General features: G+C 41.6%; 1 protein-coding gene across 1 annotated transcript; it reads left to right on the plus strand.

Moving 5' to 3' along the window:
- The first annotated feature begins 35006 nt into the window (after positions 1-35006).
- LOC148010550 (transcription factor GTE6-like) lies at positions 35007-116212 on the plus strand. The gene is made up of 8 exons (XM_087672093.1): positions 35007-35386; positions 92367-92567; positions 106232-106309; positions 107009-107236; positions 107317-107427; positions 107514-107572; positions 114447-114597; positions 115084-116212. The coding sequence occupies exons 1-8, from the start codon at positions 35261-35263 to the stop codon at positions 115243-115245; spliced, it is 1116 nt and encodes a 371-aa protein (XP_087528219.1). The 5' UTR covers positions 35007-35260; the 3' UTR covers positions 115246-116212.
- The last annotated feature ends 27967 nt before the right edge of the window (positions 116213-144179 follow it).

Consider the following 144179-nt stretch of genomic DNA (forward strand, 5'->3'; position numbering starts at 1 on the left):
AAACATTGCTATCTGCAATAAGATGCACTTTTAGTCATAGTTGCTAAATCAAAATGTCTCTAAAACAAAGCAATCATGGCATCACAATCAAATATGAAAATTACTCACCATTAGATGAGGTGAAATGTGTTATTGGATTATGCATTAGAAAGATGGAATAGAAAAAAGTGATAGCATAGAAGACACAATTTACTCAAAATAATCATTGTGTTATTAAAGATAGCAAATAGTGAACCCAATTTTTTGTTATTAACATGCAAACCTGTAAGATTCTGATCAACATACATATCCATTCAAGGTCTAAGATTTGAAAAAACATAGACAATGAACTATTTGTCAAGACACAAGCTTCAACACATATCCATTCAAGATCCAAGATTTGAAACAACATATAGTGGACTATTTTCAAGACACTAGCTTCAAAACTATCTAATGGTGGCAAATACATGGCATAGTTGATTTTACTAAATTTCAACTAATGAACCCACTCCAAAATTAGTAATGGTGGCTAATACATGGAACAATTGGTAAGAGTTGCTAAATTGCAACTAATGAACCCATTCCAAAATTAGTAATGGTGGCTAATACATGGCACAATTTTGGTGAGAGTTAGTAAATTGCAACTAATGAAACCACTCCAAAATTATTCAATAAATGAAAATAGTTAGGCTCCTAACTAAGAGCCCACCCTAAGTTTAGGCCCAAGATGATCTAGAGAGCTTTAATGCAATACTAAGGTATAGAACACCTCTAAATGTTACTACCTAATAGTGTTGCTTTGATTCCCCTCCAAGTTTGTCATCCATGGCAACAAGCACAACCTCTATCTCTGCCTCCTACTCTTGATCTTATTCCTATTCTAGATTTTGTTTATGCACTTGCGCTTATTTTAGTTCTAGTTCTATCTAAGGCTCATGTTGAAGCTGAAAGTGATGTGGAGAATTGAAAGGTTCCTCGCTTCTTGTAGGATGTTCTTACCCTAGATGGGCAATGTTGGATCCTCTACACTGTCAAATGCACAAGGAGCTCAAAAGCTAGCTGCAAATGGCTCAATTCTTTTCAAATTTCTACACTTAGTTCTAGTTCTCTTAGTTCTCAATTTCATGGCAAAAATTTTTCTAGCCTTTGATAGACTGAAGGAGTGGAGAGAGTGGGGTATAATTGAAATGTTCAGCTTGCATGAACCAATCCATGCAATCTACACTTGAAGTTGGGGAATCTAGTTGTAACATACCAACTCTAATGTTAAAACTTCATTGACAATGTGGAAAAAAACAAATTCAATTTGCCTTATTTACTCCGACAACAAGTATAGAAGATTAGAGTGATCCACATGGAAGATAACATTTTTTCTTGAAAAATAGTTGTCAATTTTGTTTGCTAAAAAACCATTCCTAGATCCTCAACTCTATCATAAAATAGTTACACTTAATAGTTGATTATCTATAACTAGTGCAATAAACAACCCATAATCCATGTCATTAGAACTCTCTTTCATTAAAGCATTTTCGATTACCACATCAAAGGCATCAAAAGTACATAAAATGATTGAGACTAGTTAGGAGGCTGCATAGGTGGGGTAGTTTCACCAATAACTACAAAGCCTGGAATGCCACATCACACTATGGATTTTAGAAAAGTTCGCTCCATTCATAAGTAGCAAACATTTGTCCCAAGGTTTGGAGGAACCGACTATGTCACTTTACTTGGCCCAAAACTTTGGTCACTTTCTTTTTGGTTTGTCAAAACAAGAGCCTTTTGAGTGACCTCAACCTTAGAAGTATCAACAAATACAATTCTAATTTTTGTAATCGTATGACCAAGTAGCATGCAGATCTAAACTACAAATGCACATTTCATTAGGTTGCGGCTCAATTGAGCTTCCTGGCACTTTGGAGGTACAAGGCCAAAAGACATAAATGTTGTTTCTTTCACCCAAAGGCACTAAAGTCACCTAGGGAAGAACTCATGAAATCTACTAAATCAGACAAAAGTATCCTAGACTAGAAATTGAAAGGTAGCTAGGATATTCTTCAAACTAGACATTGAAAGGTAGTTGGGGTATTCTTTAGACCATACCATATTAGTATGCAAATGTAAAAATTCCCATTCAATTATAAAATTTGTCTTATTATCTAGGTGCATTTGGATTTGATTGTAGCGACTAAAACCATCTAGAAAGAAATACATCTCATGGATGAAAATGTCATGAACCATGAATGGTGTCGAAAAAGGATCCATTATTATAGTAGCATTCTACTTCCTAAAGGAAATACAAACCCACAAAGCCTACCACAATTGTGAGAAACCATTTTACACATTCAACAAGATGGAAAAATATGAACTTCATGAGTTTATCCAATTCATCCTTTATTAGCTTGGGATAGTTGGATTCATCCAATATCTCTATTATCATATGGGGAACATGTCCTCCTTAAGGTTGACTCTATGTTAGTAAAACTTTGGATCAACTCCCTCCATATCATTATAGGTCCATGCAAACGTATATTTTTATTATTCTAATAGACCTATTAATCTATCTAAAAATTCATCTTTAAGTTTTGCACTCACCTTTATGGGGTTTGGTTCATCTAGGGTTCCCAAGTTTTTCTCTAGTTCATCTTATTTCACTCTCTAAGATACCATTCAAAGGAAGTATTTGCATGAATTAGCACTTCATAGAAAGAATTGGTGCCATCATCCACATCCACCAAGTTAACATTGCCATATATCTAGAATATTTCAACTCCATCTTTTTTGGAGAAATTTTATCCGAAGCAATAGGAAAAATTGGATCTCCCAAGGTTGAAACATCCATGAGTTGTCATTAGTTCCACATTGAAATGATTAGAGGGCACATACCAAGAGGATCACTTACCTATATCCACTTCAAAATAAGTAACAAGCTCCTTCATTAAATTCTCATCCACATTTTCATCAAGGCAATCAAGCATATTGATACTCTCCACATGCATAGGATGCTCGGCTAGAGCCCTACAACTAGTGTCGGGCCCATTTTTGGTCTCGACAAGTGGTGCATTTTTCAGAGCTAATAATAAGTGGCAGTCTTTGAATCTTGGTTAACTAGGGACTAGTCAATCAATTTATGCCAAAGAGCACTAAGATTGACCCATTTTTTCCTAATAAACATCGTCAAGCTGAGATTCAAAAACTAGAAAAAGTTGAAAGGGCTAGACAGTGAGTTGAAATCATTAGGAGGTATTCCCCTCAACATAGCAACCCGATACCCCTATGAGGGCAAGATCTTAGTGACCCTAGTGCCACAAACAGTCTATTAGGAGGAGGAAGCTTGAGTGCTCCCCTTCTCCCAGTAAGTTAGCCCACTTCAAGTGGAGTCATAGTCACATTGTTACAAACTTCTACGGCAAATCCAATTGTCCCTATGGCACGACCTATTGCAAACCCTATAGGAATGTTGAATTTGCCACCTTTAGGTTTCCCTTTACCCATCTTTAATGGGTTAGTAGAGGAGGATATGGAGGTTCACATAAGTGAGTTCTAGAAACTCATATTTAATTGTCAAAGTCAGGATGAATTCAGGATGAGGAACATCTAATGATGTTCTTTAACATGACCTTAAAAGGGAGAGTTGCAATGTGGTATCATGGCTTTGAAGCATGTACTATAACCACGATAGATCTATTTTTGTACCCTTTTGAAGAGAATTTTCCCCTAAGAGAGGTGGACAATATTGGCTATGTGTTCTAAATGTGACATGTCAAGAGCCCCATGAAAATGCCCGAGCATATGTCAAAAAGATGAAAGAGGTCTTTTGCAAGTTGCAAGTCTCTATCCCTATCCCATGTGCTACCCAACTACAATATTTCTTGCATGGATTGGACTTTAATATCGAAGTGCAATTGAGTAGTGTTCCTCTAGCAGATATGATACTACTATAACATGAGGAAAGGAAGTAGAGTCCCACTTACAAACGGCCTATGCATCAAGGGAAAATTTAAATTCAAGCCTAAGTCTTGAATATTATTTTGGGATTGGTTAGTGGAGATCAAGTGTGATTAGTACCCTTGTGACCAACTTGAATGTTAGAGGAAGCATGATGCAAAATGTGCCTTTGTTGCCAGCTCCTCTAAATGTCGTGTAGCCATCAATGGGCCAAAGATCTCCTTTTGCAAACCAAGGGTCCGCCATGCAGGTAGTAGCCCCTTTGCAAGTTGTGCAACCTAGTGGGAGGTTAGCTCCTGAACCCACTGATGATGAGTCCTCTACATCAAAGATTGTAGAGAAAGTAAAAGATATGATGAAACATTATATGGATATAATCACTTAGCAATATCACCAGATTTCCATAGATATTAATTTCTTAAAGCATCAACAAAATTTGATGGGTACTAGAAAGCCTGATGATGGGGGCCCACAACAATTCAGCTGTGTAAATGGTGTGGTGGGCAGCATTTCCCTCATAATTGTCCTAATGTCAAATGTAATATATGTGGGAAGTCTAGTCACTTAGCCACTACCTATTGGAGTAGGGTTAGTTCTCTCTAGCAAGGTAGTCAACAACCTGGGCCTGTGAACCATTGTGCAAATAATGAGAATACTAAAGGGGAGGTCCCTAAGCAAATTTTGCAAAGGGGTAAGGCCACACTTGAGGAAATGCCAATGGGGTAAGTCTCATTGAAACTTTTCCAATCAATGATATTTTATCTCTTAATAATGTTAGGGAGTAACTAGGGGTCGAAGACTGAAAGATGCTCAAAAAGATGACCCTGGTACCAGTAAAGTTAACCCTAAACCTAGTAGGGATGATAAGAAGGTGTTGGATACCCAAGTGGGTCCTCTTAAAAATGATGTTGTTTTAGAGGATCCTAGGATTAAAAGAAAATGGAAATCAAAATAAAAGGAGGGTACTAAGATTACCAAGAAGTCAAAATAGCAACTGGTTTGGAAAGAGAAGAGAGTAATGGCAAACTTCCATGAATTTTACCTAGCAAACATGTTATGTGAAGTCAAACCGGATGTGAATCTACTACAATTAGTCCAATTGTCACTGAATGTTTGTAAGGAGTTTAAGAAAATCCTATGAATGGATCATATCCTAGAGCCTTTTAGTGTCCATTGAGTGGGTAGTGAATGGTGGGATCATGTAGAGAATCATTGCCCTAGGATGCAAGCATATGTCGATAAAATCTTGATAGACAATGAAGTGGTGGACCTTGGCGAGTATGGACATATAAGAGAGGCTAGGTCTACCAATCCAAAAGGATGTTACAATGGTTTTAAAAATGGTTGACGATAGCCTAAGATAATCGAAAGGAATGGTAATGCAAGTACAAATGAGGGTTGCTGATATTGAGTGTGTTCATGACTTTTATGTTTATCCAATTTTCCGAGATGCCAAGCTATTAGTTGTTGCTTGGATGTCTGTGGATATAACATTCTGATTTCTTGGTGGATATTCCAACAACTTGTTAGGTAATTTTTGGTTGTGAATTAAAGAGAATAATTTTGGATCCATACCTTGAGTGCCCGTTGGATGAAAGGACATTATCTCCCACTACAAAATGGAAGGCACTCGAGGGAACTTCGGCTGTTGCAACCTCAAGTTCTAGTGATTCTAAAGAGGTTTCTACCACTATAAGGAGAATTAAACTCAACACTACATTATTTGTTGATGAGCGTGTGGATTATATGGCACACCTACATGAGTTTAGGGATATATTTGCATGGAGTTATGATGAATTGAAGGGGCATCCCCCCTCTATTGTGCATATAATCCCATTGAAAGAAGGTAGTAAGCATGTGAGGTAGAAGGTTAGACATATGCCTTTTGAGTTGATAGATCCTCTTTTTGAGGAATTGATGTGTTTCAGAAAGTACGGTCTAATCTTTTCAATTGTACATACAAAATGGTGCTAATCGGTTGTAAAAATAAAGAAAAAGAACAACCAAATCTGCTTATGTATCGATTTTAAGGAATTGAACGAGCAGATGGTGAAGGACTATTATCCTCTGCCATTTATCAATCATATTTTAGACTAGGTGGCAAGGGGAGAGAATAATCTTTCATGGACTATTTTGCGAGCTATAATCAAATGGCTATAGCTAAAGAGGATAAGTTAAAGACAACATTTATTATAGTTTTTTGTACTTTTGAATACCATATGACCACTTCTGGCCTATGCAATACTCTGGCAAAGAACGGGTGACAAGATGTTTGTCAATATATCCCCTGAAGAGTTGACGATTTTTATTGATGACTTGGGGGCAGCCACCATAACCTGTCATAGACAATTGATTGTTCTACGTGCATGCCTTGAGCGATTTTGTGAGTATTGCATAGTGTTGAATCCTCAAAAGTGTGTATTCGAGGTGCCTTATGGTTTGCTATTGGGTCTTGTTGTGAGTGTGGGTGGTATTGCCACTAACCCTGAAGAGTTGGTTATTAATGTGGCCTTAAGCCCACCCACTTGCCCTAGGGAAGTTCACAATTTTGTTTCATCTGTGGGATATGATCGTTGATTCATTAATTCAATGGTTGAACATTCATTACCCTTGATGAATTTCTTATCTCACAGCCATGTTTTTGAATGGACAAAAGCATACAAAGTGGTGTTTGAAGATATTAAAATGGAATTATCCAAAGTGCTAGTTTTAAAATCTCCAAAGAGAGGTGAGGTTTTCTATATATTCATAGATGTAACAAGGCATAGTATTAGTTGTTGTCTATCCCAAATTCGGGAGGCGCAGCTTTATCAACCTATTGCATTCGCAAGCTGGAACTTGCAAATTTCATAGCTTCGTTATAGCTATTTGGAGAAGGTTTGCTTGGCTATGGTATTCACCACTAAGTCCTTCAGACATTATACTCTTTATGAGAAGGTGACATTTTTCACCAAGGCAAAGGGATTGCACTTATTACTGAACAAGTCTCAACCCCTTGATCACCTAGCCAAGTGGTTGATTTCTTTGGAGGAGTTTGACTATGAGATTAAGAGTAAGCCACCAAAGTTGCAAGGTAGTGTAGAGTGCCTAGTAGATTTTGGTGAGCCTAAGGAAGAGTGGGCTGATATCAGTGACTGCAAGGATTTATGCAAGATTGATGTAGCCTCTGTTTCATCATGATAAATGTCTATCACGCATTCTATCAATAGGCAATCTAGTAGAAACTCTTTCTAAATCTGAGAAGAGGAAGATTAAACAACAAGCACTTTTCTTTTCAATAATAGTGGGTGTTTTATATAGAAAAGGTGTGGATGAGGTTTATCATCATTGTGTGGTCCTTGATGAAGTACCCTTTATTCTAGAGGAATATCATGATTCAGCATGTGGAGGGCATTTTTCCAGATGACTTACCGTCCAAAAAGTGTTACGTGCTGGCTAGTAGTGGCCGATGGTTTTCCAAGATGCTTTTGCATATATTAAGCATTGTGATATCTACCAACAAAGACACGATGCTAGGGAAATTTGTAAGCGGCCACTTAGTCCTATTCTTGTGACTTTGCCCTTTGAGAAGTGGAGCATCAATTTTCTTGGACCTATACATCCTTTGTCTACTACGTGAAAGCATTATATCATTGTGGCAACAAACTACTTTACAAAATGGTCTGAAGCTCAAGCTACGATGAAGGATAATGCCAAGGAAACAACTAGTTTCATTATGGAACAAATTGTCTATTGTTTCACTCCACCTAAGGAGCTGGTGTCCGACCATGGGACACACTTTCTGAATAAGGTTATAGAAGCCTTGACTGAAGCTTTGAAAATTAAACATAATAAAACCACCCCATACAATCCACAAGAAAATGGACAAGTAGAAAGTATCAACAAGCAACTTGTAGGGATTTTATCCAAGACTATATCTGAGGGTAAGCATGACTGGGACAAAAAAACTTTATGTGGCTATTTGGGCTAATAATATGGCATTCAAAAGAGCAACAAGCCACACCCCATTTAAGTTTGTATATGGGGAAGACTGTGTCTTGCCCTTGGAAATTGAGTTACCTCTACTGTGTGGTTTGTGTTGAACCATTCTTTGGGTAAAGAGGAATCATTTCAAGAAAGGTTGACCTCCCTAGCACATCTTAATGGGATTCAATTATAGGCTTTGTTGCATCAAGAGGTGGAAAGAAGAGGATGAAAGCACTTCATGACCTTCGTGCCAAAATATATATATTTGTGAAGGGTCACTTGGTTTTATATTATGATGCATGTTGCGAGTTATTTCCTGGCAAGTCAAAACCCAAGTGGAATGTCTCTTATAAGATTGTATGTATGGGAAACAATGGCTTTACAACCCTTTTAGCAAATTTGCAGGGGTAGAGTTTAAAAATAAAGTAAACTTTAATAAGTTGAATCCCTATTACATGTAGGGGCTGACATCGGGCTTGGTACCTTTGCATGTCTTCCCAGGATCTAGCTTAAACTTACAGTAGGTGCCAAGGCAATTGGATGGGTAAAATCATTCCTTATCTAGAGCATATGTATTTAGAGAAGCGTTACTACTAAGGTCGTGTGATTTGTTGGGATAATACTTATCATATTACTGAGTGGCAAGATGGATCTATTACTTGAGATATTAAGGTCTCCTGCCACCATTGTCATAGGGTTCTTATTAGCATCCCTATTGAGCTTAGTGAGGAAGGAGGGATTGCACCTATTATACGTCCTCTTTCTTGACTCGACTTTGACTACCATAAGTACGAGTAGCCTAATCAATATGGCATGGCCTATGAATGAAGCATGGATTTATACTTTGTATTTTGACATAGCTTTACCAGGGTCTGCTAAGCATGTGAGTGTTGGTATGGTTATTAAAGACCCTCGACGTAGAGTTGTTATAAAAATGGGAGTTTATTTGGACATTGCTTTTACTAATAATATATGTAGAATACAATGCCTTAATCATGGAGCTGAATATAGCCCCCGACATAGTGGTATCTACTAGTTATTGGTGAAAGGAAACTCACATCTAGTGATCAATCAATTGAATGGGACTTATAATGTGAGGGATCCCATTCTATGAACATATCATCATGCAGCTTTGGATTTACTACAGATGTTTGAGACATTAACTTGTCATTAGTTCCTCATTGGTGGGACCACTTTGCGAATTCATTGGAAAATTATGCCTTTGTTGAGGATGTATTTCTCAATTGTGGTAGGTTCTTGGGTACTAAGATAGGATCTAAGACCAATGCCTTGTTCTCCTTGGGCCACCTACGCTTAGCTCCCTCCTTTTTGCATGCCCAAGTATCAAGTCCTGAAGTATACATAAAAGCTAAATCCTTAGTATCTGAAAATAAAAGACCAGGCTATAGGAGTCCTTGCATAGTAGGAGTTCCTTGTCGAGTTGTCCCAAGCTAGGTAGGTAGGCCATACAACCACTTAGAATGACTCATTTGATAGTTCTATTTAGTAGCCAGTCTTTGTTGGAGTAGTTGGTTAGTAACTAAATCTAGATCTCTGTCAGATTATACTTGGCCTATCCCTTGTGGATCTTCATGCCTTGATGTTTTCAGGGGGTAGGGTGAAAATTGTGTCTATGTTTTGCTGTGTATTATCTTTGTAGTAAGTTGATGCTCTTTATGGTTTATATATGTGCAGATTAGTTCATGGATTCGACAGGCCTTATCTGATGGTCGCCTACAATGAGAGAAGATTTTTAAATTTTTGAAGCCGATTTAGAGCATAAAAGTGGCATGGGAGGCATAAAAGAGCAAATTTTCATAAAAATGCATGAGAAAAAGCACAAAGAAAAGGACAAGGGTAAATCACATGACAAAAATGATGATCGCAGCATTGTCTCTAGTAAGTCTAGTGTTAAGATTGAAGAGATTAATGTTTTTTTGATTCTAATGATGATCTTATACTTGCAACTTATTCTCTTGATACTTCACAACTGATTGATGCTTTGTCAGGGTATGCTCAGTATTGGTTGATAGATTCAAGGGCTTCTTTTCACATGACCCCTCATAAAGAGTGGTTTCACTCCTATCATAGTTTGATTGGATTTGTCTATTTGGATAATGACCTAACATTGGAGATAGTTGATATTGGTGATGTCCAGCTACAATTTCGTTCAGGTTGCATATTTACTTTTCATGATGTATGTCTCGTACTTGCTCTCATGGAGAGCCTTATATCTACTAGTACTTTGGATGATGTAGGTTATCTAGTTTCTTTTGGTAATTCCTCATGGAAGATTACACGCAAGAATCTTGTCATTCCATGTGGTGATAAGTCCAATACTCTCTATCATTTGCTTGTATCTAGGTCACTTGACCATGTTTTAGCAATGGATGCACTTCCATATGTATCTCTAAGGTATTGTTGCCTTGGGCATATGTCCTTGAAAGGAATGAAAATGCTTACTCATTTGCAGTATCTTTTGCCCCTTGATTATAAGTGCTTTGAGTCTTATGATTATTGTTTATATGGGTAGGCAAACATATAATACACATAAAAATTTTGGTATGGCATGCATGGGTGAACCATTGGCTCTTGTTCATTCAGATGTATATGGTTCCATGCCCTACAAGTCATTAAGTGGCATGAAGTATTTCGTTACTCTCATTGATAACTATACATATAAGGTACGGGGATATTCTATCAAGTAGAAATCGGAAGTCTTGGCCATATTTTAGCGTTGTCTTGCTTTGATTGAGAATCGATCATCTGGGTATAGGTTGAAATGCCTAAGGTCAAATAATGGGGGTGAGTATGTCTCTAAAGCCTTTGAGTAGTTTTGTGATGAGAGGGGGTATTAAGCAGCATTAGTTGACCGCCTCATACACCTCATCCTAGAATGGTATGGCTGAGTGTATGAATAGGACAATTCATGCACAAGTTCACATTATGTTTAGCTAGGCAAGCTTACCACAAAAGTTTTGGATTGAGGTAGTTACTATTGCCTACATTTATAAATCAGTCCCCATGCACTGCTCTTGACTATCAAGTTGCAGAGGAGGTATGGTCTAAAAAACCTCCCTCATATACTCATATGCATATCTTTGGTGTGAGGCTTTCTGCCATGTACCCAAGGACAAACATAATAAGTTGGATCTTAAGTCTAACAAATGCATCTTTCTTAGTTATGGGAATGTATGTGAGATAGGCTATCACCTATGGGATCCACAAGCTCGGAAGATTATCCACAACCATGATGTTGTTTTCCATGAGAAGAAAATGCATAAACACCATGAGTATGTCATTGGGGTATGTAGGGTGATCTTTCATGAGGAATCTCCTATCACTATGTAGCTAGCTAGATAACTTGTAGCAACAGAAGCCGATGCTCCAGTGGCCCAAGTCCTCAATGCTCCACAGGATGTATAGGTCCCATAGCCATCTTTGAGGCAATCTATTAGAGATAGATGGCAGCTTGCATGGCTTGAGCCCTCTGTGCATTATGGTTACAAATACTCATGAGCCTCTTGCTTATGATCAGGCCATGTGCAAAGGTGATAGTCACTCTTAGGAGAGAGCTATGCAGTCAGAGTATGACTCACTACAGAAAAGTCATACATGGGATTTGGTTCCTTGCCTAGTGGCAAGTGTGTTTTGTCATGCAAGTGGGTGTATAAGTTGAAAATAACCCCTAAATGCACCAAGCTGGGATATAAGGCTAGATTGCTTAGTAAGGGCTTTAAGCACGAACATGGTGTGGACTTTGATGAAGTATTTTCTCTTGTTGTGAAGATGACTACCCCATGCTTGGTACTAGCTTTGGTTGCTTATCTTGACTTTGATCTTTATCATATGGATATCCATACAAATTTTCTTCATGGGGACTTGCATGATGAGATTTATATAGAGCAACCTAAGGGCTTTGCAAAACATGGTAGGAAACACCTAGTGTTAAGACTAAGGAAGAGCCTTTATGGCCTTAATAAGACACCTAGAAAATGGTATCACAAGTTTGTTGCATTTATGCACTTACATAGATATTTTCCATAGTGATATGGATCCGTGTTTATACAAAAAAATGCTCGTGGTGGTACTCTTATGATTTTGATGCTCTTTGTGGATGATATATTGATTGTTGGGAGTGCTCATGATGAGTTGGATGCCTTGAAAGGTTAGCTCAAGAAGAGCTTTGAGATAAAGGACATTGGACAAGCCTCACATATTCTTGGGATACACATTATATGCCATCTATCTAAGAGGCTCCTCTACTTATCGCAGAAGTACATCCAAAAGGTCCTTGAGCGGTTTCATCTGTAGGATATTAAGCCTATTGGTTGTCCTTTACCTTCTCATGTGAAGGTTAGTTAGGCTGACTGTCCATATTTTGATGAGAAAAAGGCCAAGATGGCCAAGGTCCCTTATGCATTCATAGTGGGCAATTTGATGTATGCCATGATAGCCACTCATCCTGACATAGCATTTGCAATGTGAGTAGTGGCACGCTATATGGCTACACCTGGCACACAACATTGGGATGTCATCAAGGGTAACATGAGGTACCTAAAGGATGACACAGTAGCTATGTGCATCTATTATGGTAGCCAAGATATAAGAGTCATGGGATACACTAACTATGATTATGCAAGACATGCAGACAATAAGAAGTCCACCTCTGGCTATGCCTTCACCTTTGCTGGAGGTGTTGTTTCTTGGATGTCCAGGGTGCAAAAATGCATGGCCCTATCTACTACAGAGGCAGAGTATGTTGCAACAAATTGAGGCTTGCAAGGAGGCCCTCTAGTTAGACTATCTGGTGGCAGATCTTGGCATTACTTATTACTGATGTAGTCCCTATACTACATTCAGATTCTAATTTAGTTGGCCAAGAATCTAGTGGTCTTTCATGCAAAGACAAAGCACATTGAAGTGGATTGCCACTTTATTTGAGAGGTCATTGAGGACAAGTCCATTGAGCTTATCAAGATCTCAATTGGCCAAAATCATGCAGATTTGCACACTAAAAGTTTCTTGAACGGAGCGTTTTGCCTTCTTTAAGAAGTTGATGAGTGTTGGATGAGATGACGCCTTTCCTCATCATCTTGTACTTATATAAATTTATACTTTGTCACTTTTTTCTTTTTCTCTCCTCACTAGGGCCACATTCACCTTTAATTGGGAGGTTGTTGAGGGTAAATGCTCTTGTGCTTGGCCGCTCATGTATTAGTTACACTGATAGTACCTGCATACTCTCACACTTGTACATTGCAAGTGGCGGACGCCCATCATTGTCACTTGATTCTTTATTCTTTCAGTGATATTTGAATAAAGGGAAGGTCGATCACATATTGTGGCTATTGGAGTTCCCACATCTTGTATCTTTCTCTATCTTGCTCTTGCTCATTCCACCATAGCTCTTACTTTCACTCGTGCTTCCACTTCAAGTGGCTCACTCCCTTTAGAATCAAGAGTTCATGAAGTTTTAAGACATTCTTGAACTGTCCAAGCATTAAAGAAGAGAAAAATGCCAAGAATCTTAATAAATTTCTTCAATGTTGATCAATTTTAATCGTATGACCTTGCTATTACATCTCTAAAGTAAAATACTTTATAATCCCCATGATTTGAACTTAAATTGATTAAATATTTGAAGAAAATCATGGTTACCCTATTTTTTTCAAATTACAAAGACAAAAGTACACTAAATCTTGCCAAAATGCTTCAATGTTGCATCCTTGATTCATGTTATAGGTTAAGAATAGTATTCAAGAAGAAATTGAATGGAAACACCATGGAAATTTAAGGATTCAACAAGATATTGCTTTGTTGTCTATAAACTCCATCGCTAGGGTTTGAATGAAGCTTCAAGAGAGAGAAATGATTCAATGTCTAAAGATTGAAGTAAAAGAAGACTTCTTGAAGCTTAGGCATGAAAATGCAGATGCAAAGTAAATGTCATAGAGTGCACAAACAAGTAAACTTATAGATTTATCGATGTGCATGTGCACAAACAATTCTTTAATGATTTCAATCCAATGCATTACATCGTCATAAGACAACACCAAAGTAATTCGTACTATTGTATTTCTTAAACTTAAAACAAATGAATCTTATATGATAAGATATACATAAAATCAGCATTCTAATGATATTTAACTCCCGCAACTGCTTTCCCCCTACTCTTTAAGATGGGAAGTGTAAATAGTAAGTATTTTTATACAATTTTTCTTATGTAAAAAATAATAAATATGCACTATAATATAAATAATAGGGATAAGCTTAGGCTAAACCTCATGCCCTAGCACCATCATACATTCACTAACATTTTCATACTTTTTGTAATTTTTCCATGCATAAAATCTATTTTTCTTTATTTTTTTAATCTTATCATTTATTATTATTATTTTCTAATTTTCAAACATGTAAAGCTTGCATGAACCCAGAACCAGCTTTATAGTCCAAATGACTCCACATGAACACCATAGGAACCATGAAAACTCATAAAACCCTCAATTCTCCTAAAATCCCACAATTCTCGAATTGCAAGTTCTCTTAGTTTCTATTCTACTTATACGAATAGCAAGAACCAACTGAGAATTCTAGATTTTTTAGGCAATGGAAATCATATTCAATTATTTTAGACCATTTTCCAAAATATTCACGAAAGAATCATCATGAAACGTTAAATTCGAGCACTTATACAATTAATTTCACACAAATCCATACATTTCAAAGTTGGGAAGCCATTGATGCTCTTCTATGGCCACTAACGCATCCTCAACCTTCAATCTACACACTCCATAACACTTCAACATCATCACACATCCAAAATCTTTCATCTCAGCCCACACCCTCTCTCACATAGAATAGCCATGGCAATAAGGTGCAAAGAGGAGAGAGAAATATTGAAAACTAAGAATTCCATTCCTTGCATCATTTCTCGTGTGCATATAGACAAAACAAAGAGCCTCGCGTGTAGATTGAAGCCTTTCCCTCCATCTCTGATGATCTTGCCTAACAGTGCAGAGAGGGCCACAATGACAGAATCGAACGGGTGCCAAAAAAAAAAAGCACCCCTGCCCTCTTCATGCTGATTTTAGGTTTTAATTAAGCCCCTAAGGCTTAAACATTAAACGTTAAATTAACACGTTTGAGTTTCGTGCATTCACACTTCTCGGCAAATGGTTTCGGCCTCATTGGAGGGGTAAATGGCCTCTGAATTTTGATCCACTTGGGCGACTCACTTCATGGCATTGAAATCTATCAATCAAGCCTCCATCATGCACTTTCTAGCTCCTAAATCCGATAGCTACTTCATAGTGCCATATCTTGTGACCATTAAATGGGGGGTCAAACAACCTCTGATTGAAAAACAGAGACTTGTGTTGGATTTCTGGCATCGAAATGCATCTAGGAAAACTCTACTCCTTGATCCGCATTCAATTCTTGCATTAGACTTGTAGTTATTCCCCTATTTTCAAGAGTATGTAGTATGAAAAATATGCACTTGGCTATAAATATTTGAAACCATATTTTCTTTCCTAGTTCCATCTCTTACTTGGTTGAAATATTGCTCTAATTAAATTGATTGGTTTGATTGTGAATCTCCCACCACTTTAGGCTCAAAATTAGATAAATCCCTCTTATACTTTTGATTATATATTTCAACAAGCTAAATCTCATAGAGATTGTGGTCTACATAGCTCCAACCTCCAAATATATATTTATTCAAGTTAGATCTATCTAAAATTCGTTTGATATACATCAGAAGATTCAAAATGTTTCCTTCAACTCTTCTAGCATACTTGAGGGCTATGACTAGGAAGATTTTAAAATGAATCACATCCATGGTAATCATCATCTTGCCTAAACTTGAAATCAACCCCTTCATGCTAGTCACTATTTCTTAGAATGAATTGAGCTCGTGTCTTATATTTGGCTTGCATTTGACGTGTCTAATAAGAATCTCTCAACCTCAATGGCTCGCCTATCTCAAAATTTGATCCATGATGTTGATTTGGTTGTTTGGGTAAAGTAGGCTCAATGGGGACTAAGTTAGAATGAGTAGGAACTGCTATAGGAGTAAACTTCTCACTTAGCAAAGTGAATGCAACATTTAGCTTGTCAAGATTTGAGTCCATAATCTTATTCAGTTTCCAAATCCCTTCATTCATGTCCTTTATTTCATATGACAATTGTCAGTAGTCGTTGGAGTCATGATATGCCTTGTTGGCCTCATCCAAATTATTATCATTTTGTACATTAGACATAATAACTCCCACATCATCTCGCTCATGGTTGATGTTATCATTGGAAATATTTTTCTCATTTTGATAGGCCTATACATCGTCATTGATATCAGTAGGATCCATCATTTGATCTTTTTTTGGTTCTTTGCCATAGGTATTAAAGTGCTCTTTATGTGACCCATTGTTAGTGTTTCAACAATATCTTTTGATCCGAGTATCCAAATGACTAAAGTTTTGTTATTCTACTTGAATAGCACAATGTCCCTTCAAGTTTATTGCTTCATTTTTCTATTATAATTACTCTATAAATTTCTATAACCACTTTCTAAGACTACCCAAAATAGGAGAGTATTCTATTTTACCTTATTTGACACTTGTTAATAGCCTATAATCCATGTTTGATACCTATAAGCACCTCCAAAATAGTGTAAACACATGTAGGGACTATAGAGACACTTGATTGAACTATTGAATATATGGGGATCAAAAAAAATACCGAAACTATCTTGTAGTAATTCGTGCGGCATGTGTAAGTAATTGTAAACACTTGTAGGTCTATAATACACTATTTAGAGCCCTATAACAAGTCTATGACTATTAAAAACTACTCAAAAAATATCTTCAATCTCCACTTGGCTACCTATGGTGAGCAATATAGTGGCAATTAAGGCTCCCTAAATGGGCTCAAGTCTACCAAGGGATGTGCAGAGTTCCACCTCAGGCATGGTTGTTCCCCCCTTTAGAGTCTTTATAGTAGAGGAGAGTCACCTCACTATTTTCTTACTATCTCATCTTGCATCCAACATTCTTCTTATCTAGAAATGAACATGGTAGCTCAATTTTAATGTAATCAAACATTGATGAGATGCATTGATTAGAAGTAGTCTTTCAGCCTTTCATGAGATATAATAGGAATAGAATGTAGAGATCAAATGGATGGGCAGAGATGGATTATTGTGGGCAATTAGTGACTAACAAAGTTTCCAATTACCTTTTCTTACAAGGGATTTATTTTCATCAATTCTCAAGCATAGCCAATCAAGATTAGGGATTAGAATGAATGGATTAGCAATAAAGAAATTCTCAGTCAAGATTGCACCTAAAAGAAGCTTGAAAGAGGCAATTAGGTTAATGATTTGAAATGAAGCAAGCATTCAAATAAAGAAAATGGTTCTAATCCTTTGAAATATTTAATTCTTAAGCCTCCATAATAAATAGATCAAGGTTTAGCAATAAGATGGAGAGATCAAGAATCAATGAATTACCTCTTTATAGCTTGTAGTAGACCTGATGCATTGATTCCAATCTGATTTCATACAATGAATGTTCAAATATTGATGTATATCCCTTCTCCAATGGTCTTCAAGGCATCTCAATACTCAAGATGAAGAAATTGAGTCTCTAGACATAAAAGCCCTAATTCAAAGTGCTGTTGTAGAATCAAGTCCTCCCCAAGAATGCTTCCAAGCTCAAATCCTTGTTTAATACTTGAATTTGGCTGCTATACTAGCCTCCTTAGAGGAAGATTGAGAACATTAGTTCAAAATCCTTCAAGATTTATGAAAATGTTTGAAAGGTCCTAATGTTTTGTGATCCTTGAATAAGAATATGGCTCCAAATGTTTAAAGCATTATAGCAATCGTGTTGTTGATTATGAGGCCAAAAATTAGTGCATTTTGCACCAAGTTCATGATGTCAACATGGAGGGGTATACTATGAAATATGGTACTTGATAGAAATATTAAGAAGCTAAGAAACTCATAGAAGTAAGCATTGATACCTTGGAGTGATATCCTTGGAGTGATAGAAATATTAAGAAGCCAAGAAACTCATAGAAGTAAGCATTGATACCTTGGAGTGATATCCTAAGAGTCATGGAATATTACTAGCATGAAAGCTTGGAATAAATCTTGAAAAGGATGAGGGAATGGACTATCTTCAAAAAGTAACTAAGATTTTAGTTGTCTTTAACTCCTATGGTCACTATCTTTTCCATTTGAGCTCAAAAATGGCTTGTAAAGTGGCTAGCCACAACCTGATAAACTTGTTGGAACTTCTCCATTTTCCTCCAAATCTTTCCCACAGCCTTAAAAATAACCATGGTTTACTTTAACAAACCATATCTAGTCATGGATACAGAAAATAGGTAGATACTCACTAGATCTCTCACTGTTGCAATCAATCTTCCATGCTTGGAATCAAACAATAGCTTGAAAATGACTTTTCGATTGGATTAAAGGCATGCTCTAATACCACTATAATGTAGCTAGCCTCTAACAAGAAAATACATGTAATACTTGTAAGAAATCAAGAAAATGAATTGGCCATAGCCAAGTCACATTATGCAAATGACTCAATGAATCCATAGTCACAAGGTACAAGTGAAGCTTGCATTTCTTCTCCTTCCCATTCATGGTGAGTGACAAGAGTAATATTGTGTGTGTGTGTGTGTGTGTGTGTGTGTGTGTGTGTGTGTGTGTGTGTGTGTGTGTGTGTGTGTGTGTGTGTGTGTGTGTGTGTGTGTGTGTGTGTGTGTGTGTGTGTGTGTGTGTGTGTGTGTGTGTGTGCGTGCGTGTGTGAGAGGAATAAAGAATGAAGAAGCTCCTATTTATCCTCTTCTTCTCCTCTTCATGGAGCACTCCAAGGATCAAGAGTGAAGAAGCTCTTCTTCTTCTTGTTCTTCTTCTCTTTGTGGAGCACTTGAGGCATTAAGAAATGGTAAAGAAGTGAAGGGCATAAAAGGAAAAAATCAAGGGTGTGCCATCCAGATTGTGTCATGAATGGTGGGGGGGCTTGCTTGAGTTGCTACACCATATACACAAAAGGAAGCTCACTCAAGAACACAAGGAGAGAGACAAAGTCCAAAACATGTCGTTGCTTGTTCTTCTTCTTCTTTGTCATACAATATAATGTACACAAGGTATAAATAAGATACAACATAAAGAAAAGTAGCCTACTAAGTCAAACACTGCATAATTGACTATATTAGTTGATTGGTACCATAATTATGCTAGTTGTAGATAGTTGTAATAACCAAATATAATAAGTGATAAGCCAATGGCCATGTGATGATCATAATGATGACTAATGTACTAAGTATAGATGTGTGAACCCATCTAGCCAGGTGGTCACACATGTTGAGCTTGCCTTCGCTACACTCCCCCTCAACCTCAACTGTATCTTTGGAACTCCAAGTAAGCTTCAAAATTTTCAATCCTTCTCTGCACCCAATGCCTTTGTGACTATGTCAGCTATTTTATCTTGTGTGTTAAGATATACCAATTCCATCTCTCCTACAAGTATCTTCTCTCTCACAAAGTGATAATGCATCTCAATGTGTTTTGTGCTAACATGGAGCAATGGGCTCCTAGCTAGTTGTGAATTGCTTATATTGCCACAATGAATGACAACTGGACCATCTCTCTACACATCCAAATCACCCAAAAACTTTTGCAACCATACCATCTCGCATGCTACCATAGTAGCATGTCTATACTCCGCCTCTGTACTCAATAAAGCAACCGTAGGTTTCTTTTTACTACTCCACGTAACTATTGCACTACCAAGTGAAAACATAAATCCGTTGGTATATCTTCTATCAAACATGCTACCAGCCCAATCTGCTGTAACGTGCTCGCCCAAGCTTTCCTTGGTGGTACATTCTTAGTAGCCCATCGAAGATGAAAACCCTCAAAGTTTGCTAGCTAGGCTCACTTGAGTCTACTCCACAATGGAAGTTCTGGTTGTTCCTACGAGGATCAACTTGAGTCTTGTCAAATCAATGACTAACAGTTGACTAGTATCAACGGTTCAAGATTCCATCCCTTATAGAGGTTGGTGACTGAAACAGACTTACGTTGTACAGGGTTCAAAGAGAATGGGAGAAGTATGACACTTTAATCCCAAGGTTCTAAAGTGATGCAAGTCAAGCTCTCTAATCTCTAATGGTCCATCAAAAATGCAATTTTTATTCCTTCCTAGGGTAGCTCTCGACTTATCGAGACTACCCAACCATAGGTCTGATCCGCTAGGGTCCATCCTCCCGCTTCCCTTGAGAGAGTGTTTTTAATTACCTAATTACCTACCACTTTAGGTTCAACATATAAAAACAACTTCTTTGAATTATCTCCTAATACAAATTTGTTACACGCCTTTAATTCGCGATACAAAAATAGAGTAAAGTAATTCTTTCTTAATAGTTCTTTTTAGAAAAATGACTCTTTACAATGTTTTCTATTCAAAGATATTATTTCTCTCCAATTTTCATTCCCCAACTAGTATTGAAACTTCCAGGACACAATCTGGAAATCGAAGGGTAGTCGGCAATTTGTAAGAGCCTAAGGAGCTTATGACCAAAGCCCCTTGGTATCCTCACCTGCTCCTGCCGACTAGAGTTCCCCCTAATGCAAAACAAAAAAAAAATCCATTGGAGTAGGTTTTATTCATGTTGGCCTTGGGGAGATCTAGTGCCATTGAGAACACTGCCTCAATTGGTGTTCTGCGGTCACCGGAATACTATCTCAGTCGGTGTTCTATACTCAATCATCCATGTTTTAGCCTTACGATTTTAGAAAATATCAGTACCTAACTTATAACCACGAACATCTCATTTTGAATGCATTACTTTTAACAAATTTATTTCCAAGACAAATCTTTCTTTCCAAAAATAATAACATCAAGGCCAAACTTAGCGTGAGTGGCAATACCTTCCAATAGTCTTCTCAGATTTTTCCTACCTCTGAACCTAGTTGGACTAAATCTAAACAAGAATTTTATAACTTCCTTGGAGTTTCATGAGTCCATGCCCAAGATAAGAGAAATCTTGGTTAGTTTTATTATAAAAAGATTTTTTTGACAATTCCATCACAAAGTCTTTTATATGCCAAAAATTAGCATCTGTCATTACCCATCAGAGGTTTCATTTCGTCAACACAAATAAAAAAAAATTAAATCTTTTAGGGACACAGTACCTTCCTTGTGCTCTCTTAGTTCATCTTGTACAAACCCAAGTTACCCCTTGGAATTTATGGTTAAGAATTCCTTTAAAATATTATATGCATGAAATGAATAAAAATCTTATTTTATGATTGCAGTTTTTGTTGCCAATTCATGGGATGATGGCCTACTAGCTGCCTTTATTATTAAAATATGGTACATGGGGATCCATGATGGGTACTTGGTTGATGGTGTTTGCAGCTTCATTTGTAACCCCAATACTTGTCATTCCGTGTGTAGTGATTGCCTCCACGACCTTCGTGACTCTCTTCTTCAGGGCCATGGTCTTTAATCACAAGATTGAAAAGGGAATTTTGGCGAAGGATATTTGGGGGTAATTAGATTGACAGAATTTTGATTGGTGGGGAAAGACAATCACTAAGAATTTAGAAAAGTCAAGAAGATTCTTGATTCCACAGAGAAATAGGATAGAAGGGATGGAGAATTCGATTTCAAGAGTTTGTGGAATATCCTCCTTATCTTCGTGACGAGGCTTCCTATCCTCGCACTTATCTTGCCCCACTTCCTCTTGCTCTATACTTGTGAGAAGGGCCTCTCCTCTCTTGTTTGAACTGCCCTCAATGAGCCCTCGTGCCTTGTATTTATAGCTAAATTGAAGAAGAAGGGTTGTGGCCAAGAAGAAGAGATCTTTATGGAGGATATCTTGGCAAATCAATAATCTAGAAGCTTTCAAGATGCAATCTCATGCTGGCGATTTAATATGTGAGGTCCAAACAGGCTGCCAAAGATGCCATGACTGATTCTCCTGGTTCTCGAATGATCTTGCTTCAATCCAAGTCTCTCGTCGAACTAACAAGAGGGGGAGATTGCTGGAGTTAACTACTAAATTACAGAAGAAGAATGTAGGCTTTTTCATCCAAAAACAAGAATTCCAAAATTGTGCGGGTTAAGGCACCGTTTTTTTCAATTAAAAAAGGGAGGGGGGGGGGGGGGGGTTGTACATCGACATCTTCTTCTCCTTCTTCTTTATTTCCATAAGCTTTTAAGATTTTAAGCTTAAAGCTTTGTGATTTGTCTTACTTGCCAAGTTTTAAATGGGTTTGGTCAAATTCGACTTATGGTCCATGACTCACGTTCACGCAGTAACCTTTGTGACAAATGGCTACAGTCCTTATTAAGCCGTGAAAATGTTAGGTTACAAACCTTGGACCATTTTTCTCAAGACCTTCTCTATCTAATGAATCAGAGTTCTTCAAGTCCATTTTGCGAGAAGTCGAGAAGATTTGAAATTAAAGTTGAGATATCACATATGCACCCAAATACCTATATATCCTTGCCTACCTCATAAAGAAGTCCATAATGCAAAGTGGACTTTACATACCTCTATATGCATCTGACTACATCCAAATGAGGCTTTCGAGGCATTTGCATAAACTGACTAACAATGCCAATAGCATAGCTCAAGCCTGGCCTTGTGATAGTCATGTAAATCAAACTTTCTACTATCCTCCTAAACATAGTAGGGTTTTCTATCTCATCCCCAATATCAGTACTTAACTTCACGTTTTGCCCCAATGGCATTGAAAGAGGCTTACATGCTATCATACCATATTTAGAAAACATAACCAAGCCATATTGCCTTTGGGTAACCATATATCATCATCACATCTAATCACCTCAATACCGAGAAAGTACCACAACTCACCCAAATCCTTTATCTCAAACTTCTTCTTCAAAAGGTCCTTAACTTCAGTAATCCCATTGTCACTATCAACTATACTAATCAAGTCATCCATACAGATGACTATGATGACCAAGCAGTCAATGTTAACAATATACTCTCTAATCTTGTCAGACCATCAAGCAATATGCTTTGGAGAGAATATCAAGAAAAGGCTTTTACAATGTTGAAGAAAATGCTAGTTGTGGCTCCTATTTTACAGCCTCTTGCATGGGATTTACCATTTCTAGTATTTGTAAATGCTTCTAATTTGACTACGGAAGTAATGCTTATGCAAGACAAAGTACCTTGCTATTTTAGACCCATCTATTATGCAAGTAGAAGACTTAGCACTACTAAGAAGAATTCCTCGGTTATGGAAAGGGAAGCATTAGAAATTGTATATTCTTTGCAAAAATTCAAGCATTACTTGCTAAGTAATCAAGTTGTATTTCATGTTGATCTCCTAGGTCTGTTGTTCTTGATCAACAAACCTCAATTAACCAAAAGGCTTACTAGATGGATGTTATTATTACACAAAATTGATTATAAAGTGGTTCATACTTCAAGGAAGGAGCATGCAATGGTTGATTATCTTAGCGGGTTGGAAAGTGATGATATAAAAGAAAGAGTACTCGATCATCTTTATGATGCTAAGCTATTTGAAGTCTAGGTTATTAATCTCGATTCATGTTATGATTAACTCATTCATTTCATGGTGGAAGGAGTCCTACCAACACACTTGATAGCTGATCGCTGGTGAAATCTAGCATTGAAGAGTAGGTTATATTAGGTCATTATGAATGTATTATATTGTATAGGAGTTGACAATGTTCTTAGGAGATGTATTTTTTAATATGAGCAACGGGATATTTTACATGTGGCCCATCCCTATCTGTCTAAATGCCATTTTTCAAGAGAAATTACTAGCAGGAAGATCTTATAGGCTGGTTTGTGGTGGCCCACTATCTTGAAGAATGCCCATTAGTATGCCAAGGAATTCTTGTAGTGTCTAAAGGAGGGTTAGGTTTTGGATAGGGAAAATATGCAAGATTACCTAGCTTTGCAACTTGAACCCTTCTAGAAATGAGGCGTGGACTTTGTTGAACCTATCAAGCTAGTAGCTATTGCAAGGACAAGTAATAAGTATATTCTTGTTTGCATTGATTACTGTACTAAATGGGTTGAAGCTCAAGGTATCAAGGATAGTAAGGTAGCTAATGTGGCCTAGCTTCTATATTCAAACATCATGACCAGATTCAGATGTCCTATTGAGTTGGTCAATGACAAGGGCAAAGCAAGAAAACGGGTAGGCTAAGAGTTCTAGCAAGATCTTGCTTTTGTATCCTGAAGAAGATTGTGGAGGATAATAGGAAAGATTGGGATATGAAGCTAGATTCGGCATTTTGGGCATTCGGGATTATATTCAAGGTTACTACGGTACTCACACCATTCAAGCTAGTGTATGGTTTAGAGGATGTTGTTCCCATGGAGTTTGTGGTTTCGAGCCTCAAGATTGTAGTTGAGCAATCCAAAAAAGTTAGTTCAACAAGCAACTCTTGAAGTTGGAAGAGGATTGGGTGTTGGCAACTTATGTGTCAAGAATCACACAATCAAGAAGAAAGCATGGGTGAACATGCATGTGAAAAAAGAATATCTTTCAAAAAGGAGATTGAGTTGTGGTGTATAACTCAAGACTTTGAATATTTCTTGGCAAACCTAAACTAAGGTATGCTAGACCATTCATCATTTTCAAGGATTTGTGTCAAGGAACATTTATGTTGAAGGATCTGAAAAGTAATTTCCTTAAACTTATTGTTAATGGTTAGATTGAAAAGGATGGTACAGGCATATTATAGTCCCATAAATCTTATTGTACTAAGTTTGGGATCATGGCTTAAACGAGTAGATGCACTTGTGTGAAAAGTCACTAAGTCATGAGTATGGCATGACATTTGGCACTAACTTTTGAACTCTCAGTCAGACTTGGACTTTCGATTCCATTTAATGCATCAAAGATTAGATTGATTTCGTAACTGCAAGACAAATCGCAAAAGCCTTAATCAGTAAAAGCTCATGGAGCACACGAATGTGCAATTCTCCTCTTTACCATTGCCACACAAGGCCGACTTGGTAAGCCAAGATGCATACTAGGAGAACATTAGCGCAAAAGTTGGCAATGTTGAATATTCATGACCTTGCAAATCGCCATTGGCTGGAGAAGATTGGTTTGTGGGCATATGCAATGTTACCATGGGAAAGATGGATGGCTAATGTTCATGGTTCTATTGAGATGGACATTTTAAGGCAAACTAATGGCAAAATGGAAGGTTGAATAGAGTTAACACAACAGGGATTGTCAATCATGTATTTTCTCTTTCTATGAATTCCAATCCCACAAATTGGAATATGCACGATGCTTTTGGAGATCTTATAGGTCCATGGAATGTGTATGCCTTGAAGAAGTTGGAAGCAATTAAAAAATTGTAGCTTCATTGGTTCATGGAAAAAATTATGTTGTTTATCAAAACAAATAGCATTGCAAGAGAGAGACTTATGGAATTCTATGGTATAATGAGCATTTGGGTATGCCTAATTGGGTAGGATTACTATATGATAGAATCATGGTAGAAATAAGGATTCCAAGGCAAGGAGACTTTTTGAAAAGTCAAGGGCAGGTTGTTTTCTTGTTTCTCTTTATCAATATACCAAGTTATTGTATCTAGAGCTCACAGCTAAGTATCTTTTGAAGGCTAATTATCATGGGATGCAAGATGATGTAGGTGGCATGGATATTAGGAATGTTCACAAAGAGTAGGCTCACAAAAATGATGCCACGGATGCTATGTTTGATGGTGACTTAAATAAGCAGGCTACTTATCGAGATCTCCTTGAAACAAGGCACGAAGACCTTATGCAAGGCAACTAGCAACTGATTCTAGCATAGATATGGCTATGGATACTGTGAAGCATTGTAAATTGAATGTTGACAAAGATATTGGGGATGCTCAAGAGAAGATACAGGTTAAATTTGGCAAAATCAAATTGGGGAGTGTGCATGGACAAGGTAGTTTTCAACAAGGTGATTCTAATACTTTTAGACCACCTCCAGGCTCGCAAGGGATTGATCCAATTCTAGACCCTATGAAACTTCACCTAGAACCCCACTAGTTATCATGGTTCTCAAGCAATTAGTCGCATCTTGTGATGAAAAGACCCCTTGTTCATAGTACCAATCTTAGCAACCGAGGCAAAACCAATACTCTTGGTGGACAAAACTTAGTATTGTGCTTTGGGATAGCCACACCTACTCCTTGTATCATCTTTATAGACTATACCATCAATAGCTTCCTTAGATATCACATGCACAACAATCAATATTCACTTAAAACATATCCTTTATTATGAAATTGAATGCTTACAAATAGTCATCTCCATAAATAGTTTTTCCTAGTTGCATCTATTAAAGCAACAAAATAAACAATAATTTTGTGCTCTATAATACATATACTAAAAAAAGAAAAAATCATAAATATGCTTTTCTTCTTAATATTAATGATGTGTGACATGCCCACTCTAACACATCCCCCATGGCACAATTTAGTGGTCCATTAAGATGTTTTCCTAGGCAATGTCTCTCGGTACTCTCTCGACTAACACAAGCTTTGCTCCCTAAACTCTCTCAAGTCCACTTTGCAATAGAAAGTCAAAGCAATTTCCACAAGAATATACCTAAATTTTAAGTTCTATGTAAACCAAGGTCACATGTCAGATTAATTAGCATCGGTCTTTGACCATTTGCTTGGGTTAGATTTTTCGACTCCTAACGCACTCGATTCAAGGAGAATGAGAAACAAGGGGGAGTATGGGCACTTCAACCCCTCTAATCATAGGGCAAAGTCTCACTTAGTTTCCCTAAAACGATACAGAGTCAGGGTGCTAACTGATTTTTTGTGGTCAATGTTCCATATACTATAACTCATCGAAATGTGGAGAAGCCCTCTACTTACTGAGGTTTCTATTCCTAGGTGGCCCTCCCTATTTAGATACCCATTTGAACCGGGGTTCATGGGCTTCAGTGTGGGTTCTAGTGGGTTGTTGGCCTCGAGGCTGGGTGGGTTGTGACGAGCCACGAGCAGTGTGTTTCTCTGCCAATGGCTTTGTGGATTTAGGGCAGATTCATCAAGAATCTCACCCTTTTTCTTCCCTCTATTCAGTTATCTTTAGTTATCTACTTACTTAGCACATTTATGTTGTACAAATAAAATCAAATTTTTTAATTATCCCTTTTAATCACAGTGTTTATTCATGAACTTAAGCCGCAACACACAAACAATGAAAACAATCCTTTGGAATGCAACTTCCTTAATTAGCCCTTTTAATCACACTTTCCATTCACGTAACATAAGCCACAACACACAAATAATGAAAACAATCCTTTGGAATACAACTTCTTTATTTATTAGAGAGTCTTATATAAGCATTCACATTCTGCCTATACGAAAGAATGATCCAAAGGCCTTTATTTTACCAAAATTTTGCCCCTAACTAGTAATAGGGCCCTCAAGAAGTCCATCCTGGGTCACTGAGGGTTTTGGGAAATTCCTAGAAGCCTAAAGAACAATAAAAATCAATCCCTCTTGGTGAAGGATTCAACAGTTAGGGGAAGGCCTAGCATACTTTTCTTTTATCCTATTGTAAATTTGGTACATTTGTGGATGCAACATGGAGCATAGTTACTTGAAGTGCCAGCCTCATTGTTGGATTTGGTAATGTCAATGAAGAACCTTTTTGTTGGTGATGATTGGAGCACATGGAGCAATTTTCACATCCCTTGAGAAAGTAGATCCTCTTAATATAAAAGTTGAGATACACCTTTAATGGAGAAGTTGGGGGCTTGATATTAATGGGTTTGTCATGTGTATTATGGGTACAAGGATTTTGAGTGCTTTGGTATATTCAACGTTCCTGTGTTCTCGAAGTCATTTGAAGAATTGGTTGCCTGGGTTCCCCAATGATGTCTTTCCTAGTCTCAAGAACACTGCTTGTCACATTTATTGTCCTGCATTCATTTGATAGACTTGAGAGCACATATGAGTGATTACATTTAAATAATAATAATTTTTTTGACCATGTTTTTTGGTACCTTGATTCATAGTTTTGCTCATTTTGTAGCTCTTTGTGTTGATTTTATTTTTGTAGTCATTTTCTCCCCTACACAAAAATGTTATAGCATTTCCTAGTATAATCAAACCTTCTAAGGTCATTTATGCCCAATTATGCTCGGCGGTTGGTGCCTATACATATGGGAAAGTATGCCTATGGTTCACCTATGGTTTTGGATTGAGCCACTGTTTGCTCAATTTTGGACATTTATTTGCTGCTAGAATATTCAGGGCTGAAGCTCATTTGCTTATGTTTGGATATGCCTATTGGATTCAGGCTATGTCTTGGATGTATACATTGATGTAGTGACTCTCGAGGATCAACATAGAGCTTGGATTTGCTCTCGAATCATTGGTTGAGCTTGAGCTCACTTCGCATAGCATTTGGATCTTCATCTCTGTTATACTTATGACATGTACTTTGCTTATGTCTGACCGATCTTGACATGCTTGGCCTACACCACTGCTACATGCTCATTACATTGTTTGGAGTTGGATGCTATTGAGCCTTGCCTTACCTTTGACATTTGATTGCCCGGAGCCTACTTTGGCTATTTCTTGGCTTGCCAGAGTTACAATTTGGATGTACTTGATGTCTATGGATGCTATGTACGGATGCTACATGGCCTATATGCTCATGAGGTCTTATTGATGCTTGATCTTGGATCTTCTGACACTGGTGCTATCATATGTCCTTGTTGAGCTTCTTTGCTTGACATTTACGGCTTTTGTGCCAGTGGGAGCATCTTGATACGCTTGGCAGACATAGAGCGATTGGTTTATGCTACTTGAGCATTTGGATACTTGAGACTAGGATCTTCACTTGGATGTTGCATGGTTGATATGTTGTGGTCCTCACAGATGTACTTGGGATGATTTGGGCTTTGCACTTCCTGAGCATATACCTATTTGTGTTAGGTATTGCCAATGTTGTGTACACTTTTCCCTACTACACAGGGGGCGTGCCAGCTTATTGATCGATTCATTTGACATGCTTGGGTGTTTGCTCAATGTCCATATTACTGTCACATGCTAATTCATGTCCGCTTGATGTTGGTTATGCTTTGACAATCATAGTTGACTTGGTGCATTCATTTTGCCTATAGTTTGCTCTCATTATACCTGGTTGTAATTTATTACAGCAAGCAGTTATGCATGGACTGGCATGGAATCTTCATGCTGAATCATCTTGATTTTATGCACTTTTGATGGTACTTGGTGGGCAGCATCATTAGCTATCAATTCGTGGTCATTTTGCCTTGGTTTTGGTGGTACTTTGATTGTTTACAGTAGAAAACAACAAGCAGTTTTGAAGTATGTTCACTGTTTTGGAATGCATTATGGGTTCTTCTTTCATGGAAACCGATGCAAAAATTTGGATCGAATCCATCGAAGATTATCTTACTACTAGTGTAATTGTCCCCGCCAACCAAGCCATGATAGCTAAGCTAAAATTAATTGGCAAAGCTCGACTCTGGTGGAAGCAATGGTGCCGAGATCAAGGTGTCCCTAAAAATACCATTACTTGTGATTTGCTGAAAGAAGATGTAAGAGGAAGATATTTACCTCTAGTTATCGCACCCAGAAGATGAATGAGTTCTTTAAAATTAAAACCTAACAATAATAAATTTTGGAGCTACAATAACCAAAACAAAGGAGGATTCAAAGGTCAAGTAAAAAGAACCCTACCAAGGTGAGAAGAAAAAGGCAAAATCCAATGCAATTGAAAATTTTGTTCCTACCCAAGGAAACAGGGATGGTCTTAGGTGCTTTCACTGTAATGAGCCAAGACATTTCAGGAGAGATTGTCCAAAGCATGGTGGAAACCATTGCCAAGGTCGATTTCGAGGTCAAGGCAAAACTACCCAAGGCCGTGGTCAAGTAGCTAAGGCAAGAGGAAGAATGTCAAATATTACCCTAAAAGAGACTAATAGGGAGAAGACCCTACTATGGAAGAAGATATTGAAAGAGCAACTATTCATGTTGCATTCCACAAGAAGGGTCCAAATTGACAATATTCGATAATACAGACACCAGCTAGTCATCGAGGTAAATCATTTGAAGTTTTGATTGACTGTGGAAGTACACACTCATTTATTTCACCCAATTGTGCTAAGAAGTTAGGAATAGATACAATAAATGCATCAAAACTTCTTGTGGAATTAGCAAATGGGAAGGAAGTACTTTCTAACACAACAAACTACCAAGGTAGAGTTTAACCTAGGAGAAAACCTTTCAAGTATGAGGTTCAAAGTAATGAACTTAGGAGCTCATGAATGTTTACTAGGAATGGATTGGCTAATTCCCAATGATGCTCATATCCATTGTGGAAAAGGTCAAGTCACATTTCAGGATTTGAACGGTGAAATAGCAACTACACAAGGTGAAACAGGGAAACCTAAAGTTCAATTAGCAAAAGCTTCTCGATTTGTGAAAGGCTTGAAAAAGGAATACCTGTTTATTTGATCAAGCTTAACAAGGTAAATCAAGATGGTCAGACAAAAGAAGAACCATCCTGTTAAAAGAATACGCCGACACATTTCCTGAAGAGCTAACTGAGTTACCTCTGGAAAGAGAAGTTGATCACAAATTACACAAGAGTCCATCTTTATCACGACAATGGAACCAAAATGTAGGTAAAAAATCCTCAATTCTCAAATCTACATGGATTTGAGCATATCAATCATGCTCTATCAAATGCTCACCATTGTGTCCCTCGGCCTCTTATACCATGTCTCACCGTGTTGATTTTGCAAGCCTAGCCTAACCAAGAATCTAATCTATGGTCGACTATAGCTCTTGAATCAGATAAAGTAGATAGACAAGGATATCAATCATCAAGTTTTATTCCCAAGGTGTGTGGATGAGCTCTACAACTCTCATTGATTCTGATTGTCATGTTTCGTCATAGCATCTCTCTCTCTCTCTCTCTCTCTCTCTCTCTACACACACACACACACACACACAGAGGTCGCGATGAATAAAAGAAAGCAAAACGAAGAATCAAAACAAGCACATGAATAAAAAGCTATCCTCCTCCTCTCAATAGACGTGGAAGATGAAGGCGACCTCTTCTCATAGAATATGGAAGTACAAGAGATGCAATAGAGAATCTAGATTGAGTAGGTAGATAAGGCGCAATCTAGTTTGCAACCATGACACTGTTTCCTTCGAATTTTTTTCCCCACCTTAAATATGAAGTAGGCTTTTTTACATGTGGACAAGTCTACTTACTCTTGGGCATAATTGCCAAACACTTTGTTGACCCATCAAGCATGTCTAGATTCAAATACATTAACTTGCACATGCACATAGCCTTTATGTGCACACAAATTTAATTTACAACATACACAACGATGCTAAAAAATAATATTACAATCAATTTTTGGGGATCTGAGACATTGAATTTACTATCCTAACTCATAATGGGATGCTTCATTCTCTTTTTAGCTTTTTACATTTTGAAGTGCTTTTTCACTTGAGGCTTCTTATCACATGGATGTGGTTTGTGTTTTTTAGGGCACCTCCATGTTGCATTTTGGCCTTTACTTTTTTTTTTCACTACTGTCTTAATTATGGCCACTTTTTACCTATTGGAATTGCTTTTTAGTTGCTTTTCACTTTTGAAGAGTCCCTAGGCACCTTTAGGCTTTGTATGCATCTTTGCTTTTTTTTTAAAAAAAAATCCAACTATTTTTTGCACAACTTGCTATATTTAGTGTGCCCTAATTATTTGTTGTTTTTGAGGTGTAATTAAAATTTTGAAGATGTAGTCATGTATTTCTTGACTTCTCAGTCCAAATTATATAGTTGCTTATTGAATTTGGTCCTTGCACACCCACCACTTTTTTCTTTTTATTGTAGTGGACCTTAAAAAGGATTAACATCCAAATAAAGAAATTTGGGAATATAGAGGAGAGCCATTGCACATGGAATTGAAAGAAGAAATTAAACAATTATGTCAAAAGCTAAGGCCTTTATCCAATGAGTACACAAAAGCTTTAAAGGAGGAGGTAGATAAGCTACTTACAATAGGCTTTATATATCCTCATGAATGTTCAAAATGGGTGAGCCCAATTGTTATGTAGGCAAAGAAGATAGGAGGATGGAGAATCTATGTAGACTTCAAACCTTTAAACGCTACCACTCGAAGCGATAGTTATCCTTTGCCTTTCATTGATCATCCTAGATAAGGGTGTAGGATATGAGAGGTACCCTTAGCACCTCAATTGTTATTCCCTCTTTAGCATGCTGTGAGGTTGGATCCCTTAGTGTAATGTGAGAAGGTGTTTCTGGATGTAGAAGCTATATTGGGAAGATTAGAAAGCTTGCATCTACCTGAGTGGGGAAATGACCTTTATGTGAACCCTTTAATAGGAACAAATGCCATTGGAGCAATGTTAGCACACAGGGGAAGGACACATAATAAATTAACTTAATTTATTTTGCAAGCAAGTTAATGAGAAAAAAAGAGAGGAGTTTTTAAGAAGTAGAATAAATCATGTCTAGCTTGGTGCTTGCTACAGGAGATTCAAAGGCTATCTTTTACCAAGGCCGTTTGTGGTTTTGACTACCTATTCTCTTTTGCTTGGATGGTCAATAATACCAAACTGTCAAGAAGATTATTGAAATGGGTTATTGAATTGGGGGAATTTTAGTTCTCCTTCCACCTTAGTTGACTTGCTTACATAAAGGGACAATCCTAGAACAATCAAAGAGAATAAGATTTAGAAACTAGCATTTGAACCACCAAACATTGACAATGTGCTGCTTCTTTTCTTTGATGGCTATTATAGGAGGGCTCATGATGAAGTTTTGGGAGGGTTGGAATTTTATGATCTCGATGGGAGATTAGTGAAGAAGCAAGGGTTCAAGTTGGATGTGCATAATGACAATGAGGCAAAATATGCTATGCTAGAAAGAGCCCTATTGATTGTGCATAATCTAGGGATAAGGAGGCTCAAGATGTGGGGAGATGCAATGATTGTGTGAAATAGGTTTTAGGGGTATGAAAGGTAATGATAGAAAGGAAGGAGAATGTTGTGGCTCATGAAGTAGCTTAGGAACTCATCATGGTAATGATTGTGGCTAGTATAACAACACCATGTAACATAGAAGAGAGGTCTTAATATTGGAAGAGAAAATTTTAATTGATAGGGAAGATCCAAAAAAATGCAGAAGTATTTGTTTTTAAGAAGAGCAAGGAAATACATGATGGTGAATGGCAATTTGTTCATGAAAGGAGCTAATTTGTTCATAAGGGTGCCATGGAAGGAGGAAATATATCAATTATTGGAGCAGAACCATGAAAGGAGCTAATTTGGTCATAAGAAGGGCGCCATGGAAAGAGAATATATATCAATTCTTGGAGCAGAACCATGAAGAGCTTGTGGAGGTCCTTTTTCCTTCAAGGTCACTCTTCAAGATTATGTAAGAAGGGTATGTATGGCCTAGTTTGTAGAGAGATGTTAATCATTGGTGTATATCATGCATGTAGCTGATTTAGTCATGATGTAAGACAATGATGGTTTTGTGCCTTTGGGAAAACAAAAATTGGATGGTCCTAGCAACAACAATTTTATGCTCTCTAGGGAAACGTTCCACGGTTTTTCTCCATAAGTAGCATGGTTTTTCCTTGGAATTATGGATAACTATATTGAGTTCCAAGACTAGACGACAATATGACCAATGTAAGATTTTGAGATTATCTTGGGTTCAAGTGTAGTGGTATCATTGCAAAGGTAAACACAACATCATAAGGGCATGGACTATTGGCATGTGAGGTCTTGAGAGCAATGGTGATATGAAGGTATGTACATGCATCATGGAAGGGACATATATACTAAGGTACGTGCATAAAGTGGCCATGTGAATGCCCATGATGATGGAATACAAGATTCTTGAGTACATGGGGCTCTTGTGGAAGGAGTTATTAATTTGAGACCCTAGTGACATGCGATCGAGGTCTTGAGACTAATGTTAAAAGCTTTTCCTAAGGTTCTAAAAATTAATAAAATCTAATGCCTTTTGACTTCATTATTAGCTACAATGATGCCTTTGGACTCTGTCACCTTAGGCACAATCATGACATGTTGCTTTTCAAGGACACCTTCATGTGGTGAATGCGATGATGACATCATTGGTGATGTTGTGTACACTTTTAATATAGTGTGATAGGCCAACATTGCATAAACAAAGGTGGTGAAACACCAAAACAATTACTTTGATCATAATGTGTATGTTAGGCCATGCTTTTGCTTTGGGAAGAGATACTACAAAAAGTAGTTGCCCAACTTGATGCACATCTATATAAGGAGGTGATGAGGAAGGAATACGTACAACGTAGTGAGTGCAAGTTGCCAACCTACTAATGTGGAGTCCAAGGATGAGTTCATGGTGTTTGCAAGAAGATGCGGTTGTTGTTCATAGATTGGCTATCACTTGAGAAGAGGTGGCCCACCTAGTGTGACTTTTGACTCGGGAGGGTTCCATTACATTTTGACTGGGTGTGTAACCTAGAAACAAGGCTAGTCCCACACAGTATCATGTGTACCCACTGATCATGCATAACCTTGAAATATGGCTAGTCCCATGCAACTCATGTGTACCAATTCATGGGAGCTAAGTTGGGGATTGCAAGATCTTTAGAGTACCATGGGCTAACATGTGCTTAGATCCATGATGTCATCACACTTGTATTGCTACCTAGGGCTTTGCATTGCATCCATTGGTTGGGATATTGATCATGCATGGTACTTGGTCCATGCACGGTTACTTTTTAAACACATGGATGACATAGAACTTGGTTTTCAAAAGCACGTCCCTACGAAGGGAGTTGCCCTACAAAGGCATTTAAAAAAAAAGCGATACACCCTCCCTCCGCCCCATGTGGGTAGAGCTTGAAATCCACTTAGATAGCTCCTTGTATCCCATATAGGTAAAGCTTTCTACCTATATGAAATCGACCAAGTTATCTAAAAGAGCGATATCAATTCTAGCAATTTATTAGATAACCTCCTCACATTCCATACGGGTAGAGCTTGAGATCTACTTAAATTCGAATTCTAGCAGTTTATTAGACAACCTCCTCGCGCCCCATACGGACTCTGGAAGTCGAACTTGGCTTCTCACGCAACCCACCGAGATGCCTGCAACCCAAGGAGATACCTTTACGGCTGCTCTGAACGCTGCTGTGGGTACCGCAGACTACTTGTTCTACTGACAATCAAGGATTGCAGCAGCTTGATGGCAGCGAAGCTATTACCGTAGCTCAACGCATCAGTGCCATGACAGGCCTTCTACTTAATAATCTAGCGCCAAAAGAAGAGGCCGGGGAAGAGGAGATACCCGCGGAGGACCCCAAACAAGAGATTAGAAGGCAGGTGGAAGAATTGACATGTAGAATAGAAGAGGTGAGCTCCCTTCAATCCTTACCGATGTTCCCATTTCAGAATCTAAAACCCATCTTCAATATAGTACTCAGTACATACTTCTAGAATGTTCAGTTCTATGCAGGGTTAGCAGTTTTTAAAATATATTTGTACGTCGACATGTTTCGCTTGCCTGCTTCTGCGTGTTCTGTGCACATGCACATGCACATACTTGCTTATGCACTTACATCAATGCTCAACAGGTTAGTATAACACACAGTCTACATTCACATTCTTATGGCTTCATCACAAGACTCTTTTGACGGAAAACCAAAGGAAAAGTATAAAAGTGCCTGGCCAGTTGCAGCCAATAGCACACGATGCAGCAGACACGTCCACATGTAGACTAGCCACAAATTGCCTAAGCAATCAACCTGGGTTTCATCCAAACTTTGCACATTTTTCAGCCCATTACCCTTACATCCAACAGCAATACATGATGGTTTCCATGTCAGGACCCTATAGAGGGTGCACCCTTCATCAGCCAGGACAACGTAGCCATTTCTTCTTCCTCCTATGGGTTCTTTCGCCCATCTCCACACTTAAGCCTTGGGATAGTGTTATCACCTCAAGCACATTGGTGTCACCGACTCCTTGACTCCCCTCAGCCTTGGTCCTAGAGATACGGATGCCTAACATCATTATATCATTATTGTATCTCATTCATGAGTATTGTATTCATGCTTTGAGTTTTTGAGTTCATTCATCGCTAGTCTTTGTCGTATCCACTTTCTTGTTTCCACCACAAACCCTATTGGTTCTTTACACACTTTACTTGAGACAAGTAAGAGTAGAGGTAGACAAGAGGTGGAAGAACGAATGATGGACATGAAGGGCTTCCACTATTGAGCTCAGATCTTGGCGATTAGGGAAAAATGACATGGTTCACAAACCATGGATAAGCACGGATGAGATGTCACCTATAGTGATAGAGCCCTTGTGATGATGGAGATCATGGAGCCCATGGTGCCGTAATGTCATATTACTAGATGCAATGTTGTCGACCAACCAAGGCTTCTTAGACGATGAGGAAGGTAGGGGAGAATTGTCCACCTCATGAATGTGAAGAAATACAAACTCCATCGCAATGGCTAGGGGAGTAGGTGTAGATGACTCCACTCCATTCTTCACACTTGGATGAAGGCGAGTACTGCTTCTAGCACTTCTTCTTTAGATGAGTGGTCTTTCAATGTTGAAGGCACTTGGGAAAACCTTGGGTTTATCCTCTTTGTTAGACTTTGATTCAAATGATGCCTTCGATTTGACTTTCTTCCCTTTCTTCTTCTTTTGTACATTCTAGATGTACCAATTGCAAAAGCATGGTTGGTTGTACTTGTTGTATCTGTTTCCTCATGCTAGCCCTCTTGCTTCAAGATCATAGGAGCTGAAGTTGATAGTGCACCGTATGAGTGAGATAAGAAGACTCATGTAGTAGTAGACATTGTACTTGGGTGAGGGGAGGTGTGACAAAAGGGTTATAGCCATTACCTTGGTTTGAATGGTGAAGGGATGACGATTCATCCTGAATCTCCATCTTGTTGATGTGATCCTTTAGGTGGGGGAGTTGAGAGAGTGTTGTCTTAACTTCATCTTCAAGGTCCAATGGGCAATGGTTTTGACTTGATAAAGCTTCAACAACCATATTTAGATCTTAGAGGCTTCATGGACATGTTGTATATGCACTAGAACCACATTGATGCAATTTAGGAAGAAAAATAAAGACACAAGAATTGAGCGATCCCAAAGAGATGCTTGTGTTAGCAAATTGTATATCTCACGGGCAAGTCTATGTATGTATGTGGGGCATGGACATTTTGTGTTTTATGCTAGATTGGGCTGAAGCTGGTTGCCATGATTTTGGGTGCCAATTCTCACTTGGCTGATTGGTATTTTTGTGTGCCCACTTTGGGCTAGCCAATTGGTCATCTACTTGGGTATTCTTCTTGCCTATTTATAGCTAGGCTTTCTCATTCAGTCAGTTCAATTACATCTTGGTGGAGAGAGAGAGACCGTGCCCATTGCTAGTGTCTTGGTACCTGAGCTTTGCATCATCTTGTGCCTTGGTATATGGATTCCATTTCTTGAGCATATTCTTCGAGTTTTTTTTTTCTTTGCAGTGTATTCCTTCTTCCTTGTGTTTATGTAATCTATTATGTAGTTTCACATGCTTTCATTGCTGCCCCCTATTCTAACATGGTATTAGGTGTTCATGTTAGTATTCATGGTGTTGTTTTCTGCTGAAGGTTTGAGTTTTCTCCAAACAACTTCAAATGTATGGGAGAAGCTTTAGCTTATGTATGAGGCTCCATCAACTATGTGAGAAATGACCCTCTATGGTCACCTATGGACTATATAGTTTGAGGCAATTGATTCAGTCCTTTCTTGTCCTGGTGACCCAAATACAAGATCGGCTTCAATACATGCAATCCACCCTTTGAGTAGTAGTACATATTGTGGGGATTGTTTTCTACAAGCTTCCTTTGGAGTTTGATGTTGTGGCCAATGACATACTAGCTTAGACATTTGCAACATTGGTTAGTTTTAAGCACACGTCCTCCATGTTGCTTGAGCATGAGGCTTCTTTGCATTTACAGGGGAGCCTTCCATCTTGATACGATGGCCATCATGATGCATATGCAACTTTAGAGAGTTCCAGTTTCTAGGTATTTAAAATATTGGGAAGGATGGATACTTGAATGGAGAGTGTCATGGGAGAGGGACAAGGAATAGATGTCTTTGAAGGAGGGGGAGGTGAAGGGGAAGAGGAGGGAGAGGGTTGCAGTCTTGGTGATCCGTCATGATGGAATCTTTGATAAAGTAGTTAGGGGAAGAGGCCTATGTGGGCAAGGAAACTGCCATCATGGAAGAAGAGATCGGGCTTGAGGTAAACCAGTTAGGTAAACTGTAGAAGAATAGGCCCAAGGTTTGTTAAAGGTGCCGTGACTAGATTAGCATTATTGACCATGAACTTGTTGAAGTGTCACCAAGAGTCTCCATGTGAAGATCATGAATAGGCTTGTAGGGATAGTTGGAGGTGAAGATGGTACAACGTGCACAAAAATTTGGTAGTTGTGCATTGAGGAAACGCAGAGTGTACGAATACGACAGAAACACAAAGAGTTAGACACATACACAAAAAGCAAAACTCAAACCCTAAAGAGAACTCTTGAAGCTCAAAGTCGAGATTGATGTGCTGAGTACGATCATGAGCCGCATAACAGTCGAGAAGGTGACTCCAACGCTCTGATGCGAGAGGGAAGTGTTGCATCTGAGAGTGAAACTGAGGAAGCAATCCTTGCATCAGCTCAACATTGGTTGTGGCATTGCGGGCTCTCCATTGACGGATGTAGTCAGGGTGAGCTAGTCGAGGGTCTTGCATAGGCTTTAGACCAATGATGAGGTCCTAAAGACCCTGAGACTCAAGCACTTGTTGCATGAAATTAGACCAAGTGGTGAAATTTGACCCGTTTAAACGTGTCTTATCCGTAAAGGCATTCTTGGTCGTTGCAGTAGGAGTGGTTGTGCTTGGAGATGGATAGTGTGAAAAAGTGTAGTGTGGATAGGATGGGGGAGTGGAGTACACTCGGGAATGGGCCCAGAGTGTCCACCAGGCATACAGGTAGTGTGCAAGGTGGATCCATAGGTAGGGATGGACTGACTAGGCATGGGCATGGTAGCCACATGAGGAACCTAAGGAGGTGGGATGGGAACAAGGGGAGCAGAAGAGGGGAATCCCTGTGTAGGTGTAACCCAAGGAGAGTGTAAAGATGCACCATAAGCTGAGGATGGAGACCCGTGTTTGAATGGTCATGTGAAATGTGAAGCTGGGGATAGTGAGGGGGATGCCCATCACAGTCGACCCAAGAGTTATGGGTGCGCTTCTTTGCTGAAAGGTGAGAGGCACTCTATTAAAGGGTGGCATTCCCCTTGACGAAGGACCATGGTGCAAAGAGGTAGAGAAGGACTTGGCTGAGATGATGAAGATGGATTGCCAGACGTTCCGAATGCCGTATGTTCTCCATGATTGGAGAGGTGGCCAGCCTTACCAACTGGTCTGAATGTGGTAGCAAAACTGGTAGGAGGGGTGTAAACATCACTGTACTTGTTGCGATAGTACTCCTCAAAGTCCTCCTTTGTCATGTTAGTGGAATCTGGAATAGGAGTAGAAGAAGGTGAAGGTGAAAGTGGAGTATCGTCCTCCTCATTGAGTTCATAATGTTGTCTCAGGGCCTCCAATGATGGAGAAGCCTGATAAGACATCATAGAAACTAGAGAAGAAGGCGTCTGGGACATTGTGATTCGGTTACTAGTCGTATTGTGTGCCTCGCACAAAGACTAGCTCTTCACAATATCCGCAGGATACTCTTTACAAGAGCACCGGCTTTGATACTATGTGAAGAAAACTGCTAGGGTTTGCACTGAGGAACACAGAGTGTACGACCACAACAGAAACACAAAGAGACAAACACAGACAGAGGGTAAAACTCAAACCCTAAATGCAAAACTCAAAACTCAAACACAAATAGAAGAAGGGAGAGCGAGAACACAACTCTGAAGTGAATGAATGCTGTAAATGAATGTAAGAGTGTACAGTGTGCTCAAGGGCAGAGTAATGTCAGAGTGTGATGTCCGCCAGAGATGGATCCCAAGTCTGTGACCACTAGTCGGAGTGTAGGAGTACTGAATAGTGAATGGCAGTAGGCTGGTCACCAAAACGCAGCAGTCTAGAGGCTGGAAACTGGTAAATGTAGTAGTGTACCACCGATCGGAAGTTGGAAACTGTGCACAGGTGCTATAAACAGCAGGGTGACAGTTGGAGAAGGTGTGTCTGAGAGTGTTAGGGCCTGCAATGCTGAAAACGCAGGCTGGTTGACCTTGGAGATGATGGATAGCAGGCTGAACAGCAGTTTGGGACAGTTTGGAGCAGTCGCCAGTAGCTGAGAGCTATCGCCTACATCAATGGACAGGCTGAGGATAATGTGGCTGTAGTCGATGATGACTGGACAGCAGATGGAGGCGGCTTGCGGGCTGGAAACTGGGCGCCAACAGCAGTAGAGGGTGTGTAGGCTGGTGTAACCTGCAAACAAGGATGATGGCTGAATGGTGGGCAGCCTGTCTATTTATAGATGTGGATTGGAGCCTCCCAAATTAGGGTTTCCATTGAACTCTCGAACCGCTCTCCGTTTTAGGGTTTCCACTGAACTCTCTCGAACTGCTCCCCGTTTTAGGGTTTTTACTCTAAAAAAGCATTTTTTTAGTGTGTTTTGGGGCTGTTTAAGAGGCTAATTAGCAAGTGATGCATATTTTAGCTCAACACTTAGATGCATGTTAGACTCGAAAATCACAAAAGGCCAAAATATTTTGTGAAAATGTCAAGGAAATTGCACAATTTCAACAATTTTGTTGAAGATTTCTGCAAAGGACCTTGAATCAGAAAAAAGCCCCAATTTTGTGTCGCCTCAGTGCTGTAAGGCACAGGATGGCTCAGCTGGAGGTGAAGGGGACTGTGCTGAGGTGGCGGTGGTGCAACTGCAATGGCAGCAACCAAGTGGAGGCAAAGGCAGTGCAGTCAACTATGTAGGCGGAGCAGGCGACGGCACATGTGGACAGGATGGAGCAGGCACGCTGAGTTGCAAATTGCAATGCTGCCAGGCATTGTTACTGCTGGTAGGCAGTGGGTATCACTGGTGGCACACTTGTAGAGGGCGCAGTCAACTCGTGACTGGGGCAGCACAAATGGCAGCAGCCAGGCGGCATGGTCAGCAGTGCGGGTGGTGACTGCAGGTTGCAGGTCAGCTGGGGGGGCAGTCACTACAGGCATGGCAGGCAGCTGGAGGCAGTGGCATCGCTCTCGGGCACAAAGCTGACGAAGCTACTTGGTGATGGCAGACTTGATGGAGCTCCTCCTCACAAACAAGGACCAGCAACTAGACTAGAGCTAGTGGTGGCAATGGCTCTAATACCAAATGAAGGAAACATGACCGGCTATGGAGGAGAGAGAAACAAGAGAGTGGACAATAGACAATAGACAGTGTAAGAGCAAAACAAAGCGTGCACTTGCTCAACTAAACTGAATGATAGGTGAAAATACAACTAAAGTTTAAGTCCAAGGTGTGAACCAACCACACTTCCACCAACTAACTAGGTTTAAGTTTATGTACCCTACAGCCTAGTGTCACTACTTTAATGTTCTAAGACACTAGGTGTACACACCCTACAATGACACTTTAATAAGTGTCCACACCACACAAATTACATTGGCATTGCCTAGAATTGGCAAATTCTAACATAAGGATAACAAACTAAAAACTCTATGGCATAATGCCACATGCACAACATGCACTAGAAGTAGATAAAACAAGCTAGGATCATGGATGGGAGAGAGGCCTAAGATGAGTCATCACTAGCATCATCAATGCCATCCGCATCACAATGCTCATCAAGAAATTCCAAAGACAACTCTTCAAAGCTGAATGACCAGACACTCTTGGGCTCATCCTGAGTAATGAGGTTACCATCATCATCGAATATAGAACCAACATGGTTAAAATAGTCAAGAAAACCGTCACCAATATCAAAAAATGCTAGCTATGACCAAGAGTCACTATAGCGAAGGGGAAAAAAGTAAAAATTTCTAGTAAAAATCCATACAGTACGGCACAACACAAACTTGTCCATATGACATACAAGTGCAACCCTAATGTGCTCATATAGTATCATCACCGAGTGTCCTGTGAGAGCTTACTACTGTTGAGCTAAAACATGCTTTTCAGCTGATTAGCATTCTTAAACAGCCCCAAAACACACTTAATTAATGAAAAACCCTGAAAAGGGGAGCGGTCCGAGAGAGTTTCAGTGGTCCCCCAAAAACCCTAATTCTTTGGGGCACCTTTCAACATCTATAAATAGACAGGCTGCCCCATTCAGCCTTATTTCCGTTTGTGCAAGTTTCACACCCTTGAGTGTAGATTTCAGCCATTAGTCCACACACACATGGCTGTCCATCCCCAGAGACTGCTGCCACACTTGCTACTGCGTTTGCTCCTCCAATGTGTAGGCAATAGTTGGCAGTCCATCTCCATCATCAGGCGACCTTCTGCTGCTGCATTCGGACCTACTCTACACGTCCCGGCAGCTAGCGACTGCATCCATAGCTTGCATTTGGTGTCATCTTCCCAGGCGACAGCTCCTCCACACCAAGCAACAGCTGCCAATCCTCTTCGTCGTTTGTCCAGCTTGTGTTTGGTACTCCAGGTCCTCCTGACACATGCGTTTGTTGCATCCTTTCCATCCTACATTGCGACTGGTGGTCACAAACTTGGGATCCATCTTCGGTGGATGTCACTCTCCAACACTTTGGTCTGCCCTTGAATATCTGTATACTCTTACATTCATTTGCAGTACTCATTCACTTCAGAGTCGTGTTCTCTCCCTTCTTTTGTTTGTGTTTGAGTTTCTGTGTTTGAGTTTTGAGTTTCACATTTAGGGTTTGAGTTTTGCCTTTTATGTCAGTGTCTGTCTCTTTGTGTTTCTATCGTGCTTGTACACTGTGTTTTCTCAGTGCAAACCCTAGCAGTTTTCTTCACATGGTATCAAAGCTGGTGCTCTTGTAAAGAGTATCCTGTGGATATTGTGGAGAGCTAGTCTTTGTGCGAGGCACACAATACGACTCGTAACCGAATCACAATGTCCCAGACACCTTCTTTTCCAGTTCCTATGATGTCCTATCAGGCTTCTCCATCACTCAAGGCCCTGAGATGGCATTTTGGACTTGGTGAGGAGGACGGCACTCCACTTTCACCTTCACCTTCTTTTTCTACTCCTATTCGAAATTTCACTAACATGACAGAGGAGAACTTTGATGAGTACTATTGCAACAAGCACGGTAATGTTTACACCCCTCCTACAAGCTTTGCTACCGCATTCAAACCGGTTGGTGAGGTTAGCCACCTCTCCAATCATGGAGGACATATGGCATTTGGAGCGTCCGGTGATCCATCTTCGTCATTTTAGCCAAGTTCAATGTCAGGTTCGTACAACCCTCTTTGAGTTGAATGAATCAAAACCCTCGCATGTTTCTTCTTTTGAGGTACATGATCCGGATGGCTTTGCGTATGTGAACTTTAATAGAGGGAGCTTACGAAGCAGACGGAATTCAAGTACATCTACAGCTTTTGTTTCATTTGAGCATGTAACGCACACTTCTCACTTCCCTCCCATCCCACCCTCTTCTACGTCCACCCTTGATCATCTCTCTTCATCCTTTCAAAATCTTGGATTACACTCCACATCCGCTTCACACACACTAGGGGCTGGATCTTCCATCTCCGCTCCTAGCACCTTCTCCTTCTCTACCCCATTCTCTACATCTTTGCACCATGATACTTCGTCAGGGGGAATGTCACCCTCTAACACACTGTCTCTCACATTTCTGCAAATGAGCACACTCATAGCACCTGGGATGGCTGTGGTGGGCATCCCCCTCACTACCCCTAAATTCACCTCTCACACATGACCACTTAGACACAAGGGATTCCATCCTTGGCTTATGGTGCGTCATTCCACTTACCTTAGGTTACACCTACATAGGGATTTCCATCTTCTGTTCCACGTGTTCCCATCCCATCTCCACCATGGGCTACTCATACGACTACCATGCCCATGCCTAGTCAGCCCATCCCTACATATGGATCCACCTTGCACACTACACGCATGCTTGGTGGGCACTCTGGGGCCCATTCCCAAGTGCACTCCACTCTCCCATTTTACCCCCATTACACTTTTTCACACTACCCATCTCTAAGCACTACCACTCCTGTTGCAACAGCCAAGAATGCCTTCACAAATAAGACTCATTTTAACAGGTCAAATTTCACCACTTGCTCGAATTTCATGCAAGAAGTGCTTGAGTCTCAGGGTCTTTGGGACCTCGTCATTGATCTAGAGCCTATATCGGACCCTCAATTAGCTCACCCTGACTACATCCGTCAATGGAGAGCCCGCAATGCCACAGCCAATGTTGAGCTAATGCAGGGCTTGCTTCCTAAGTTTCACTCTCAATTATAGCACTTCCCACTCGCGTCAGAGCATTGGAGTCGCCTTCTTGACCGCTATGCAGCCCAAGATCGTACTCAACACATGAATCTCCACTTTGAGCTTCAAGAGCTCTATTAAGGAAGTGTGTGTGTGTGAACAAACTCCCACATGAAGCCCGAACTTAAAAGCTCTCATGCCATAACTATTCTCCTTCTATTGGATGATCTGAAAGTTAAGCTGGCTGAATATAGGCGGTTACTTACCGAGTTTGCCACTACTGGCTCTCCAAAGTCAAATGACGATTAGGTTACATTCTTCTTGAATAAGTTGCCCGACAAATACTTCAATTTCATTCAATACATCATCTCCCAATCTCCATTGCCAACCTTCTACGAGTTTGAGTGCCAATTCTTGCGTTACGCAAGGGTGCCTGATCAAGTCCACAAGAAATCCTCATCATAGCCTTATTCAGAGCAGAGGGGGTTGGTTGCCTCTTCTCCGGGAGGGAAAACCACCAGTGGCAAGAACTTGTAAGATGCGAAGGCAAGCCAATCAAAGGGTGACTCCTCTTTCTCAGATGGAACCAAAGAATCTAGACCTATCTGGCAGCAACTCCCTAAGAAAAACCGGTTTTGCACACATTGCTAGAGAGCTGGCCATGTGCATGAGGAGTGTCGCTCCAAGGCCCAAGGTCTTCCACCTAAAAAGCCTTTGCAAACCGCTGCGAGTGCACAGTCCAGTGGGGCTACGCCTTCTGCTCCTGCTTCATCTGCTCCTTCAGCACCTGCGGTTGTTGTTCGACATGTGGCTCGACTACAGCCTCAACAGTCCATCTCTTTCACTACCCCTAAGGGACTGGCTGATTGGTCTGCAGGTTTCGATCCCGTTGCACTTTATGCACCTATCTCACCTTCCTCCCTACCTCGTTAAGCGTTCCCTTGGCAGAGTCCTGCTACTGGACGTACGTGATGGTGGCTTTCTTAGACTAGCACGTCTCCAGGTCCTTTTAGATACCCTAGGTAAGTCTAGCATTCATTTTTCACTCTTTGAGTCAAGCCCATAGGATTCATTGTCCTTAGTTTTTCCATTCTTTTATCTTCCGCTGCATTTACTTACACACATATACATTCATTGCATTTATTTTGAGTTAGATTTTCTTTCTGTTTTGTTTTGCTTTGGAGCATCTCACCACCAACCTCTGTGTTTGCAGATTCTCATCTCTTTTGTAGGGTTTTGTCTTTCAGTGTAGGGCTAACTTGTAGGCTTTGGTCCTACTACTTGGGCTAGAGATGTGGGGATGCACACCGTTCCTTTCATGGTTTCATCATCCTAGGAATGCTTGCTCTTCTTCCAGCATGGCGGTTTTCCCTCCCGAGGCGGATCGTGCAATATCTCTCTCGATGCTATCATGGTGGTGACTTATCCCTTGCTCTTTTAGCGGGGTGCTTCGTCCACTTCATCCACGTCCTCTTCTTTTATTCCTTATGGTTCTCGGCACCATACGAAGACCAACATCAGGCTCCTCTTCCTTCTTCGGCATCTACATGCAGGTTGAGAGGGGGTTTCTACCCTTCTGGGTACTCTACAGGCTTTAGCACTTTGTCTTCGACATCGGCTTTTTCTCCTTGTTGTACCTTTCCCTTTGCATTGCATGATTTCATCATCCTTGTACTAGGGCGCTTGGGCAAGTGAACAATTTTTCCATGAGGGACACTGTCCAAGTGGCACTTGCTGCATGAGCATTCTTCAGCATGTAGCATACTTTGCATCTTATTGTGCAGAGCACCACTTGAGCGAATTCTAAGTTGTTTCCACTGGCAGTTGTTGTTACCACACCACCATCCTCCATCACATGGATACCTCATCATCTATTTTTCCTCGTCATAGACACCCTGAGTGGTTAGGTTAGCTTGTTCTGTTTTGTGATATGTTGGGTGTACCCTCCCTACTCCTGTCTTCTGGGTCACTATTACTCAATCGGCCACATCCCATCAAATTTACCTCACTTATTCAAAAAAAAAAAAGTTCCATGTGGTTCCATCTGCCTTTGTAGGGCTTGGTAGGCCACTGGACAGTCGACGTGCACCCTTTGTCCGATGCCGTGTCCTCTCTAGGGTGACTACTTGGATTCTCGTGGTAAGATAACCATCACCTCTGTAGTCTTGGTAGGCCACTGGGCAGTTGACATGTACCCTTTGTCCGATGCCCTGGCTGCTTTGGGGTGGAATGCCTTGTGGTCAATAAATATCATAGTGGTTGGCCTAACCTTTCGGCTCAGTTTTGGGCCTGAGAGGGGGTGTTGAGCTAAAATATGCATTACTTGCTGATTAGCCTTTTAAACAACCCCGAAACACACTAAAAAAATGCTCTTTCAGAGTAAAAACCCTAAAATAGGGAGCGGTTCGAGAGAGTTTAGTGGAAATCGTAATTTGGGAGGCTCTAATCCATATCTATAAATAGACGGGCTGCCCACCATTTAGGCATCATCGTTGTTTGCAGGTTACACTAGCCCACACACCCTCTGCTGCTGTTTGTGCCCAGTTTCCAGCCCGCAGCCCGCCTCCATTTGATGTATAGTCATCATTGACTGCAGCCACATTATCCTCAGCCTGTCCATTGTTGTAGGCAATAGCTCTCGGCTACTGGGGATTGCTCCAAATTGTCCCAGACTGCTGTTCAGTCTGTCGTCCATCATCGCCAGGGTCAGCCAGCCGGCGTTTACAGCATTGTAAATCCTAACACTCTTTGACACACCTTCTCCAGCTGTTGCCCTGCTGTTTACAGCACCTATGCACAGTTTCTAGCTTCTGATCGGTGGTACACTGCTGCGTTTACTAGTTTCTAGCCTCCAGACTGCTGCGTTTTGATGACCAACTTGTTGCCATTCACTATTCAGCACTCCTACACTCCGATTGGTAGTCACAAACTTGGGATCCGTCTCCGGTGGATGTTATACTCCGACATTGCTTTGCCCTTGAGCACATTATACACTCTTACATTTATTTATAGCATTCATTCACTTCAGAGTTGTGTTCTCTCTCTCCCTTCTTATGTTTGTGTTTGAGTTTTGAGTTTTGCGTTTAGGGTTTGAGTTTTGTCCTCTGTGTTTGTGTCTGTCTCTTTGTGTTTCTGTTGTGGTCGTATATTTTGTGTATCCTTAGTGCAAACCCTAGCAGTTTTCTTCACACCAAGGTGTACTAAAGTTGTTGGTTGCTGTCAATTCACATCCCAAGGTGACATTTCATTGAATTTTAGGCTGTAAGTTTGAAATTTCTTCAATTTCTTGAAATTTCCTTGAAGAAATTTGGGGCTTTTGCTTGACACACATTCCAAGGTAGCGAACAGGTGCATCAACAACATTCAATTTTTGTTTGGATTAGTCTTGGCAGAGAAATTTGTGGAAATTTGGGGGTTTTCAACATTAATTTACTGAAATTTGCATAGAAATTGGGAACAGCCGTTTTGGCCTGTAGGAACGGCATAACGTCTTCTAAACACTCCGAGGAGGTGAAATGGCCAGGGAATGTTCCCTGTTGTTCCCAAGGCCGTTCCCTACCATTTCCTGCCGTTTCCCTTGCCGTTCCTTGTTTGGAACGGCTGTTTTAGGCTTGCTAGCCAAAAATTGGTGTTTTTTCTAGTTTTTTCTTTTTGCTTGTGTCACACTCCTTTTACCACATATTCACCCATCTCCATTGCCTAATGTGCACACACTAATCTCTCTCTTTTTTTTTTCGTAAAAGACTAATCTCTCTCTCTCTCTCTCTCTCTCTCTCTCTCTCTCTCTCTGGTTGAAGATTCAAAGTGTCTAGACAAACCACAAGCCAATCAAGAGTCGATGCAAAGTTCAAATCTGATGCATTGTCAACTCTTGCAAATCACAATCAAATTTCAGTCTATCCTCAATTCCAAGATAATCATCCATTTATATTGTCTAATTTCAAGGGAAATTGGGATAATTGGGGCAATTCAGGGCAATTTGGAGCTGTGGGGGTAACGAGTCAATTATGTGACATTTGGGTCAATTTGGAGCATCGAGGGGTATCGGGGCAATTAGAGGGACATTCGGGGTATTTGGGAATTTGTGGCATTTTTGGGGTGTTGAGAGCAATTTGGGGCAATATTGAGGCATTTAAGGCAATTTGGGCGATTTGTAGCATTGGTGGGCTATTGGGACAGTTTGGGGAAATTTGGGTCATGTAGGGCATATTTGGGGAAGTTAAGACATGTGCCGTTCCCCCCGTTCCTGTTCCGTGACCTTGGACGTTCCCCCCGTTCCAGGGTGTCCTGTTCTTGTTTGTGTTTCCCATTCTAGGTAACTATGGAAATTTGTCATTTGGCACACATTCCAAGAAAGGTGCAATGATACAATCATGAATTGTTGTGTATTATAGATTTGGCACTATTCTATGCAGTCTTGGCATGGATTTCAAAGCGTTTGACAGTTTTGGACAGTTTTGTACTTGCATTTCTATCCCATGTTGGGATTTTGGTGCTTGGATGAGTACATTTGACAATTCAGCTTGAAAGTGTTTGGATACAGAATTTGCACATTAATTATAGCATGGCAAATGAAGGTCACAATGATCACAACATCATTTTGGGTATCCTCTCTCAGGAGGATAAGTTGGATGGCACCAATTTCTCCTTATGGAGTTTCATGGTGCGAAATCTGCTTGTTGGGACTATGTAACCAATGACTCGTAGAGACCGGGATGGCTTGCACCTCAAATATTTGAGCGAGGTTCTAGAGCATAGCTAGCTGTCCCTGCTGCTGCCCCCATTCCTCCTACAGCAGCTAATCAGAGGAGATGGGATTCCAAGGATGCATAGGCCTTGTCTTTGATTGCTTTGTTTGGTAAGAGACCAATAATACCTCATATCTAGTCATGTAAGGCATCAAAGGCAGCTTGGGATGTATTAGAAAGTATGTTTGCAGCGAGAAATGAAGCCAAACTCTCTTATTTGAGGAGAGAATTGGCTAATGCGCATATGGATAAGGGTGACAACATGACTAATCACCTCACTAACATACAAAATCTAAGGGAACAATTGCTGAATATTGATGAGGTAATTGAAGATCAACATCACTCTTAATTCTCTTCTGGAGTCTTATCTTCAATATCACACTTTGTTGAATTTTCCTTTGAGGGGGGCATAGTAGCCCCTCACATTTGTGGAGTTAACATGCCTCTTGGTTCGAGAGGAACAGACTAGGAAGAATGTGGCTATCCGTTCAAGTGACATAGCCATGCTTTCCAAATTTAAAGGCAAAAGCAAAGCCAGTGAAAAATCAGCCAAGGGCTGATGTGGGATAGCCATCTGGCAAGGCTGCCCATGATGCAAAAAAGGCAAGAAGAAAGGTAAATGCCACTATTGTAAGAAGGCTGGTCATTACATTGAAGAATGCAGGAAAAAATTGGCCAAAAAGAAGAAGAAAGACTTTGGTTTGGCTGTCCAGGAGATTGTGAGATTGTGCAATGGAAGAGAACCATGAACATGGAGAGAAAAGGAGAGAAGAAGAGAAAGGAGAAAGAAAAGACTGATTTGTATTCAACAAAGAAGAAGGCTGAATACAATGGGATTGATTAGTCCTTGTATGCAGCCCAAGGTGTTAGTGAGGGCATCGGATGAGGCTTAATAATGGTGATAGCATTATTGAACGGTGATGGTGGTAGAGAGTTTGCAGCCTGTTGTCCATGTTGGAGAAGGAGAAGACGATGGAGCACTTGTGAGGCAGAAAAGTGAGTGATTGCCCCAACTTGCCAAAACCGACTAGAAATGGCTAAAAACGTAGGAAACAGCTGAATTGAAATTTTGGTCCTTGAAGATTTTAGTTGGCCCAATTTTGCATGTGGGATTAAATTGTTCTTTTTTGCCTAGTCAAAGCTGGCCTACAAAGAGATGGATTTGAAGTTTGAACTTGTTTAATAGCAACTTTTATCATTCATGTGACATGTCACATGGTCCATGGATTTGATTCAGATTGGGCTGGTGACTGAGACACTCAATAGTATAGTAGTGGACATTGTTTCTTTTTGGGTCATTCATGCATTTCATGGCTTAGCAAGAAACAGCCTACATTGGGCTACCTCGTCTTGTGAGGCATATAGGGTAGCTTTTATAACAATAATTGAATGTGTATGGCTGCCCAAATTGTTGGCTGATCTATAGATATTATTGGAGGGTTCTACACCTTTTTTCTTGACAGTCAGAGTGCTATCGCGGTAGCACAAAATCTTGTGTTTCATGCTCACACGAAAGATGCTACACGAGAGATTATCTTGGTATATGTTCCTACACAAGAAAATGTTGCGAACATTTTCAACAAAGCATTATTGTGAGCGAAGTTTGAGGCTTTTCGAAAGTCCTTAAACTTACTAACATTTGGTTATTGATTTTCCTTGTACTTCATCACATTGGCACTACAAGGGGGTGTTAAAATTTGCCAATTCTGTGTAGTGCCCAATGTAATTTGTGTGGTATGGATGCTTGTAAGTGTCATTGTAGGGTGTGTAGGATTTTGGCTTTAAACATGTTCTATCATCGTCCAAAGTAATCATGTTCATTTTTAAAAACGTTCTTTTATCATACCATAGTCTATAAAATCTTAGGGTACCATTTAGTATTATATGGTATCATATCATGCTATACTCATCTCTCGCACTCAACAACTATGGACTTTGGAGTTGGAGTGCCCATGTAGAAGTAATGTGGGAGTGTGCGTGCACACATACATACATATACAGATGTTAATATTTGTAAATGGCTAAACTTCAAAGTGGCCTATGAGACATGAGCATATAGTACAACTTGAAGAGAAGAGTGCGCAATGGGAGTGCACGTTAGAAGTTGAACCACAGTGTTGAGAGTGAATGCCAAGATTAGTGTACTAGATTGTATTGGTACACAAAGAAATAAAGAATGTATTTATAGGTTAGGGTACAAATAAGTTTGTGTTCATACTCGTATAACTTTACACAAAGACAAAGGGACTTTACACCTAACAACCTCCCACTTAAAGGCTTGAAGTGGTACCTTTAAGCTAACCAACTCCCACTAATCAGATGCAATGCTCATGTTGAGCCTTTGCAAGACTCTTAGTGAAAAAATCTGCAGGATTATCTTGGGTTTTGATCTTAGTTAGTGTGACAAGACCATCATCCAAGACCTGTCAAATAGAGTGGTACCAAACATCTATGTGTTTGGTACGTGCATGGAACATAGCATTCTTAGCCAGACATATTGCACTCTGGCTATCACAACCAAGCACTGGAGTACGTGAAGAAAGACCAAAATCTTTGACCAGACAACCAAGACAAATAGCTTCCTTAGAAACTTCTGTGGCTGAAATATATTCAGCCTCTGTAGTACTCAGTGCCACAATTTTCTGCAACCTTGAACACCAAGAGATAGCCCCACCAACCAAAGTAAAGATATGGTCGTTGGTAGATTTCCTAGTATCAAGATCTCTTGCCATGTTTGAATCACAGAATCCCTGCAACTCTACTGTACCCTTTCCATAGCATATACACTTCTCATGTGTATCTTTTAAGTATTTGAATATACATTTCATTGCTTCCCAATGTGGCTTGTTAGGGTTAGATATGAATCTACTAACAACTCCCACTGCATGAGCAATGTCAGGGCGAGTTGCAACCATAGCATACATCAAAGATCCACAAGTTGATACATAAGGAATGCCCTTAATAGCACTAGCAGTTGCATCATCCTTTGGGCAATCAGCTTTGCCAAGCTTTGTATGTGGCGGTAAAGGCACACCAAGAAGCTTAGCATTAGCCATATTAAACCTGTCAAGTACTTTGCCAATGTACTTGTCTTATGAGAGAAACAAGTGCTGCTCTGTATCTCTTTTAATGCGCATTTCCAAAATGTGTTCAGTTACCCCCAAATTTTTCATGGAGAAGGCTGAACTTAGCTGTCTTTTAAGAGGATTCAAAGTACTCTTATGCTTTAATGCAATCAGCATGTCATCCACATATAAGGCCAGTACAACAAGACTTCCATCATCAGCCTTTTTAGTGTATAAGTAGTGATTTGCATGACTGTGTTTAAATTCATGGTATTGACACTAATGATTAATATGACATTGACTCTCTAGATTAATAAGAAAGCCGGATGATGATACACTCCAGGGTTTTTCACATTGTGTCCATGTAGCGGCACGACATCCATCCTTTCTCAACCTGCACATCCTCTGGTATATGCCAAAGTCCTAGTTGTCACTAGATTCAAAGTCCTCCTTATCCTCTACAACCATATCCTTTGCTTCTTCATCTTCCATATTTTCTTGGCTAGTCCTTGTATCATGGCTACTATTTTGATCCAGTTGTGGCAACTTATAGGCAGTAGATTTCCGCCTCTTGAATAATTTGATTCTTTTCCTTGCTACCGGAATTCTTATGGCAGTCCCATCCAACTCATTTAATGTGTAAGTAGCATTATCAAACACTTGTCTTACCACATAGGGTTCAAACTATTGTTTGGAGACTTTACGTATGGCACTATGCTGGTTTTTCAAATTGCTATCGTAAACCAGTACCCAATCCCCATCTTGTATAGTTCTTGGTCTCAATCTATGTCTTTTGTTAGACTGTTTTTTGTTTTGTATCCTTGCTACCCTTAACTTTGCACGTGCTGTCTCTATGTCTTTTGACTTCCTTTCCAATTGTCTAATACGTAAGGCCAACTCCTCTTGATTCAGCTCCTCTTCCCAAGGTAGTGCACTCCATGTGACTCTCATTTCTTCTATTGGCATGATAGGTTTTTGATTGTACATCAATTCAAGAGGCATAGATCCTGTAACAACACTATGAGTTGTTCTATCATCCCACAAAGCATAAGGGAGCAATCGTGGTCACTCTTTTACCTTCTCTCTGTTGAGCTAAAAATGCATTAGCTTCACTCAAATAGCCCCAAAACATGTTTAATTAAGGAAAAAACATTGTTTATTTAAAAGAAATGCGTTTCTAGAGAGTGTCTGTATCTCATAAGCGCAAACCCACTTGGGAGGGCCCAAACTTTCTATAAATAGGTATGTTGCCCTCCATTTAGCCCTAATCTCGTTTTTGCAGGTTTTAGGTGTTTTCAGCTTGCTGCCCACACCCGGTTCGCAGAGGACATCGCAGTCCAAGTTGTCCATTGCAATCTTCACTCATGTGGCACTTGTTTCGAGCTCTTCGTTCATCAGTTTACTGCTGTTTTTAGCTAGGCGACTGTTGCTATCTGCCATCTAGTTGTCATACAGTTTGCCACATCAGTATACTGCTGCGATTGCAGGCCCCAGTTGTTGCCTTGCAGATTTTCTCTCTCCTCCAGCTATTGCCATCATCTCCTTAGCCTGTCGTTGCTGTTTTTTCTCTCCTGCAGCTTGTGTTTGGTGTTTTCTCTCTCCTAGTTGTGTTCACTGTTTTCTATCTCCTGCAGCCTACGTTTGTTGTTTTCTCTCTTTTCACCTGCATTTTTAGTTTCTCTCTCTCCTCACCTGTGTTTTTAGTTTTTCTCTCTCCTGCACTGCTGTTTGCATAAGATCCAGCCTTCCATGTCTATGTTTGCTGGTGTTCGACATTGGGAGGTTGCCTTGTTGTGATTTGGGATGTGTTCAGAGTATGACACACTCTCCAATTCATTACCCCTCCTCTGATCCTTAAGGTACAGGAGTTTGAGGTACAATATTCATTCATTGCATAGTGTGTTTGTTGCATGAGCATTGTATATTCAGTAGTTATATCACTTTATTCATTCTTTGTGTTCATTTTCTTTGAGCTACCCTAACCCTAATTGTGTTTTTCTATCAGTTTGTGCTTTGTCGTATGGTGTTATTTGTGTTTCTATGTTAGGGTATTTTCTTCATACTCTCCACATGCTTTTGCCAATGTCTTCACAATAGGTAGGTGATCTCTTTCGCTTTTGCCATTTCCTTCAGGGTTATAAGTTGAAGTTAAAGCAAGCTTTATTCCCAACCGTGCAAAGAAATCCTGGGCTTCATCCGTATCTAGTTCACCCCTATTTGTTGTAATTTTTTCCACACAGCCATATTGACAAAAGATCTCTTTCAAGAGAAAAGTACACATTGCATTTGTTGTCTTGGTACGTAGTGCTCTCCCTTCCTCTTGATTAGTAAAGTCTTTATGGGCAAGTACAAGATATCTCATTTGCTAGAGACCTGTAGGCATCATGACAAAATCCACCATTCACTCAAAATGAAGAGATAAGGGATATGTGGGCTGCAATCCATCCTGATGTCTCACAGATGATTACGTTTGACATGTTGTATATGTTTCCACAAAGTGAGCAACATCCTTATATATGCCTTGCCACCAATATTCTGCCACCAATATTTTTCTTTGATATTTGTAAAAGTACCCCAAACACCTCTATGGCCAGCCCATATACTTTCATGAAACTCTTGCATAACGTTTACTTGTGAAGATTTGTCACTCAAAACTCACAATGGCATACCTTGTTTCTTCTTAGCATATTTCCACAATTACCCATCTTTTAAGAAAAACCCATAGGCTTTTCTCTTGATCTTCTTAAACTCCTCATCCGACCACTCTTCTCTCTTTGTTAATGTGTTGAGGTATTGACCAATTCTTAGCCACTCTCCTGCATATTTGTCTTCCAAAAACGCTTCTACATAAGATACATAGCATCTAAAGTGTTTTCTCTTTGCTGTCCAAGCTATTAGTTGTACTGTAGCAACTCCTTGTATTGCTGAATTCACTCTTGCAGCACTTGTACTTGACAAATCAGCTGTTGTATTTACTGCATTTAATGTTGTCCTTGCATTTGTGAGTGTTGTACCTATAGTTACAACAACTGCCAATTCAGTTTCACCAATCAAATAATCATTTTCAGTAGCAAGAAAGTCATCTTCTTCCTCCTCATCCATCATCCCATCTTCATTCTTATAGCGTGCCCAAGATAACATGTTTGCTACTGGGGTATCTCTTTTTGCAATATGTTGAAATTCAGGGTTCAAAGATTTGATGTATGCAATCTATCGGAGGATAGCAATGTCCGGGGTGGCACAAGTAGTAATCATACCCAATACCGGCAAACAATCAGTTTCAATGACTACACGAGTGCCCATAAAATACTCCTTATCACATTTAAGGGCTGTCACAATTTCCCATAATTCTCTTTTTACTTGTGGATACCTTCTCTGCTGTTTGATCAATACTTTAGTCTTTAGCACCAAATCAAATTGCATATCTTTGCCTTTCCTTATTATCTTGCCCAATTGCCCATCCAATCCCGATGAGGCTCATATCAACAGTAACAATGATAGGCTTTCCATGTGAATAATCAGCCTTTCTCAATGTAGGAGTAGATTTCAAGAGCTGCTTTAATTTCTTCATTGCTTTCTGATGCTTCCTTTCCTAGTGAAACCTTTGACTTTTCCTCAAGAGCTGATATAGAGCATCAACTACATGTGTAAAGTGAGGGATCCATATCAAATAGAACACATATGCATCCAAGAATCTATGCACCTCAGATACATTCTTGCATACATATTGCATTCTATCAATCCCATCTATTTTCATTGGTGATGGTCTTCGCCCATAGTGTAATGTTTTCATTACTTAGTTTATTTTAATAAACAATGTACGTGTACATTCCAAAAATTGATTTATGTTGAAAATAAAATGGTAAAGATTGCACATTTTTAAAACTAGCTCTAACTATGAAGATAATTGCTTGGGTATTATATACCAGTTCATGGAAGGAAGGTTTGGAAAACCCTCCCAAGACAAGCTTATTAAAACTATGTTTGTAATATAGAACAATAAAAAGAACTAGTCTAGTGGATAGTCACTTGGCAGTTAAGTGCACTTGGGTGACGACATTGACGGGATAGGTGACATCTCGGGAAGCTTTTCCTACAAGCTAGTGGGAGCTTCTTGTTCGGAGCCAACGGCGCCAACAAAGCCTTCGTAGCTTGTTGCCAAGTATGCCAAGGCCAAGATGCAAAGGTCTATGCCTTGGTCACTGCCTTAGTTGTGAGCCTTGAAGTGATGCCTGCCCGACGACGCGACGCGTGGTGCTCACTGTATATTCGTACATTCTTTATCTCCACTCTATATTCAAAAAACGGAGCTCCTCTCTAATATCATCGATGATGTCATTAAAAACGTTAAAAGAAATCGTTTTCTCTTTACTCTCCTTTCCCTCCGCTCTCCCTCTCGATTACTATATAAATAGAGACAGAGCGTCATGTCAGAAAAAACAAACTCATGCAGAAGTCTCTTTGCTATTGACACGACGAAGCTTTGCTGCAATCAACCGAGCCTCTCTCTCTCTCCACACCTATACGGAAGCACTGCTCAAATCCATCAAGCTTCTTCCATGGCTCCCAAGAGACGTCGAGATTTTGAGTGAGGTCATGCTCTGAGAGCTTCCAACGTGAGGAAGTAGTCGCTGTTGAAGCACAAGTGGAAGTTACCCCCGAATCCATTGAATCCAAAGGACCGGTTATTTCACAAAAAACCGAGGTTGTGGTCGTAACTCGTAATCACGATGGATGGCCGAATATAGATAATCATGTTTAGTACATAAGAAAAAAGATTACTTTTAATCTATTAGCTCTACAACTACTTAATTTTTCTATTTTATGTTATTGCTTTTTTGCATCTTACGATAAAATGAGAGATAAGTTAGTAATGTTAGAAAAGCCCATAGGATAAGTCAGTTACACAGATTACGATTAGTTAGAATGTACTTAAACTTACAAAAGCATATTAGTATTATCAATTGCTTTTTAGAAAAGAACATGGGAAAGATGAGGGGGATAGATTCTATGCATTGCATACTTTGACAAGTGTGTTAAAAATGTTTTATGGTTATGTCTGCTTCTAGATTTGTGAATGATGATGTCTCTTATGATTCCGTGCTTGTAACAACCGGATGAGTTGTGGATTGTGGTGGTTCGGGATGTTGGGGTCACCAACCCAATGCTCCCTAACACTCTGCGGAGTGTGGAAAAACTCACCTGTGGATGGGGGTCCTATGCTTCCGAGGGAGGTAAGTGTTTTTGGTTTTTGATCACTTGAGCACTTGAGAGGGTAAAGGGCCGAGTGATAAGTGCCCCTGTTATGTAGGACGACTTCTAAGGCTCAGGGAAGCTTATAGGGGCTCTGAGGCAGTAAATTCCCTGTTGACTGCAGAGGAATGCGATCACAATGTCTTTTTGTGGAAAGACGATTTTGTACCACTCTGCGGAGTGATAGTTTTGCTTGTTATTATGAATAAAGTATTTGATTTCGGAATTGTTTGTTATGTGCTAAAGATTGAGTTTAACGAACCTAGTTTAACAACTAAGTAATAAAAAGAAGCTGTTAAAAAAAAAAGAAGTCCAAACAGCGTGGCAGTATGCTTTGCTAATTAGAAAACTAAAGCAAACCCAATCGAGGAAAGTGGGAGGCTTTGATCTTGACGATTGAATGCTATGGCTGGGTGGACTTGATAAGTCGGGTAACTTTCAAACACTAGATAGAGCTGATTGAATCGTGACCCTCTCAATATCGGTAGGATTAGTTACCAGGTTTAATACTGTTTTAAGGGGCTGGAGCTGAGATTTTACCTTATGGATAGAGGGTTTGAGTTACACTCTCCCCCATCTCTTACTCTCTTTGAACCAAGTGCAGTGTTAACCTCACTTTTGTCTTTGATTGATTACAGAGTGGTCTTTCTTAAGTGGGCGTTAAATTGCTATTAGGGGTGACTGGTCGTACTTTCCCTATGAAGTAGAACTAAGATTCCCATGTTTAACTAAGCCCTAGGTTTTCCATGGGGAGACTGGATGGTGATATGCATGGATATGAATTTTGGTCGACTACTAAGAGGACTCCTCTAGGTCTGTTTGAGGAGGCACCTCACACATAGGGCCCACACATATGCCCAACAATCAAAATCTCTTCTAGACGTCAAAATTCTTTCACAATCAATAATATGTTCTGCAACAAACTCTCTGCACCCATAAGCATCCATCTTTTTATTCTTTTCATCCATTGCACATCCTTCGATCGGAATATCATCCAAGAAGGGCATTGTCATTTGTAGTATAAAATCCACGAGTACCTTATTTATAGAATTTGTCATGTGTGTTACTAAGTTCGTTGCACCTTGTGGGAGAGTACACATCTGTACTAACTCGAAGGGAGTCTTCATGGTTGTGATGTCCTTGCTTTCAATTGCAAGCTGAAACTAATCATACCCTGAGTAAAGATCACCCAAAGAATAGATCACTCTGCCTACAAAAGCCTCTGTAAATTCATAAATCACAGGATTTGCATCCACATTTCTTATGGTCACTTTATTGATTGGCTGCATGTCTTGAATAAACCTCAAAGCGCCATTTTTTTGTGCCATAATAAACCAACGATTTGAGAATGGGGCTGAAGAGAGCTCCAAGATCTTCATGTGTATCTTTTCATTTAGCAAATCCATTAGCTTTGACAAGTAAGCTTTAGGCATTGGAATAGGCCTCAAGTTCCATGGTACATGTGGCACAATAAATATTACCATAGGAGAGACAACATTCGTATCCACACAAACTATTTCAGCTGGCTGAAATGCAAACGCTTTTCCATGTCTAGCCAACATTTGCATTAAACAGTCTCTTTAAGCAAGAAAAGAAACCCTTCTGCACTAACTTTCAGTTCTTGTAATATTTCAGCTATAAATTGATGACCTATATCTTTAGGAACCCGTAAACTTGGCTGCCTTGACACTTTCTCCCTCATTGTCCGGTGGAAGTAGTAAAGCAACTAGTTTCACTTTTTTGTCAACCGTCTTATATTTTGTCTCCACAATCGCTTCAGCCCATTGTAATTCTTCCTGCTGAGCAAACAATGCTATAACATTATATATGTCCAGAGAATATATTAAGAACACTCTATTTTCAGCCTCATTTTCTGCATGTATGGTTGCTAAAATTTCAGCCATAGTGTCAATAATATTCAACCCATAAAAGAGGCTTGAAATGCCTTCATTTTCAGCTAACAATCCCAATCCTCTTAGTTCCTTAGCATCCCATTTCATAGATATACGTTCAACCTTCCATATAGCTTCCATAGGCTTAAACTAACATGAATTGTTTGCTATAAACTGAGAATAACTAGTAGTAAATACATGCTTCATTCCATTAGGAGGCGAATACATCTTTTGAACAGTACTACTGTAGCCCTGCATTACAGTAGTGCTCGATGAAAATCCGGTTCTTTGAATTCCCTTGCATTTGGAGGCAAAGGAGACTCTTGAAACACATCCCGATTCCTAGGATAATTATAGTAGTGCTCAATGAAAATCTAGTTCTTTGAATTCCCTTGCATTTGGAGGCAAAGGAGACTCTCGAAGTGTATCTCGATTCCTAGGATGATTAACACAAATGGTAAGAAATTGGATTGCTTTCCTCCTATCCTTGCTTTTGACTCTTGTATAAGTAGAACCATCATCAAGCACTTTTGTTTCCATATGCACCCCTGTAGTATAGGGTTGTCCCAAAATCACTACATATGAGGAACTATCTTGCACAAAGAAGCACTACTCTTCTTGTACATCACCAGTCGTCACTTTTACATTAGGACACGTAGCATAGAGCTCCCTTAAAGAATTATTTACAGCCTTCATACGTCAACCATGATCAGTTTTCAGAGGCCTTGTACCATTCTCATACAATCCACGCTTAATGACATTAATCTCAGACCTGTGGTCAAGTAAAGCAAGATAAGGAGTTTCACGCTCCCCTATTTTCACCACCATTTCAGTGGTAGCCCTTGTCCAGTGATTTCTTGTGTAATGACTGTGAGGAATAAATCATGGATTCTCTTCCTCATATTGTTGCATCTGTCTTACTCCACCATGCATATTGCTACAAGACAATGCATTTTCAGTCACTTTTTTCTCTTTTCCACATGCTGCCCATTGATTAGCAACATCCTCCATTGATAAACCAACAGTTTCATCATGCTCATATTCAGCCCGAATGCCCAACAAGCCAATTTCCTCTTTAAATTGTAGCAATTCTCTAAGAAATTGACTCTTTCTCTTAATTATGTCAATGATTTCGTCATGAAATTCCTGCTTGGCAATGCCAAGCACGCTTATATCTCGGCTGCTTGCCCTTCTTTTTGCTCTCTTGTCTACTATCCTGCTTCTGCTTCTACCAATCTCTTCCATAACATGCTTGGGAGGTGGTTAATTTGCAGCTTTAGGCTGATCCACACTTCTTCTTGTCACTCTCTTAGATGTGCTTGCATTATCTTCATCTCTCTTTTGTTTCTCTTTCATAAGTACATTCGTGTTTTACACGTTTGCTAAATATGCATACATTGAATATGCATCTACTGGTGATTCCGAGTCAGTTATGTCACGAATATCTTGCCCTACATGAGACATTTCACTATCAATATCCTTTCTCTTTTCAGCTGCATGCAAAGCATGTGTCCATATTGCAGCTTTCAGAACAATTATCAGTTAGCTAGGCATTCTATCCAACTGTAGACCAAAAGTAGTAGCATGTACAGCTGCATAAGTATTTCGGATATCCAAGTCTTCCAACAACTTTTGCATACCTCCTTTTTCAAAATTCAAAGCAAGAGGCAATCTCGTTTTTTGTGCATGGATCTTGCCATCTTTCTAAAAGATGAGCTGTTGTGCCAAGGCCTCTTGATAAGTAGCACAATCCTTCCTTTCTTATGCTGCAAACTATCACACCATATATATCTTTTCCTTGGTTTAGGGGCTGCAGCCCATCCCCTTTTCTCTTGTCCTTTCTCATCTAAGTTTGTGACATTCAATTGAAGATTCCGCACGCCTTTACCCAATTCATCTAATACATCTTTCCTAACAGTTGGAATATCAGGTGTAGCCATAGGGTTAGCAACGGAAGAGTGGCATATTGGATACCTCAACTGTTTTGCTCGTAACAGTGGGCAAGCTAGATACATGCAATCTTTTTCTTCTTCTATACTTTTTCACCAATACAACAATAATATCCTTAACATTTCTCCACTTTGTTTTAAGCTCTCTCTTTGTAGTCTGATTCTCTAACAAATCATCAAGCTTCTCTTGAAGCTTAGGATTTGCCGCTTGTATAAACAATTTAATTTTTCGACTTACAAGAGCCTGGTTTTTTGCAAGATCTAATTGCCCAATCCAACTTTCAAATTCTCTTAGTAACTTTGTAGCCACAAGACCCTTATTGGGTTTTAGAATCCACTCTTGGAAAATCTTGCGGGTAATCAAACAGGTGTCTTCAATGCAAATTTTTTCTCAGAGTGTCTTTTTGAAAGCTACCCAGTCAGCATCTCGTATGTACAATTCAATAACTTGGGTTTTCAATTCATGTATCAATCATAAAATCTTCTGCCAAGTTTGCCAAAGCTTTTACACAATATAAAGACAAAGCTCAATGATTCGAAGCACTATGTATTTTTTTTTCCAAGTAAAATGTGGCTGATTATATTACTCAAAAAAACTGATTACAACGGAGTGCTCATGCTCAACAGACTAGTTGGAGCTGATGCAAAGTCACAAATACATCATGTATACAAGTCTCTCAGGGCGGTCTGTGGGGTATGGGGGTAAGAAGCCGTTGGGGGGGGGGGGGGTGTATTGCCAACTGGGGCTGCCTGCTTGCATTACAGAAAACTAGTCCTAGCTGTCCCAAGTGGGCATGAAATGACAACGGAGCTCCTGTCGAGCCTTGGACTCGCTCTGCACCTGATCCCAACGGCCGCAAAGAGAGTGGATGACGGAGGTCCAGAGCTTTGCTAAGGTCGCTTGTACTGAAAGTCTCTTTTCGCCAAAAGCCTCTTGATACTGCGCCACTCCCTATGATCTCCCATATCTCCGAACGGTCTGCTGTGGGCTCCAGTACCTGGCGGATGGGTAGAGCCTCCAAACCGACCATTGCGCACGACCCTACCTCAATAATGAATATCGTGTCCTGCATCCGAGCCTCATACAGAAGGTGACGGCCCTGGCTGATTGCCTGCCAACAGAAAGCTCTCCATAAGATACATCCAAGGCTGGGTGCTATGCGGCGAAAGATGCGGCATGTTCCTCTCCATACAGTGGTCTGCCCTCCCAGATCCAAAGGTGCCACTCCTTGAGCTCCTTCCAGAAAACATAGGGGTCAAGTCGCCATGTCTTCCCTTGAAGGCCCACCACCCGAATCTTCCTCCACGAGAGGGCGGCTATCCCCTCGTCTTGTTGCCCTTTATCAAGGGCCAGACGCCCCCCCTCCTGAACGGCAAAGAAAGTCCCCTGCGGGGCGCCGCCCACTCTACTTGCCACCTGTAGGGGGAAGCTTGCTGGTGAAAACCTAGCTGCCCATACCTCCCCGGGCTTTATCGGCTCTCGTATTGGGGGTGCAAGCCACTCCAGAGGTATGGCTGCACCTATCTTCCTTCTCCTCAACTCCACTCCTCTTTGGCAGCCTAATACTCGTTGCAGCACCTCCTCGTCCGCCATCCTGTACACCTCCCGCCATGTCCTGATGGTATGAGTCGGCGGGCCGGCCTCCCAACCAGCCCACTGAATGTGGGGGCGCTCGCCGATCTATGCCCCTTCTCAATCTTTGACCTGGGGGTTCTAGATCACCGGTTAACGGTCTATCTTCTCCTGGCAGCTTGGGGGGCTCTGGATTAGGGCCTTTCGGAGGCCCTACCACACGCGGAGTAAGCTGCGTAGGAAAGGTGATTTTGGGGGGGGGGGTGATTTGGGTTGACGTGAAGATCCATCTCAGGGATGGCCTCCACTCACCGCCAAGCCTCGGTCTACAGTCCTGAAGGCCCTCCTGCAATAAGACCTTCCAGGTCCGCCCGCCTGGTGTGAGTCCGCGGACAACTAGCTTGCCCAAGAGAGCCATACTCTGATGCTCTCGGTCTATGATCCCAAGCCCTCCCTCTGACCGATGTCGTATGATGGTTGCCCATGCCACCTTGGCCTTGGAATCCGTGGAACCATCTGACCCTGACCAAAGGAAATTCCGCACTAGGCAGCGAAGCTGCACTATGCATGATGAGGAGAAGCACCAACACGAGGCGATGTACCAGGCCGTCGCTAGGAGGACCTAGTTAACCACCAGGGCTCGGCCGGCTAGTGAGAGGCGAGCCGTACTCCAGTAGGCGAGTTTCCTCCGAATAGAGTCAAGGACAGGAAGAAAGTGCTGGGCAGGAGTGACGTTGAGTCCCACCTAGAACCCTAGGTATCGGACGGTTTGCACCCATCTAAATCCGAGGTGGACGCTCCACTACGTGCTAGAGTCCGGATCTGTGAGGAAACCGATTGACTTTCGCGAGTTGATTTTCGCTCCCGCTGCAAAATAGAATACGTCAAGAGCCAGCCTTACTCTCTCCAGCATCAACTCATCGTCCTCGATGTAGAGTGCTGTATCATATGCATACTCTTGAGTCTAACAACTCAGTTTACTCTCTCACTGGAAGTCGGAGGCCGTGTAATCTGCTCACACGTGATGTGAGGAAGTGAGACATTGCCTCTGCAAAGAGTAGAAATAGGCATGGGGCCAAAGGGCAGCCCTGTCGAACCGATCTCTCCAGCCGAAACTCCTCCCCTTACCTTGCACCTATGAGAACCCTGCTAGTGGCCGATCTGTAAAGGGCGGAGCCCCGCAAATCCTAACCTGGGGGAATCCCAATCTCACCATGGTGCCCTCTAGGAAATTCCAATCCACCCTGTCATAAGCTTTCTCGAAATCCAAGAGTAGTACGGCTAGTCTCTACCCACTATGTTGAGTCCACTTTGTCGCCTCAAAGAAGGTAAATACATTGTCTAGGATGCTTCTATCCTGGACAAAGCTTGTCTCCACTGACAATAAGGTGATTGGTCTCCACTGGGAAAGCTCCAACTGGTCTCCCCCTTTGGGAGAAGACTGATAAGGCGTGCCGAAAGACTCCTTGGCATCTGTCTTGAAGTGAAAATCTCTTGGAAGGCCATTAGTAGGGGGTCCTTCACCACTTCCCAGTAGGTAGTGAAAAGGGACTTAGACAGGCCATCACCTCTCGGGCATTTCTGCCCATCGTGTGTATGGAAAGCCTTCTCTCGTTCCTTTGCTGTGAAGGGGGCTAGGAGGGAGCGTCCCATTTCCTCTGTGACGAGGGATAGGATGTGATCCCAAACCTGTTGTCTACATCTCTGTCCTCTAGCTGAAGCTGTCTCCTTTGAAGCACTATGTATTGATAGAACTTGAGAAGGTAAACAAAATCTTGGTATGGAACTCAAAATACACTTCAACCGTGTGTATTCCTGATTATTATAGTGGTTATAAGCTGATTGTTTGATGGCTAAACTCCAAGACAAAATGGTTCTTGGATTATCTAGATAATGTCTACTATTACTTGGAAGCAAGCTCCAAGCATTAGATCTCCTAGAGGTCCCTGTCATATAAAAAATGCGCATCAAACACTAGCTTCCTCTCTATTGCTCAAATGGCAAATTTGATGGTTCCATTGGCTCCAAAAGGGGGGGTAAAACGCTAGGATACCTAGTTCGAATTCTCCCGGATCGCTCCTTTGCTCTCCTCTCATCCAAAGTACTGTTTGTTGCCTGAAAATTGTGATTGAACGTGGCATAAATTCAGGAGCTCTTTTTTTTGCGTAAGATCTCCCAAACTGGTTAAAAAGCAACTTGCTTTTTGCATGTCACCCTATTCTAGAAGTTTTCTATACATTTTTAGAATAATTATAAGAAATAATATAAAAAAATAGGCTAAAATTGTCCAATAACATCCTATCTTTAAACCATCCATACTATGGATATTAACACTAATGACTAATATAACATTGACTCTAAAGATTAATAAGAAAGCCGGATGATGATACACTCTAGGGTTTTTCATACCGTGTTTGCGTAGCGGCACGACACTGTGCATCCCCATATAAAATAACAAACATAGTGTACACATCAGAGTGTATTGAATCAAGCGCATTGGACTTCTTAACAACACCAAGAGTAATAAGGAGACTTCACATGTTTTCCATATATGCAATCATTACAAATTTCGAGATCAGAGCCTTTTATATCAAATCTTCCTAAAGAGGAGAGAATTTGAAGGCCCTTTTGGCTCATATGGTCAAGTCTTTCGTGCCAAAGTTCCATTTGTGAATGAACTTAAGCCATAGCCAAGAACTTGCTAGATAATGCTTTATAATGCAAGTAATACAAAGTTCCCTTTTTCTTTAACAATCAGCATAGAGCCCTTGTGGACCTTCCAAGATCTACCACCAAAGGTAGTAAAATACCCTCTTGCATCAAGGTGCCCTTTAGACTTTTCTTTATGCCAAGTACATATCTAACATCCTGTAAAATCAGCTCTTGGTTGTTTTCAAGAACCAAATGAATGGTATGTACACCCTCTACCTCACATGCATAATTGTTGCCGAAGTAAACCTTGCGTAGGCAAGCTGCAATGTATTCAAGGAGGAAGTAACATGAAAAGAGGCACTGTTGTTGACTATCCATGATTGAAACAGCCCATCGTGAGTTGAAAGTAAGGCATCGATTACTTCCTTTTTGGTGATGTGCATATCACCTGCTCTTGCCATAATGTCTACATTGCATGAGGTTGCAATAAGTATCTCCCCATGTCAGAGAGCTCTTCAATGACCACACTAGATGCAACATTTGCCTTTGCAACTTCTTTTGAGAGAGAGTTGTCATAATCTTTTTTGTTATCCTTCTTTTTCTTTCCTTTGTGTTTCTTTCTTTCTTGCTCTTTCTTGTAATACCGACACTTAAGCTTTTCATGCCCTTTACGTCCACATTGATAGCAAGTAATATCTTGTTGTTTGCCCTTACTTTTACTTCTACTTTTGTCTTTATTTGTTGCATTATTCCTTTTCTCTGATCTACCTCTAAGATGATAGGCTAAACCACTGCTTTCTTCATTGGTCTTTCTTTTGATCTCCTCATTGAGGATAGAGTCCCTAACACCATCAAAGGTTAAATCAGTGTTGTTGCTAAGTGAAACAACCAAAGCCTCCTAGCTATTAGGTAAATTCATAAGCAAGAAAATAGCTTTCAGTTTATCATTGAAGGGCTGCAAACTAGAGTCCTGCAATTGACTCAAATTCCCTGTGAAAGCACTCAAATGCTAAGATGTTGGCTTAGACTCATCCAAGTCCATGTTCACAAGCTTGTGCATGAGAGGCACTTGATTTACTAGAGTTGTATTTTCATAAGTATCCATTAATAAAACACAAATAGTTTGATGTGGGCGATAGGGTGAAAGATGCATGCGATAGTGTGGAAGACCCTGTGGAGGAGAGAGATCAAAATGCAGGCTATCAGATGTGGGCGACAATACTTGGATGATGGCGATAGCTCCAAAGACCCCAGATGACAGTAAACGCTGCATGGATTGGGTTGCCTACAGCTAGGAAGGATCGCATGGCAGCAAACACAAGTTTGGTAGTGATAGGATTAACAGGCGACAACTGGATGTGGGTGATGGAGGTTGAAATCAGGTACTAGATAGTAGCAGTTAGCAATGGGAAGCTCTAACTGCCATGATGTCCTTCATGACTGGGGTGTAGGCAGTAGAGATATGACTCGTGAAACTTGCAAAAACGAGATTAAGGGAGAGTTGTGGGCAACATGTCTATTTATAGAAAGTTTGGGAGCACCCAAATTAGAGTTTGGCATGTGAGACATAGTTACTCTCTAGGATCGCGTTTCTTTTCAAAATAATAAGGCTCATTTATTAATTAAGTGTGTGTTTTGGGGTTGTTTAAGTCAGACTATTTAGCTCAATCTCCCTCTCAGGCCCAAAATACCCCAAGTCATTCCACCCCAAAGCAACAAGGGCATCGGGCAAAGGGTGCACATTAGCTACTCTGTGACCTACCAAGAGTACAGGAGGGGAGATGATTATCTTATCGAGGGACCCCAAGTAATCATCCCAAAGAGGCCAGGGCATCAGACAAAGGATGCTCGTCGGCTGCCCAGGGGCTTACCAAGTCCTGCAAAGGCGGATGGAATCAACAATGGGTTTTTTTTCGTTTTTGTTTTTTTAAAGGGTTTTTTAAAGTTTGTCACAAGATTTAGCACTAACTGAGGGTTTTAAATCAGTATTCGTCTCATTGAGTCATTGTGTTCCAAGGTATGAAAAATAAGAATGGGAATCCCCACTATCTTTATAAAACAAGTAAAAGTAGCCCACGCACAACTAGGATAAGTGCTTAGGGATTATCTAAGGGTGTGTATATGCCAATCATATGGAGAAAATGTGGAGAGACAAGTAATACATTGCGTGAGCAAGCAAGACAAGCAAAGCCAATATGCAAGCATAGGGAAAAATTGCCTTTGGAGATTGCCATGTGCAATGCTACGAGTATGGTGGATCTAAAGTCTATTACTCCAAGGGTGATCGAAAAGGGATAAATGCGCACAAATACATGTTTACATGAGTAAAATGCCAATACATGGGGTAATGCAAAAAAAGTTGTAAGTTTTCATGCTCGTGCAGAATACGATGCAATAAAGCTACTTGGACAATGCCCTCGCAAGAGAATTGTTCACTTGCCCAAGTGTCCTTTTACAATCATGTCATCTTGACAATGCAGATGAAATTATAAATGTCATAATGTATAATACAAAGTAAATAAATATTTGAGAGAAAAGAAATCGTATGTATCTATCACTATCAAGAGAAGGAGATTGCCCTCTCTCAAAGTGGAAGGAGAAGTAAGAGGGAAGTACCCTCTCCTTGTGAATTTGAAGAAGTAGAGGAGAGTGTACCCAAGCTGATCCGAGGTAGAAGATACTATAGAACCGGTTGTTGACTGCCTTGGTCAAAATTTCAGCAAAATTGTCACTTGAAGATACAAACTCTAGGCAAATAGTGCTTAGCATACCCTGCTCTTTAATGAAGTGAAAATGAAGAGCCATGTGTTGTGTCCGAGGTGCAATGATCGGATTATTCCGCAAGGGCAATGGTACTTTGGTTGTCACAGTAGACAATGTTAGGCACCTCACAAGGAAATTGAAGCGCAACTAGTAAGTTCCTCAGATAGATGGCTTCAATGGTACCATCAAAGAGAGCCTGATACTTTGCCTATGTCGTACTCTTGCTTACGGCTAGCCCTAGAGATGTGTACCATGCCCAAGATAAAGAGGTAGCCGCCATGGGAACATTGGATGTTAGGATCTCCTATCCAGACAAAATTAGTATATCCTTGCATGCATAAATCATGACAATAAGGAAGTCTATAATTATAAGTATATCTTAAATATCTTAACACACGAAGACAAGCAATCCAATGAGACATCCCAGGTGCATTAAAATATTGACTATGTAAACTAACTGAGTATGGAAGATTGGGCCTAGTATTTATCAACCAAAGTAGCTTCTCTACAATAGAGTGATAGGTGTGAGCATCAAAAGACTCTGACCCAAGGTATCCGTATGTAGATGGACAGTGGGATCGAGAGACAAGGCCAGTGGCCATGTTTGATTGGTGCAATACTATTTCAGCTGTAGGGCGTACTTTTGGTATGACAAAAAGATACTTCCCTAGGATCGAATAATTTTCATCCCCAAGAAATAAGACAACAAATCCAAGTCAGTCATCTCAAATGTAGGGTAAATCTTTGCCTTGATTTTGGTTATGGCCGTAGAATGTGAGCTAGTGAGAAATACATCATCAACATACAGTAGGATATAGCTGACCCCCACGCATGTGGTGCACACATATAGATTTGGGTCATAGGGGGTAGAATGGTATCCATGAGTCTATAAGAACTTGTCCATCCTACGGTACCAAGACCTTGGTGATTGTTTCAGCCTATAAAGAGCTTTCCACAAGCGAAATACCTTATCGTTTCGGTTAGTAGACGAAAAGCCAGGGGGTTGCTTCATGTAGACTTCTCCTTTAAATAACCATTTGAAAAGACACTTTTGACATCCATCTAATAGATTGGCTAACTGATGTCAACCGAGTGGTGGGTGCGAAGGTTTCTTCATAGTCAATGCCGTGCTTTTGCTTGAAACCTTACACTTCAAGCTGAGCCTTGCATTTGTTTAAGTACCATTAGCTTTTAGTTTGGTTTTAAAATTCCATTTCATGGCGATGATTTGTGGCAATCCGCCAAGTTTTAAGTCCCATTTTAGTCGATACTATCTAGTTTTTTTTCCATGGCCTCATGACACTGAGGGTCGTGGAGAGCCTCTTGCCAATTGTCTGGCTCGGAATGTGCAAAGTAATCAACTGTACACACTGATGTTTATGAAGCCTAAAGGACGAGCCGAGCAGACCTTCTAGGGCTGGAGTGGAATTTGGTGGAAGAATCCTTGAATCCCACATGGTCTGTTTGTATACCAACAAGGTAACGGGTCTCATGGAGGGGGCATGGGAGCTGAAGTGTCTTTAGGAAGGTTAGGAGCAAGCAGTAGATTTGGCTTAGAAGGCATGATCTCAAAGGATGAGAGGAGATGAGGACACATAGTCCAATGCAAAAGATTGCACAATGGCTCTCTCATCAAAGGTGACATCCCTCCTAATGATCACCTTGTTCGCTTCAAAATAATAGCCCACAAAGATCAAGAGATGTTGGAAAATGACAGTCACCTATGGAGGAGAGAAAAGAGAGAGAATGAGAGTGTGCTGAAGCAAAAGAGTAGAGTGTACTTGTTGCTGAACTGAAAGAATGAGAATGAAAGATACAAGATAGGTCTAAGATAGACCTAGCTCTAACTCAACTAAAGTTAACTGACTCTAACTTTAACTCTAAGAGTGGTGACACAACTTATAAATTTAGTTGTGTTCACACTAAAAATTGAAAAAGAACTAAAGACTAAAACATTGGGCACTACCCATAGAATTGGCAAATTCTAACACCCCTTGTAGTGCCAATGTGGTAAAGTACATGAATGATCAATCATCAAAGGGTAGCAAGTTTAAGGACTTGCGAAAAGCCTCAAACTTCTCACGAGGTAGTGCTTTGATGAGAATGTTTGCAAGATTTTCTTGTGTAGGAATATACATCAAGTTGTTCTCTCCTGCATAGCATCTCTCTCTGACATAATGGTAATGGATCTCAATATGTTTTGTGCAAGCATGAAATATAGGATTTCACGCTATTATACAATATAATAGCACTCTAACTTCTAGAAAGAATGGGTGTAGGATCCTTCAATGGTAAATGTAGATCAACCAACAATTTGTGCAACCATACATATTCCATTCTTGCTATGAAGGCTGCCCTCTACTCAGCCTCACAGGACAAGGTAGCCACTGTAGGCTATTTCTTGCTTAGCCATGAAATGCATGAACAATCCAGAAAAAAACAATGTCCACTAGTAGACTGCTTAGTGTCTCCATCACCAGTCCAATTTGAATCACTGTAAGCATGAAATTGCAAGTCTCCCCCTTGGAAAATAATAATGCATGTGATTGAGTATCTTGCAAGTATCTAAAGATCCTCTTAAGAGCTTACCAATGTATAGTCCATGGGCTATGCATATACCTGCTCACCTGAGATATTGCATATTGAATGTCAGGGCGTGTGTTGCAAAGATAAATAAGTCAACTTGGCTGTAAATTGCAACATCAAATGTCTCTTCACCATCATGCATAGACAACTTTAAGCCTAGCTCCATAGGAGCACAAATAGGTTTGCTATCTTGTATATTAAACCTATGTAACAGCTTATCCACATACTGTGATTGTGACATGATGATACCATGCTGATTGTGGGTGAACTGAATCCCCAAATAATAGTGTAGACAACCCATATCTGACATAGCAAATGCATGTGCTAATTCAGCCTTGAAATCTGCAATTTTAGCTTTTGAAGGTCTAGTGAGCAGCATGTCATCTACATAAAGAATGATAATTAGCAAGGCCCCCCCTTCAATCTTAATGTATAGAGTGGGAGCAGTTGGACTGTTTTTTGAACCCATTGCTTGCCAAATATGCATCAATTTTAGAGCACCATTTATGAAGAGCCTATTTGAGACCAAAAAGAGCTTTGTTTAACTTGCATACCATGTGCTCTTTCCCCTTAACCACAAACCCTAGAGGTTGTGACACACAAACATCCTCATGCAAATCCCCATTCAAGAATGCTGTCTTAATGCCCAATTGATGTACCTTCCAACCATAATTTGCAGCTATAGCAATTACAGATCTCACTGTACTCATACGGGATGTAGGAGCAAAAGTCTCTTCCCTTGCGTTTGAGTTTAAAAACTTATTTTGTGCCAATGGCCTTCTTGCCAAGTGGTAAATCTGCAAGATTCCATGTAGAGTTAGTGGCAATAGAGTCTAACTGATCCTGCATGGCCTACATCCAACGTACATATTGTTGAGCTTCATCCAAGGAAGTAGACTCATCATCATCCAATAGTAAGCTCATAAATACATGCTCATCACAATTATCTACTTTCGTAAAATTAGCCAAATAGGCTCCCTCTGCATCATGTGTTGCAAGGGGTTGCCTCATAAATTTTGGTTAGAAGGCCTTCAGTGTGTAAATTATGTGTTGAATCGTGTACCCACTAAGACACTAAAGACCATCACCCCGTTTGAAGCTTGGCATGGCAAGAAACCCAAGGTTGGCTACTTTCGGGTGTTTGGTTGCATAGCCTACTGAAGCTTGATGACAAGGCTGTAAAATGCATACTTACTGACTATAGTTCGGAAAGTAAGGGCTATCGCTTGTATGACCCACGCACAAAGAAAGTTTTTGTCAGTAGGGATATCATATTTGCTGAAAATGCTGCATTTTCACATGATCAATTTCAAATGCGAGCCACCCATGACATTGGTGATGTCTTTGAGGGTCTCTTGCCACTTTCTTTGGAGTTCGTGCCTACTGTAAATGGCTGAAAAGGCATAATACAGCAAGTTGTTGTTGCACCATATGTGCCTGAACAGCAGGGTATTGATGATGGTTTGCTACATGCAATGGAAGATGCAATATAGCATGAAAGAACTGCTATAAATGTACCAAAAACAGTCGTGAGATGGATATTTCAAAGTCTCCAAGAGAGTAAAATGGACGCTCCTTTCATCTCCAAGAGTGCAATTCTTCCTTCACAATTCAGCACATGATTTATACACTGATGGCCTTCTAACCAAAATTTATGAGGCAGCCCCTTGCTTTTGAGCATACGAGTCATCTCCATAAGAGTGCGATTCTTCCTTTCAGCAATATCATTCTGCTGAGGAGTCATTCTAACAGTGGATTGATGCATAATGCCATGATCAAGTAAATATGTCTCAAAATCACGAGACATGTACTCCCCCCCTCTAGTTGTGTGAAGTGTCTGCACTTTCAAGCCAGTTTCAGCCTCAAGCTTTGCAACAAGATGTTTAAAATGCGTAAACACATCAGATTTTTCTTGTAGCCCATATACCCATGTATATCGAGAGTAGTCATCAATAAATGTAACAAAGTAAAAATGACCTCCAAGTGTACGTGTCCTCATGGGACCGCAAACATTACAGTGAATAAGCTGCAATTTCTGGATAACACGCACTGCACCATCCTTTTTGAAGGCAAATCTGTGCATCTTGCCCAAAATACATCCCTTGCATGCATTAGGTGGAGTCTCCACTGGAGGCAAGGCATCTACCATATGACATCTCTAAAGGGTCATCAAACTCCCAAAACTCATATGTCCATAGCGGGCATGCCATAGCTCCACGTTTTGCATAGCGGACAATAGAGTAGTGATTGCCAGAGCATCATGAGACTATGCGTCATAGATATCCAACAAAAGCAAACCCTTATATCGGGTCCCAGACAGCGTGAGTGCATAATTCATCTCTTTGTCTTTGACAATGCATTTGTTATCCTCAAAGATGACGTGAAAGCCATGCTTGTTAAAAGCAGAGATAGACAACAAGTTCTTTGTAATGCTAGGCACAAATAAGACTTCTAGAAGCATGAAGTCAAAACCATCCATAATAGCAGTAATAGCGATTGTCCCAATGCCACAAATATCATAATTGTTGTTGTTCGCACATGTAACATGCTTCTCAATAGGGGCTGAATGCAAAGAGGAAAACAAACATTTCCTAGAAGTGATGTGCTTTGAAGTTCCATTGTCAAAATACTATGTTTGCTATGTTTCAGCAACATTAAATGCTGAATCAGCCATTGAAGAATCATAACTGCAAGTCAGAAATGCATAGTTTTTCTCCACAAAGTTGGTTGAAGTATCACCATCAGTAGATTTGTTGGATAGCCAAACTGGAGTTCTTTTTCTTCTCTTTGGCTAATCTCTTACGGCATTCATTAATATAGTGACCCGACTTCTTGCAATAATGACATTTTCCCTTCTTTTTAGAACTTTCTATGTCTTGGACACCCTTATTTGATGGTTGTCCAACATCACGCTTTTGCTGATTTTTTGCAATTTGCTTGACTTTTCCTTTGCCTTTGAACTTGAAAAGCATAGCCACATCTCTTGAACACAATGCAACATTCTTCCAAGTCTGTCCCTCTTGCAACAAGAGGCCTTCCAACTCCACAAATGTAAGGGGTTGTTGCTTCTCCTAGAGGTGTGGAAACCAAGTACGACTCAGGAAGAGAGTTCCATGTGATGTTTACCAATTCAACATCCTGAATGATTTCATCCACATTGAGTAGTTGCTTGCGCAAATCTTGTATGCGAGTAAGGTGATTTGTCGTGCTATTACCCTCATCCATGTTCACGTTGGCCAACTCTCTACGGAGATAAGATATTTTGGTCTCGTAACGTGTTGCAAACATTCAATCAAGTACATCCCATGTTGATTTTGAGGTCGTATAAGACCGTATGTATGAAATGATCAATCTTTTCATTGACAAGGAAATCAAAGAAAGTGCATGTGTCTTTTTTGAGTTCCATCTCCTCTAATTCTCGGTAGGAGGGGGCAGTAGCACTAGCAACTTGTCCTCTAGTGTTACCTTGAGGTGTTTGAGGTGCAAGACCTCCTGGTCAGTTCAAATCACCTGTAACATAGTCCCACAAGTCCTTCGCTACAAGAAGGTTGTAGACCATAAAACTCTACAACAGGTAGTTTGATCCATCAAGTTTGTCCTCCTGAGTGAGGACACCAAGGATATTACTCTGATCATTAGTCCCCTGACGTGCCATGCTATCAATAATGGACAGAAATTTGCAGCCTAATACTTCTCTATTGAAGTATAGATTGTACTCCTCAGAGTACCAAAAATTCCCCTGGGATTATGCAACAAGTATCAAATTGTCACACAAATGCCAAAGTGTGCCCAATTTGACCAAAAACAGCACTCAGCCAAGAAATAACAGCAATGCACTGATGTACCACACTTGCCTCGTAATATGTGCCCTCAAAAGTACAAGTTACAACAGCTTAATACTGATTCTTACAAAAATTTACTGAACTTCCCTAAAATTTTCTGCTCAATCTAATTGTAACAGCAATTAAATGCTGTTGTACCGCTTGTTTGCTCCCTTGCAATGCATGTCAGGCAAAAGCCCCAAATTTCTTCCTAAAATTTCAAAGAAATTGAGGAAATTTGTACCTTATAGCTTGAATTTATGCAGCAATGTCACCTCGGGGTGCATGCCAACAGTGACTAGCAGCTAGAGTTTGCGTCATGATGCGTGCCATAGCCTCTTGGACAAAAGCCCTAAATTACTTGCACAAATGGTGATGAAATTGTGCAATATCAGCGTTTCCAATGAAAATTCGCACATGGGATTGCAAATTGGGCAAAAGCCCTAAAATTTTTGGTGGGAATGTCAAAGAAATTGTGAAATTTCTTCAAATTGGTTGTCAATTTGAACTCAAGGAGTGAAAATTGACAAAACCCCCAAATTTTGGGCAACACGAGCTGAGATTTGGAAAGAGATGGCCAAAATGGATGGGAAATTGCAGAAATTTCGAAAAGACCACAAATTTGAAAATTAGGGCTTTTGCACTTTTTAGGATTTGAAGAAAATCTTAGGCAGGGTTGAGAATATGGCGGGCAGAGGTGAGAAAATAAGGGGCTGTGTACGAGACTGCACGTAGGGCTGGACACAGGCTGAAAACAGTAGCAGTTGGTCCTTCTCTTCCTTGGGCAAAGAGCTGGTTGAAAGCAATAGGACCTTAGGTGGGGTGGCACCGGTTGACGGTGGCTGAATTGAATCTGTGCATAGAACCTTGCTCTGATACCAAATGTTGGAAAATAACACCCAGCTATGGAGGAGAGAAAAGAGAGATAATGAGAGTGTGCTAAAGCAAAAGTGTAGGATGTACTTGCTAAACCGAAAGAATGAGAATGAAAGGTATAAGATAGGTCTAAGATAGACCTAGCTCCAACTCAACTAGAGTTAACTGACTCTAACTCTAACTCTAAGAGTGGTAGTTGTGTTCACACTAAGAACTGAAAAAGAACTAAAGACTAAAACATTGGGCACTGCCCATAGAATTTGCAAATTCTAACAAGAGATCTGCTTGAGGGGTGAGCTTTCCTATCTTGTCATCAAGGGTTTGTGTATAAGCGCGACTATCAAAAACTCTGAAGTGAGAAACAATAGGTCAAGAGCCCAAAAATGCCTTGTATGGAGTCTTTTTAGGGACCATTGTAGGACATTGGTTAAGGATGTACGTTGAATTGTTAACAGCCTCAACCCAAAGGCATTGAGGAAGCTCACACGGTGGCAGTCAGCGGTGACGGGCGACGGAGTTTTTTTCACACGAAAAAACAAGAATTGTGTTTAGAGCATTTTGGTGGAAGGCTGGTTAGGTCAACCCTTGACCTAAACATAAGTTGTACTCACTCTATCTTTCATTCTAGCAAGTACACTCTTCTCTTTTTGCTTCAGCTCACTCTCTTGCTGTCATTGTCTCTCCTCTCTCTCTCTCCATAGCTGGCTGCCATTTTCCAACATTTGGTATCAAAGCAGCTCGTACGCGCAGATTCTGTTCAGCCATTGTCAGCCGGTGCCATCCCGCCCAAGGTCCTACTGCTGCCAGCTTGGTTCTCGGCTCGAGGAAGAGTTTTCAGCTGTTGTGAGGTGCTGTTGAAGTGGAGGAGGAGCTGTAGCTGAGCCGTCTCTTGTCTACTCCAGATCTGTCCAGTTCAGCCATCAGCTCCAAATCTGTCCATTTGCTCCAGATCTGTCCAGCTCAGTCATCTGCTCCAGATCTGCTGTTTTTAGCTTGCAAGCAGTCCAACGTGCAGTCCCACATGCAGGCCTACACACAGCCTGAGGAGCTGCTGTTTTGGAAGAGCTGCTGCTGTTTTCAGCTCTGCCCGCCATTTTCTTAGTCCTGCCCGCCAATTTCTGCAAACCCTAAAAAGTGCAAAAACCCTAATTTTCAGATTTGGGGTTAAATCATGTGTTAAATCGTGCACCCACTAAGGCACTGAAGATGATAACACCGTTCGAAGCTTGGCATGGCAAGAAACCCAAAGTAGACTTCTTTTGGGGTGTTTGGTTGCTTAGCCTATGCACATATTCCAAAAGAGCTTCGTGGGAAGCTTGATGACAAGGGTGTAAAATGCATATTTATTGGCTATAGTTTGGAGAGCAAGGGCTATCGCTTGTATGACCCATGCACGAAGAAAGTCTTTGTTAGTAGGGATGCCCTATTTGCTGAAAATGCTGCATTTTCACATGATCAGTTTCAAATACCAGCCACCCATGACATTGGTGATGTCTTTGAGGGTCTTTTGCCACTTATTTTGGAGTCTGTGCCTGCTGTAAATGGCAGGACAGACTTAATACAGCAAGCTGTTGCTGCACCATATGCTCCCGAACAGCAGGGTATTGATGATGGTTTGCCACATGCAGTAGAAGAAGCAGTACATCATGAAAGGGCTGCTGTAAATGCAGCCAAAACAGTCCCAAGATGGCTGTTACAGACTCTCCAGGAGAGTAAAATGGATGCTCCTATACCTCAACGCACTAGAAGGACTGTCAGAAATGCAGCAAATGATGCAGGGGGGACACATTTGATTGATTTTACGGAAGTAGATGATTGTGATAAGCATGTGTTTATGACCTCACTATTGGACGATGATGAGCCTACTTCCTTGGACGAAGCTCAACAAGATGTACATTGGATGCAGGCCATGCAGGATGAGTTAGACTCTATTGCCATTAACTCTACATGGGATCTTGTGGATTTACCACCTGGCAAGAAGGCCATGGGCACAAAATGGGTTTTTAAACTCAAACGCAAGGTTGATGGTACAATTGACAGGTACAAAGCATGGTTTGTAGCAAAAGGCTATGCACAAAAGAAGGGCATATATTATGAAGAAACTTTTGCTCCTACATCCCGTACGGTGAGATGTGTGATTGCAATGGCTGTAAATTATTGCTGGAAAGTACATCAGTTGGACATTAAGACAGCATTCTTGAATGGAGATTTGCATGAGGATGTTTATGTGTCACAATCTCCAGGGTTTGTGGTTAAAGGGAAAGAGCACATGGTATGCAAGTTGCATAAAGCTCTTCATGGTCTCAGACAGGCTCATCGTATATGGTACTCCAAAATTGATGCTTATTTGGCTAGCAAAGGGTTCAAAAATAGTCCAACTACTCCCACTATGTACATTAAGAATGGTTGGGGCGGGGGGGGGGGGGGAGGGAGGACTTGCTGATTATGATTCTTTATGTAGATGACATGCTGCGCACTGGACCTACAAAAGAAAAAATTGTAGATTTTAAGGCTGAATTAAAATATGTATTTGCTATGTCAGATATGGGCTGCCTGCACTATTATTTAGGGATTCAATTCACCCAAAAACAGTATGGTATCATCATGTCAGAGTCACAATATGTGGATAAGCTGTTACATAGGTTTAGCATACAAGATTGCAAACCTATGTGCACTCTTGTGGAGCTAGGCTTAAAGCTGTCTATGCATGATGGTGAAGAGATGCTTGATGTTGCAATTTACAGCCAGGCTGTTGGATGTCTTATTTATATTTGCAATACACGTCCGAACATTCCGTATGTAGTATCTCAGGTGAGCAGGTATATGCATAGCCCACGGATCATACATTGGCAAGCTATTAAGCGGATCTTCAGACATTTGCAAGATACTCTGTCACATGCATTATTATTTCCTGGGGGGGGAGACTTGTACTTACAGGCTTACAGTATTTCAAATTGGACTGGTGATGCAGACACTAGGCAGTCTACTAGTGGACATTGTTTCTTTCTAGGCCGTTCATGCATTTCATGGCTAAGCAAGAAACAGCCTACAGTGGCTGCCTCGTCTTGTGAGGCTAAGTATAGGGCAGCCTTCACGGCAACAGTGGAATGTGTATGGTTGTGTAGATTGTTGGCTGATCTACATTAACCATTGGAGGGTCCTATGCCCATTCTTTCTGATAGTCGGAGTGCTATTGCAGTAGCACGAAATCCTGTGTTTCATGCTCGCACGAAACACATAGAGGTGCATTACTATTATATCAGAGAGGGATGCTATGCAGGAGAGATCAGCTTGATGTATGTACCCACACAGAAAAATGTTATAGTCATTTTTACCAAGGCACTACCATGCGAGAAGTTTGAGGCTTTTCGAAAGTCCTTAAACTTGTTACCCTTTGGTGATTGATCATCCTTGTACTTCATCACATTGGCATTGCAGGGGGATGTTAGAATTTGTCGATTCTATGGGCAACGCCCAATGTAATTTGTGTGGTGTGGACACTTATTAAAGTGTCAATGTAAGGTGTGTACACCTAGTGTCTTAGAAACTTAAAAGTAGTGACACTAGGCTCTAGAGTAAAATAAACCTAACTCTAGTTAGTTGGTGGAAGGCTGGTTAGGTCAACCCTTGACCTAAACATAAGTTGTACTTTCACTCTATCTTTCATTCTAGCAAGTACACTCTTCTCTTTTTGCTTCAGCTCACTCTCTTCCTGTCATTGTCTCTCCTCTCTCTCTCCATAGTTGGCTGCCATTTTTCAACACAGCGTAGTCTGCATCTGTGAAACCAACAACAGATGACTTTTGCTTACCAAAGCAAATACACAAATCCTTTGTGCCCTTAAGGTATCTCATGATACCCTTCATTGCTTCCCAATGTTTTTTGCTAGGATATACCATGTATTTGCTAACTACTCCCACTGCAAATGCAATGTCAGGATGTGTAGCAACCATAGCATACATCAAGCTACCAATAGCTGAAGCATAAGGTATCTTGGCCATTTCAGCCTTACCATCATCTAATGTAGGGCTGTCATTTGCACTAAGTTTCACATATGGAGGCAATGGTGCACTGATAGCTTTCCCCCCCTCCGTATTGAAATGTTGCAGAACTTTGGTAATATACTCTTGCTGTGATAGATAAAGAAGAGTATACGCATGCCAAGAACGTGATTTGTCTCACCAAGATCTTTCATATCAAAGCTATTGTGCAGACTCTGCTTCAAGGAGTCCAAGGCATGAACATCCTTGCCTGCAATTAGCATGTCATCCACATACAATGCCAAGAGAATAAGGCTGCCATCTGCTGCCATCTTGGTATATAAGCAGTGATCAACTTGAGAAAGATGAAATCCATGAGATTGCATAAATGTATCAAATTTGTGATACTATTCGCGTGGTGCGTGCTTCAGCCCATACAGACTTTTGTTGAGTTTATATACCATGTGCTCTTTTCCCTTGGCAACAAAACCATCAGGCTGCTGCGTATAGATTTCCTCATGTAGATCACCATGTAAGAAGGTGGTTTTTACATCTATTTGTATGAGTTCCATGTCCTCAGATGCAACCAAGCCCAAGATGGTTTGCAAAGTAGTCATTTTGACTACAGGAGAGAAGATTTCATCAAAATCAAGTCCATGTTCTTGCTTGTACCCTTAAGCAACCAAGCGTGCCTTGGTACTTGGGCAAAGAACCAGAAGTAACTTTCATTTTGTAAATCCATTTGTAGGGTAGCACTTTTTGTCCTTTTGGGAAAAGTACCAAATCCCAAGTGCCATTCTTCATGAGAGATTCCATCTCTGATAGTATTGCTTTTTGCCATTTCTTACTATCCTGTCTATCCATTGCTTCCTGGAAGCATGACGGTTCACCACAATCTGTTAACATGACATAATCAGCCACATAGTTGATTCCAGTAACAAATCTATTTGGCTGTTTTTGCACTCTGGTCGACCTACGGACCCAGTGGTCAATATTTGCTGGCTGTTCAGCCTGTAAATATGCATTAACAGCTTGCTGTTCTACAAGTACAGCTTGCTATATAAGTGGTTTAGGTTGTTTCAAGTGCACATGTTCTTACTGAATTTGTGGGACATCATGGGCAAGATCTTGCTGATCATTTACAGCATCATTCCCTACATTTTTAGGGACATTTTCAATAGGTATTTGTTGCTGTCTAATGGGCATTCTTTGCTGTCCAATTGGTACATCCTCTCGGAATACAACCCTTCTGACTTCCTCTGTTCTTTCGGGATGTTTGTGCATGCGATCTTCCCGGAAGATGACATCATTGGTGCGTACTACCTTTCTTTTCTTGGGATCCTATAATCTATACCCCATTTCACCTTCATCATCATATCCTAGGAAAATACATTTACAGGACTTTGGGTCAAGTTTGCTGCATTCTTTCTTGTGTATGTGCCCAAATGCCTTGCAGCCAAACACTCTCAAGTGTGCATACGAAGGTGGCTTGCCCGACCATACTTCTTGGGGAACTCCCCTCCCCCCCCCCCCCAAAGATAACCCTGGTATTTGACATACATGTGTATGTACTAACTCTAAGGGTGAAGACTTTAGAGAAAAAGATTTTTTGTGTGACGTTTGAGCATGTTTACCATAAATGTAGTGATCACACTGTTCAAAATCAACATACCTCAAATATGGTAAATAACCCAAACGAGAGAGCACTTTCATTCCAGATTGACTCATGTGTCCCAACCGGCTATGCCAAAAAGAAATACTTGGCTGCTCAGCTATGGCGACAACATGGTTACGCACACTAGATACATGCAAAGGATGCAGAGTATCACTTTTGGACCCCTTGGCAACAATGCAGGATCCCTTACATATTTTCCATTTGCTATCCCCAAAGGTGGTGTGATAGCCTTCATCATCTAGTTGGCCTGTGGCCATGCTGAAATTCCAGTTTCACATTGCCAATACTTGCAATTTTACATGCATAGTTATCCCCCAAGTGGAAAACACCATGTACTGCACCATTCTAGTTAGAGAACCACTCATGATGTGGTGTGATATGAAAGGACGCACTTGAATCAAGTATCCAAGTGTGAATGTCATCCTCAGAATCTGCAATCAATGCATTTGTATCCAAAGAAGAAGCTACAAGTACATCACCGTCACTGTCATTATCATGAGTGACTACATTAATCTCTTGTATTTTCACATTGCTCTTTTTGGCATGTTGGCTATCCTTGTTTTCAGCCTTGTTGGCTTCATTGTTTTTGTTTTTACCCTTCTCTTTCTTCAGCTGAATGCAATTCCTTTTGTAGTGCCCCTTTTTGCCACAATGATGGCACTCCACATTCTTTCCATGAGATTTGCTGCGTGCTCGGTTTTCAGAACTGCTCTTATGCTGAAATATACCTTTGTGTGAAATATTCGGCAAAGAACTCTCCACATCAGAGTATTCAATCAATAAACCTTGCTGGTTGCACTTTTCTGAGTATACAATTCTTCAAGCCTTTGCCACATTGCATATGCTGAATTCAGCTTCTCAATGTTGAAGAGCAAGTTTTCTGACACTGAGAGCTCAATGGTAGAGCGAGCAAGCTCGTCCAAGTCATCCCACTCGTCTTGTTCCATGTCTGTTGGTTTGATTTCCTTTGTTTTGATGGGCTTTACATGTTTCTTCTGCACCAAGACATTGTGGCATTGTTTTTGCCAAATTGCAAAATTATGGGCACCCTCAAGCTTCTTAATGTACAAAAGATTACTGCTGTCACTATTTCCAGCCATAATTTGCATCCCCAATTGACTAATTGGTCACCAAAGGCAAGTCCAAATATGACACAAGTGACCACAATGCACAAGAGTACCAACCAGCAATGAAAATTCCAAGATTGCAGAAAGAAAATTTCAGATCTGCAAATGAATTTTCAGAATTAAAAAATGTCGTTTGCTGCACTCCTCAAGCAGTTTCTGACACAATTAGAGACCAAGCCAACAGTTACATGTGAAATCCCCAAAAAATTTCACTGCAATTTCTACTCCAAAAGCATTCCCGAGCACAAAATTGACAATTTGGGTCAAAAGCCCCAAATTTTAAGAGGATAATATGTTCAAAATTGCATCAATTCAAGTGCCCAAGTGCATATACCAAGCAATTCTTGCACAAATTGATGAAATTCTGCAAAAGCCTCAAATTTCTTGGGTCCGCTATGCACAAAGCTCACTAAAATTGAAGAAATTTCATTGAAATGTGAAAAAACCCCAAAATTCCATGGGCAATTGTGCACTAATTTTACAATTTTTGAGTCAGATTGTCCACTTCTACATTAAAATCCCTAGATCTAGAAAAAGCCCTGAATTCCTTGGGGAGAATTTAACTTTGTGCCTTGGCGTGTGAACGCCCGATGGAGAAAGAAAGAAAGATATATTAACGTCTACATAAGGCCAATGTGGCCTATGAGACAAAATCCAGAGTACATCCATGTCTAATGTCATCCCATCAGTAAGTAAAAGAGAACATTACAAATAAGTGGGTGGCCTATGAAACAATATTGAAAATAACTATACGATGGGATTATACTAGGGTTGAACCATGTGTAGTGTTGTTCCATCGATAGAAAAGAAAAGGAAAGGAAAAAAGAACCGGATCTAATAGAACCATGTACAAAAGTGTGGTGGGGACTATGGGCTGTAGTTGATCTCAAGATCTGCACATGATCTCAGCTATGATGCGGTCCCTATCTGCTTCACTGATATGCCTGGTGGTGAGTCTGTGGTGTCTCGTGATAATGGCTCTAATCCGACTGTGGTGTGGCCTCCTCGGACGTGGTCCTGGTAGACAGGATTAGTTGTGCTCGACGAAGGGAAATGGCTCTATCCAATGTGACTCCATGGTGTGGCTTGTAAGGTGTCTGGCGGGGTGGCTCTGTTTCTGCTAGGCTAGTAGTGTCAGTAGGGTCGGCTCTGTAGAAGAAGTCTGTCACTGCTCTGTGTGTGTGTCTCTCCAGGTGAGTTGATCTCCTGTCTCACAGTAGTGCAGTTCGGCGCCTCTCGAGCTCCAGGAGGAAGAGACCTAGGCATCTCTGGTCCTCGTACTCCATGACGCGACGAAGGGGTCCAAATCCATCACGGAAGAGAAAAAAAGATATTTCCTTTAAAAGAAAAAAAACATTGACTTGCTGCCTATCGTGTGAGCCACGTTTGTGGCGACCGGTTGTGGTCGCCTCTAGTCTGGTTCGGTCCGCCGTGTGCTAGTCGCAGCCCTTCCTGGTCCAGTCCACCCCACAATGACAATGGCTCTGTGGGTAGTTGGCCAAGTGCAAGGAGCTCAATGGCAATGGCAATGGCTGTTGGTGAATGATTGGGAGCGACGGCAAGGGCGATGAAGGAAAGTGGCTCTAATACCATTGTTGGCCCAAGTGTGAAGTAATTGCACGATTAATTGCTAGAGAAAAAAAGATAATGAATGAATTAATCAATGCACAATAACTCAATCACAAAGTGGGAGGCGATGTGTTAATGAGCGAGAGAGAATACAACAATCAAGGTGATCACAATGAATAATGCCACTTGTGTGCTAATGAGGCACAAAGTGTCTTTTAACAATAAAATAAAACCCTAATGGCTTAACCATCACTGGAAACCCTAACCATAGTGTCAATTAGTGCTTAGGCCACTTGGGGAAACAAGTGCATTTAATGACAATTTAAATGCCTAGGGAGCTCGGATCATCGATCAAAGGGCATCAACATGCAGCCCATGAGATGGCCTACAATGGCACCATTGCACTTTGCATAGTATTTTGTTTGAGCACAACACCTTACATTACTCCTTGTATAAAAACATGCGTTGGCATTGCATTTTTGTGAATGGAGTGCTTTGGATACGGGGAAAACTTGTATTTGCAGGTACTCATCCAAGGATGAAAACTCCTTGCATGTGTGCATACCTCCCTTGTCAAAGAGTGGTTGACCTTGGATCCACCGTGTTCGCAGCATCTCATATGGAAGTCTACGATGGCTGAGTATTATGCCAGCATGCAACATATAGCCCTATCATTACTTCATCACTACACTTACCTATTTCCCATGCCACTTACCCACATCATTTTCTTCATTAGATTCTTTGTCACCCCTACCTTGTTGTGCCTCTCTTTAGGGAAGATGTATTTATGTTTCCCCCCTACTGTCATCAAAAGCCATTAAAAGAAAAGAAAAGGAAATAAAATTAAAATCAGTAAGACCCTTTAATAGGGCTATTTGAAAGAAGATATCCATCACCTTTGTAGTCTTGGTAGGTTCATGGTTAGTTGACATGCACCCTTGGATTGATGCCCTGGTTGCTTTGGGGTGGGACCTATCAGGTATTGAAAAGAGGATAGAGACCAACTCTCATCCTGTCTTGGGTACAACCCTTTTGGGCATGAGAAGGGGTGTTGAGCTACTAAAATTAGGGTTTCATTAAACCCATAATTAAGTCTGTTGAAATCAGCCCCAAAAGCACAAAATCCTGAATTGATAAATTAAGTGGTGTATTGTTGCCTGCAGGTCAAATGCACCCCCAATTCTCTATAAACAAGAGCCTAATGAGTGCATCCATTCAGACAAATAGATCCACATTGATTTTCGTTTAAGTAGCTATCTGCTGCATTGTGGCATCCATTTGAGGTACGATGCACTCTCGGAGCTGTCATCCATGAGTCCGACTCCTTTTCCAGCTCATCTCATCCCTGGTCCACCCAAGACAAGGGAGGTTTGAGGCCCATTATCATTCTAGCATAGTCTGATTCTTCATTCATTCATTCTTCACTTTGCGTTCTCTTGTCCTTGAGTTCTAAAGCTTTCATTTGTTAGATATGATCAATGCCCCACCCTCATTAGGTGCTACCAATGATCCATGGTGCTCAAAGTTGTAAGGCCCCCATTATGAGGAGAAGCCAAATGTGAGCCCGGACATTGGTGGAGTCCTGACTTGTATATCAGATGAGGTCTATGTGACCGGATGGCAAAAAGGTGACTGTTGTGGGTCTAATCTTTGGGTTAGACGGAGTGGTTAAGCTGGTAGCAACTCGAGGCACATTGCATTGAGTTGCGTGGTAAGGGAGTTAAAAGGGGCCCCTATTGTGGGGTCCGGGGGCCGCGGAAGCGGCCCCTGGCTGGGGGGTCCCAGGGGGGCCAGCGGCCCCCCTGGCGGGGGTCCGGGGGCAGCGCCCCCGGCCCGATGGTAAAGGGAATATTCCCTGGAATATTCCCTGGCCGACTAGTGGAGGTTCATATGGTAGGTCGGTCAGCAGGCCGACCTAACGACCTACGCGGGCTATAAAAGCTAAACCCCTTCGCAGCCATCTCACACTCATCTTTCACCCAGTCAAAGTTGTTGTTCCAGCTAGCCTTAAGCTCTTCGCCTATCTTCTGTCTAGATCGCCATCTAAGCTTCACTCAGTGGAAGCGCACGGGTGGACAGAGCCATCTTTGTATCAGTTGTTTGGAGTTAAAGAATTTTACTGATTCTCCTCTTATCTGTTGTGTACTCTCTATCTCTTTCTCAGATTCTGTTCGCTGCGCTGTGTATTATTTTACATGGTATCAGAGCCCAGGGGGCTCTAGAGATCGGAGAGAGTGCAAGAGGCAAAGGCTTCAACAGCAAAGAGAAACGATGTCGACTCCGGGAAGCAGTTCTGGCGCATCAGGAAGCGGTGCAGGAGGTGGTGCTGCTGTACCGGCTATTCAAACACTGAGGATTCGTCCACCAACCTTCAGCGAAGGCAAGTTAGATGGTACAAACTACACCTTGTGGAAGTTCAAAATTACTACTATCCTTGATTCTTATGAGCTTCTGGAGACTGTGCTGGGGACTGACGCAGAACCACAGCCTACCCCCGACCCATCAAATCCTAGTGTGATGATTCCTCCGAATGCAGATCTTCTACGAGCTTGGAAACGAAGGAATGCAGATGCATTGTGTGCCTTAGTTACAAGCTGTTCTGACAGTGTTTTGACTCTGATTCAGCATACAACCAAAGCGTCAGAGGCTTGGAATGTACTAAGGAGTCAGTATGAAACACGAAACCAAACAAGGATTCAAAACTTGGAGAATCAACTAGCAGCGGAGAAGTTTGCTGAAGGAGAGACGGTTGAAGCATTCATCACTCGGATTAAGAATCTGCGCGACCAGATGGCTGGCGCTGGGATACAAAAGACTAGCGAAGAGCTAGCTCGGAGGTGTCTTCGGATTTGTCCACAAAAGTTTGATGGACTAGTAACTGCCCTTAATACTCAGGTGAGACCTCAAGCTTTGACTTTTGAGGAGTTTTGTGCATTATTAATGGAGGAGGAGTTGAGGCTGAAAGCCCGAGAAGGAAGCAACAATGGAGATGCTGCATTCTCTGCCAATGCAAAAGGCAAAGGTGTTTCCTCCACCAAAAATGATGGTGACAAAAAGAAGAAGGGCGGCAAGAAGAAGTTTCAAGGAGAGTGCTTCTACTGTAAGAAGAAAGGACATGCAATTGCAGATTGTCGTGTCAAGAAGGCAGATGAAAAGAATGGTACCCTTAAAAGTAAAGGGAAAGAGACAGCCAATACGGCTGAAGCAGAGTTGGAATTATTCATGGCGACCATTGAGGAAGTGTGCTCCTCGGCGCAAGAAGAATCTACCACTGACTCTTGGGTGTTGGATAGTGGGGCCTCCCGTCACATGACCAACAAGAAAGGTCTATACAGTTCTATGCAGCCTCTACAAGAATCCATCACTGTGACGGTTGGAAATGATGCTAAATGCCCTGCTGCGGGCACAGGTACTATTTCTTTTGTTGCTGCAAATGGTGAAGTAAAAAAGCTTTCAAATGTGTTGTATGTTCCCGAAATCAGGAGAAATCTCTTATCAGTTGCTGCCATAACTGATCTTGGTCATGAAGTGAGGTTCAAGAAGACAGGTGCAGAAATTATTGATAGTGCTGGCACAATTGTTGGCAAAGGAGAAAGGAGGAACAACCTGTATGAGCTAAGTGCTCTTACAGCCACCGCTGGAGTGGGCACAAGTAAGCTTTGGCATGAAAGGTTTGGACACATCGGATTTGCAGTATTGAAGGAGATGCAAAAGCAAGGTATGGTTGCTCACCTACCTACAATAACTGAATTGAAGGAACCATGTGAAGCTTGTATGATGGGCAAGCAACAGAGAAAGGCATTTCCACAAGAAAGCAAGAATAGAGCACATGCTCCTCTAGAGTTGGTGCATGCTGACTTGTGTGGTAAGATGCCTACACAGGCCTTGGGGGGATCTTCTTATTTTATGTTGATTGTCGACGACTACAGTAGGAAGATGTGGGTGTACTTCCTTCGTGATAAGGCTCAAGCTTTTGGTAAGTTTAAAGAATGGCTAATACTTGTTGAGAATGAAACAGGGAAAAGTGTGAAGAAATTTAGAACAGATGGTGGTGGTGAGTTCAACTCAAAGGAGTTTGAAGGCTTTTGCAAGAGCAAAGGGATCAAGCGTCAATTGACGACGCCTCACACACCTCAGCAGAATGGTGTTGTGGAACGCAGGAATCGTACCATTGTGGAGATGGCAAGATGCATGCTAAAGGGCAAGGGATTGCCTAACCATTTTTGGGCTGAAGCTGTTAATACTGCAGTCTACATTCTAAATCGGAGCTACACAAAGGCTCTCAAGGGAAAAACACCTCATGAGGCTTACACTGGTAAGAAACCATCTGTTTCACATTTCAGAATTTTTGGATGTGAATGTTATGCACATGTTCCAGATGAGAAGAGAAACAAGTTACAACCAAAAAGCAGAAAATGTATCTTCTTGGGTTATAGTGATGAGCAGAAGGCTTACAAGTTATATGACCAAGAGGCAAAGAAGATCATCGCGAGCCGTGATGTGGTGTTCAAGGAGGAGCCGCATACAGTGGAGGAGGAGAAGGCAAGGTCTTCCACTTTATCATCAAGCGAAGAAGTAGTCCACTATGAACCTGTCCCGAGAGCTATCCCTATCCTTAAGGAGGAGGAAGCATCATCTTCAGATGATGAGGAAAAAGTTCACCAACCTGACATCACCCCACCGGAAAAGCCATTGCCGCGCTGGGTGAAGCAACTCTATGACCACAATAATCCTATGCCTGCATCTGTTGAGGAGAAGGCAGACGGACCAAGGAGGTCTCAGAGAATAGAGGAGCAAAGGAGGGCTTCTGCTCACATAGTCAACATGGCCTTGATGGTTGAGATTATGAGAGAAGTAAAGGAGCCAACTGACTTAGAAGAAGCACTTGCAGATCCATCATGGAAGGCTGCTATGCAGGCGGAGTATGACAGCATAATGAAGAATGACACTTGGGAGCTAGTGGATCGGCCAGCAAAGCGGAAGATTATTGGCACCAAGTGGATCTGGAAGGTAAAGTACAAGGCTGATGGTACCTTAGAAAAGTACAAAGCTAGACTGGTTGCCCAAGGATTTTCACAAGTTGAAGGGTTTGATTTTCAAGAGTCATTTGCCCCAACTGCCAGAATGACCACTATTCGCACGGTACTTGCAGTGGCTGCCCACAAGAAGTGGCCAGTGTACCAAATGGATGTTAAGTCAGCGTTCTTAAATGGTGACCTCAAGGAGGAGGTGTACGTGGCTCAGCCACCAGGGTTTGAGGCCCCCCATTCTGAGAACAAAGTGTGTAAACTGAAGAAGGCATTGTATGGGCTGAAACAAGCCCCTAGAGCATGGTACCAGCGGATAGATAGGTTCTTTTTAAACCTAAACTTCAAAAGATGTGCCTCAGATGCTAACTTGTATGTTTACAGGGATGGTAAAAAGTCTGTAGTGATTGTCCTATATGTGGACGACCTTCTTATTACAGGTGACTATGAAGATATGATCAACCAAACTCGAAAGGCTTTGAGTTTTGAGTTTGAAATGACAGACTTGGGCTTGCTGCACTATTGTTTGGGGATTGAAGTCTGGCAAGAGCCAGGAAAGATCTTCATCTCTCAGAAGAAGTATGCATGGGAGATCTTGAAGGCATTTGGCATGACCGAGTGCAAGGAGATAGCTACACCTATGGAGGTGAATGCAAAGTTATCCGTCGAGGATACATCAGCATTAGCAGACATTGGGAGGTATAGGAGGTTGGTCGGCAGTCTGATCTACTTGTGTAACACCAGACCAGATATCAGTTTTGCTGTTGGTGTTTTGAGCAGGTTCTCAAACAAACCTCATGAGAGTCATTGGAAGGCTGGGATGCGGGTGCTCAGATACTTGAAGAAAACTCTTGACTATGGTATCACATACAGTTTCGGAACTTCTCTTGTGGGGAACTGTGACTCAGATTGGGCAGGAGACATTGATTCCAGGAAGTCAGTTTCTGGTTATTGTTTCTCTTTGGGTTCAGGAATTTTCTCTTGGATTAGTAAGAAGCAACCAACAGTGGCATTGTCTTCTACCGAAGCAGAGTACAAGGCAGCTTGTTTTGCTGCATGTGAGGCCGTATGGTTGAGAAGGATTCTATGGCATATGGGAGTGCAGGATGAAGAACCAACTGTGCTGAGATGTGACAATCAGAGTTGCATCGCCATTGCCAAAAATCCAGTGTTTCATGCACGCACCAAACATATAGAGATCCAGTATCACTATGTGCGTGATTTGATGGAGGATGGGATAGTGGAATTGGTCTACTGTCCAACAGAGGAGAATGGAGCAGATATCTTCACCAAAGCACTTACGAAGGATCTGCTTCAAGTTCATCTTCAGAGACTCGGCATTGGGCCGAGGAGATAGTTCACCTATGGGTGGACATTGAGGGGGGGTGTTAGATATGATCAATGCCCCACCCTCATTAGGTGCTACCAATGATCCATGGTGCTCAAAGTTGTAAGGCCCCCATTATGAGGAGAAGCCAAATGTGAGCCCGGACATTGGTGGAGTCCTGACTTGTATATCAGATGAGGTCTATGTGACCGGATGGCAAAAAGGTGACTGTTGTGGGTCTAATCTTTGGGTTAGACGGAGTGGTTAAGCTGGTAGCAACTCGAGGCACATTGCATTGAGTTGCGTGGTAAGGGAGTTAAAAGGGGCCCCTATTGTGGGGTCCGGGGGCCGCGGAAGCGGCCCCTGGCTGGGGGGTCCCAGGGGGGCCAGCGGCCCCCCTGGCGGGGGTCCGGGGGCAGCGCCCCCGGCCCGATGGTAAAGGGAATATTCCCTGGAATATTCCCTGGCCGACTAGTGGAGGTTCATATGGTAGGTCGGTCAGCAGGCCGACCTAACGACCTACGCGGGCTATAAAAGCTAAACCCCTTCGCAGCCATCTCACACTCATCTTTCACCCAGTCAAAGTTGTTGTTCCAGCTAGCCTTAAGCTCTTCGCCTATCTTCTGTCTAGATCGCCATCTAAGCTTCACTCAGTGGAAGCGCACGGGTGGACAGAGCCATCTTTGTATCAGTTGTTTGGAGTTAAAGAATTTTACTGATTCTCCTCTTATCTGTTGTGTACTCTCTATCTCTTTCTCAGATTCTGTTCGCTGCGCTGTGTAATATTTTACATCATTGTGTTCTACACTTTGAGTTCTCATTCTCTGTTCGATCATTTCTTTATAGGGGGATTATGTTTATTACCCCTCATTCTCACTCAGCTTGTTTGGATTCTTGTTCCCTGATATGTCAGTGAAATGGGGTGTTGAGAGTATGTGTCCAACTCCATATCAGGGAATAAAGTATTTAAGAGCTTGTCCTAGATTTTTCACCATGTGTAGTAGGTCTATTTTGATTTTTAGTTAGACCATTTTTTACTTTTTTAGGTTGGGCCAGTTTTGTCCTATAGGTTGGCCCAGATTTTCAGATTTGCATCTATTTATAGGCTCCCTTTGTACATGCTTCATTACTCATTCTATTCAGTTTGTTTTTGCCTCTGGCTTGGGGACACTTGCTTCATGTTTCTGCCTTTGTCTCTATCTCCTTTGCTGTTACTCTCTTTTCTTTCGCATTGCACCTCTGCTTTCATAGAAAATAATAATGGCCTGCCCAGACTTTTAATGTGGCTTCCCAATCATTAAATTTTATTGGGCTGCCCAAACTTTAAATTTAGTGGCCTTGCCCAAACTCTAGACCCAACTTTCACGTAAAGGTTTTTAGCCACTAAATTTTGGCCCTTAATTGAAAGATTCACATTTTAACCTTTGGCAATTTTAAATTCCATGGTCTTGCTCATTTCCTATATTGCTGAGATTTGGGTCGCCCAGACTCAAATATTTAATGACCCTGCCCAAACTTCCACATTAAGGTCCTTAACCACTCTTTTGGTCCTAATTGGGAGTTCATTAATTGAAAGCTCCACATTTTGACCTTTGGTTATTATAAATTCCAAGGTTGTGCATGTACTACTAATGCCATGTCCTTCATGCCTCGAGGCTTGAGCTAAAGTGTAAGCTCACATGCTTGTTCTGGAAGCACTGTTTTTTCCAGTTTACTGAAAAATGGTCACTTTTTAAATGTCCCATCTTGATTTGGTAATGTTGTGTTCAGCAAGCTTGAGTTGTAGTAGATAATTGTACTTCTACTCCTCCCCTGGTTCTATGTTTTGAATGTTTACTATGAAACTTGTTTATGGTATGTTGTAATGCTGTCTGTGAGGCAATGCACCAAGGCTGCAGGGTTGGCTTCATGGCTGAAGCTTCTTGTCTGGCAATGCTAATGTAATGCCAAATTGATGTAAATTGATTATAGAGTATGTGCTTTTAGTGTACTAAATGTAAACAATCTGGATAGGTACTAAGCTGTTTGCATGGTTGGATGTGACAGATTGAGCAACAAGTAAATGAGGTTATCCAATTGCGTGCCTCATGGAACAAAGGAAAGGGTCCATTGACAAAAGAACGTGAAAAGGAAAAAAACCCTATCAATGCCAAAAAGCAGCAACAAACAGATGCTGCTCGTAGAGAGGCTGCCTTCGTAAAGCGGATGGCAGAGCTTATGCGGCAATTTGGCACCATTTTGCGGCAGGTTAAGATTCTCCACTGGAGATGTTTTACAATTTCATGTGCTCAAAATAGTTCCATGGACAGTTGAATAGCTTGGGTCAGTGAAATGTTGGACAAAACCTTGTGGAAATTTTCTGTCACAATAAAGATAATGGCTTTTCTAAGTTCTCAACAGATTTGATGTGATTTGAACTCTAGATGTTGATGATTTTGCTTTACACTCTAGAAATGACTTTCGCTGTGTTTTTTAAAGCTACACAAACAGTTTTGGTTTGTTGTTGTTGCTGTTCATCTTGCTGTAGGTTTACTAGAAAATCAGTGCAATTGTAAATCACTTGAACTGTGTATCCTGTTGAATCAATTACAACCTATATATGTGGTAGTTTTCATGCTACTTTTGCATCCACTATTTGGTCCTTTAAAATATTTACTGTGCATGCACCATAAAAGTACTTAGCAATTTGGTAAATGATCTTTATGCTTTTATATACAAACACCTGCCTCACATGACCATAGGCGATGCTTTGGAGTCTATAGATGTTAGAGATATGTCATCCCCTGGACTAGCATTCTCAGGCTACAGTTGATACAGTTAATTCTCTCGGGCACAATTACGCATTTTCCTGTCAGTTTTGGGCATTTTCAGCAGTCGCCAGATGCAGTCACCATTTACCAGGCAGGTTGGAGGTAGGTGGCAATGCCACGTGATAGTCGGGAGGCAGATCACTGATTATCGATTATTTATTTACTAGTCGACAGTTTATTCCAGCTGGCTGGCCAGTTTGCTGGTCACCCTGATTTATTTATTGCTTTATTTCATCCTATTTATTGCCACTAAGCAGCTTGCCTTCATCACTTGTGAGAGAGATTGGCTTGGGGAGATACTTCGATAGCCCGTTTGTATATCTGCCTTCTTCATTTGAGCATTCATCGACTGCAGATTTCTATGTTCTTCTGTCTCTTTTGTCTCTCCCTCTTGTCTCATGTTCATTGTCTTTTAATCTTGTCTATAGGCTTACGCATTCGCTGCACTTTGACATGGTATCAAAGCAATGTAGAAGGGCTAATTGATCATGGGCAGACCTGATTGAGAGGATTCTTTGCTATAGGGAAGTGCAAAGTTGCTGTTTTTGCAGTTTTTGCTGTTGGTGAAGGAGAAAAGGTTGCATTTTCAGCCTTTTGGAGCAGATTTTGAGTCTTCATTGTCTTCAGTGGGGGTGAAACTCTTTGAGCACAAGCGGAGGAAGCCCTAGCAAGCATGGGTACCATGTGCAACGTCAAAGAGGGCTGCCTTTATTTTTGTCCAGGTCATTCCATTTACAATGTCGATAGAACTTGATGTAGAGTTTTAGGCTATTATAGATTGAAGGTCCCCGTGTTACTAGCGCTTCCTTCAGATTAGAAGCTTGATGAGGAGAAATACTGCATTTGGCATATAATGATGCTTGCCATATTGGAGTCCTATGATTTGGCGGAGCTCGTGATTGAGGCTTTAGACCATTCTACAGTCTATGATTCCTCCAAGCTTTCTGCAAATGAGAAAGCTGAGTTGATGAAGGTACATACATGTTGGGGCAAATTAAATTCCTATATCTGTTCTTTCCTCTTTCTCTCTTGTACTCTAGCTGTTATTGCTCACATCGAGTACTTGACTGTGGCCCGTGAGATACGGTTGGAGTTAGATCAAATGTACAATTGGACGACCGTGATGAAGCAGGTGTCTTTGGAGGTTCAGATGAGGACCTTGAGTCCTAACAGGTCTTTTTCTATGCAGGAGCATTCAATAAGTCTTAGCAATTGGAGATACAAGTCCAAAATGTAGGGAAGGTGATTACCTCGGAGTACATGGCAATAACTCTTCTCTCTTAGTTATTGCCTCGATTTAGTCTTTGGCACGCCCTTGATACAACAATGATGGACCAATAGTCTTGTGAGTGGATTGTGGATAGTGGCGCTTCTTGTCACATGACTCCTTTTTCAAATGGTATTGCTTGTAGGTGTTCGATGCATGGGAAAATTCTCATAGGTGACAATTCTTCGATCTTGATCAAAGGCAAAGTTGATATGCATCTTATTTTAGATGGGCAATGCAGTGCCCACACATCAAAGGTGCTCTATGTGTGAGGTTTAGGTATCATCTTCTTTCAGTGAGCAAGAATTGTGCTCTTGGTTTGACAGTCGAGTTTGATAGGGACTCCTTTTCAGTTCTTGATGGAGTGTCTTGATAGGTTCTTTGTGCAAGATATGAAGAGAACGGATTCTACAAGATGCGGTCTTTTTCTATCTTTTCTTCTCTACTTCTTTCTTCACAAACTTGGACTAAGCTTTGGTATGCTTGGCTTTGGTTAAAAGATAGATGTCTCTTATTTTAGGGTGTTCAAGTATGATATCTATGTTTACATCTCAAAGAAAAAGAGGGATAAGTTTGAGCCGACTTCCAAGAAACAAGTGTTTGTGGATTATAGCTCACAATCCCAAGGGTATGGGCTTTATGCTCTCGCTTCCCGCAAGGTATACGGGAGTCCAAATGTTTGGTTTTGGATCAGCCAAGGAGATTGTGAAATCTTGGCTTGTATTCAATCATTAGCAATTGAAGTTAAAGAAATATTGAAAGGGGCGCCAATTTTGGGGCCAATAAGATGTCCACTATCCAAGGTTATTAAGATAAAGTGTGCATTTTGGTTTGTGCTCATTAATTCATTGTTGTAGTTAAGTGCTTAATTAGGTATGACCACCCTATCCAAGAAGGAAGGCTGGTTTTAGTCTTTGGAAGGGGTTACTAGTCACATACTTTGTCTCCGTTCTCATCTCTGTTGCCGTCTTAAGCGCTATTATCATTTTCTGGCATGATCTAGTGCTCTCACCAATGCTTTGGGTTGTAAGGAATAATTAATCCATCATTGTATTCAACATTCTTTCCAGATTCATTCTAGATTCTCTTTCATTCTTGTTGTCTCCGCTCTTTTTCTTTTCTCTCCATGAACCTCTTCCATTGCACTCTCTCATAGATTTTTCCTTCTACTTTGAATCTCAAGCCTTGTGTATTTTTAAGATAACTTCGTTGTGAAAAAAGTGATTTTTTTCATAGTTTCATTGCAAGTAATCTCTCCCTTTGTGAGAGAAACAGTGTGGGATTACATGGGGACTATGCAGGACAACTGTCAAAGCAATTCTCCATGAAATTGGACTCAAATATGTAATAAATTGAACATGCAAAGGTTAGGGCTGTTGGGATTGATGTATGAACAGTGCTTTGGATTATATGCTAAATGTCGGATCTATTTGGAAGTAACATTTGCATGTATTACACATTGTTTGCAATGTGAGAGTAGATTTGCATAGTGAATGTCACTTTTACAGGTCAATTGGATTGAGGACAACATGTATTCGTATGCATTGGATTGAGGATAGCTTGTACACATAGCATTACGCTTGTTAGAGTGTGATGCATTGGACCCCCAATGTTACTTTGCAGGCCAATTGGATTGATAACAACATGCATTCATATGCATTGGATTGAGGACAACATATATTCATATGCATTAGACTTGTTAGAGTGTGAATGTATGGATTTGTTATGCATTTTGTCAAGGCCGATTAGAGCAACTAAGGACACTATGTTGGATACAAGTCTAGGCTGATTCAAGAGCACGTCACGTAGGGATCATCAGCATTGAAAGAGTGTTGGTTTGTGACAGTAAGTCAGTTGTGATTCATGCAAGCTTTGAATAATGATAAATAAATATTGAAAGGGGTATCAACCTTTGGGGCCTTTCATGTATTGTTTATCGTGCAAAAGCATTTTGGCTCTCTTATTTAGTGAATCTTTTGTTATTTGCTAATTTATTTCATTTGTGCAAGTTATTTTATATTCATTGCCCTTTAGATTATTTTTGAACTTGTGATTTGTGCAAAGCTTTGAATAACGATAAATAAACATTGAAAGGGATATCAACCTTTGGGGCCTTTTATGTATTATTTATTGTGCAAAAGCATTCTAGCTCTCTTGTTCAGTGAATCTTTTGTTTATTCGCTAATTTATTTCATTTGTGCAAGTTATTTTATATTCATTGCCCTTTAGATTTGTGAGAGAGGACAGGATCGAAGCTCAACACAAAAAACCAATAGACAGTAGAGAGTGGAGCACGACACCTAATGTGATTGAATGAAAGAGTGTAAACTGAAAGTACAAGGTACAACCCTTAAACCTTAGGGTTGTAGGGGGGTGTTCACACCCGGACACGTCCTGCTGTGAGTAAAAAGTGCCCTTGTGTCCTACTAATCACCGACACTCCTATGTGAGCGTAGGCGTAAGTGAGGCATGAGTGAAATGCCCAACAAACCCCCTTGGAGTGAAGAGTGATCAAGAGTACAAGGATCATCCACCACCAAAGGAGATCAAATTTAAAGCATGGCGAAATGCTTCAATTTTTTCACAAGGAAGAGCTTTGGTGAAGATGTTTGCCACATTATTGGTGGTAGGACAATAGACAAGGCTGATATCACCTGCATGTAGCCTCTCTCTAACAAAGTGATAATGTATCTCAATGTGTTTCGTGCGTGCATGAAACACTGGGTTTCGTGCCACTGCAATGACACTCTGACTGTTAGTGAACAAAGGAGTAGGCTTCGTAACAGATACATAGATCTACTAGTAAGCGTCTAATCCATACGCATTTAACTGTGGTAATGAAAGCTGCCTTGTATTCAGCTTCACATGATGATGTGGCAACCATGGAGTGTTTCTTGCTAAGCCAAGATATGCAAGACGAGCCAAGAAAGAAACAATTGCCACTAGTGGAGTGACGTGAATCATAATCACCAGCCCAATCAGAACCACTATAAGCATGTAACTGCAGTGGTCCCCCCTTGGCATAAAGCAATCCAAGAGATCTAGTACCCTCCAAATAACGGAAGACATGCTTAACAGCTTGCCAATGTGACATGCGTGGCTGATGCATATATCTGCTCAGGGCTAAAACTGCAAATTGTATGTCTGGCCTAGTGTTGCATAAGTAAATAAGACATCCAACTGCTGGAGCATATATGTGTATATCAAACAAATCATTGTCATCATGTAATGACACTTTAAGTCTAGGTTCCATTGGTGTACAAAGTGGCTTGCAATCCTTTAAGCCAAACTTCTCAAGAAGTTTACCAATGTATCTTGACTGTGATAACCCAATACCTCTAGCATCATGTATGAACTGAATGCCCAAGTAATAATGCAAAGACCCCAAGTCTGACATGTCAAAAGTATGCTGCAAATTTTGTTTAAATGCTGAAATTTGATCAATATGTGTCCTTGTAAGCAAGAGATCATCAACATAAAGACAAATGATCAGCATGGATCCCCCCTCTTTACATACGTAAACGGTAGACTCATATGAGCTGTTTATGAACCCTTGGCTAAGCAAGAAAGCATCTATCTTTGCATACCAAGCTCTAGGAGCTTGTTTCAAACCATACAAAGCTTTTTTCAGCTTGGAAACCAAGTGTTCCAAGCCCTCAACTGCAAAACCAAGGGGCTGCTGTACATATACTTCCTCATGAAATTCCCCATGTAAAAATGCAGTTTTAATATCCAACTGATGCATAGTCCATCCATAATGAGCAGCCAAAGCAACCATAGACGTGATGGTCGTCATATGGGAAGTAGGAGCAAATGTCTCCTCATAGTCAATGCCTTTTTTCTGTGCATAGCCTTTAGCTACAAGCCTTGCTTTGTATTTGTCAATGGATCCATCTACATTCCGTTTCAGCTTGTAGAACCATTTTGTTCCAATGGCTTTCTTCCCAAATGGCAAAGACACCAAATCCCATGTTTGATTCTTAGTGATAGAATCCAATTCAACTTTCATTGCTGCCATCCAATGCACACTCTGTTGTGCATCCTCAAAACATTCAAGCTCCTCATCATCAAGGGTGCTTGCTGCCATAACAAACTCCATGGTATGTGCAGTATCATACATATGAGCTTGCCTTCTAGTACGACCAGCCATGGGTGCATCCAGATGACAATCTTTCATAGTCTGTAAATACCATCTAGGCATTTGTCTTGCCTCCTGACTGTGCATAAGCTCTTACTGAATTTCAGTTTCGGCACTTTGCTGAATATTCAGATCAGCCAATGGCTGATTTTCTGCATTTTCCAAAGGAGCAGCTGGCTGAACATTGAGTTCACTTGCCGAAACTCCAGCTGAATCACCAAATGTAATGGGCAGCAGCCCTTCAAATACATCACGGGCAGCCTGATGTGTCTAAACCAGCGAGGGACAATTTTGATTTTTCATCAAATAGTACATCCCTACTGACAAACACCTTTTTAGAAACAGGATCATAGAGTCTGTAGCCTTTGCTCTCACTGCTATATCCCATAAAAATGCATTTAACAGCCTTGTTATCCAACTTTTTCCTGAGTACCTTTGGAATATGTGCATATGCAAGGCACCCAAAGGTAGTAAAGTGTCCAACAGAACGTTTCCAACTGTTTGAGCCTCAGTAGGTGTAATTTTCTTCAAAGCTTTGGTAAGGCATCTGTTCAAAACATGGCAAGCACACATGACAGCTTCCATCCAAAAACTGTGAGGCAAGCTCTTTGCCTTTAGCATACATCTGGCCATCTCCATGAGTGATCGATTCTCTCTCTCTACAACCCCATTGTGCTATGAAGTATAAGCAGTAGTGTACTGATGGACAATGCCCTTCTGCTTCAAAAAAGAATTCAGCATAGAGGACATGTGTCACAACTCTATAGAAACAGAATTTGTATCCTTTTTCATTAATTTGTCTATATAATGATTTATTAAATTTGTTTCCTTTGCACTAATTAGATATAAAGAAAAGTGCATTGGAGCTGGCCACTGATGAGTGGTCACAGGTTATGGTGGACCCACGCGGTGGGTTAGAGAAAAGGTAGTTCACACTTCCACCTATATGGCCCGATTGGGCGCCTGTGACCAGAACTCATGCATATCAGGGTTAGACTCGCACACAGAAAGGATTGATGTCTTGAAGTGTGGGCTAGATCTGCCAGAACAGACAGTTACAATCAACAAGATGGCATGATCATGAAATGCTTGTACAATGTGCATGTGTAGGCTAAAAGCTTGAAATGCACATTTCTTTGCATAAGAAAGTCACATGAAGATTCTGATACCGTTTTTGCGATGTACACGGAAAAAGCTTTCATATGACACCCATATTGGGGGGTCCCTAAATTTTAGGAGGTCCCTAAATTTTAGGAGCCTCGAATAAGCCTAAAAATGCTAGTCCTAAAAAATAGGGATGTCATTCTAAAAATAGTAAATTCTGTACTCTGACTGTGCTTATAAATTTGGTTGTTTCTATTCTTGACAGTATTCAGCCCAAAAAGGAAGGCCATAGAGAAGAGACAAGTGTCAAGACACTTGTCACACAAGTTTTCAAGTGTCCCACCACTTGTCACATCTCATGACATGTGGCTGGACACTTGTCTTGTGCTACTCCACTTTCCCCTTTTGTACTAGCTCTTCTCTCTCCTATAAATAAGAGCTCGTTTTTCTTCATTCAGTATCATTTTTCTTTGCTGTAAACTCATGTACAGCACCCACAGATAGCCAGAAACTGGCCCCATCCATCCCCATCATCATCCCCCACTTCTCCATTATCAAATTCCACCATATTCCCTCTTCTATCACTGCTGTTTCACAGGACAGCAAGCCTGTAAATTCATTACAGCACCTCCTTCTCGAGCTCTTTCTTCCATTTTAGCAACAAGAAGCAAGCCCTATCCATGTACTGCTGATCAACGATGAAGAAAGGCTGATTTCCCCTCTTTCTTCTCTCATACTGTAAAGAAATCAGTTCTTATCATTGCATAATAGATAATGCATGTGTGTTTGTACATCTTTGCATGATCTTGTGAGAGTGAGAATTACTTCTCCTCACTCTCAGGTTGATTGTAACTGAGCTCTTCCCTAAGGGACTAGGGTTGAGTAGAAATACATTCCTTCGGGGGGGGGGGGGGGGGGGAAAGGGGTTGCCCATCTTCAACCCTCAATCTTGTCTCCATTACTTTTACATTTTCATGGCTGTAATTTTGTGAGTAATTTTCATTTTCAGCTTTAAGTGTTCATTCTCTTTTATATTAAATCTCGAAAACAAGCGAATATCATAATTGTTAAGCATACTACGTTGTTCGGGGCATTTACAGTGGTATCACAGCTTTGGCTCGGTCCTCACCCCAACACTGGTAGTGCTTACAATTATAAGTTTGTTTGTTTTCAGCCCTTGCATTGAGTGCTTGAGCATATTTTTCTTGGAGTCTCAATGGATCAGTCGAGTGCTATCCTGCAAGCCATTCAAAGTCTTAGAGAGGAGAATCAGCAAATTCGTGAGCAACTTCTCAAACTAGAAAAAGTTGAGAATCCCAAAGAATTCAAGGAAAGAAGCCCATCTGCTTCAAGGAGACAAAGCCATACCAATGAAAGGAGCCGATCAAGAAGTCCAACTACTTCTAAGAGGCAGTCCCATTCTACTTCAAGACGAAGAAAGAGATCGCGTCGAAGCTCATCCTCTTCTTCAAAGTCATCTAGCGCCTACTTTGATGGACCCTCTTCTAGTGACGAAGAGTCACACCCTTCTCGTGGAAGACCTCAACATTGTCAAAGGCGTCGACATTCTTCACCCTCGTCTCCATCTTCATCCCCATCAAGCATTCATCATCTTCAACCTCAAGATCCAGGCATGGACGAAGGCATAAGAAGAAGAAGAAAACTAAGTCACTATCTTAACTTGAAAAGAAGATCAAGTTCAGTATGTATGATGGTTCCCGAAATCTTGATCTTCTTCTGAAGTTTATTCGTTAATTTCAAATTTTGTATGGTCGTGACAAGTATAAAGAAAAAAAAAAGATTAAGTTTGCAGCTTTACATTTGACTGACTTAGCCCATACTTGGTGGACGGGGTTGGAATATGATCATGCTGCCCCAAAATCATGGCGGTCCTTTGTTCGCATGATACAAAGCCAATTTCTTCCTGTTCATTTCAAAAGAGATGTAAAAATGGAATGGGATTGGCTTTGGCAAAGGAAAAATGAGTCACTTGGTGACTATACCAAGAGATTTTGGGACCTACTTTTGAAGGTCTAACATTTCAAGAAGATCAGCAGTTCGGAAAAGCTTAGGAAGTTTCAAGGAGGTTTGCATTTTAAACTTCGTACTGCTCTTAATCATTATCATTGTTCTAGTCTCAGGGAACTCATTGACCATGTTGAGACATGGGAAATGGAGCACAATGGCAACAAATCATTCCAAAAGAATGATAAGAAGAGAGTAGCTGATGATGAGGAGTATTCAGCCCCAAATGAAGGACAAAAACAACGGCAAAAGCAGCCATCAAATCAAAAAAAGATGAAGCCCTATGCACCTCCTGATGCTCCTCAATTTCACTTCAATCTATACCCACAAGCAAAGCAACTTTCCGAAGAAGAAAAGCAGCGCTTCATGAAAGAAGGGAAGTGCTTTAAATGTGGACAAACAGGCCACATAGCGAAGCAATGTCCAAACAAAGGACAAAGCAAGGTTTCTGACAACAAGCCTAAGTCGCCAGTGAAAATCAATGCCAAATAAAGATGCAAAAGAGCAATGCCGAAGTAAGACTACACTGGAAATCTAAAAGTTTTCAGAAATTGCAAGAAATAACTTTTTGCAATTAGTGTACAGAGGTGCACTCTGTCAAAACTGTCTATTATACATGCAGTCCAACGTGCAATGAGTGTTCAGTAACACTGTATCAGCAAAATCCCCAAAATTTCTTGCCTCGGATTTGTCAAAACAGTCTTTCAGTGACTGTAGTGCATATGCCAATGTTCCCAAAAAACATAAAAGCCTCAAAAATTTTTAATGAATGTGTCCAAAAATTGCATTGGATGTGTCCCAGATACGTTTCTTGAATTCGTGTCTGCTGCCTAGGAACCCCCTCTTCCAGAAATTAATTCTGGTATAAAAAAGGTAAAAAAATTTAAAAATTTATCTTTGAAATGATGAGCTGTTGCTGACCACCCCTCTAACCTGATGTGTGTTGCTGACAGGCGGCTTTGGGGCCAGATGGTGGCCATGGAAAGGGCGGATGCTGTCGATTTCAGAGAAACGGACGGCTGGCAGCAGTTACGGGCGCAGCAACTGGTGTGTGGTAGAAAGGACGAGTTTGACGGGATGTCTGGCGGAGAGACGTCAGGCAGGTGTCAGGCGGGTTGATTGGCGGCGCTTCAAACAGACGTGGCGAAGGGAGTGTTGCAGCATGATTGGTGGCAGGGCACTACAAGTGACAGGTACGATGGCCAGAGGGTAGGCAGGGTAGTGGCGCTGGGCGAGGAGCTGCTAGAGACGGCAACATTGGTGCTAGCGAGCAGGGAAAGGGCAGGAGTTGCCGCAGAGATTGAACAGAGCCAAGGCAAAGTTGGACTGAGTAAGAAGCTCTCGGAGGCTGAGCAGAGTTGGGCAGAACCTAAGCTAAGCAGAGCAAAGCAGAGCCAATGCTCTGATACCAAATGTGAGAGAGTACAGGATCGAAGCTCAGCACAGAAAACCAATAGACAGTAGAGAGTGAAGCACGACACCCAATGTAATTGGCTGAAAGAGTGTAAACTGAAAGTACAAGGTACAACCCTTAAACCTTAGGGTTGTAGAGAGGTGTTCACACTCGAACACGGTAAGTGCTCATAAGTGTGTGTCATAAGCACATACGAAATAATACCATAAGTCTGGGGTAAAAAAACTCTCCTATTGAGAGTAAAAAGTGCCCCAGTGTCCTACTGATCAATCAGCGACACTCCTATGTGAGCGTAGGTGTAAGTGAGGCATGAGTGAAATACCCAACAAGATTATTTTTGAAGGCTTGTTTTATACATGATGGAGGGCATTAGGGAGGTGATATTCCTAGAGTGGAGGATTGACATGGTGACACCAACTTTTCTTTTGGGAAAGGGTGGTAATGACCTAATTCAACACTAATTACATCAAGTTATAAATTCATATAAAACTGAAATTGAAATGTTACTGATTGATTCTTGGACATTGGACACCCAGTTGGCCCCATAGTTGGTGCCCCTTTCGGTTTTTCTTTAACTTGTATTGCAATTTGAAAGAGGTACACTAAGATTTCTTCAATCTCCTTTACAATCCAAATGCCACTTTGTTGTTATAAATGATCAACAAGCCTTTAATCTGAGTTGCCCCTTGTTTTAATAGGAGGGGGATTGGCCTTCGCCTTACTCCTTGGATGACAAATTCAGCCCCAACTTCAATGTTGGCTGGCTAGCCTCTAAGAATTTCTTGGAATTCCCGAATTTCAGCAGTTGAATTCCAAGTCCTAGACCTTTAATTTTGAGCACACTTCTCAAAGTGGCTATTAAACCCTAATTTCTGCTATAAAGTTTACAGCAGAGAATCTTCGAATTCTAGACCCCCAATGACTAGAATTGCTGTAATTGATTGAGTAAAGTTGAGAATTGGCTGAAGAATGAGAGAGAATGCTGTGAGGAGAGAGAATTCCGAGTTTCATGGCCAAAATTGGCTGAGATTCAATGCTGCCCTGTTATAATTTTTGTTAATCAGCAAATCAATCCGATCAGAGCTCAAAATGATATTGCCAATTGTTGCAAACTCTTTAGCAGCTGTCCCTAGTCTCCAGGGGCTGCAATACGTGGTCATCAGCTGCAAAATGGCGATTTCCTGCAGGATTTGACCCCAACTCAGCAGTTGCCGACAGCCAAAACTCTCCCACAAGCAGCTCATGATTCAAAATCAGCCCTCTCCTCTCTCTTCCACCCCCAATTCAGCCTTTCCACCTTTTGCATGGGAAATTTTTACAAGTGGCAAACAAAGAGAGAGTATGGCTGCTACCAGCGAAGAGAACAAGTTTACTTTCTCAATACATTCAGATGGTGGACTAAGAGAGAGGATCTGAATTAGTCAGAGTTAACATGATGTTCCTAGCAAAGGATTAAGGTTGTGGGTTGTGGCTCAATGTGAGAGGCTTGGTACTTAAGACCCTGACCCTGAGATATGCAATGATGGATGGCTGGGGTATTAGTGATATAGGAGGGAGCCTGTTTAGAGACTATAGTGGAATCTGGGGCAGTGAATGGAGAGATTCATTTGCAAAGATACCTAGAGATGTTTCAAGTTTTGGATATACTATTGGATTGGGGAGGAGGATCTTGATGAGCCCAATGAAACCGATGCCAACAATGACTCAGCATTGGACTGCAAATGGTACATCATTGCCTTTCCTTTTTGAATTTTAGAGGAGATTGGGGGACAACTTCAGACCTAAAAAAGATTTCACTCTTTCTATGGTTACTAGCACATAGGAGTTTGGCAGTTGGGACTTGGCTTGGATGTGGTAGAGGACATGTTCCTTGTATTTGACCGGGGGTGTGAGAGGAGACATAGAGACCATGCATTTGGGATTGCCTCTTTGGAAGTCCCTTATAGGGCTGTTTTATATACTTTGTCCTAAGGGGACTTACTAATAGAATCATTCCAAAGTTGGAAGCTTGTCATACACATCTTGAGCTTTACTTGGCTTACACGATCATCAATGCAGACCCTAGCACAATATTATCATTTTCCATTAGCCTCAGCCTATGGACCTCATAAAGTGTGTGTTCCTCCTCGATTGCTCCTATCCTGTTGCAAGATTTTGAAATGGAAGCAAAGGTGACTACATCTAGGGAAAGATCTTTGTCTTATATGTGCCCAAAGCATTTTAAATCTTCATTACAATGTCTATTCTCGGCATGTCTAGCAAGTTGTGGAGATCAAGAGACTGGATCCTGTGCTGGAAACTCATCAAACACTTCTTGTAATTTTGTGAGTGCATCACAGTTCACATACATGCTCACCGATGCAGTGCCTAGCATAGTATAATGATTTCTACTAGCCCCAGCTTAAACACCTTGGCATGTATCTCTTTTCCCTTCTTTGTTGTTCCTACATTGCGGTCATGAAAAAGGCTTGTATGTGTGCTTGCACTGAGCATCTTGATAGTAACTGTATGCTCATGGTCCAACTTGCTTTCTTTGTACCTAGAAAATCTGCTAACACATTTTTTCCTATAAGAGGATTTCCATTTTACCCTAAAAATTTGATTCTTACATCATCAATTCCCAAAGGGTTTAAACTTCCACTTTGATCCGCATAGTGATAATCGTTTCCATTTCATCAAAAGGAGGTTATTTGCACCTATTTTAATGTCTTGGGATGAAAAGAGTGTTCACACCTGCTCACACTCTACACATAGTATAGTGTCTATGACTGCAGGAGGATAAATATCCTACAAAATCTGTCCAAGTGCTTAGCTCAGGTAACTTAAGATAGTAATTCAAAGTCTCCAAGGGGCACTCTCTCTTACACTAGCACTGTGGAGTACACCCAAGTATTTAGTCAGCATGCTTGGCATGTATTACCTTATACAAGTGTCAGGAATCCTAGTTCATAAAGTGAGATTTGGGCTATTATACCTCTTGCAGAGTAGCCACATGGGTGCACTATTCACCTAACAGGTGGTGTTCATGTACAAGTTAGACAGTTTGCCAACAAAAATGAACAAATTTTTAAATTTGAATGATGCTTTTCTCTGCCAAAATGGGTTCAATACTTCAAGTTGTATCATAGCATGACATGGTATTTTTGGTTGCAGATAACGTCTCACAAATGGGCATGGCCGTTTATGAAGCCGGTGGATGTGAAAGGTCTTGATCTGCATGACTACTATGATGTAATATCTCTCTCTTTCTCTTCCACAACCAACCCTATTTATACATATAATTTGGTGAAAATTCTCTAAAATGAATAATTATTGATATATTTCCCTATTTATTTTCTCTATTTGTAGGAAACTTGTTTCTTATCTGAACTTGTAAGAAATCCACCTGTTTGAAACCTCCCATTTCCGTATGTCCTCACTATGTTGATAACTGCCTAAGTGCATATTTGGGAAAAATGTTGCAAATGATCTACACCTTGTTGATTGGGCTCAACTTTAGGCATTATAAAGCAATGGCCAAACACTTTTGGAATGTCAGGCTCCTGATACTATTATATGCTTGTGGCTGAATCGACTTAAAATCGGTGTCATTGCCAGCCATGCATGGTATGAATCCAATGCAGGCTCAATGGCACATAATTTGTTGGTGCTAAGTTTCAGCCAGATCTTGCTTGATGCATAACCCACTTTAAATGGTCTATCCTTGGATCTGTCACAATCATAGCATCGTACGTGCTTTCAGGGCAGAGATTGGAATAAGGATGCATTTTGGTAATCCTATTATTAGTGCTTGAACTTTTGACCAGGCAAAACAAACACATGCTATAAATAATACAAGTGTATGCTATGCAGATGATATTCATGGGCATCGTTACTTGTAGTGATAGATCCGTGTTTACTTCTAAGACATACCTTGTTTTCTGATTGCAGGTGATAAAGAAACCAATGGATTTTGGGACGATTCGTGATCGAATGGATGCAAAGGATGGGACTGGTTATAAGCACGTGCAAGAGATTTGTGATGATGTGAGGCTTGTGTTTAGCAATGCAATGACATATAACCAGGAGGGAACAGATGTACATTTAATGGCAAAGACATTGTCAGAGAAATTTGAGGACAAGTGGAAGACTGTGCTTGAGCCAAAAGTCATTGAGGAGGTATGGATGCTTCATAAAAATGGTGGTATTCAGGAAAGTTCTCTGCAGAGTGACCGATCAAAATGTCCTCATACTTTCAGGATGCCAAGAGGCGCCAGGAAGAGAGGGAAGCACATATTAAAGACTTGGAGACTCTTCAAATTGCTGAAGAAGCAGCTTTGGAGAAACAAGCATTTGATTTGGTACACCAGGTATACTTGTAGAGATCAAGGGCTTTAAAATGGTAGTTGGTGACTGCACATGCCACAGAATTGATGATTTTACAACCTCTCTGCAGCTAGATGACGTGAGTGGGCAGCTGGAGTTATTACGCCAGGAAGTTGCACCACAGTGCAGGTTTGTGATCACTACATATAGACTCTTATTAAGATTCATAAATGTTACTAACAGATGGTGTCCTTTACTAAATTTTTATTTTTTTTGAGGATAAATATGTTCAAGCAACTCATTTGTTGCATTTTGGGATTTATGTCATGCTACTTTGCCCAAATAATTGTTTCCCAATTTTCTTTTTCCAAGTGAGGGTGGGTATGGTATGAAGAAAGACTTGTTTGTAGATACAAGGAACAGAGCCTATTACAGGCAGAATTGCCTATGAAGTAAATTGTGGTAAATGTACATTATTAATATGATCACTGCAAAACTTATCAACATTAGCTCCCGCCCCACTGCCGACCTGCCATCGTGCCCCCCGTTCCTCCTGCCTGCCCCTCCACGCGGCGCGCTGTGCCTCTCCCTCCCGCCAGCTCTCCGCCCATCGCACACCCCCCCCACACACCCCCCCCACACACCCCCCACCACCCCCCCTTCCTCACCATCGCTCCCCCCTGCCCAGTTGCTCCCTCCATTTGTAGCAACACTCCCCCCTCTGGCAGTATAACAGTGTGATTGATAGGTTCTCAATAGGGACGTGCAATGGAAACCTCTGGTCAGACGCCGGTGCATTCTACGAGTGCCCCCCAGTCAAACACCTTGTGCGTCTTCCTCTCTGAGGAACAGCTCTTAGCCGTTTGTGCCAAAGAAACAATGATCTTTGGTCAGGTCGTAGAACATTCCCCATCCAGGGCTCAGCTTCGGGATTGGCTTCACTCCGTGCGGCGCATTGGCATAGCGCAGATCGTGGAGGTGGTTCTCATGGGGCAAGGGATCTTCATGGTACAACTCACCTTGCAGACGCAACCCGTGAGCTAGTGGCTAGTTCACCCTATGCCTCCACGAAGGGGGACATCTACATGGTCCTCTGGTACAGTGGCTTTACAGTGGAGGCTTTCGCGCTCCACAATAGGTTCCTCAAACATCCAGTCACCCTACTCTTCCTTGGACTAGCGGTAGAGTATTGCTAGTTAGTGGAGGACTTCGCACGGCTCTTCAACAGTGTCCTTCCCGCCTCCTTCACGGATGCAGTGACAGCAGCAGGAGTCCCGAAGGTACGGGTAGCAGTGAAAGAGACACAGAATATACCACAGTTTCTGGAGATTGAGGCAAGTGGACACCCCTTCAAGCAACAGGTTATTGTGACTAGGCAGCCAGGGCAGTGCCTGCGTCGCCATGAGTTTGGACATCAGGTAGCAGACCATACGCACTTTGGAGCAAAGACGGCTTCTCCGATAGGCCCATAGGTGGACGCGCGGCTTCACACGGGTCCAGAGACGACAAAGAGGGAGACAGCAGGGGGAGATGAAAGGGGGAGCCGCAAACAACCCCTCAAACATAGCCACGGCAGCAAGGAGCAGGAGGGCGAGTGTCGCCCCCCGGGCAAAGCACCACGCGGTCCCCCCTCCTCGCCCCATCCTGCAGGACCATAGGCCTACGCATCCACCCCCCATGGAGGCGTCACAAGCCACCTCACCGGAGGGTCCACATCCCCCACCCCCTCCCCCCCCTTTCCCACAATTCCCCCCTCGACCCTAGTCCACAGCCTCCCCCCTCCACAGCTACCGGCCCCACCCCACTCCCCGTGTCCCTTCGACCACCCCACTAGCCCTCGATTCTCCCCCTCTCCAACGTCACCCCCGCCGACCACCCCCCTTGATCCCCACCTAGCATAGGTGACCCCCCCCCCCCCCCCCCCCCCCCAACCAACAACACACACACATAGCCACCAGCTCATCTGTCCATGCCGCCCGTTACACTTTCCCGAGACGGGCGTAGCTACTACCGCAGGAGTTTTTTCGCAGTGGGTCATGGGTTTACTTGAGAGTTGCAGAGCGCGGAGAGTTCCCACTACCCTTGGAGGTGGAAATCTTTGTGGTACGCAAGTCAAGGAGCGGCAAGGTCCATCTATTAGCACCACCGAGGATGGACCAAACTACGTCTACTTCCTTCAGACCTCTCGCACAGGAGACTGGATGGTGACACAAATAGAGGAGGAGGTGAAGAGCTAGGTGGCAGACCACATCTCCCAGTGGATGGAAAAAGATAGACTGGTGCTTTTCTCCTAGCAGTGGCCAGGTTGCATGATGGACATTAACTGGTGGTGGGCTGGGGCCGAGGTTCCACATTTGAGCATTATCTTTTGAGCCCCTCCGCAGTGGAGAGCTCCGATGGATGTGATCGAGTGGCCCCTGGTGCAGGGGGCTCGTTTCTACCAATGTACAGAGTCTCACCTCTCGGCCTGGTTTATAGATACCCTAGTGGTACCACCAAGCGCATCTATCACCCCTATGGGCCGCCCGAGGGCTACCATGGGGGAATGGAGTTCACCGTCTCGGCCGGTAGCGAAGTGTATCCGCATGCTTGTTCAGTCAGTCATAGGTCTCTCTATGAGTTTACATCTTCCATCTTGGAATGTAAATAGCCTCCACTATAGTGGAGCACGTGGTTCCAGGAAGTTGATTGTTCGGCAGGAGTTGCAGCTTGCCTTTGTCGGACGGATCGACATCTTACTTCTACAAGAGCATAAGCTCACTCCCGCCCAAGCCCAGCAAGTATGGAAGATACTTCCAAGCAATTCACACACCTACTGGGAGCATGCCATCGGTGCCCATGGTAGAAGTGAAGGCCTATGCATCTCTATTGGCTCGAGCCTCACCGTTTGTGTATGGGACCACAAGACGATCCTGGCAAGGAGGGTTCTATGGATCAAATTGGATATTGGGAACTCGTGCCTTGGAATCCTCAATGTCTATGCCCCTACCGAGGTTAGGGCACGCAACGGGGACCAAGTAGGGTAGTTGGCTGGCACCACCCGATTCTCCTGACACTTGCCCCCCCAGCATCTGTCCTAGATACATGATCCTGTCGGATCCTTGACTTGATCTATAGGAGGGAGAAGGTGAAGAAACGGATCGAGCAGATTTGGACTAGGGAGTGGGACAGAAGGGGCCAGATCGTAGAGGAGGTGGTAGAGGCCCTAGTTGAGTCAAGCAGTATGTGTGAGGAGGCAGCCCTACAGGCCAAGCAGCAGAGCTACGAGGAGAAGAGGGCACTCCGGTGAGACCTAGCAGCCACGTAGAGATTACTATAGGAGGCACCAGGGGATTCCATCCTCCACGCACATGAGGTGCGCATACGAGCAGCCATCACTGGCCTAGAGGACAGGCGTTCGAAGTTCTCATTCTGCACCTCAGTAGCCTTCTAGGTGCGGAAGGGGGTACACGATGTGTAGGGAGTTTTTCCAGGTGCATCAGCCTTCGGGATCAATATGGGAGGATTCGTTCTAGCCCAGACGAGGTGATGAAGATTGCCATTGACTACTAAAGACGCCTTTTCCAGTAGGAGACAACCTCAACTAGAGGACAACGATGTAGACAGCAAGTCTGGGATTACATCCCGTCCCTCGTCACAGAGGAGATGGGACGCTCCCTCCTAGACCCCTTCACAGAGAAGGAACTAAAGGAGGCTTTCCATACACAGGATGGGCAAAAATGCTCGGGAGAGGATGGCTTCTCTAAGGCCTTCTTCACCACCTACTGGGAGGTGGTGAAGGACCCCTTACTATAGGCTTTCCAGTAGATCTTCACTTCAGGACGGATGCCGGGGAGTCTATCGGCAGGTCTTATCAGTCTCCTCCCTAAAGGGGGAGACCGGTTGGAGCTATTCCAGTGGAGACCGATCACCTTGTTGTCAGTGGCCTATAAGGCACTGGCAAAGATGATTGGTAGACAACTCCGCCCTATGCTTCCAGACATCATTCATGACACATAGACCAGCTTTGTCCGGGATAGGAGCATCCTAGACAATATCTTCACCTTCTTTGAGGCAACAGAGTGGGTTTAGGACAGTGGTCAAGGATTGGTTGTACTACGCCTGGATTTCGAGAAAGCCTATGACAGGGTGGATTGGGACTTCTTAGAGGGTACCTTGGTAAGCTTGGGCTTTCCCCAAGCATGGATCTGCGGGGTCTCTGCACTTTACAAATCTGCTACCAGTAGGGTTCTCATAGGCGGTAGGTGAGAGGAGGAGTTTCGGTTGGAGAGATCGGTCCAACAGGGCTGCCCCCTGGCCCCATACCTATTCTTACTCTTTGCAGAGGCGATGTCTCACTTCCTCAGGTCACAGGTGAGTGGGTTACGTGGCCTCTGACTTCCAATGAGAGAGGAGACGGAGCTGTTAGACTCAGAGTATACAGATGATACAACACTTTACATAGAGGACGATGAGTTGATGCTGGAGGGAGTGAGACTGGCTCTCGAGGTGTTCTGTACTACAGCGGGAGCGAAAATCAACAGGCGAAAGTCGGTTGGTTTCTTTACAAACCCTGACTCTAGCACAGAGTAGGGCGTCCACTTGGGATTTAGATGGATATGCAGAGGGCAGACCGTCTGGTACCTAGGGTTCCAGGTGGAACTCGACATCACTCCTGCCCAGTAGTTTCTCCTAGTCCTTGACTCTATTTGGAGGAAGCTGACCTATTGGAGTACGGCTCACCTCTCCCTAGTAGGCCGACAGAGCCCTGGTGGTTAATGAGGTCCTCCTAGCGCTTCCTCTGTGCCGGGTTAGATGGTTCCAGGGATTCCCGAGCCAAGGTGGCGTGGGTGACTATCATCCGGCATCAGTTAGAGGGAGGGCTTGGGATCATAGACCCAGAGTATCAGAGTATGGCTCTCTTGGGAAAGCTAGTAGTCTGTGGTCTTACACCAGGAGGACATACCTGGAAGGTACTATTGCAGGAGGGTCTCCAGGAGTGTAGATTGAGGCTTGGCGGTGATTGGAGGCCGTCCTTGAGATGAATCTTCACGACGGCCTAGATCCCCCCCTTCTTCCCAAATCCCCCTTTCTATGCAGCTTGTTTCATGTGTGGTAGGGCCTCCGTAAGGCCCTAATTTAGAGCCCCCCAAGTTGCCAGGAGGAGATAGACCCACAGCTAGTGATCTGGAACCCCCAAGTCAAACATCGGGATGGGGTACAAATTGGCAAGCGCCCCCACATCCAGTGGGCTGGGTGGGAAGCCGGCCTGGATCATACCATCAGGACATGGCAGGGGGTGTACAGGATGGTGAACGAGGAGGTGTTGCAATGGGCATTAGGTTTCTAGAGAGGAGTTGAGTTGAGGAGAAGGGAGATTGACGCAGCAATATCTCAGGAGTGGCTTTCCCCCCCAATACAAGAGCCGGTAGAGCTCGGGGAGGTATGGGCTGCTAGATTTTCACCAATAGGTACCTCCCTACAGGTGTGGCACGTAGTGTGGGTGGCGCCCCACATGGGACTTTCTTCACGGTGCAAGAGGGGGGCATCTGGCCCTTGACAGAGGGCAGTAGGATGAGGGGATAGTTGTCCTTTCATGAGGGAGGATTCGGGTGGTTGGCCTTCAGGAAAAGACATGGCGACTGAACCCTTATGTCTTTTGGAAGGAGCTCAAGTAGTGGCGCATTTGGATTTGGGAGGGCAGGCCACTCGATGAGCTGGAGTGGGATCCGAGAGAGTGGCTATGGCCAGCACTGTGGTCGCCAAGAAGCCACCGAGGTTCGTGGAGTACATAGCCAGGATTGACAAACACGTAGTGATGCAGGAGGACATGGAATGGGCGCGGTCACGTAGCAGGTACTAGGCAGAGCACAGCATCACGGACGCTTTCTGACGGACCTTTTGGCGCCGCCTATGGGATAGTTGGAGGCCAAGGAGGGTATCGTACTTCTTATGCTTGGTGGCACATGGAGGCCTGGCAGTGGGGAGTTGGTTAGCCGAGATGCAGAAGGATGGAGGCTGCAAACGCCGCACATAGCAACTTCTGGAAACTCCAAAGCACTGCCTTTGGTTGTGTGAGGCGGCGCAGCCTGTGTGGAGAGGAGCATGCCACATCCTCCGCCGTATAGCACCCCCAGCCTTGGATGTATCTCATGGGGAGCTTTCTACCAGCAAGCAGTCAACTAGGGCCGTCACCTTGTGTATGAGGCTAGGATGCATGACACGATATTCATTATTGAGGCTGGGTCATGCGCAATGGTCATCCGCCAGGAACTGGAGCCCACAGTAGACCGCTTCGAGGTACAGGAGATCGTAGGGAGTCTTACTGGATGGCACATCTGGAAGGCGTGGTGTCAAGAGGTTTTTGGCGGGGAGAGACTTTCAGTGCAGGTGACGTTAGCAAAGCTTTGGACCTCTATCATCCACTCCTTCCGCGGCCGATGGGACCAGGTGCAGGGTGAGTCTCAAGCTCGTCAAGAGCTCCGTTCTCATTTCATGCGCACTTGGGGTGGCCAGGACCTATTTTTTGTGTTGCAGGTAGGCAACCCTAGATGGCGATACACCCCCCCCTCCATGGCTTCTTGCCCCCATCCCCCCTAGACCGCCCTGAGAGGCTTGTATACTTCATATATCTGCGACTATGCATCAGCTCCAGCTAGTCTGTTGAGCATGAGCACTACTTTGTACTCGGAGGTTTTTTTTTTCTGAAGTAATATAATTAACCACACTTTATTTGTAACCAAAAAAAAAACTTATCAACACTAAACTTGTTTTGGAAGGCTAGGAGTGGTTCTGTAAGACTCTAATTTTGGTCCCCGTCACCTAATTTAAGATTGGCCACTCCCAAGAACTCTGCCATTCAGTTCCCATTCCTTTATTGAGGTAGATAAGAGCTTAGTACAGCATTGCTTATTTTTGCACAAATTTTATGAGATATCCAATGAATAGACAACTTGTCTCTTAACATGTTATTAATGTCTCCCTCATTTCTCAGTTAGTGATGCATATGAGCATCTGCATGAATGTTTGAAAGTCAATCAGGCATGCCATACATTAGTAATCAGCTTGCTTATCTTTTTTTTAGGATGATGACAACAGAAGAGAAAAGACAGCTAGGGCAAAGCTTGAGCCAGTTAACACCAGAAGATCTTAGCAAAGCCATTCAGTTAATTGCTCAAAAGAATCCTGATTTTAAAGCAACTGGAGAGGAGGTTGAAGTGGACATTGATGCTCAGGTGAGAAATTTATTTGAAAGATTTCTTTCTTTAGATGCTAAACAATATACATTGTCATTTTGCATAGATCCTGACATTTAGGTCCTCTCAGTCCTATTATTTTGTCAGTTTATTGATGTGAAATTATTGTTAGCTTGTACAGTAGAATATTAGTTCTTATTTTGAAAAGAATGTTGAAAGAAATATGTAATGTGTTCAAGAGCATATTATCTGTTAATTTAAGGAATTTCTCAAGCTATTTGTCAAGGACTGATGCTTGCACTAGTTGTCACGTCTGCATATTCGGCAATGGAATGCTTTGTGAATGCCCTGAAAAGCATGCTTAGGCTGGACAATCGTTGATTTAATAAATTGAAGGCTTTCCATTCTTGGTTTAATAATTGACGGTATAGTTGTTAACTCGGGAGATTTCTCCTTCTCAAGCAGTTGTTAATTGACAATTATTCTGCGGTGTGATTTACTTTCTCTCCATTATTTGAATTGTAGGATGCCTCAACTCTGTGGCGTCTGCAGCACTTTGTGAAAGCTGTCATGATTTCTCAGAGCAAAGGCCTAAGCTCAAGAAGTCCTAGTGGAGGAAAATTCAAAAGGGCTGCAGCTGAAACACTTGGAAAGGCCAAGAAACGAAGCAGAAAATCATCACCTTGAGAGGAAGTTTTATTGGTCCTTTGACCTGAGGAAATTTTGCTATGGCACTGCATGAATCTTTTTGATCAGCAGTAGAGCCATCAAGGTCCTTATTTGCTTAGTTATTTGGTCAGTGCTAAAGTGTGGTTGATATTTAAACTGGGCAAAGCACAGCTTGGAGAAATAGGACTGGACATTAAAGCCTCTTGATGATGTTAAGCAGCGAGGTGGCTTACTCTCAAGCTTGAGGGATCAAGCACAAAGCAAAAGGCCACTCCACAGATTCTATGCTAATGTATGTATCCAAGCAAAGAAGTTTGATTGCATCTTTTAAGTCAAAGAGAATACAGGACAGCTATATACCAGAGAAGAAGGGGATATTTTCAAGTTAAAGGCTTCTTCCATCATTCTTATGTCATAGCAACACATGAACTTTGCAATGCCATGTGCTCGTGGCATCGAAGGGCACACTAGATACTTATTTCTGAACAAATTTAGATATTTCCAAAAGCTTACACAGGACTTTTACACTGCTACAGATCTGACAGCAACATGCTTACTGTATAGTGAGTTCTGGACAAAATTGGACAGCTGTAATGTCTGTTGTTCAGTGGCAATTACTTATTCTTCCATCTGTCCATTTCATCACGCACATAGTATGTGAAGGTGTGGTTAAAAGATGCGTCTGGAGAATGTAGATAATCCAAAGGCTTTCCTTGTCTGAAAGGACGAGTGGACAATGTCAACTTATATCTCTATGGACTGCCAAATCTTCTCAAAGTGTTCTCAATATGGTGGTGCATCGAGTTTCATTGTAAATGAGTGGCGATAGGAATTTCCTGGCAAGGTCTTTGTGATAAACAAAATTTCCATACGTCTCCTATTCAGTCCAAAGCTTGATCATAAATGTAGTTTTTGATTGTGGGTGGGCTCAACCAGTTAAATCTCATTGTTGATGATGATGGTGTTGATGTGTGAGAGAGGAAGAGATGGGTGTGATTGTGGCTAGAAGTTTGAAAGTATGATTTTAGCTAATTGAATACTTGGATAGTCTACATCAATATGACCCTGAAATTGAATTTCCTTTCCTTTTAGGCTTAGAAGCATCTATTATACACATCATTTGAAGCTTGCTAGATACACTTTGATGTCTTTTTATTTCTTTCTTGAAATGTGAAGTAATGAAATGCCTCTTCTTTATGCTCAACCATGCTGATATGTTATAGTCAACCATGACCATGAGCCATATAGACCATTCGGTGGAGCACAAACTAGTACTCACAACATTGAGCCTAAGCATAGGTGTTGAGCGTCACATGAAAAAGGAAAAAAACCACTTCTACTCTAGATGCTTCCATCAAGGTGGCGAGCATGATCGCTTGTGATGCTATCATTGCTGCAACATGTTATGTGCCATGACATCAGGAAATGCACCTTCTTTGGTCAAAGCACAAATGAGGTAGTGGAGTTGCATCATATTATCATTGCTAGTAGCTCTACAACTTGCTTTGTGACATGACATGCAATGACTTCCATTTGGACATGTGCTTATTTTTTAATATGTACTTCATCCTTGGAATGACTATGAATTTAGGAATTTCCAATTAATATGGGGAATTTAGGAATTTCCAATTAATATGGGAATTTAAAATCAAATTGGATTATGTGAATTTCATAAATTTTGAACTTAATGTAATGGAATGCATTATTGCTTATGATGATTCAAAGCAATTGAAAAAAACGGTAGAGGTGAGCACAAGCTCAACCACCAAGACCCACGGACCGCTTATTGTTCAAGCGTTTCAAGCGAGCACTAATGGCTACCTCTCAACATAGCCGACGCGCTATTCCTCTCAACGAGTGCAGTGAGCTTACCTTGATGCTCGATTGAGTTGCTTCCTCTCTCAAGCACTTTGATAGCTCCAGGATTCATGATGCAAGCTCAAGCATACTCAAGCCTCTTCCTTCAAGCTCCATCCTCCATAGCCACACGCGAGACAAGAGAATAGAAGAGAAGAAAAGAAGAAGAGAGGAGAAGGTGGAGAGCTTCACCTCCAAGGTCCCTCACTCTCACAAGCTCACTCTCTCACACTCCCTTCCTCAAGCACTCACAAGCAAGCAAGAGAAGAGGAGAGAAGAAAAAGAGTCCACTTTGCCACACACCAAAGAATGAGCTCTCATTCATTTTTTAAACTTTATATAAAAAGTTTTAAATCTCTTTTGGACGATTATCCCCTTATCCCCTTTTTTATATGGCCAGTCATAACCTAGGCCCTTTTTTCCATTGTCCTTCTATCTTCTTAACTTCCTTTCTATCGCCCATCTACCTTTACAATTTTCACGAGTGAGAGCCCGGCGCTCTTAAAATAAATCACGGTATGCCTTGCGCTCTTTTACAAAAGTATTGACTTGCGCATTTTCTTGTGCGCCTTTTTCCTTGATTTAGGATTTTTTCGTACTTTTTGTGTTTCCATATTTTTCTTGGCGTGTCTTCGTTTTCCATTCCACTTTTGCCTTGGCCTTGTCTTTTACTTTAGATTTTTTGGATTTTTCACCTTGTTGGTCTAAGGGTTAACATTACCCCCCTCTTAGCTGAGTGCCAATCCCATGGCACTTGCTGTGTTAGACACTGTTGCTAGGGAGGTCAAGTGGCTTTTTGAGTTTGTATGCATGCCGTGTTGGAGGGTGTATTGGAGGGATTTATGGAATTGGAAGGCCCTTAGGTTACAAATGAGCCCTGGTGTCGGAGAGATTTATGGAAGTTGAAAGGCCCTTGTACTAGCCCTGGTGGAAGGTGTGTTGGAGGGATTTATGCCTTTAAACTTGAAGATAAAGTTGGACAGATCCATTGGTTGCCCCTCCGTTGCCTTTTCCAGTGCTGTTCAAAATGAGCTTCTTCATTCACTTTTTGACTGGCCTGTTGCGTTTGCCCCTTGCTTTGTTGTGTCTGCATGGTGATATGTCACATAATATAGGGATTACTTTACATGGATGATGGAGTCTGTGGAGTTGGTGGTGGGAGCCCTTGTTTGTACCTGGAAAGAGAAGAAGGTGCACTACTTGGGGATGTATTTGCCTTGACGTGCAATGCGGTGCCGGTGCTTATGGAACTGGAAGATGGGTACACCCTTGGGAAAACCCTCAATGTGTTCCACACTTGAGGACCTAGTTTGTGCATAGGGGAGGGTAGTGCGGGCAGCTTAGGGTGACAGGTCTTAACCATAGGCGAGTGTTACGTCCCTAGGTGTGTCCTACCCTTGATGTGCCTAAGCGTGAAGTGGGGGATCAAAATGAGGCTAGGGGATTAGAGACGGAGCTGGCCGACCGGGACCACTGGGTGCACCTAACTTGAGAACCCCTAGGTGCAGTGACGGTGATCAATGTGCAGCTTGCGTTTTTTGTTTTTGTTTTTTTAATAAACAACTTCTTGAATTTGGAGTAGTACAAGATAACAAATTCATTTTCTGGATTCATGGGCGTGGGATGGGAAAGTTGGGAGCTTTAATGATTTATTAAGGAAGTGCCTGCTTAGCATATACCATTTTTTGCATGTTCTAACGTGGAGAGGTATGGTGGATAAGAATGGATGGCTACATTTGGTAAATTGGATGTCGTTCATGTCCTCAAGAAGAGTCATACAAAAGGATGGGAGTAAAGCAGCATGTAGCATTAGCCAAGGCATGGCACACCCATCTATTCTCGCATTAATGTCAAAAAAGAGCGGTGGAAGATGGTACTTTGCCGGTGCGAAGGGTTGCTTAAGGAGAGTTCTAAGTAATCTAATATAGTTACATGTTGTTACAAAGGCGGGGTCTGGGCAATAGGAGAAATCCATTAGGAAATGGGCCATGGAGTCCCATAGATCTTGTTCTGAGAATGCGAGTGCCTCCTTTGGTTTTATGGCAGTGTGCATTGTAGATCCTGGGGAAGTATCGGCCATGGATGTCCGGGTCAAAATCTACTCCCACCCTTCGAGGATATGGTAGATAGGTCAGGTCATTCTGTTCGAAGGGTAGGGAGTCACAAAACGACATCTACGCATCCATGTTGTTGTTTCAGACTCTTCTCCTCCACGTAGGTTGGAATTCGTAGCCTTTCATTGTGTGGGATACCTCCTCAACCTTGTTTTCCCAGTAATCTGGGGACTCTATCCCCCAAGCTGTTGGATTTTTCTCTCTTTCAGTGAACCATCTTTCACTAAGCCTTTTTCCCATGGTGATTACCTCCATTATTGCTTCCGTGGATAGTGCTTTGCTCAAACCCGCTGGATATTGAAAGGTGAAGTCGAAGGGTTGGCAACGATTTTTCCACTGCTTCCACACCGACAGCTTTGTATTCCAGTTCATGGGTAAGCAGTCCCTTTCTAGTGGGATGGGTGGCTGTGGAACTGCAAGTGGTTGTGCTTGAGCTCTTTTGTGTGCTTAATCTAACATTCTAGCCCTCTTCTTTTTGGCTTCTGCCTTCCTTTCCGTTGTGGCACCTTGTTCTTGAGGGGGACTCTGGTTGTGGTGGGGGGGGGGTGGTGGGATCCACTCCTCATCTTGTTGCTTTCCTTCACGGCTTGACTCTACCCCTGCCTCTTGGGGTTTTCGTTCTTGAAGTTCCAAGGCGTCAATCTCCTCTAGTGTCAAGCTTGCTTCTAATCGTTTCTCTTGCTGATCTTGATTGATCGGGTCGAGGCTTGCATCTTGGACCTAGAAGCACATCCCTTTTTTGATCGCCTTCTGGGCGATTTCTAGTTTCCTTTTAAGCACATCAACTGCTTCCTCCTCCTTAGAGAGTGTGATGTCTTAAGATTGTGCTGAGGAAGGCATGTTGTTGGATTTCGAGACTGGCTTGAGTGGCGTCTGCCCTGCCTTCTGCTAATATTCGGCCTCCCTCTACAAGGGCCAAGCAGCTCGCTAGATCCTTCACTTGCTTCTCACTCTTAGCTTCCTATTCCCTTGCCTTCTTTTTCATTTCTTCTAGGCCCTTGCTTTGCCTTTGTGACAACGCCACTATCACCAGCTCCTACCTTTTCCATTTTTGTACAAGGCCCTCTTTTTCTTTTGTTAGGCACCTGATCTTCTCCTCTAGTGTTGCTCATTCTTCCCTTTGTCGTTGTGTTCCACATTCTACTTCTTCTCTCTTTTTTTCATTCTTCCTACACTTGTGCTTTCTCTGCTTCCAACGCGGCAAGCTCTTCCATGCCCTCTTGAATTTTTCTCACCTATGCTTTGAGCTCCGCCTGTTGTAGAACTAGAAGCTCATATTCCCTTTGCATTGCGACCAGCTCCTGGTCCTCTTCCTCCAGCCTTTTTCACTGCTATTCTTCGTCATCTTCCTTGGCCCTTAGCTCTGCTTTCAACGCATGGATTTCTTTGTGTTACAAGGCCACTCGGCGGGCTTTTCTAGCTGGGAGGCATTTGCCATTTTCCTTTCTATTTTCAGCATTGCCATTGCCGCTCTCTTCTCCTCCCTTGCCCTTTCCAACTGAGCTTAGAGCTCCCTGAGGTGCTCATCCTGGTCTGCAGCCTGGAGCTCCGTGGTGATAGCATCTACCTTTGGTTGCTTGGGTCCCTGTCGAGATTCAGCGATTGCAGCAACCGATCTTTTCACTCCTGTAATTGGGGTTCCCGCACTGGAGGTGGGTATTGGGGTATGTGCTTTATTGACTAAGAACTGTACCCATGCCATGAGGTTGCTGGCATCCACTATGGCTGGGGTGCCTAGCGTTGATGTGATGGTTGGGGTAGTGGGCAAGAGGGTAGGCGGGGTTGAGTGGAGCGTGGCTTTGCCCTTTCTTTCAAGGACGGATGGAGGCAAGTCTTCTGCTGCTTGGGCACTGGTTCTTCCTGGCCTGTCCTGCCTAGGTGGGCTCATTGGCTAGTTCCTCCTCCTTGCACTGCTGTTCAATGGACATGTGCACAGCTTGTGCCAGGTCCTCCTCTTCTTTCCTTCTCAACTCCTCTTCTTATTCCGCAGCTCTTTTTGGCTCAGCCTTGGCTTTAAGTAGGTCCGCTTCCTCTTTTTTCTTCCTCTCTTCCTTCTTCTTTGTTGCCTTCTTTTTAGGCGTCTTCGCCTTCTGTTTGCTGGATTGAGCTTCTTGCTCTTCCTCTTCTTCACTAATCGTCCTCTCACTTGATGGTTCTTTGTTGTGATGAGGAGGTGACTTCTCAGGCATTTCATCTAATCCCTCTTCTATGTCTTGTGCCTCCTTTATAGCCTCTCTCGGATAAGGGCAGTCAAGACTCCTCCATACCCTATGAATGTGGCCTTGGCCAAGGGCTTCTTCCTATCAATTCCCTTTGATGTTGGGGATTCTCCACCCGCCGGTCTACTTCCAAGGTCGAGTGTCTTGACTGATTGGTCTATGGTTTTTCTAACATAGCCGTTCCAATCCACTTCATGCAACAAATGAACCACCATACTCTCTAGCACGAGCATGCTGATCTATGCATGAGCGAATTGTACCTTAGGCTGGAGAAAAGGGTGTAGATTACCTTTGCTTGCAATTTAATTTCTGCGTTGGGAATCTCTTGGATACTTATGCCATCGTTTGTTAAGACGCTTTCCTTCATCCCGAGCATGGCATAGACGTCTATTTTGTGCCTTTTCTCCACCTTTGGTTCCAATCCTAGTGCATTTTCCACCAAGGTCTTGTTGAGTGGGACCTGCACCTGCTTGATTCCTTCCGTGCTTGTCAAGGACATTGTCCCACTCTCCTTATCAAGGTTATATGTCCTTAGGAATTCCACATACTTAGTGTAGTTAGAACTTTTGGATATATGTGGTGAGGTTGCACTGATCCACAATCTTTCTAATGGCTTCCTCCTTGGTCACCACCCATTCAACATTGTGGATACTCCTAAACCTGAGCTGGTTGTATGCCCGATTTTCAAGGGTTGAAGGGTAGGCAATGGGCTCGGTCTTGCTGCGACATCTTCAACTCCTATCATAAGCCATGGTTTGCCATTAGTGCTTTTCCACCTAGCTATACACTGAAAGAAAAGACTTCATGCTTGGAAGTTAAACTCATTTTTAGTACATAATTAGACTTTTTCCTCCAAACTGTCTGAGTACCTTGCTTCCAAGTTTTATTGTCAATTCCTCAGTCACAAGTTGCTTTGTCCTACTATTGAGGTTTCTCATGTTCCGCATGTGTTATTTTCCATTATGGTTCTTGTTATGTGTTTGGTTTGTTTCGCCACGCTTCCCCCTCTCTGAATTGAGAAGAATCATTCATAGGATTAAAAGGTTACAGGATAACGGCCATTCAGCACATAATGTGAGAGCTTTACCTTCGCATGAGCCAGGCATAGAAAATCAGATTATACTTGAGATTGGCATAGCTATCCATGTCGAAAGGACGAATGCCTACATGTGTAATATAAGTGAGGATGTCAAGTAAGAAGTCACCAAAGTCCGTTCAACTAGCGACATGCAACTCCTCCTCTGTGATGATGCGATCTAAAAATGGATGTCCCACAATGTGTTCTTCTAGGGGTAGGTTACAAATAGAATTCAACACCCTATAGGAAGTTGGAGTGACATAGGTTGGGTCATATTCAAATGCCTTGATTGTGCGTCGTTGTTCAACATTGGTCATTATTTGGTATCCCACTTGCTCCCATTGCAATCGTAGAGCATACCATTTCCGTAAGAAGGAGGAGTCATGGTCGATAAGCTGTTCCAACTCCGCAATTTCTTGATTTGTGGCCGGGGTTGTAGTCTTGTTATATGACGTAATGAGACGTTGCTTGATGGCTTGTTTGTGGGATATCTCAATTGCAATTAATTCCTGAGCTACTTCAGAAGCCTTGATGAATATAAATTTTGACTCTTCCCAAGAGGAAGGGAGTGTTCGTACTTCCGTTGCTATAGGTTCGTCCAAGAGGCCTAAGTCTAGTCGTTCGTAGCTTTTAGCCAAGGTCATGAAAGTAGCATCCAAGCATCAGAGGAAAGCAACCAAGTCGTCCCCCGTATTTTCAGCTAAGTCCGTGGCCAAGGTTAAAATTGATCATCACTCATAAGAGGGTCGAAGGCTGGTGGGGGGTTGAGGCTTAAGAGGACTAGAGAGTTCAGGAGCCAATAGTCGCAGTTTTAGTTGTTCTTCAGGTTGGATTTTGGCCTCACATTCGGTGGGTTTAGTGGGAGTTGCGGTTGTCGTGCCACTAGATGCATTCAAGATGTGAGAGGTATCATTAGCACTAGAGCTGGGCATTTTGCTAGTAGTGGGCTGCAATTTTGGGTGATAGATTGGTTCAGGCCCTACTGAGCTAGACTTTGGAGGTTCTACGGACTTAGCAGCCTGATTCTCTTGTGCTGTGAGTGTCTCTCGCATGATATTTCATGTGGTCAAGTTTTAGGGTGGCATTTGAGTAGGGCCTTTGGTTGTTTTGGCTTTAGGTAGCCAAATCTAGGTGTTACTCGCATAGTAGACTTGCGCTTGTAATAAGGTCTTGGGGATCCATTGCGGCTTGACCGTGCGTCGATGTTTATGGCAAAGCCTTGGCTTCCTAGGTTTTGGGTGCAGATGATGAGCCTTGTGGGGCCGTAGGTTTTTATTCCTAGGTGGCTTCAGTGTGGGTTCTAGTGGGTTGCTTGCCTCGAGCCTGGGTGGGTTGTGAGGAGTCATGACCGCCTCCTTAGCCTTGGAGGTGGGTTTCTCTACCGGTGGCTTTGTGGACTTGGAAAGAGTCACACCGCCCTGCTGAAAGCTGTAACTATGCGGACGTTACCCATGCCGAGCTGAATGCATTATGACTCGTAGTCGACATTGCAGCGAGCTTTCTTCTTGAAAGTTCATCCTAATAGCAATTTTGTGCCTGCATTCTTAGTATTGGGCAACGCATAGAAAATTATCGGCATGCTTTCAGACTCGATAGAAACTGCAACCTTGCACTTTCCTAGAAGTTTGTAGGGTCGACCTCTCCATAAGGGGTGAGACTAGCATTAGTGGGCTACTGCAACTGTGGTTTGCCAATTTGGGTCCAATGGTCATGAGTCAAGATATTAAAATTAACTCCCTCATTGATCAATGTGCTGATGATACATGTGTGTTTGGCAGTGATCGTCATGCATAGGTAAGCTGGTGGTACTGTTTCCTGATCCTCATTTTCCATCTCAGTGATAGTGTTAACTCATACATTGATAGGTAGCATTGGCATTGGGGGCTCATGCAATGGGTGCGTGGGGGGAAAGTACTTTTTTATGCAACTGCCATTGAAGAAACCTATGCCCTTTCCCTCTAGGGTTTCAAGTTCTACGTTGCCAGTTCGGCTAATGGTTCGAACCTTGAAAGGTCCTAGCCTTTGGAATTTCATTTTTTGCTTATGTCCTTTGACTGAGTACATTAGTACTAAGTCACCTGTTCAAAGTTGTGCTGCTTGGCATGCTTGTCGAACCAACTTTTGTGTCTTGCCTTCTTGCATACGAGCACATGGGTGGCTAGAAGCCGGGTTTCCGTTAAGCGTTCGAGTTCAATCAAACATTCTGTCCATGGCCCCTTTCCATCCCATCTTTCTTGAAGGGCGATCTTGAGGCTTGGTGCGAAGAATTCCAAGGGAAGGATTGCCTTTGTACCATATGTCAATCTAAAAGGGGGCCTGTCCTACTGCCGTCTTGTAAGCCGTGCAGTAGGCCCACAAGGCCGCCATCAATTTGTTATCCCAATCACTGTGTGATGCGGAGACGACCTTGGTCAGGACATTCATTATGATTTTATTTGTTGATTCAGCTTGATCGTTTGCCTGCGAGTAATATGGTGAAGATTTTTTATGGGTGATTAGGAAGGAGGACAGGAGGTGAGCTATCACTTCGTTGATGAATTGGGTGCCTTGGTCGCTAACTAGTTCGATGGGGTAGTTGAATCGTGAGATCACCTACTCCCATAGGAACTTAGCAGTGGTCTGAGCATCATTCTTTCTTGTAGCTCACGCTTCTGCCCATTTGGTTAGATAATAGGTGGCCACAATGATGTATTTAGTCTATGAATATTGTGCCGTGAGACTAATGGGGCTGATGAAGTCAATCCCCCATTTCTCGAAAGGTTGTCTTGTGATAATTGGGATTAGCTCCATGCAATCTTTACGAATAGGTACTTTAGTTCATTGGCACTCATCACAATGCTTCACGAATCACGTCGCATCTTGAAAGAGGGTAGGCCACCACAGCTGGGACTGCAACACTTTGCGAGCTGACATGTCTCTGTTGAAATGTTCTCCTGTGATTTTGCTGTGTGCCTCTGTCAGTACGTCATGTATCTCATGCTCACACATGTATCTGCGCAGTAACCCATCTTGTCCCAGTCTGTAACTGATAGGGTTGGATTTTTAGGATAAGCCACCTAAGTCAGGCCTTTTCTATCGGTCGTTCCGATAGTCGATATTCAAACACTTGAACTATGTCATCTGCCCACAAAAAGGTGTCATGTCAGCTCTAAATAAATCTTTTTCGTTGGACGAGTGAAATAGATGCGTGACTGGCAGTTCTGTCCACAATTCCTTGTCCAATCGGTTCTCCCATGGGAATGCGAGATAGATGGTCAGCCATGTAATGTTGTTTCCCCTTATGCACTATCACGGAGAAATCAAACTTCAAAAGCAGAAGAAGCCATCTAGCAATGCGTCTTGTAGTGCACGGTTTGTTAACCAGGTACAACAAGGCTTGATGGTCAACAAAGAAAGTAAAAGGTGTAGCAAGAATGTAATGCCGAAATTTCTTTACAGCAAATACCATGGCCAAGCCCTCTCGCTCCAATGTCGAGTAATTCATTTCAGTCTCAGTGAGTTGCCTGCTAGCAAAGCTCACGAGTAATCCAGGTTGGCACAACACCACTTCTACGGCAAATTTTGAAGCGTCGATGTACACATGAAACGTGAGTGTCCAATCTGGGGCTCGTAGAATTGGTGCTGTGGTCAGAGCCTTTTTCAGTTTCTCATATGATTGTTGGTATTCCTCGGTCCATTTGAATATTATCAACAGCTTATATAGAGGTCTAGCAATTAATGCATAGTTCAATACGAATCGCAGATAATACCCTGTATGTCCTAAGAAGCAATGAACACCCTTGAAATCAATTGGGGGTGGAAGATCGACAATGGCCCTGATCTTTGAAAAATCTGTGGCAATGCCATTCTTTGACACCATGTGTCCTAGGATACATCTATGTTTCACCCAAAAATGGCACTTCAAGGGGTTCAATGAGAGACGGTAGAGTCGACACCTTTCAAAAACCACTTGAAGTCTATCCAGGTGTTCTCATCAAGTGGAGTAAATACACAAGTCATCCATGAAGACTTCTAAGTCCTTCCTCAGCATGTCTTTGAATATTGTACACATCAATTGTTGGAAAGTGGCTGGCGCATTAGTCAATCCAAAAGGCATGACTATGTAGGCAAAGACTCCCCATTCAGTGGTGGCGAATGTAGTCTTATGCCTATCATTAGGATGCACTTGCACCTAATTGTATCCAGAGAAACCGCAAAAAACTGTAGGCCTCCTTGCCAACTACTCTCTCAAGCATGTGCTCGGTGTATGGCAGTGGGTAGTTATCTCTTTTGGTAGCTGCGTTTACCTTCTTGTAATTGACACACACTCTTATCTTCCCATTCTTCTTTAGTATGATGACCATGGGCAAGACCCAGTCTGTGTGTTCAATTTCGCAGATGAATCCTACTCTCATCAGTTTGTCAATTTCCTCCTTAACAGTGTGAGCATGCTTTGGATTCATGGGATACGGTTGTTGCTTTGGTAGGCGTTGCATCAGGCATCATGGGTATGTTGTGAGTCATCACATTGGGGTCTACTCCTTTGAGCTCTTCTAAGGACCAAGCAAAGACGTCTATATACTCTCGCATGAGAGTAACAAGACTGGCTTCATCTTGCTCACCAACCAAGTCATTTGCTATAAAGATAGGTCGTGGGGTCTTCCCTTCCTAGGCTAAATTGACCTCCTTGACCTTGGCGGGTCCCTCAATTAGTTTGCTTGCATACCCCTGTTGTTTGGCTCCCAACAATATCACCACCCTATCTCACTTTTTGAACTTTGTGAATTGTTTTGGCAAGTCTTGCGGTTTTCGTTGTTCGTTTGTTCGCGTTTCTTTTTTCCACGCATGTCGTTCCTCCTTTAATTACCGGTGTTGTAGGTGGATGGGTAGGTCCCCCTTAGTGCGTCTAGTCTCGAGAGGTCGAGGTATTTCAGGGTCACTATCTGAGCTGACTTCCGATTGGGAATTGAACTCTCCATTATTGCTAGAAGAGGGGCTCTCTCCCGGTGGTCGTAGTAGTGGCGCATCACTCGATTGGGCTGAGTCCGTTCATAGCAGTGGCGCATCACTCGATTGGGCTGAGTCCGTTCGTAGCAGTGGCACATCACTCGATTGGGCTAGGCATGCCTACTCGTAGTCAATTGCTCCCATGTGCTCCAACCGAGTTCGATTGCAGTCCTTGTGTGTCTAACTCCTTTCTCTACTCTAAGACCACTCTGTTTGCGTGGTCTAGAGTCTACTCGTATTTGTTCAATTACACGTCTCCCAATGTCGTATTCTATGGTATCGATTTCCGTTTCGCTCTCATCACTGGAACAACAGTCCTCATATTTGTCATCATCAGAGTTGTCTTTGTCCGGTTGCTCATCATTTTCCTGGTTTTGAGAATTCTTTTCTTGTTGGTCGAGGATTAAGGCCCAATTGTACTTCAAATTCAAATCGTGTACCTTGGATCATCGCCATTCAGGCTTGTCCAAGAGGTCTTGGAGTGGCTTAAGATTAGGTGCTGGATTGCTAGCCAACTTGTTGGTCAAGTACCCTAGGATCTCTAGGAGCTCTCGTCTATTGTTTGGGATTTGGGATGCAACAGGATTGGGTCTTCCACGTAGGCTTCTAGTCATCATGCAGACCGGCACCAAAGGTGTGTCCTTGAGTTTGTGAATTGCCTTGATGGCTTGTTCATGTTGAGAAATAGACAAATGATGTATGCTCCAAGAGGATTTGTTCTGAATCCCATATGCACAGTGAGGAGAGTGGAACAACTCAAAGCCTATAAAGCATTGTACTTGACTATGAAATGAATACAATATCATGATGCTTTGTACTTTCAGTTAAGTGTCTGTCATTGTCAATTCTACACAAGATTGTGTTTATGAGTCCAAGCTAATCTATCTTGGAACCTAATTCACTTGTGTAATAGTTTATCTCTACTTGTCCATGTCATTATGAACTTGGTCTTCATCTTTGATCCACCATAGCTTGTGTCATGTCCTAGATCCGCATCATTTAACATGGTATCAGAGCCCAATTGGGCATGGCACAGCTCATACTCTGAATCTCTAGTCTCCCTTCACCTATGGTAATCTCTAACCAGTCCACATTCAGCTCATACCTCCAGTTTCAACTTCAAATCTCAGTTGGACCTTGTGGCAGCCATAGCCAGACTGCACCTACCTACCTTGGAGCACTTGGATCTCTCTCTATGGGCCATATCTTCAAGTGAATCCTTCTGGAAGTATCTTCCCTTGCTCCAGGCGCTTCAGCCTTTCACATCGGACAACAACATTAGCATCCACAGCAGGCAGCATTGCGCGATCTCCAGAAACGGCGCAGTCTGAAACTGCGTGACGGTTCGTACAGCTGCACGCACAACACGCAGCGCAATCGACGCAACAACCATAGGGCTTTTATAGCCCGTGACATAAGCTTCATGGCCATGTAAAAATTTCTAAGAATGATCAAGTATGTAATGCACACAGACCAAAAAACCAGGCTGCTACAGAAACCCTAATCCAGGAAGCCATATCCAGAAATTTGGAAGCTTGGAAACCTTATTCCTCTTTCTCATTACCATCATCAACAGTGATTTTGATCACTGAGGAATACTCTCTGAAGCTCATTACTAGTCTGGAAGTGTCCAAGGAAGCTCAGAAGCCACCCACGAAGTTCCTAAGAGGAAGCAGATCAAGTACCGACTAGTATCCATTAACACTCAACTAATGTCAATTTGACACTGATTCGCTTGTGTCTCTTGACACATTAAAATACACTTTTTTGCTGGTTAACTGAAGATTAGCAACATGGAAGAGCTTGAGCAAATAGCAAAGTTCAATGGAGAAGGCTTCCATGCCTGGAAGGAAAAGACCATGTATCACCTAATGCGGAAAGACTTGTGGGACCTGTTTGAAGATGATGCAGATAACAAGAAGGAAGATGATGAAGATGAGTTCGTTGAAAAAGAACAGTTCAAATCCAAAGAATGGAAGAAGATGAATAATAAGGCACTAGGCATCATTGCTTGGGGACTAAGGGATGACGTGTTACATCATATATCTGGCATTAGAAATGCTAGAACCGCCTGGGAGGAACTTGATAAAATGTTTGGTACTCAAGAAAAAAATTCAAAGGTAAAACTTCTCATGCAGTTTTATAAACTGGATATCAAAGACAGTGCTTCTATGACCATACACATTAATAAGTTTAAGAGTTTAAAAACTCAACTTGCATCTCTTAAAAAGAATATTGAGGAAGATGAAGCAATAGCCGTACTGCTTGCAAGTGTAAACAAGGATCCATATGAAAATCTTGTGTCCACTTTGAGTAATGTTCCAAGCCTCACACTTAAAGATATTGAGCACTCACTACTCGACGAAGAAGGCAAAGTAAAAACCAAGAATGCAAAAGACAATGTCTCATCATCTAGGGAAAATCTTTTGTACACCAAAGGAGCTGCTGGACCTAAAGGAAGAGGTCGAGGATTCATCAACAACAATAACAAGGATCGGATTACATGTCACTATTGTGGTAAGACTGGCCATGTAGCCAGTGAATGTTTCCACAAGAAGAGAGCCCAACAATTGCAAAGTGATCATCACCAGAACCAATACATGGAGGAAAAAGAAGAAGAAGAATATGCTTCCACTACCATCAACAACTCTGACAGATTGTTTTAAAGAACTTTCATTGTATCTCTCATATGTTAGTGAATTTGATTTATATAACCCTTGCCAAGATGTAAAGTCTCAAGCTTTAACTTGACTAGGCTGCCTATGAGCTAGTCTTCCGGGCCATGTCATCATGAAGGGGGGGCAAAAGCCAGCAAGTGTAGGGACTCATCATTTGAGGGGGGGTGTTGAGAAATAGACAAATGATGTATGCTCCAAGAGGAGTTGTCCTGAATCCCATATGCACAGTGAGGAGAGTGGAACAACTCAAAGCCTATAAAGCATTGTACTTGACTATGAAATGAATACAATATCATGATGCTTTGTACTTTCAGTTAAGTGTCTGTCATTGTCAATTCTACACAAGATTGTGTTTATGAGTCCAAGATAATCTATCTTGGAACCTAATTCACTTGTGTAATAGTTTATCTCTACTTGTCCATGTCATTATGAACTTGGTCTTCATCTTTGATCCACCATAGCTTGTGTCATGTCCTAGATCCGCATCATTTAACAGTTCATACTCCTCAGTGTTTGAGAACGATAGGTCGATGGTAGCAAGAACATGCATCCAATCTCGTTCATCCCCAGGGCACGGGATATACTTGATAAGAGCTATATAGGATCCCCTAGTCTGTCCATCGCCCTTCAGCATGGTGGAGATGGCATCTAGGTCAATTGGTGTGGTCTTCACTCTCACAGCTTCTGTTTACATATAGATTATCCCCATCAAAGAAGTTTAGGATACAACCTACAAGGGAAAATAAGCTTTGCATAAACTTAGGTTCCTAAAGTTTTGTTTAAGCAAAAAAGAGGGTAACTAAGAGGTAAATGATGGTGTGGAGAGGAATAACCATACATTTCTAGTCTAGAGACAAAAAACTATGTGCAAAAATTTATGTGTAGACCTTTATTAGGGGTTGCACTTTTCTTTAAACAAAAAAGAGAGCAACTAAGAGAATCATTGTAGCACTTAAAGTGAGGATGACCGCAGGTTGCAACTTGAGAGGCATAATAAAAGCTTGAATATATCTACTTGAGGGCTTGATATAGCTTCCTTGTAGTAGTGAATGTGGCCATGTGTATGACTTTATGTACTCCTACATCAAATGACAATATCTTTGTGAGTATATAGAAAAGGTGTTTGCATGGCATGTACTTTCTTCCTCGCTCAACTTGAATTTAGAAGTCTGTGCAAGAACATGATGGGAACCTTAATATGACTACCGTATATGTCTCTCCCCTTCTATGGCTACCTTCAAAAGATAAAATATGCTCCAATGTTCATGTATGCTAATCACTTTTTTGCTATGCATAAAACATTCCATTTGAGCAACAAAGTTCATTCTTGCACACATTTTTGCTATCACAATCTTTATCACAAAACAACTCATTTATCATCACGATGCAAGGGTCTCACATTCAAACCTGCAACATCTTCATCCAAAGTGTCCACATTAGTAGGCCTTTCTCTTCCAATAGCGCCATGTTTAAACTTGAATCCTCCTTGCTCTAGATCTTGTATTTCTTGTGCCCACAAATTAGTGCCCCTTGCAAGCAACCACTCTTGAGGAGACCTCCTAGGATGCTCCTCAACAATGTTGGATGGAGCCAAATATGATCTACACTATTCCCATAAAACCATACCATTTGCCTCCTATAACCACACATATTGACTTTCCCCAAAAGCTTGGAGCCAAGACACCAGTCAAACCAACCTTGCCCTTATAATCAATTAGCTTATTACACTTTTTTCCTTTGTCCTCAAGATACCCTTGACATCTCACCTCACTACCAGCCTTGGTTCTACAAATTGCCTGCATTGTTTTATGAACATCTTCCTCAGTGATGGGGGAGAGCCCTACCCTTCGAATGCTTCTTTTACACACCCTAGCTGATTAAGTTACATACTTGTACTTAAGTCAATGGGAGTCATTGTCCCCTATTGCACATTTTGTGTTTGCTCTATGTTTTTGCCACATAGTTCTTACATCCCTGTCACTTGAAAACCTCCTCTTTGGCACATGCAACTCCTCCACAACATCATTGGTAAGATCAATCATGGTGGTTGATGTAGGAGGGTTGTTAATTGATGATCTTTTTTTGAGACTTTCAACTCCAACCCCACTTCCAATATGATTTCCCTTCAAAAAGGCCACATGTCTTGCACTCTGCAATAAGGCCATTGCCAAATCAGAGGTGCATGCATTGTATAGACTAACATATTTCACTTCACTATGGAAGATTAGCCAACTTCCATGGATTGGCTTCAAAAGTTTTGCACTTGGAACAAGGTATTTGCCATCATTGTCAAGGGCCTCCATTAACAGAGTTGTAAGTGTTAAAAAGATATAAATATGAAAAGTAATACTATACAAGCTAGTATAATGTTCTTTGTTACCTCAATCGTATATTCACCCCAATGCCCAACTCTTGCATGCCACCATACAAGCCAAGTTTCTAGTACTAGCGCCTTCAAAACATCTACATGATCATCCTTCAACCAACTCCTCAAAGATTGCAACTCCAATTCACTAGCTTTCTCCAAAGGAGCATTTTTCCAAATTCTACACATTTAATTTCAACTTTTTTTAATTGTGAGGGGCGATGCGCTTTTTTGCATGGTGTTGGAGACTTTTCTCCCAATGGAAGGAACATGATCTTTCTTTCTCTAGAATAATATCATTGGGATCAGTGTCGAACATAGCTCTCATTGCATGCCAATTGGCTTGAGCTTCATCAACCATAAACCCTCTAAAGTCTGCTTTCTCATGGCCTTTCTTTCCATGATGCTATTAAGTAAATCCCAAAACAAAGACTAGGCCTTTGTGTCCACCTTACAATCCCCAATTGCTATTGTTTATAGCTCTTGTATATGTGGATTGTAAACATGGCAGGCCAAAGTATTCCAATCCTTCATTCTTTTCACAAAATCAAAACACACTCAAGACTTGGAAAGCTCTCCCCAAGTCACATTTTGTTCACTAGATCAACACCACTTGCAAGGCCTTGGCTTATGACATCTTGAAGACAGGGCATCTTTTAAAATATAAGAACTCAAGATTCCCAAGAAACACCATGCTCCAAGTACTTGTATGAACATCCTTTTTAAAGGTGAGACAAAGCACCATAACTATCAACTATCATCCCAACATCTCCATGAACTTCCTTTCTCCATCTTGATATTTTTCTCGTATTAAGAGTAGGTTCGAGTTGAGAAAAACAACTCACCTAGTCTTTCTTTGGATAGTTTGGTGCCTCTAGTAGGTGTGCTTGATAGAATTGACTCCATGACCATTTGTTTTACCATTTTCTTGTACAAGGACTTTGGTCTCCCCTTCCAGTCCCGCCGCACATAATGTTGAACCTTTTCCTTTATATCTTGGATTGCTATGCAAAAAACACCTTCTCCCACAGGGTGCATATGATATCCTAAATGAATGATTTCCCTTGTGATCCTCTTACTACCTTACCTAGATGGAAAACATATGAATAGTTTGCATGGACAAGTAGAAACACATACTGGAGGTGCAATGCAAGTTCAAGCTCCCACAGGATTGAACAATCGAATTTGATTCACAAGCTTTGATCATGCAACCTTACCAATGCAACTCATTTCTTTGTCTTGTTCTCAAGAATACTGAATAGAGAGGATTTACGAATTGTAAGTGTCCTACATATTTTCTTTGTTTAACAACTCTCAGAAAGGTAAAAATATTTCTAGTCATAGCATTTGTCTATACATGCCCATCAAATTTATTTTCTAGGCCCACCCACCCTGATGAAGATTATGCATAAGAAAGTTCAAACAAGATGTTTCCATCATACCTTGTTGACAACTCCTCTACCCATATAATCTCCTTTACCATTGGGAATGTTAGTTTCAAGGAACACTTATCTAGAAGTTGTCTAAGCAAGATAACAACACTGTTAGTTGATTGGCAAAAATCGGGCGAGGATGAAGTAGCAAGTACATTAATGGCAACACCATGCACAAAAAAGGTTCTTCCAAACCGAGTGTCCAAATGGTATAGGAGATCACCACCTACCATTGTGCAAGGCACCTCAAAAGATAAGTCACTAGAGTGTGAGTCACACAACTTGATGCAAAATGATAGTATTTTCCACAAATCCAAACACTGTAGTAGTGACTCTCTTTGGAAACAATAGTGACACCATTATTTGTTGTGTACTCCGTTATTTTGAGTTTATGTTTATTTGTTAGCAGGGCACTCTCCATCTTTTAGTGAAAGCCAACTAACCCAAGACTATGGCTACGGCTATTATCGACATCATATGCTCATAGCTCCAGTGCTCCACAAGCTAGCCAATGGCCACTATGATTCAGGTAGAAGTGGGCATGCTATTATAAGACACTCAAGATGTTGGTGGTTTCCCATTTGAGCATACTAGGGCCTAGTAACTACTACCTAGGGTATAAATCACACTCCATATGTTGTGGTTGCTGATGTGCAGCATGTGCTAACAAGCCTCATGCCACCACTGGAGCACAGTTTGTTGGAGCATGGCAGGCATAGACAAGGCCAGTTGTGGAGGAGGCTTTTTATGTAGCGAGTGGAGCCTAGCATGCTATGGCTGCTCTACAAGACCTCCAACAAGCCTTGACAGGTGATTCATTGCCTCCACAACACAACTAGATAGCAAGGGTGGAGTGAGGGATGACTACTCATGCATTAGCAGTTGGCCTTTCAAAATGGAGGCTAGCCACTAAACTACCATTGCAGGCCACAACTTGTACACTTAAGCAAGCTACACATACATACCACAGAATGATATTTGACCAATGAGCGTTGATACTGTAGCCTACAGACATACCTTTTCTTCTCATGCAGAGAAATGAGATGACACTAGTGACCTGAGAATGTTGTTTGAGCCTTGACTCCCAACTTCCAACTCCTAGATCTGCAAAAGATATGGCAAGCATGTATTGATGTGACAATGGTGTTCTTTTCTTTTCGTAAAATGACAAGTCTGAAGTTCAAACTACATTATTACTCTCTCAATCTTCAGGCTTCAACTTTGTTCTCAAAGAGAGTACATCATCCAATTTGGATGCAACAAATTGTAGTCCTCATTTCCCAAATCCTATGGGACGTGTCCAATGCCCATTTTTCGACCCCACTTAGTATATCCATGGCCTCTCTAGGCCTTGGAAGTTGACACCTTGGTCCTTAAGGTAGCCCATGAGCCAAGCCTAGTACATATAGGTTACTACCCACATACTACTAGTAAATTTTGACTTGAACTTTTTAACATTTCCCATCAAAATGACGGTCTCCTAAAATCTATGCACTTCATAAGTGATGGGTTCACAAGAAAAATAAAAGTAAATTACGTGTGATAAACCTAAAAACGTGCATTACGTCCTTCAAAAAGCAGGCTTGCCACCAAGCATGTGAATACAAGGCATCAAATACATGGCCTTGCCTAGAGCCAAGCATGTGAATACAAGGCATAAAATACAAGGCCTTACCTAGAGCCAATTGTGGCCTTCCACATCAATTGCTTGACAACCTGTGTTAAAAGTTCTTATTAAATTAAGGTTGTTTAATTCGTTGGAATTAAGATTTTTTGTGGCATTGTTTTTATTGTTAAACATTTCTAGCATGCCTACTTGACAGGTTGTATGTGTGATAGGTTTCTAGCCTACCTGTGTTGGTTAGCATTCTGCATTAACTCCTTACATTCATTAGTTGAAATGGCCATTTGGTAGAGAAAGTAACACAATGCAAGAGAGCACCATTGTTGGAGAAAGGAAGAAAATTCCAAGAACACCTATCACAGGTATGTCGAAACAACCTTGGCTGGCTTTTGCACAGCAAGACCCGAAGGAAATGGGTCCAAAACTTCTTGTGATTGCTAGACCTTGGTGTTCTAAAATCAAGCATGTGATTGCCAAAAGCTTAATTAGCTATGTAAGAAGCTTTTCCAAAAATAAATTATAGACTCAAACAAGGACGTCTTCATCACTAGGCGAGTCAATGATGTTTTGTAGTATGGGATACTTACTCCAAGCCAATAAGAATTTTTCTTCTCTCTAAATGACCTTTGGTTAGGTTGTCCATTCGTTGTCCTCATTATTATTAATTTGAATATTGACCCCCGCATGATCATTAGATAATATATGCATGACACACATGGACCAAATGCATGTATAATGCCTAAATTATCTAGGGGATGACCATATCTCTAACTCCCCTACTCAAACACCTTGGACATGACATGAGACTAAGGGATCTAGAATGCTATCGGAGTAAAGCCTATGGAAACTTCTTTGTATGACTCCACGAGGTGATTTGTCGCAAGATATCTATGTGTTAGAGGGTATATTCACTTTTGGTGACATTTCTTTGGTGCCTATTAGTGGTGTTGGCACTTTGCCTCTATTGTTTGACCATCTATCAAGCTCCATTTTAGAGGCTCTACATGTTCTAGACTTGGGCTTCGATCTTCCCTTAGTTTCTAGCCTTATTGGACTTGGGACCCGAGTTATCTTCATCGAGCAAGCCATGTTTGTTGAGGATTCTTCTATAGGAGACACTCTTGTGACAGGTTGGCAGGAGAGGGGGCTATCCATGCCCCATTGCCCTTCCTTTTTGCAAGCCGCATAAGACATGCTTCTTTCTAAGGGAGAAGGACATTGGCATCATGAATGTCCTCAAGGAGTGGTGGGTAATGCCAAAACCAATAATCATGAATGAGAAAGGAACAACTTCAATGACTTCAATGAGTGTAGTTGAGATTTAGATTGTAGAGATGTTCAAAACATAGCGACCCATTTTGGGAAGCTGCTAGCTCATCCAAATGATAATAATGGGGAAGCTTTGGAATGGCCCAAAAGGAAAAAGTTAGACACCAAGTGCACGACAATGGGTTGTAGTAACATTGGTAGCTCATGCAACAGATGAGCTAGCAGTAAATATTTCTAGATGCAACTTCCATTAAAGAACATAATCCCCTTGCCCACTAGGTTTCTAACTCCATGTTGTTGGTTTTGCTGATTTGGGATACTCAAAAAGGCCCAAGTCTTCTAAACTTCATTTTTTTATTGTGGCCTTTGATGGAATAAAGCAAGGTTGCTCTTCTCAAAGTCCTTCTATTTAATAGGTTTGTTAAACTAGGCCTTCCTTATCACAAATTTGTGCATGTGTGGCTATAAGTCGAGTCTCTAAAAGATGTTCTACTTCCACCAAATGCTTCATCCAAGCTTCTTGGCTCTCCCAGCACTCTTGACTAGAAATTCATAGACTTGGAACAAAGAACTTGACTACTAGGATCACTTTTGTTCCATAGCAAATCATAGACTTGGAACAAAGAATCAACTAGTAGGATCACTTTTGTTCCATAAGTTAATTTGAAGGGAGTTTGTCATATGACTATTTTGGAGGCTATCCAATGTGCCCACAAAGTTGCCATCGATTCGTTGTTCAAGTCACTTTGAGAGGCTAAGAATGTTTTTGTTAACACATTAATCAAGGCTTTGTTTGTTGGTTCAACTTGGCCATTAGCTTGGGGATAGTATGGTGATGAATAATTAGGAAGGTGAACATCAAATATGTTATTATTTCATTAATGAAGTGCGTGCTTTGGTCACTTACAATTTCAATGCAGTAGCCAAATCTATAAATTATGCTCTCAAAGGAACTTGGCTGTTGTTCTAGCATTATTCTTCCAATTGGCCCTTGCCTTGGCTCATTTTTAAAGATAGTCAAGTGCCATAATGCATGATGTAGTCTTAGATCTCTTCGTTGTCCTTTCGGCTCACATTCACAAGCTTGACAATGAGTTTATCGATGTATCTTGCTTCTAAAAACTGCTTGATGGACAAGTTCTTGAGCACATTAAAATTGTTATTCTTCTTAGCATTTTCTAGGCTAGTACACAAACATAGTGCGTATATCTGTGTATCTCCACCTCAATGATGTCACCTTGTTGTACACCTCAAAGTATGCTTGAGAATCAACAATCTAAAGTGTGTGAATGTGTGGGGGTTGGTTGGAATATATAGCCAATAAAAAAAGAATAAATTTGTATAGGTCAGCTACATTAAATGCAATCCACACACACACTCTGTGTGTGTGTGTGTGTGTATGTGCGTGCATGTGTGTGTGTGTGTATTGATAGGGGATGACACATACAAGTTACATTATTTTTCACACATCTAGGTATGAGGTAGACTTGATCATCATGATATATATGTCTTAGACTCTTGTAGCCATGTGACATGGCCATTACAGCTCTCTCTCTCTCTCTCTCTCTCTCTCTCTCTCTCTCTCTTGCACAAAAAAATACATCCCCATACAAACTCCTCAAAAACACCCATTTGAACTAAGAGTAACCCTCCACTCATACTTGAAAACTTGTTGGAATAGAGGGAGAGAGACAGAGTGGAGCGAAAGATGAGCCTCAGCTCGTTGTTCTTCTTCTTTCACTATTCTTCCATTATTCTAACTGAAAGAGACTTACACACATAGATATGACTAACCAATACTAACTGTGGTTAAGTCATTGACTACACCAACTTATTGAATGTCACACACGTGTACAACTGTATCTAGCTAATGTCGGTCACACACATAAAGATAGACTAACTGAAGAGTAATAGGAGCTTGATATTCTAACACTCCCCCTCAAGCTCAAACCATCTGATAAACTCCAAGTAGCTGTCTAAAATATATAAACTTTACTTTACCAAGAGATTTGGTAAATATATCTACTACCTAGTCTTCAGTCTTCACATGAATCAAGTCAATCCACCCTATAAGAACCATTTCTCTGATGAAATGGTAGTGAACCTCAATATGTTTGGACCTAGCATGGTAGATAGGATTGCTAGCCAACATAACATTGCTGAGGTTATCACAATGCAATCTCACTCTGCTTTCTAGCTGTATTCCCAAGTCTTTCAGCAGTTTCAACAACCAAACTGCTTCGTAAGCCGTTAAGGTAGCTCCTCTGTACTACTCAGCTTCTGTACTAGACAATGCAACAATAGGTTGTTTCTTACTCTGCCAAACTAATCATACTACTGCCCAATCCAAATGCATAACCACTAGTTGACCTCTTGTCATAGGCACAACAAGCCCAATCAGCATCAATAAACCCTGTCAAGTCAACAAATTTTCCATATGCATAAAATAGCCCATAATCTATAGTACCCTTTACATATCTCATGATCTCCTAACTGCATCTAAATGTGGTTTGCGAGGCTTCTGCATGAATTGACTAATCAGGTCCACTACATATAACATAAGTCAGGACGGGTAATAGTCAAGTATATCAAGCTGCCCACCATCTATCAATACATCATCACATTCTCTATGCCATTCCCAACATCAATCTGTAGCTTGACATTCTGATCAAGAGGTATCTCCATAGGCTTGCATTCAGCCATACCATACTTCTGTAACATGTCATGAGCATACTGCTTCTATAGTAGCCATATACCTTGAGGTGTAGAGACTACCTCAATCCCAAGAAAATACTTTAGTTCACCAAGGTCTTTGACTCTGAATTCAATCTGTAAACATGATTTAATTTCAGCAATGCCCTCTTCATCATCTCTAGTTATGATAAGATCATCTATATAAACCACTAGAAACACATATCCATGATCTATCTTCTTCGTGGACAAACTGTGATCTACATCACCCAATCTAAATCCATGTTGCTATAAATAACTGCTGATCTGAGCATTCCATGCTCTAGGTGCCTATTTCAATCCATATAAAGCCTTTTTTAGCTTACATACATGTGTAGGAAAGTCCGGGTGAACATAGCCTTCAAGCTGCTCCACATATACTTCCTCAACCAAATCACCGTTCAAGAAAGCATTATTGACGTCCATTTGCCATAATTTCCAGTTTTTGCATGCTGCCAAAGCAATGATAGTTCTGAATGTTGCCATTTTAGCCACCGGATTGAAAGTTTCCTCATAGTCAAGGCCATATTACTGTGCATACCCTTTTGCAACCAGCCTGGCCTTATAGTGTTCTAACGAACCATTTGACTTGCACTTAACCTTGTACACACATTTGTAGACAATAGGGACTTTGCCTTCAAGAAACTCAACCAATTCCCATGTCTCATTTTCAACCAAGGCTGCATACTCCTCATCCATGGCAGCACACTAGTTATCATCTATAACTGTATCATCAAACTTTTGAAGTTCTTTGTAACCTGCCACACTAGCCATCTATGTATAATGGCAGGCTGAATAACCAGTGTATGTAAACCTTTCAACTTTTTTTTTGACTCTCTTAGATCTCCGTAACTGTGGCTCACTCTGAGCTTGCCTCTCATGAGGTGGTACATAATGACTCTGCCTTGCTCCATGCATCATAATAGATAGAATGCCCAACTCACTATCCAAACTGTCTTTGTTAGATGACTCATAACCTGTTGTAAGTGGACCTGTCACATCCTCAAGCATATTTTCTTTTCCCTTATCCAATCTCCCCCTCACTGACATATCCATGTCAATGGACGTAGGAGTACGACTCTACAAGCGTCTTGACCAAGGACTTACTGTAGGTGATCCATCACCTATAGGACCACTCATAGATGTACTCACTGTAGGTATATTTTCAGCATTACTAGTGCTGGTTGATCCATCAGTAGCCATTGCAATAGGATTACCATACCATGATGCCAGCTCATCAAAAACAACATCTCTGCTAATCAATGTCTCATGTGTAGACAGTACATAACACTTGTAAGCTTTCTGGTCATGTGCATAACCAAGGAACACACTCTTGACAACTTTAGGATCCAATTTCTGCCTCTTTTCATCAGGAACATGCACATATGCAATGCTGCCAAATACCTTCAAGTGTGAAATGTCAGGCTTATGACCACATAACCTCTCATATGGAGTTACATCATGAATCCTTGCTGTAGGGGTTCTATTCAGCACATAAACAACAGTCACTATTGCTTCATCCCAATAACCATTTGGCAAACTCTTCTCATTCATCATAGCTCTTGCCGATTCCATCAATACCCTATTTTTTCTTTCTGCAACACCATTTTGCTGTGGTGTATAGCTACAAGCTAACCGTCTTCTGATCTCATGTTTAATAAGGTACCCTGTCAAAGTAATTAGAGACATATTCTCCACCTCCATCTGATCTAAGACATGAAATTTTGCAGCTCAACTCATTTTCAGCATGCTTTTTGAAGTCCTTGAATACATGAAACACATCATCCTTATGTTTCAGTATGTAAAGCCAAGTATACCTCTGCTGAAATCATCAATGAAGGATACATAGGAATGAGCACCACCAAACGAAGCATTATGAGAGACGGACCCCGTACATCTGAATGTACCAACTGCAAGGGTTGTGAGCTATTTTGTACATGTCTCATAAATAGAAACCGTGCTTGCTTTCCAAACTGACATGCATTATATACATGTCCAAAGTCATGATACTTGAACTTAGGCAGTCCAAGCACAATCTCCTTCTACTGCATAGATTTCAACTTTTGTACATTTACATGGCCAATCCGCTTATGCCATATCTCAACATCCCATATAGCACCATCATCATGTGCAAACATGGCTACTTTCAATTCTAGAATTGACGCATCAAGAGTAAACATTCTACCATCTCTTCGGCCTCTAGCAATCATTTGCAGCCATTACCATATTCTTCAACAAAGCATCCATCTCTTTTAAATCTCACCTGCAGATTCTGTTCTGCCATCTATCCAACTAATAAAAGATTCTTGCTTATTGTAGGTACATGTAGTACATCATGTAGGCTCTTTTTCTTGCCATTAGGCATAAAAAATAGAACAATTCATGTGTGTTGAATGTCATGTTGGGTGTCATCCCTAGTACACACATAACCATGTGAACCTACAACCATCTCATCGAACCATTCTCCATGGGGTGTCATAAGATTTGAAGCCCATGAATCAATGTACCATCTCTCATCTATGTTCTACCTAGATGCATTCTTAGACACATGCTACATGGCAAACAATCTGTCAACCTACTCATCATGAGCACCGCTAGGAGATGCATATTGCCCATGTTGTTTGCCCTTTGCCTTCATATCTCCTTGCTTCTTGTAACAATCCTTTGCAATGTGTCCATATCTACCACAGTAATGACAGTCCTTATCTCTGTTTGACTAATTATTTGACTGCCATGAACTAGATCCACTACCTCTACCATGGGGTGATCTCCCCCTGCCTCTAAAGCCACCAGATCCATGCTAGCCCTGTGTATTTATGCCATGCCAGGCATTCTGTTGATGCTATCCATAAGTGTTTCAAGTGTCTCCTCGACCTCGAAAAGAGCCATGGCCTCTGCCGCCTCTACCATGCTGTCTAGAGTAAAGAACAGTGTCTTCGCTTTGAGACGTACTAGACCCTGTATTCAACCCAAGCTTAACTTCCTCATGTAGCAGCAAAGCAATCGACGCATCCCAATCAGGGGATTCAACTCTCATAAAAATAGACGTATCAAATGCTTTATACTCTTTGCCAAGTCCATTCAATGTCACTACAATCATATCATCCTTAGACACTAAAGATCCAATGGTGGCAAGCTGATCTGCTATGTTCTTGATCTCTGTAGTGTAGGCATGAATGCTTCTGCCATTCCTAGACATGTTATTGAACTGTTGCTTTAGCTGAATCTTTCTTGCATGTGTTATATGTCCCATGCATCCTTTGGGGAACTGCATCCAGTAATCTGTATAACCATAGCATTTGAAATACATAAGGAAAATCAATGTAACACATTGCATGCTCTCTCAATCCATAGGTTATGAGCCCTTTTCTGATCATTTGTCGGATTCCTTCATGCATTTCAAGTTCAGCCTCATCACCTGTACATAAGTCCCAATAACCTCTGCCAACCAAAAAATTCTTCATACGGAACTCCCATAAATAAAAATTTTTGTTGTCTAACTTTTCTCCCACAATTTGAGTGATACTGTCAGTGCCTTGAGCATTTTCCATAGTTGCAACTTAGGTATTCAGTGATGTATACAACCTGTAAGTATCTGACTCCTTTTCCTACAGTTCAGGACCAGTTTCCTGCTATTCATGACAGTTTCTTGCAATTCAAGATAGTATTCCTAACAACTTGCTTGCTATAAACTGTATTCCAACAATGAAAAAACACAGTCAACTGAGCATAAACCAAGCTCAAATTAGTTCAAAACATTCCACGGTAGTAGCAAAACATCCCAGCAACAAACTATGTCCATACAAGTATCAATGTTTGTATTGTATGCAAGAACCAATACCAAATACAGCTAGCTCACTGCTATAACCAGCAGTATTTTCTCTATTAAAATAAGAGTATTCAGACCTCAAAATAGCCCCAAAATATCTCATTCAGTTGCAACTCTATGTAGGAGTTTGATACATGTCCAACCGATCAAAATATATTACATGTATGTCAAGTGAAGATGATAGGTATCCTTCCTGCAAACAATAACCTCAATACCTTGGTATAACTAGCAACAAATCAGTCCAAACTTTGGACTTTTAGCAACAATATCCCAAAAAGCATCTACCACTCAAGTGGTATGATCCAAGCATTTGTCAATAGCAAATAAGCATCATAGATACTTCAACCCTGTAGGTATATTGTTTCCAAATTCAGGACAGCAACTAGTTCACTATTTCCAGCCTACAAATAAGCTCCAAAACTGAGCATTTAACATTCCAATATCATGCTCAAATGCATGATAATAAGGGCATATACATTATTAGAATGAAATCCACCAATGCCCTGGAATCACCTGCTATTTACTGTAGTAAACAGCCAGTCAGCACAGGTCTGTACTAAATATATCAAAATATGTGAGGAATTTGAAAAAACTTTCTTCTGCAAAGTTGTAGACCACGATGAAATGGTCAAAAATAGCAAACCGTTATCCTTTGATGACGTTTTCTTCAGATCTGATGTCTTGATGTCAAATGGCCACTGCCAAGCCTTCAAGCTTCAGGCATTCAAGCTCTGATACCATGTTGGAAGAAAGGGAGAGAGACAGAGTGG

This window comes from Lygodium microphyllum, chromosome 29, assembly GCF_053477565.2.
Source record: "Lygodium microphyllum isolate KBCC chromosome 29, Lygodium_microphyllum_v1.1.10, whole genome shotgun sequence".
NCBI classification, from domain to species: domain Eukaryota; kingdom Viridiplantae; phylum Streptophyta; class Polypodiopsida; order Schizaeales; family Lygodiaceae; genus Lygodium; species Lygodium microphyllum.

Coding starts and splice junctions, on each gene's coding strand:
- LOC148010550 (XM_087672093.1), top strand. CDS start 35,261: ATGACAGGCCTTCTACTTAATAATCTAGCGCCAAAAGAAGAGGCCGGG. Junction 92,568..106,231: donor TTGGCACCATTTTGCGGCAG/GTTAAGATTCTC, acceptor TTTTGGTTGCAG/ATAACGTCTCACAAATGGGC. Junction 107,573..114,446: donor GAAGTTGCACCACAGTGCAG/GTTTGTGATCAC, acceptor TCTTTTTTTTAG/GATGATGACAACAGAAGAGA.